General features: G+C 42.1%; 2 protein-coding genes across 6 annotated transcripts; both read right to left on the reverse strand.

Annotated features, from left to right (window-relative positions):
* Window positions 1-26,005: 26,005 nt before the first annotated feature.
* csrp3 (cysteine and glycine-rich protein 3 (cardiac LIM protein)) lies at window positions 26,006-87,870 on the reverse strand. Of its 2 annotated transcripts, XM_063063135.1 has the most exons (6): window positions 87,684-87,864; window positions 55,791-55,930; window positions 48,347-48,515; window positions 42,373-42,499; window positions 34,139-34,232; window positions 26,008-26,543 (listed from the first exon to the last, which is right to left on the reverse strand). In XM_063063135.1, exons 2-6 carry the CDS (start codon window positions 55,900-55,902, stop codon window positions 26,467-26,469), a joined length of 579 nt encoding a protein of 192 aa, XP_062919205.1. In that variant the 5' UTR covers window positions 55,903-55,930; window positions 87,684-87,864; the 3' UTR covers window positions 26,008-26,466. The 2 variants fall into 2 exon arrangements, with proteins under 2 accessions (XP_062919204.1, XP_062919205.1); XM_063063134.1 differs by lacking the exon at window positions 34,139-34,232 and having other exon boundaries at window positions 26,006-26,543; window positions 87,684-87,870.
* A 6,442-nt stretch (window positions 87,871-94,312) lies between these two features.
* On the reverse strand, window positions 94,313-123,043 carry e2f8 (E2F transcription factor 8). Of its 4 annotated transcripts, none has more exons than XM_063063137.1 (14): window positions 122,820-123,043; window positions 120,513-120,662; window positions 119,201-119,479; window positions 118,967-119,114; window positions 114,062-114,370; window positions 111,603-111,764; window positions 107,415-107,552; window positions 107,074-107,286; window positions 104,695-104,779; window positions 103,828-104,401; window positions 98,796-99,086; window positions 98,478-98,613; window positions 97,560-97,954; window positions 94,313-95,426 (listed from the first exon to the last, which is right to left on the reverse strand). In XM_063063137.1, the coding sequence occupies exons 2-14, from the start codon at window positions 120,579-120,581 to the stop codon at window positions 95,238-95,240; spliced, it is 2,988 nt and encodes a 995-aa protein (XP_062919207.1). In that variant the 5' UTR covers window positions 120,582-120,662; window positions 122,820-123,043; the 3' UTR covers window positions 94,313-95,237. The 4 variants fall into 4 exon arrangements, with proteins under 4 accessions (XP_062919207.1, XP_062919206.1, XP_062919209.1 ...); XM_063063136.1 differs by having other exon boundaries at window positions 120,513-120,615; window positions 122,815-123,043; XM_063063139.1 differs by having other exon boundaries at window positions 120,513-120,620; window positions 122,928-123,023.
* Window positions 123,044-144,179: the final 21,136 nt, after the last annotated feature.

Below are 144,179 nucleotides of genomic sequence, written 5' to 3' on the forward strand. Positions count from 1 at the left end.
CAACTCTGCTCTTAAACGCATCTCCCCCATTTCACGTACATCTGCTCTCACTCCATCCTCCCACCACCCCACTAGGAATAGGGTTCCCCTGGTCCTCACCTACCACCCCACCAGCCTCCGGGTCCAACATATTATTCTCCGTAACTTCCGCCACCTCCAACGGGATCCCACCACTAAGCACATCTTTCCCTCCCCCCCCCCTGCATTCCGCAGGGATCGCTCCCTACACAACTCCCTTGTCCATTCGTCCCCCCCATCCCTCCCCACTGATCTCCCTCCTGGCACTTATCCGTGTAAGCGGAACAAGTGCTACACATGCCCTTACACTTCCTCCCTTGCCACCATTCAGGGCCCCAAACAGTCCTTCCAGGTGAGGCATCACTTCACCTGTGAGTCGACTGGGGTGATATACTGCGTCCAGTGCTCCCAATGTGGCCTTTTATATATTGGTGAGACCCGACGCAGACTGGGAGACCGCTTTGCTGAACATCTACGCTCTGTCCGCCAGAGAAAGCAGGATCTCCCAGTGGCCACACATTTTAATTCCACATCCCATTCCCATTCTGACATGTCTTTCCACGGCCTCCTCTACTGTAAAGATGAAGCCACACTCAGGTTGGAGGAACAACACCTTATATTCCGTCTGGGTAGCCTCCAACCTGATGGCATGAACATTGACTTCTCTAACTTCCGCTAGGCCCCACCTCCCCCTCGTACCCCAGCTGTTACTCATTTTTATGCACACATTCTTTCTCTCACTCTCCTTTTTCTCCCTCTGTCCCTCTGAATATACGTCTTGCCCATCCTCTGGGTCACCCCCCCCGTCTTTCTTCCCGGACCTCCTGTCCCATGATCCTCTCGTATCCCCTTTTGCCTATCACCTGTCCAGCTCTTGGCTCTATCCCTCCCCCTCCTGTCTTCTCCTATCATTTTGCATCTCCCCCTCCCCCTCCAGCTTTCAAATCCCTTACTCACTCTTCCTTCAGTTAGTCCTGACGAAGGGTCTCGGCCTGAAACGTCGACTGCACCTCTTCCTATAGATGCTGCCTGGCCTGCTGCGTTCACCAGCAACTTTGATGTGTGTTGCTTGAATTTCCAGCATCTGCAGAATTCCTGTTGTTTGGGCCTGTTTCATGCTGTTTACCTCTAATTAATAGTTTAATCGTGAATATATCCACATTTATTCAAAAGACATGATATACTGATTGGCGCATTTGATTTTCCAGCAGATTGAAGGAAGATATCTAATCCATCTTTCAATGACATCAAGTTCTGTGATCCAAGTCCCTTATAGCACGATATCCTGTAATACCTTCAATGGAAGTATTAGACCCAGCATCATATGTCTTCAGCAGAAAATAGTTTGGTCAAAATGTGTTTCCTGACCCTTCCTGAAAGTCCGTCTCTGATTTATTCCCAGACCTCCCAACCAACTGAAATAATTTTAATATTTTAAAAGCTTTTTTACATTAATCTTGTATTATCCTTCCCAGTTATTCTGTTGAATAGTGATTGTGTTTCCTATATCTCTTTCAACTGTTTAGTTCCTTATCGATCTGCTATTGCTTTGTCAATTTCCTAATCAGGTCAATAATTTGCCTTTAAATGACCTTCAGCTTTACCTCATAGTCCCTAATTAGAGACCGTATATGAATTTACAGATGTCATTTCATAAATGACATCTGCAGACATTCCCTTGTCTGCTGCTTTAGTCACCATTTCAAAATGCGTTCAGTTAGATTTGTCAGGGGTGAACAATTCCAATATACCATTCTATACCAATATTTGTAGAAAGAGAAAGTAGTAAACATTTTGGGTCAATGATCCTTCCTTAGAAGTGAGGGGTGGGTAGTGTGGAGGGGTCTGTAGCTTTTAAAGCAGAGCTGGGGGAGGATAGATGTCTAAAAGACTATATGGAGATATAAGATAGTAATCATGCTCCCCATCGCCTGATAAGTTAACAAGCTATTTTAAAGAAACAGTGTGAGAAAGAGACATAAGCATAATAATCAGAAATGATGTGTGAGCAGTTTACCTGAAGATGGTGAACTCTACCAAACCGATCCCTTATCCTGTCACCTCCCTAGCTGTTCTCACCTCCAAGTATCCGTCCCTTATCTCGTTTCCCTCACAACATTCCTTTATCAAATTCCATAATCTACAGATCTCTGTTGTCTTTAATAATCACCTCCCAGTTTCTGCTGCTACCTCCACCCCTTACAGTCCCACTGGTTCTCTCCACCCAATAATCCTTCCTCATCTGGTTCCACCTATCACTTCCCAACTTCGACCTCACCCCTGCATCTTGCCTCTCTATCCTGACCCCTTTACACTGTACTACTGCAGGATCACAACTCAGAACATCAACTGAACGTTTGCCTCCACAGTTGCTACCTGTCCTGCTGAGTTCCTGGAGTAGTGTACTTTTTGATTGGAAATTTAGTGTTCATTTTGGAAGGTTGCGAAGTTTCTGGACAGAAGACAAGATGTGCTAGTTTACATTGATCTTCACTATGAAAGTTGGTGAGGTGACTAGCATATCAGAATCAGGTTTATTATTGAAATATTTCATGAAATTTGTTGTTTTGCAGCAGCAATAGAGTGCCTTGTATAATTTAAAAATTACTATAAGTTACAAGAAATCAAAGTAGAGAGGTAGGGTTCATGGAGCATTCAGAAATCTGGTAGTGGTGGAGAAGAAGCAAGACCTTAAAACATTAAGTGTATGTCACAGATGTGAGGTATACCTCCAATACAAGGACTGCACCAGTTCAAGAAAGCAGCTCACTCCCACCTTCTCAAACACAACTAGGGATGGATAGTTAAATGCTGACTCAACCTGCAAAGCCCACATCCCTTGAATAAGGACATTTAAAAAAAACATACAGGTTGAAAAAGGGTGATTGAGAATTAAAGTGGCGTGCAACAGGATGCTCGGGATCACCACTGCAAACAGTAAAGCTTCCTCACTTGCCTCAATTCTGAGGAAAAGTTATTGTCCTGAAACATTGATTTCTCTTTTCACAGATTCTGCTTGACAGGCTCAATTCTTAAGCGTTTCTGTTTTACTTCAGATTCCAGCATCTGTAGTTTTACTCAATTTCCAGATTGGACACAAGGTGGCAGCAGTGCATTCTTGTGAGATTCTTGTGAGTCAAATAACGGAAACTTAACGAGAGGCTGTAGTTTATACACTATGTTTTTATTTTAAGTGGACTAACAATTGTGATTATTTGAAACAGAAGTAGAATTTTCATTTATCTTGGTGTTATTTTACATACAGACAATAGTTTTAGACACATATATATAGCTAGGGTGCCTAAGACTTTTGCATAGTACTGTGGTAATTTTATGTTTTGCACTATACTGCTACCACACAAAAAAACTAATTTCATGACATATGTGAGCAATGTTAAACCTGATTCTGATTTGGGCCTCTATTATGGACTGAAGCAGGAAGGGGGCAGGAAGAGGGGAATAATGGTTGAGAAAAGAGGAAAGGAGAGGGAGAGAGCGGGAAGCACCAGAGACGTTCTGTAATGATCAATTAACCATTGTTTGGAATCAAATTACCTTGCCTGGTGTTTCAGAGCTGGGTGCGTTTGCACCCACGACCCACTGGCACTCTTTTGCCACCTGTCCCACACCCCTCCTGCACCACTCCACCTTTGCCATTTCCAACATCCTTTGATCCTGCTAGATTTACAAACCTGCTCTCCGCTCCATGCTGACAATTCCGGATATGTGTGACTAAGACTTTTGCACAGTACCACAGAGTTTTAATTGAAAATCTATGAGCATTGCCTATATTTGGTATATACAACACAGAATCGGATACGTCTTGATAGTAGCCAAATTCCTGTTGACCATCAAGTCCTATCTATACTAGTCTCATTTACCAGCTCCGTCCATAGTCAGCCATGCCCTTGATGATTCAATTGCTTGTCTAGATGCTTCATGAGAATATCTACTTGCAGCATGTCGACACTGAATTGAATTGAATTTATTTCTTACATCCTTCACATACATGAGTAAAAATCTTTACGTTATCTCTCCATCTAATTGTGCAATGTGCAATCATAGTAATTTATAATAAATAGAATTTCAATGTAACATAGAAATACACTCAAATCGGCATGTAAATCAGTCTACACACATCAAAGTTGCTGGTGAACGTTATTCAGTCTGATGGCCTGGTGTCCCAGAGCCTGTTGGTTCTGGTTTTTATACTGCGGTACCATTTCCCAGATGGTAGCAACTGGAATAGATTGTGGTTGGTTACAAATAGATTGCAAAACTTTGTACCAGTTTTGAAGCATTTCTAAATAGTCTTTGGGTTAGGTAGCTCTTGAAGGGGCAGATGAACTGGGCTCGGTTTATAAAATTGTAGAATGTGTGTTTTGTCAGGAAGACCATTACTTTATGTCTATTTCTATTTGTGAGCTGCTTTCTATACAGCAGAGATACCCACATTATGCTGTTAAGATTCAGATGCAATAGTTACTGTATATGACTAGGAGAGAACTTTACTTGTAATGCCTGCCTGTGCAGATTTCTTATGGGAAGTAGAGATTCCATATTTGGGAATTGACTTAGCAAGTTGCTGTGGTGTACCTTGCAGATGGTATTGGAACCAATGCTAGTAGGAGAGGGAAGCTACAAGGTGGTGGGTGGAATCCCAATCAAACAAGCTGTTTTGTTCTTGATGGTGTCAAACGGCTTGAGTGTTGTTGGAGCTACACTCATCCCAGAAATGTGCATTTGAATAGTCTGTATCTTGTTGGAGATAGAAGAGCTTTGGAGAATGGACAAGACACTCACCCAATGAAATATCAAGAACTCTAACCAGTCGTAGTAGCTACCTACAGTAGTTAGTGAGTGGTTTAAGTTTAGTTTCTGGTCAGTGATGTATCTCAGGATCTTGTTGAAGGATTTCAAAGTTCAAAGTAAATTTATTATCAAAGTACATATATGTCTCCATATACTACCCATAGATTCTTTTTCTTGCAGGCATTTATAGTAGAACAAAGAAATACAATAGAATCAATGAAAGACTACACACAAAGGCTGACAAGCAAACAATGTACAAATGCAGATGAATTGTGTAAATGTTAATAATAAATAAGTAAATGAATAATACTGAGAATATGACCTGTACAGTCCTTGAAAGTGAGTCCATAACTTGTGGAATCAGTTCTGTGTGGAGGTGAGTGAAGTTATCCACGCTGGTGTTAATAAAAAATTATTTCTGAATCAAGAAAAGCCAATAGAAGATCATCTACTTATGCTTTTAACTGCAGCAAGATCACACCTGCTACACTGTTGTAGGACTGTAATTACATTTAAAAAATGATTAAGTCAATGCCCTTGAATTAATGAACAGCATAACTTTAATTTTCTGGCAGTGGTGATAAATAATTAGATTTACAAAATAATGGCTTGTTTTAATAGACTTTCAAGAGACTAAATACAGAAGCCCTTTTGGACAGAAGACTGCCGAACACAGCCCGTGCAGTTTATCATTCTGGTTAGACATCCTAGAAAATACGAGTAAAAATGCAGTTTGTGATTAAATTAAAGAACACAACTTGTGAAAGGTCAGTCATTGCAGTATTGATTTATTTTGTCATATATATGTTGCCAGGATATTTCTTACAGAGTGCTCAGTTACTCAGATAATACAGTTAACTCTAAAAGCCGTGATGTGACATTTACAAGCAATCAAAGAAATGAATAAAGCTTTTAATTTATAATTGGCACATTTGCCTCATGCATCTGTCACACATTTCTAGACTACCTAAAGTGAAAACAAATTAATCTTTGTTAAAGCATAAATCCAGCTGCTACTGGAGAGTCTGAAACTTGTAAGGAACAGTACCTCCGAACTGAAGGATCATGGAAATTCTGCACCAGTATGTTTTCAATTGGGCCTCAATCCTGGACAACTATCCACAGTTGCATACATTGCAAGCCACAGACATCCACATTCATTAAACAAGTACTGGAAAATGATTGAACAATGAAGCACATTAGAGGATTCCCTTAGCGACTAAGGATAAATCTCAAGCAGTTCCCCAATAATGCCGATCTTCACTTTTGCTCCACAATCCAGTTTTTATGGCATCAGCTGTGCGAGAGAATATTTGTATTTACCCCAAGGCTTTCACATTAATTAGTGTTTTGCACTCAATAAATTCCTTTGTTATGTAGTCAATTTGTAGACAGGGTCTCACAAAATGGGCAAATTTGGAGGGATTAATGTTGATGTCTGCCTGCATGTACATGTACTTTGATAATAAATTTACTTTGAACTTTGATGAAGAAGATTATGTCCTTTAATATATTACTGAAGGGTTACTTACACCAATTTGAACAGCTGAATTAAATGTTTTCCAATCATCCTGTACTATGAGACAATAACATATAGGTGCAGAATTAGGCCATTCAGCCCATTAACTCTGCTCCCCCATTTCATCCTGGCTGATTTATTATCCCTCTTAACTCCATTCTCTTGCCTTCTCCCTGTAAGCTTTGATGTCCTCACTAATCAAGGAACCTATCAACCTCAGCTTTAAATATACCTAATGACTTGGCCTCTACAGCCGTCTGTGGCAACGTTTCCATAGATTCACTTCTCTCCAGCTCAAGAAATTTATTTTATTTTTATTCAGAAATACAGCACAGCTATGCTCTTCCGGCATAAGTGGTGCACAGCCTAGCAGCCCACCTATCTAACTCTAGCCCATTCACAAGACAATTTTCAATGAGCAGGTAACCTACGAACCAAGTTCAAGTTTAATTATTATTCAACCATACATGAACCAAGCAGAACTGTTTCTCCAGGGCCAAGCTGCAAAACATCTTGCACACTACACATGGCACATAGCACATATGGTTATGATTTCAGAAGAATGTACAGTCATAAAGAAAAAAATACAGTAGAGACCAAGTCCCTAAGTGGCATGACCAGGATTGATGGCTAAGTTGCCCTGGTCCAGCTTGTTCTTCCACCATGCAAACAGTAGAGGGCAGCACCCAACCCAAGTACAGATTCCAACACATCCCACAGAGGCTCTCCCACACCACCACGCCATCTTCTCTCCCGGTCAGCTGCCACAAGCAAGCCTGCAGCTTGGGCCTAGTCCTTGCCACAACCAAGGCAAAGCAGCTCTTCCACTGCCAGTCTCACCAATGAACCAGTGAACTGGACTTGCAGTATTCTACAATCCAACAGGTACTTGCAATCACAAGAACGTCCATGACAATCACTTGCTCCATTTGTTGGACCATGCACCATCTCGGCACAATGGTGCATGAGAAGTCCAGGCAACAACATAATGGTAGTCAATAAGTACAGCTCTATTGCTATTGAGCAACTCATTGATGAGATAGTCCTACAGTACTTAATGTTCTTAGTATCCATCAGTGACTTGCGATCATAAAAAAGATGTACAACATGAATAAATATACCTTTGTTTGGAGCCAGGGTGGCCGCCGAGTCCGAGCACACCACCATCTTTCTGAACAGTACGTATTTGCACTCTGGGAGGAAACTGGAACACCCAAAAGAAACCCATGCAGTTTCACGTGAAGAACATACAAACTCCTGACAGATGGCATTGGAATTGAACTCTAAACTCCGACCACCCCCCCAAGCTCTAATAGTGCCGCGCTAACTTCTATGCTACCGTAGTGCCCAATCCTCCTCATCTCTGTTCTAAAGAGGCATCCTATTATGAGGCTGTGCCCTGCTGTCCCAGACACTCCCACTATTGGACACATCGTCTCCAACCTGAAAAATGCACTTTGGTAGGACCAACCAAGGTAGGCCTTACACATGGAATTGTAGGGCACTGAGGAATGCAATAGAACAAAGGGGTCTGGGAATACAGGTCCATAATTCATTGAAATTGAGGAACAGAAACAGGAAGTATGTCTGTGAGGCCAGTGTTCTGTACTGGTTGTTAGATGTGGGAAGTCCGGGAGCCTCCCAGCCTCCCAGACGGCCATATCTGCGCCAGGTGCATTGAGCTGCAGCTCCTTAGGGACCGCGTTAGGGAACCGGAGCTGCAGCTCGATGATTTTCGTCTGGTTAGGGAAAGTGAGGAGGTGATAGAGAGGAGCTATAGGCAAGTAGTCACACCGGGGCCTCGGGAGACAGGTAAATGGGTAACAGACAGGAGAGGGAAGAACAAGAGTCAGATACTAGAGAGTACCCCTGTGGCTGTGCCCCTTAACAATAAGTACACCTGTCTGAGTACTAATTGGGGGGGAACGGCCTACCTGGGGGAAGCAACAGTGGCCGTGCCTCTGGCACAGAGTCTGGCCCTGTGGCTCAGAAGGGTAGGGAAACGAAGAAGGCAGCAGTAATAGGGGACTCTATAGTTAGGGGGTCAAACAGGCGATTCTGTGGACGTAGGAAAGAAACTCGGATGGTAGTTTCCCTCCCAGGTGCCAGGGCCCGGGATGTTTCTGATCACGTCCACAATATTCTGAAGTGGGAAGGTGAACAGTCAGTGGTCGTGGTACATATTGGTACCAATGACGTAGGTGGGAAAAAGGAGGAGGTCCTGAAAACAGACTACAGGGAGTTAGGAAGGAAGTTGAGAAGCAGGACCTCGAAGGTAGTAATCTCAAGATTACTGCCTGTGCCACGCGACAGTGAGTATAGGAATAGAGTGAGGTGGAGGATAAATGCGTGGCTGAAGGATTGGAGCAGGGGGCAGGGACTCAGATTTCTGGATCTTTGGGACCTCTTTTGGGGCAGGTGCGACCTGTGCGAAAAGGACGGGTTGCACCTGAATCCGATGGGGAGGTTTGGCAATGAGGGAGGTTTGCTAAAGCTCTTGGGGAGACTTTAAACTAGAATTGCTGGGGGGTGGGAACTGAACTGAAGAGACGGAGGAAGAGGCGGTTGGCTCACCAATAGAGAAAGCTTGGAGATAGTGCAAGAGGGAGGATAGGCAGGTGATAGAGAAGGGATACGCTCAGACCAATGGTTTGAGATATGTCTATCCTAATGCAAGAAGCATCATGAACAAAGCAGATGAGCGTAGAGCTTGAATCAGTACTTGGAGCTGGCAGAGGTAACTAATGAATTATACTCCAATGTATTTTCCCTCTGTCTTGACAGGAATCAAGAACCTAATGTGAGCAAACATGCTACCATAAGATCTAGGTTATTATGAGCTGGGAGCAATGAAAATGAAGCCTCAAATCTGGACTAGTACCTATCCATAATTCAGCAACACAAGTTGCAGTTAATTAATGAGGTTTAGTAGCAGCCAGGTATTTAGTCTTTATTTGTTACCCTGTATCTGGATGCAGATATGGGTCAGATAGGCAAAGAGGTCTACAAAGACAAGCTATCAGGAAACATGAATATCCTAATGCACTTGCACTGTAACGTCTTTAAATCTGATTATTTGATGCCACCTTTATAATAGCCCAGGTGTGTGAAACTGATGTTGCTTCAAGAGCTTCGTTGGCCAGGACCAGTATCTACAACGCTCGGATACTGTTTAGGCTGCCTTCACGCCATTGACTTCATGATCCACCTGTGTTAACCAAAACACACAGCTGTCTGCATCATTTAATTGGATATTGCGCAGGCCATGGAAAATAGTTGCTTCCCATTTTTAGTAACTGCATAATTAGTCGATCACAATAATTGATCAATAATTTTCCCCATTACCCCCTCCTGATTGTTGATGCACTGAGTAGGTGGCAACAGTCAAGGTGCCACAGAGGGTCACTTGTCTTGCAGTCTGCTTTTGAATACCGAACAGTATAGCGTGGTATGGGCCCTTCAGCCATTACCTGCCAACATGGAGAGTGACGTAGTTAATTCAGAAACAAAGGTTCTGAACTTAAAGAGGGGTAACTTTGAAGGTATGAGACATGAATTAGCTAAGATAGACTGGCAAATGACACTTCAAGGATTGACGGTGGATATGCAATGGCAGGCATTTAAAGGTTGCATGGATGAACTACAACAATTGTTCATCCCAGTTTGGCAAAAGAATAAATCAAGGAAGGTAGTGCACCCGTGGCTGACAAGAGAAATTAGGGATAGTATCAATTCCAAAGAAGTAGCATACAAATTAGCCAGAGAAAGTGGCTCACCTGAGGACTGGGAGAAATTCAGAGTTCAGCAGAGGAGGACAAAGGGCTTAATTAGGAAGGGGAAAAAAGATTATGAGAGAAAACTGGCAGAGAACATAAAAACGGACTGTAAAAGCTTTTATAGATATGTAAAAAGGAAAAGACTGATAAAGACAAATGTAGGTCCCCTGCAAACAGAAACAGGTGAATTGATTATGGGGAGCAAGGACATGGCAGACCAATTGAATAATTACTTTGGTTCTGTCTTCACTAAGGAGGACATAAATAATCTTCCAGAAATAGTAAGGGACAGAGGGTCCAGTGAGATGGAGGAACTGAGCGAAATACATGTTAGTAGGGAAGTGGTGTTAGGTAAATTGAAGGGATTGAAGGCAGATAAATCCCCAGGGCCAGATGGTCTGCATCCCAGAGTGCTTAAGGAAGTGGCCCAAGAAATAGTGGATGCATTAGTGATAATTTTTCAAAACTCGTTAGATTCTGGACTAGTTCCTGAGGATTGGAGGGTGGCTAATGTAACCCCACTTTTTAAAAAAGGAGGGAGAGAGAAACCGGGGAATTATAGGCCGGTTAGCCTAACGTCGGTGGTGGGGAAACTGCTGGAGTCAGTTATCAAGGATGTGATAACAGCACATTTGGAAAGCGGTGAAATGATCGGACAAAGTCAGCATGGATTTGTGAAAGGAAAATCATTTCTGACGAATCTCATAGAATTTTTTGAGGATGTAACTAGTAGAGTGGATAGGGGAGAACCAGTGGATGTGGTATATTTGGATTTTCAAAAGGCTTTTGACAAGGTCCCACACAGGAGATTAGTGTGCAAACTTAAAGCACATGGTATTGGGGGTAAGGTATTGGTGTGGGTGGAGAATTGGTTAGCAGACAGGAAGCAAAGAGTGGGAATAAACGGGACCTTTTCAGAATGGCAGGCGGTGACTAGTGGGGTACCGCAAGGCTCAGTGCTGGGACCCCAGTTGTTTACAATATATATTAATGACTTGGATGAGGGAATTAAATGCAGCATCTCCAAGTTTGCGGATGACACGAAGCTGGGTGGCAGTGTTAGCAGTGAGGAGGATGCTAAGAGGATGCAGGGTGACTTGGATAGGTTGGGTGAGTGGGCAAACTCATGGCAGATGCAATTTAATGTGGATAAATGTGAAGTTATCCACTTTGGTGGCAAAAATAGGAAAACAGATTATTATCTGAATGGTGGCCGATTAGGAAAAGGGGAGGTGCAACGAGACCTGGGTGTCATTATACACCAGTCATTGAAAGTGGGCATGCAGGTACAGCAGGCGGTGAAAAAGGCGAACGGTATGCTGGCATTTATAGCGAGAGGATTCGAGTACAGGAGCAGGGAGGTACTACTGCAGTTGTACAAGGCCTTGGTGAGACCACACCTGGAGTATTGTGTGCAGTTTTGGTCCCCTAATCTGAGGAAAGACATCCTTGCCATAGAGGGAGTACAAAGAAGGTTCACCAGATTGATTCCTGGGATGGCAGGTCTTTCATATGAAGAAAGACTGGATGAACTGGGCTTGTACTCGTTGGAATTTAGAAGATTGAGGGGGGATCTGATTGAAACGTATAAGATCCTAAAGGGATTGGACAGGCTAGATGCGGGAAGATTGTTCCCGATGTTGGGGAGGTCTAGAACGAGGGGTCACAGTTTGAGGATAGAGGGGAAGCCTTTTAGGACCGAGGTTAGGAAAAACTTCTTCACACAGAGAGTGGTGAATCTGTGGAATTCTCTGCCACAGCAAACTGTTGAGGCCAGTTCATTAGCTATGTTTAAAAGGAAGTTAGATATGGCCCTTGTGGCTACAGGGGTGACGGGGTATGGAGGGAAGGCTGGGTTCTGAGTTGGATGATCAGCCATGATCATAATAAATGGCGGTGCAGGCTCGAAGGGCCGAATGGCCTACTCCTGCACCTATTTTCTATGTTTCTATGTTTCTATATACTGTACAAATCTGCTCAACGATCAATCCACCTTCTCCCTCCCGCATAGCCCGTAACACTCCAAATTTCACTCATTCATCCAAGAGCCTGTTAAATATACCAAATGTATCAGACTCAACCACCTTGCTCAGTAGGCTATTCCAGGCACTCTGTGTAAACAAAGAACCATCTCTGACATCTCCCTAAGCCTTTCTCCGCTGGTATTAGCCATTGCCATCCTGGGGAAAAGGTACTGGCTGTCCATACTATCTATGCCTCTTATAATTTTATCCACCTCTACCAAGAAGTCTCTCCACTCCTAAGAAAAAAAAGCCCCAGTTTGCTCCTGTGAGAAGCATCTCTTTGTCAAAGAGTCTTTTATCCCATCTGCTCAGCTGTAGGATGGAGATCCTGTGTGGTCATCTCCTACCCTTGCTTTTGAACATGGCCCTCAGCTTCTGAGTATGCTTGTTGTTCTTTCTTCGGAATGAGCTGCTAACTTCAGTAGACTGTGCTCCCCACTGCGAAGAAACTTCTACACTCTGATGCTGTAAACTGCAGGACTACATTCATGGAGCCAATGCAACCTTGCTTTGAAAAGAAGATTGGTATTTTTCATAAAGGTTCTTTATTTGTGCGGCTTTTGTTCATTAAGCTGTGGTAGGAGCCGTAAGTATTTGAGAGGCAGGAAGATAGAGAGCAGCCCATGTTCCATGGGATTCAACTCTCTGACCACTGAAAATATCCAACAGTCTGGTAACCATATGATTGATGATGTTATATGTGTTGCCAGTTAATACAGTATTGAACTTGAAATTATGTACCACCTGCACTCTGAGGAACTCGAAATGTTTCCTGTGAGAGAGGCTGGGACTTTACTCGGATCCCTAATGAGCATGAGATGCAATTAACAGCAGCTTTCATGGAATCCAGCAATGCAGGAGGGATTCCCAGGGCAAAATAGCTAATACAAGAGGGCATAATTTTAAGGTGATTGAAGGAAAGTACATGGGGGGGGGGATGTCAACGGTAAGTTTTTTTTAATACAGAGATTAGTGGGTGTGTGGAACACACTGCCAAGGACAATGGTAGAGACAGATACTTTAGGGAGATTTAAGAGACTTAGATAGGCACGTGAATAAGAGAAAAATAGAGGGCTATGAGGGAGGGAAGCATTCGATTAATTTTGGAGTAAGTTAAAAGATCAGTACAACATTGTGGGCTGAAGGGCTGGAACTTTTCTGTAGTATTCTACACACTGTGACCACTTTATTAGAGTCAGGAGGTACATAATAAAAAGGTCACCGAGTATTTCTCTATGTTTGTGGTCTTCTGCTGCTGTAGCCAATTATTTCAAAGTCTGGTGTCTGTTCAGAGATGTTCTTCGGCACAGCACTGTTGTAATGTGTGGTTATTTGAGTTACTGTTGCCTTCCTGTGAGCTTGAAGCAGCCTGGCCATTCTCCTCCGACCTCTCTCATTAACAACACCACAAAACTACCATTCACTGGATGATTTTTGTTTCTCATACCATTCTCTATAAACCGTAGAGATTTCAGTGTGTGAAAATCCCAGGGGATCAGAAGTTTCTACAATACTCAAACCACCCCATCTGGCACCAACGATCATTTCAAGATTCAAGCTCATTTAATGTCACTTCCTGTAAGGAGAACAAAATAATTGTTATGTTCAATGTCTCTTAGATCACATTTCTTCCCCATTCTGATGTCTGGTCTGAAAACATCTGACCATGTCCATGTCTGAATGCCTTTATGTATTGAGTTGCTGCACATGATTGGCTGATTAGATATTTGCATTATCGAGCAGGTGAACAGGTGTACCTAATAAAATGGCCACTGAGTTTATGTTATAACAGATTCTACTGCCCAAAAATACTATTAGTTATCAATGAAGTCAAACTAACTGAAATAATCTCCATACATAAAATGCTGGAGGAACTCAGGAGATCAGGCAGCATCTTTGGAAAAGTGTAAACTGTCAACATTTCGAACCAAGACCCTTCAAAAGTATTTCCAGTCCTGATAAAGGGTCTTGGCCTGAGGACTGCTTACTCTTTTTCATAGATGTTGTCTGGCCTGCTGAGTTCCTCCAGCATTTTGTGTGTTTTGCTTGGATTTTGAGCATCTGCAGATTTTCTCATCTTAATCTCCATGCATGCTGTGCCTGGATGAACCTTTTATTACAACAGAGAGCAGGGAATCAGAAGACCTGGTAAAGATGTTGAAAGTCAATGTGACCTTCACACTGATAGAAGGAGCAGTCCATTAGATCATAGCTGAAGCTCCAAACCATATTGTCAGGGAGGTAATAGGTAGGATGCAACATTCCTGAAGACCTTTTACAGAAGGATGGGTCTTCTGCATAGAGGGCACTGACCCACCCAATGTGGCCTGTCATGGCTTCACGTCTCATTCAGTGACAGATTGCTACCAGAATTGATGCCACTGCAGTAACCACTGAATGAGTATCTGAGTAATTAAGTTCAGGAGGAAGCTCCTTGGTCAAGGTCAACCATAGATGTTGCATCCTATCTGTCTACTCGGTGCAGTATTGTCTGTGGTCGAAGAGACCAATGCGAGGGTGGCAGTGTTGAAAAGGTTGCTTCTGTAAGTGATCTCAGCTCTATTGGAGATGCAGCGTTCCTTGCTATGGGCCTGTTTGTCTTCTGTTGCTCTCAGGAATTTTACTTCGCCTGACTTAAGGTGTTGTTTCAAGGTACTTCTCCATCTGGTGCCTTTGGCTGTAAGTTACTCCCAGGACTCAATGGTAATATCCAGCACCTTCGTGTCCCTCTTGCAGACATCTCCGTAGCGCAGTTGTGGGCAGCCAGCGGTTCTCTTGCCCGAAGCCAGCTCACCATAGGGGACCACAGACAAGGGAAAATCTGCAGATGCTGGAAATCCAAGCAACACACACAAAATGCCGGAAGAGCTCAGCAGGCCGGGCTGTTTATTCTTTTCTATAGATGCTGCCTGTCCTGCTGACCATGGAGGATGTCTTTCGGGATGAGGCCATCCTGCCCGTGTCAGATGTGGCCCAGTCAGCTGCCTGAGCAGGGTGTACATGCTTGGGAGGCTGGCACGAGAGAGAACCTCAGCTATTGGTACTCTGTCTCTCGAGGAGATGCCCAAGATGCGACAAAGGCACCTTATGTGGGAAGTGTTGAGCCCTTTGTTCTGCTGAGCGTACGTTGTCCACGTCTCGCTGCCGTACTGCAGTGTGCTGGTGACACAAGTACTGTGAACTGCCTTTTTGCTTTGACTGAGAGTTTGGGAGTTCTCTCACACTCGTGTGGTGAAGCAGGCAAGAGTCGTTGAGGCCTTCCCGATGCACTTGTTGATTTCTGCATCCAAGGGGAGGTTGTTGTTGATGAAACTGATGAACAACATCTATTTTGTAGCTATCAATGGTAATGACTGGTGGCGACTCCATGTCTTGTCCCAAGGCATTTGTCTTCTTCAGGCTGATAGTCAGACCAAATTCCTTGCAGGCCTGGGAAGAGCATCCATCAAGCTCTGGAGGTGCTGCAAAGTGGGGGTTGCATCACAGCAAACAGCACGTCTGTGATCATAGCCTTGTGCATGTTGGTTTTGGCTCTTAGGCGGGTGAGGTTAAAAAGCCTGCCACCTGATCTAGTGTGTTGCAGTGCTGAATGTGTGCCTCAGGAGAAGGGCAAGAAAAAAGACGCCAAAGAGATTTAGGGTGAGAGCACAGCCTTGCTGATGCTGCTGCAAATGTCAAAGAGCTGCTGTTTTAGCACACAGTGCCCTTCATGCTGTTGTGGAAGGATTTGATCATGCTCTGTAGTTTTGGTGGGCAGTGTCCCCTCAGAGAGGATCTGAAAGAGCCCGTCTCTGCTGACTGAGTCAAAAGCCTTGGTGAGATTAACAAGTACAACATAGAGGGTCTTCTTAAGTTCTCTGCCCTTCTCCTGGAATCAGCAGAGAGAGAAAATCACGTCCACAGTTGACCTTCCAGCATGGAAACCATCCTATGACTCCAGGTAGACAACTCCTGTAGGCAGACCAAGAAGACTCAGGTAAAGACTTTGCCAACAACGTTCACAAGGGGGATGCCCCCGTAGTTGTTACAGTCACCTCTCTCACCTTTATTTTTGTAGAAGGTAATGATCTTGGCATCCCTCATACCCCGCGGTCCTTCTTGCCAGCACTGACTGAGCACTTCATGCAGTGGGTGCAGAAGGGTAGTCAGGATCAGAAATGGGGGAGTCCCATCGTTACCCGGTGCCTTCCCTAAGGCCAAGCTGCCGATGGCCTTGCTGAGCTTCTCTAGGGTCTGCTCTGCATCCTGTTCTTCCACTGTCAACAGGCACTCAGTAGAGTCCAAGGCCGAGGTGGTGACAGCGTTCACTCTGGAGTAGAGCTCAGCATAATGTACTGCCCATCTCTCCATCCGTTTGCCCCCGTCTGTGATTTCTTCCCCATCAACGGATCTGAGGGGAGCCAATTTGCTCTGAGAATATCTACCCCTAATATTGCCTGTCAGGTCCTTTCAGTTGGCAAACACTTATACACAGGTAGGGCAGCACATTTGGTTTCATTGACGAGGGTCAACTCATTGGATTTAACTTCAAACCAGTCATTTGTTTTCAGGATCTTCTTCTCAAAGGTATCTAAGGCTGTGCTGTAGATGGTATTGCGACAAAGTTCCCATTTCTCTGTGACAGAGTTTTCAGGCTGCTGGGTGTTCAGTTCTTTCTCGAAGGACTCAGCAAAATGCTCCAGAAGGTCTGGGTGAGACATCTTGCTGACAGTAACGCAAGGGTTCCCTTTTTGTTTAGCACAGTGGAATTTCTCTGACGGCGGTCTGATCTTGCAGCGCAACACTAAGTGGTCTGTGCCACAGTCTGCACGATAGTAGGAATGTGTGAAAAGCACACTGCAGAGAATAGAGCGCCTGACCAGAGTCAAGTCCAGATGGAGCCAGTGTCTGCAATAAGGGTGTCTCCGGGAAACCTTGTGTTGAAACGTGGTCTGGAAGTATGAGTTACTGATACGTAGGTTATGACAGGTGCAGACCTCCAGCAGTCACTGCCTGCTCTCATTTATCTTGCCCACACCAAAGTGACCAAGGCAGGAGGGCCATGAGTCATGATCTGCACCCACTCTGGCATTGAAGTCACCCAGGAGAACGAGGTGTTCCTTGCTGATGGTTTTCCTGACGGTGGCTGCAAGGTTCTCATAAAACTCATCCTTTGCCTCAGATGTGGAGCATAATATGGAGCGTACACACTGACAAGAGTAAATGAACCTTCAGGGGTTTTTAAGCTGAGAGTACGAAGTCACTGAGATCCATTGTTGTCTGGTTTCAACAATGTGTTCCTCACTGCAAAGCCTACTCCGTGCTCTCTGGGCTCGTCAGGGCCCTTCCCTTCGAAGAAAAAGGTGTAGCCTTTCTCCACTAGTGAGTCCGAGTCAGCCAGACGCGCCTCCTGGAGGATGGCTATGTTACCGTGAAGTCTTTTGAGCTCCTCATTTATTACAGCCGTCTTCCTGACATCACTGATGTCTTGAAGGTTAACAGCGAGGCCAGTCATCATTGTCCAAACATTGCAATGTGCTGCTATTAGAGTTGGTCTCTTTCATTGTGTTGTCTTGCCCGATGCAGTGTCTCAGATAAAGCCTCATCCTCAAGCACCCAATGAGGAAACCAGACTGTGGCGAACAGCTCCTTTTGACTTGGGGCTGTCCACCTTAATGCGGGCAGTAGCTGTCTACTGAGATCCAAGAGTCTCTTCCACTGCCAGAAGCATCTCCTAGGTGAGCTGCCTACCACAGCTGACGAGTCCCATCTGCTTAAAGTGTCTATATTGATCGCACATAATGGTTTATAATAGAACATAGAACATAGAATAGTACAGCACAGTACAGGCCCTTCGGCCCACAATGTTGTGCCGACCCTCAAACCCTGCTTCCCATATAAGCCCCCACCTTAGATTCCTCCATATACCTGTCTAGTAGTCTCTTAAACCTCACTAGTGTATCTGCCTCCACCACTGACTCAGGCAGTGCATTCCACGCACCAACCACTCTCTGAGTAGAAAACCTTCCTCTAATATCCCCCTTGAACTTCCCACCCCTTACCCCTTACCTTAAAGCCATGTCCTCTTGTATTGAGCAGTGGTGCCCTGGGGAAGAGGCGCTGGCTATCCACTCTATCTATTCCTCTTAATATCTTGTACACCTCTATCATGTCTCCTCTCATCCTCCTCCTCTCCAAAGAGTAAAGCCCTAGCTCCCTTAATCTCTGATCATAATGCACACTTTCTAAACCAGGCAGCATCCTAGTAAATCTCCTCTGTACCCTTTCCAATGCTTCCACATCCTTCCTATAGTGAGGTGACCAGAACTGGACACAATACTCCAAGTGTGGCCTAACCAGAGTTTTATAACCTCTGCTGGAGCCAGTGTAACCTCTGCTTCCCATGTCATGTCAATGCCATGAGACAAAGAAGGAGTGTCTTCTCCTGAATTGTGTCTATTGTATATTGAATATTACAATAATATTTGAGTAATCTTATATATATATTGTTTGATTAAGCATTCTTGTTCATTTAAGTAATTCAATATGGGTTATATGTATAAATACATGAATTGCATACGTCATCACGCTATGAAGTGATACGTGTATGCCTCGCTTAAAGTAAACACTAAGTTAGACCCATATTCCTGGACTCCTGTGTTTTCCTTTGAATTAGTTCAATGTTTTGGAGTTGCAAAACATAATATTGTCAATTTTGCAAGGTGCAGTCACTATGCCAGCCAGGTCAGTACGACATGGAGAGCAAGCTGTTCAGAATGAGAATCAGAATCAGGTTTATTATCACCGGCATGTGACGTGAAATTTGTTAACTTAGCAGCAGCAGTTCAATGCAATAGATAATCTAGCAGAGAGAGAGAGAGAAAAAAAATTAATAAAATAAAACAATAATAAATAAACAAGCAAATCAATCACATATATTGAATTGATTTTTAAAAATGCACAAAAACAGAAATACTGTATATTAAAAAAAGTAAGGTAGTGTCCAAAGCTTCAATGTCCATTTAGGAATCAGATGGCAGAGGGGAAGAAGCTGTTCCTGAATCGCTGAGTGTGTGCCTTCAGGCTTCTGTACCTTCTTCCTGATGGTAACAGTGAGAAAAGGGCATGCCCTGGGTGCTGGAGGTCCTTAATAATGGACCCTGTCTAGAAGTCATTTGAGTTAATTGATAATTTTCTCCACGATCTAATTGTAAACTTCTGGTATATTTCTTTCTTGATGGTGGTTTGATGTTTATCTTTAGAAGCTTTTTTTTGTATGATGCATGGCTCCGGGGTTGTACACCTAATGGTTTCCCCCCCCCCCCACTTTTTCTGCTTAGTAGGGTTTTTTTATTATCACAAAAATTTTTCAATCTTTAAAATAATGTTTTTTTTCTTTGAGACCTTGTAGATGTTGCTTACTTTGATGTACTCGTGTTATTTTTGAATAATAATAATAATAAAAAGATTTGAAAAGAATAATGGATGCTGCCTTTCTGAGACACCGCTCCCTAAAGATGTCCTGGGAACTTTGTAGGCTAGTGCCCAAGATGGAGCTGACTAGATGAAGCTCTTGCCCCTGCAGCAGGCTCCCCCTCTCCACGCAGCTGATGAATGAATAGAAATGGCAGGGACCAAGATAGTTTGGCACCAATAGCATTGCAGGAGTTGCCAGTCAGTGTTGAACTCAATGTAGGACTGCCTTGGAGCACCAGCTCCAGCTTTATCCCAGGGGTTTACTCCCTGTGAGTTGTTATAGCCACAAGGCAGCGGAGGTTTGTGATCTGAGTTTTCCTTCTCCTAAATGAGCTGTCAACCATGGCTAATGATCCCTATCTGCCAAGTGGGCAAAACCTGCGCTAATTTCCCGTTTTTGTGTCTGCCGGCCTGCTGTCCGAGAGGGGTGCAGCTGTTTGGGAGGTGGTTGGTCCCTCGGCCTGGCCTCAGGTGGAAGAACTCCCTGGTAATTTAAGCACATTTTGTGAACTGTAGGAGCATGAAAGACCTTAGGGAATGTCCAGTTAGAATTCCCAATACCTACAGATCCTCCTTTTAATTAGCACAGTTCTCATAATGTTACTAAAACTTGTTCCTTGACAAGTTTAGATTGCACACTCAAGTTGCAATTTTTGTTGGTAAGAGTGGACGTGGATTTCAACAAACACCGACATTAGTTGTTGGATATCTAATGCTGGACACAGGTCAGGCATGTTGGCATGGGTCATTCACAGAAGAGTTCAATCCGGTTTTTTGACTGACTGAAAATAATAGTCCAATCTGGCTCAAGTAAAATTGATCATTTGCTTGATTGATGTCAAACAAAAAGGGGGCTTCTTGATCCAATGCTTAGGCTGCTTCCCCCACTCACTTATTTCAAGGTCCACAAAGGTGGTCATTAACAAGGAGGAAAATGAAATGATAGCAATGTTATTTTTTATTAAGACTAGTATTGCAGGTTGGATTATCTTTTCAAAAATAGTGCTTGTTTTGTTGATAGTTACCATCAAATGCAAAGTAACATCTTATCAATGGAGCTGATGGTGATACACAACGAGAGATGAAGCTACAGTTTTGAATACTGTAATTATACTTGTTGGATTGTGCCTTCTGTCTGCTGTACAATAATGGAAGAACAAGTGCAGGAAGAGTTCAGATTCATAATGCTGCTGTTCCTGCAGCCAGTCAACACTGATGCAGTTTCTATCTCTGGAACACAGATCATAAGAAAGAGTCCCAGGAGTTCACTCATTGGAGATTGTTGCCATGGTACTGCACTGACCCGGCCAACTTGAAGCATGTGTGTGTGATAGTCATACTAAAGCATGCGTTATCATCACATCCAAGTGTCAGGTGCCTGTAGTTAACAAAGGAGAGGGATGCTCAGTGCTGGTGAAGAGATGAGAAGCAAGGCCAACAAGGTATTAGGAATAAAAAAAATCAATCTTGTTCTATTGAACTGTGTTACTTTGTTCTACTGCAAATGCCCGCAAGAAAATGAATTTCAGGGTAGTGCATGGTGACATATATGGACTTTCGTAAAAAATTTACTTTGAACTTTGAACTTTGATCTTAATTCAAATGTTATGTTGCTGGTACCTATGTTGCAGTGTATTTCATCTGATATCACTAATCTGGTATTAAATTTTTCAGAAATCTCTATTCAGGCTCACCAGGTTCAACTTGTCGTGTTCCTAGTACACCCAGTAGGACATACCCTTTAAATTCAGCAGGGTCCTGTTTCCAAAACACCTTTTGAACACACTGGGTTCAAAGTGCAAAGTGTGTATATTGTTATCCAACCCTTGAGACTCATCTCCTTATGGGTAGCTACGAAACAAAGTACCCCATAGAACCCATTAAAAACAAAAGAAAACTGTCCAAACACCTAGTGTGCAGAAAGAGAAAAAAAATCAGAACATGCAAACTATAAAAGCAAGCAACCAGCGTTCTGAACTGAAGTTCACAATGCCAACCATCACTGCAGCCGATCCAGAAGTCCACTAGAAGTCCACCAATTTCCCGTGACTTCTCCATAAGTTCACTGGGGACAGGTTTTCAACATTATTTTTAAACAATGGGTTCAGTGGAAAATTTATTATACTAGATTAAGATTAATTTATTTATCACATGTGCATTGAATCACAGAGTGAAAAGTGTCATTTGCTTTAAAAACCAACACAACTACAAAGGAAAATGTAAACTTGAAGTGTATTGGGGTGATTGGGTTCATGTACAATAATGCTGAAAATCTGCTGTTCTGCATTCACCAAGTGTATCGAACTAGCAGAGTTTTATTATTTAATATAAAATAACATGCCTTGCCTTGCAAAAGACTTGTTGAGGACTGAACCAAAACCTGAAGCAGCAAACATGAAATACTGCATTCAATTCCAGCACTTAAGGGAAATTTGGATAGGTATATGGATGGATGTGATATGGAGGGCTAAGGTCAATGGGAATAGGGAGATTAAGAATTCAGTACAGACTAGATGGGCCGAAGTACCTGTTCTGCGCTGTAGTGTTCGATGACTCTATGACTATGTCGTTGTTCATGCCATTGGGTTGGAGGCTACCCAGATGAATATGAGGTGTTGCTACTCCAACAAGCAGCTGGAGAGAAATTTTAAGGGATGAACTGCATGAAGCAGTGTATTTAGTACAGTCTAAAAATATCAGAGAGCAGCTCATGTGAGGATATCTAAACAGAAATACAAGAGTGGCGGTCGAGACTGAAAGGCACAAAGTAGTAGATCATTATTTTGTTGAGGTCAGTGGTATCTCTAGTGCAAATGGAAACAATGTGTTGTTTGTTTTTCTCACTGGTGTGAATGATATCAGTCTTGGTGTTGTTGAGAGTCTGATGATAATATAGTGAAGGCTTCATCAATAATCCACTCAAAATCAATCACTGAATACTATCAGAAAAGAATCATTGTGGCCCAAAATATTTTTCTATGGTTAATTTTAAAAGATGTGAAACAATTGTATGTGGAATATAAACAACTTTTAACTTTAATTGATGATCCTGACCACAAAGGTCTTTAGATATCCTCTAGATCAATGACCTGAGGACAGTTATTGTAAATATTTTATGTGCAGAGATTGTAGAAAACCGTACTGCTAGCTAATAACACAGGTTTTAAAAGATGCTAGTTACTTGAGTCTGCCTCTTGCAGTAGTCTGAATGTAACATTATTTTTTTCTGTCCTAATGTTGTGCATTCCACATCAGCTTGAGATCTCATGTAGTTGCAATTCTTCCCACACTTTTATGAACGTGATGCTTTAGCACAGTAGTAGGCCATAGGGACTATACAAAAAAAGCATTAGATCATAAGATATAGGAGCAGAACTAGGCCATTTCGCCTATCAAGTCTGCTCTGCCATTTCATCATGGCTGATCCATATTTTCTCTCAGCCCTGATCTCCTGGCTTCTCCCCATATCCCTTCATGCCCTGATCAATCGAGAACCTATCAACCTCTGCCTTAAATACAAAAAAGACTTGGTCTCCACAGCTGCCTGTGGTAAAGAATTCCACAGATTCACCACTCCCCGGGTAAAGGAACTTAACCTTCCAACAATGTGCAAAAGAAATAAGGGGCAGCTAGTCAAAGTCTTATGACATGGAAACAGGTCCTTTGGCCCATTTTATCCACGCCAACCAAGATGTCTGTGTTGATAAACACGAGAAACACTACAGATGCTGGAAATCCAGAGCAATGCACACAAAATGCTGGAGTAACTCAGCAGGCCAGGCAGCATCTATGGAAATGAATAAACAGTCGATGTTTCAGGCTGAGACCCTACTTCAGGAGATGTCCATTTACCCATGTTTTGTACCTGTCCTTCTGGAGGTTTGCAAGAGCAAGATGGATAAGCTGGTTGAGTGAAGTCTCAACAACCACCTTGCACTCAAGGAATTGACTGTAGACTTCAGGTAGGGGAAGTCGAGGGAACACGCACCAGTCCATATTAAGAGTTTAGTGGTGGAAAGGGTGAACAGCTTTAAGCTCCTGGCCATCACTTTTTCAGAGGGTCTACCTTGGGTCTAACATATTGATACAATCACAAAGAAGGCCCACCAGAGGAGCTTGAGGAGATTTGACAAAATCTCCAAAGACTAGCAAATTTCTTTAGATGTACAGTGGAGAGCATTTTGACTGGTTGAGTCACCGTCTGGTATGGAGGCTCCGATGCCCAGGATTAAAAGAGGCAGCAGAGGGTTGTAAACTCTGCCAACTCCATCATGGGCACAACCCTCCCCACTCCTCACCATCAAGGACATCTTTGAAACAAGGTGCCTCAAGAAGGTGGGATTCATCATTAACGACCCTAACCACCAGGGATATGTCTGCTTCTCATTATTACCACTGGGGAGAAGGTACTGGAGCCTGAAGACACACATTCATTTTTTTTAAGAACAGCTTCTTCCACACCACCATCAGATTTCTGAAAGGACAATGAATTCGTGAGCACTACCCCACTATTCCTCCTTTGCATGTTAATTTATTTATGTTTGTAACTTATGGTAGATTTAAGTCTTGTACTGTACTGCTGCCACAAAACAACAAAATTCATGACATAAGTCAGGATAATAAACCCGATTCTAATTCTTGGCGATGGTGGTGATGACAGCAGTCACGTGTCCTGCCACTCTGGAAGCATTCCTCCTGGCAAATGCTGGAAATTTCCGCTGACAGGATCGCTGAGTCCGTGAATTCAGTGACAAGGTAAAGTCACCCAGTACTGGTCACAAAACCTCACACCTTAGTGACTACACAGTGACTACAGGACAAATTGCTCTAAGGTCTCCACATTAATATGTGCCATAAGGTGACTAAACTACGTGGGAAAAGGAGTACCTTGTAAGCAGCATCCAATTTCCATATAAATTCTGGGTGCCCTGTCTGTATATAGCACTGTCCAGCAGTCATCTTTATTTGTCACATCTACATCAGAACATACGGTGAAATGTGTCATTTGTGTCAATTCAAATCAACGAGGATTGTGCTGAGAGGTCGCTTTCTCAGTTTGGACAATTACAATCGAGTTGGCACTGCCTTGGGATAAACAGTTAGTGGTGAAGTTTGAAGCTGCTCAGAGAACTGTATATTTCAGAATAGTCTATGCCACAGAGTGATGGCTTTGCATTCATCACAGGAACGTGTGCTTTTGTTAAATCCAGCCACCTATTTAGTGGGTGGCAGATTGGAGGTACATCTCTACCAAAGGAGGTGCAAGGTGCTACTTCCCTCCACTAGCCTGCAGGTCACCCTTGGGCAAGGTGTAGCACCTGCTTAGCCGCCTGATCAGGGTCACATGAAGCCATGGGAGGCAGGTGGCGGATGGTCCTATCAGCAGCTGGAAGAAACCCACGCGTTCACGGGGAGAAAGCGCTAACGCCGTACTGATGGCGTCAGAATTGACCTCTGAAGCCCTGAGCTGTAATGACGTTGTGCTAATCACTTCGCAGCCATAGCGACCATCAGCAATATATTTAAATAAAAACATAGGTCAATCAATAGTAACAAGTTGCTGAACCGGGGAGTTTGACTCAACCATTCAGAAATTGCTGTGAACCCAGTTCCCACATGACAGGTGATTCCTACAGCCTCACAGCAGCCAGGAAATCCATACGGCCGGACCTGCCTTGAGATTCAGCAATCGGTTCTTCGTCTACTGGGAGGAAGGGGTTGAGGGGAGTACATGCCTAGAATATAGAGCACAGGTCACCTCTCCTTACCGAGGAAACATCTACTCATGACAGAGGGATCACTAGTTTGATTCCAGCTATGGAGGTCAAGTCTATGAGGAGAGATTAAGTGAGTCGGGCCAGGAAGAATAATGGGATGATCTTGTACAAACAGGCAAGGTTGTTGTTGGGCTTGATAGGGTAAGTGCAGGGATAGTGTACCGACTGGCTGGGATGCCTGGAACCGGGAGTCGGATTCAGATTCACATTCATTTATTTGTCACAGATAAACCAAAACAAAGTGAAATGCATCATTTGTATAAACAACCATAACAGTCCGAGGATGAGCTGGGGGCGGCCACGGACGCCAGTTTGGGAACCCTGATCTAGGCCTTTCAATATTAGGTAGATTTCAATGAGATTTCCCCCCTGATTCTTCTAAACTCCAGCGAGTACAGACTGAGAGCCATCAAACGCTTCTTGTTTGTTAACCCTTTCATACCCTGGATAATTTTTGTGAACCTCCACTGGAAATGCTCCAATGCCGGCCGGCACACCCTTTCTTAGATATGGGGTCCAACTCTGATCCCAAAGCCATCAAACACTCTTTTGTCCAAAAACCCTGCAGAGAGAATGAATCCTCAGGAAAAGTGGATAAGTTGATGTGTCAAATAATCAGTGTCCTGATCACCAATTCTTTTAGATGCCAATAACTCTTTATTTAAGGCTACAGAGCATTGATTAATAGATACTTCTACAGGCTTGCAATGGTAACAGAATAAGCTTGGTGAGGCATTTTATCATACAACACTCAATTCCATTCGGTGTCAAAATAACTCTCTAAATAATTTATCACTGAGTTACAACAGTGCTTCTAAAAATAGATCTGGCTATTGTTTGCCTAGTACACATTGTTTGTAGTTTTCTTTCCATCCTGGACAATCTGTGTTGAAATAATGGCAAATATAGCTGATGTTTGGAAAATTAAAATATTTAGGAAATATAGCCACATTACATATGTCTATCCAGTGTTACAATTAACTGTCCTGATTTGAGTGAGTGGCTGTAAGTAATGGTTCAGTGGTTGTGAGGGAATTGAGTAGGTACTAAAGGATGAAAGCATATCCACTGTGAGAAGATGCTTCTTAGTCTGCGCTGGGTAATGCCCCACCAGATTGTCCGTGGCCAACTCCTTTTGGTCCAAAGTTCCTTGCGTAACAAGCTGCAATTGGAAAAAGAAATAGTAATGATTTGAGTAGCACATCGGCACAGCTGCTCGGACTGCTGTCTCACAGGACCCAGGTTCAACCATGATTTGTCTCTGTTCTCTCTGTAACTGTGTGGGTTCTGTTGGGGAAATATTTGAGTAATTCTTGCATATATATTGGTTGATTAAGCATTCTTGTTCGCTTATATAATTAATTACGGGTTATAAGTATAAAAATGTGAATTGCATTCGTCATCACACTACTATCGCTTGGTAAACTCGAAGTTAGACCGGCTTTTCAGACTCCTATGCCTTCCTATGAATTAGTTCAATGTTTTGAAGTTACAAAACAAAACAGCTTTCCTCTGTGTGCTGCAGACGCTTCCCATTGCACAAGGGCATACATCCCGGTAGCTTAACTGAATGCTGTGTATGATGTTAACTGTGCAGATGACTGGAAGAACCTGGAGGGAGTTAAGGAGAATTTTTTAAAAAGGGATTAATGTGGGATTATTGTGAATAGGTGTTTGAAGGCCAGCAGGGACTCGATGCCCTAAAGGGCCTATTTCTGTGTCGTCTCTCTCAATAACTCTTTGCTTCTGAATTAGATGGAATGGGATAGCTTTCTACAATGGATATTGTATGGTTGTCTGTATTCTCTTCCACTAAAACTGAAAAAAAAACACATTTACCATCAGTTTGTTGGCTAGTCTGTAATGCAACACAAGTTAGACCCAGTCAGCCTGCCTCTCATTGCTGGAGGTGCTGGTGATTGTCTTTCGTGTCCAACGATGACAGGAAATCTGTACAGGAGAGCTTTTAAAGAGGAAAAACCATTGCACTAGAGCAGTTCCACTCTCTCGATCTCAGAAGTCCAGGTCCAGCAGTACAGACAGGCGTCACAGACTGGGGTCCTCCTTTCTTGCAGTGGGTGACCACGGCGTCTTCTGCGCCTTGTCATGCCCTTCTCCCTCCACGGAGCGTTGCAGAGCTGCCTTCCTCACCATCCGATCCCACCGTAGATCTTATCTACTCCGTCCGCCGCAGCCGACTTCACATGCGAGGACAGCCATGTCTCTATCTCACCGGAGAATGAAGACATCTGGCTACCCTCATCTGGTTTAGCCCACTCGCCGAAGTGACGTACTGGGTTGTGGCCACAGTCGCAGGCAAACAGCTGCTTGGAGCCACTGATAAGAGCTTAGTGTCCAGTGGGGACCAAAGGTGAGAGAGCTGTCCTGGAATGGACATGAGAAGCCCCTTCACCAGAGGTGCTACTTATCCCTAAACTCACTACTGAATGATTCAAACGTTAAATGTCTTAGTGTATTTTAGTGAAGGGCTACGCCAAAGTGAGTCACCCCTTGAATCAGCTTCTGTGTGGTTACCCTCCCTTGGGGAAGAAAAGGACAGGAGGGTGGAGGATATCTAAACCCGTCAGAGCCCATTGGACAGAGGTGGGACGTAAAATGTGAGGTGGCTTTTCAGTTGCTGACCCAGGCGCCGGTGCTGGCTTTTGCGGACCCCCGATTGCCGTGTGTACTGCACGCAGATGCCAGCCGAGAGGGTTTAGGGGGTGTCCTGTATCAGGATCAGGGCACCGGGTTGAGGCCTGTGGCATTTGTCAGCCAGAGTCTGTCGCCCTCCGAGAGAAACCATCCCACGCCTAAGTTGAAATTCCTGGCATTGAAATGGGCGGTGGTGGATAAGCTGAGTGACTATCTCTACAGGGTCAAGTTTGTGGTGAGGACGGACAACAGCCCCCTAACATATCCCGACCTCGGTGAAACTGGATGCCACAGGCCATTGGTGATTGGCAGCGTTGTCTGCCTATGATTTCAGCCTGAAGTACCGGCCGGGGAGCCAGGACATTGATGCGGATGCTTTGTCCCGACGGGTGCATGGGGGGCTGGACAGGGACGAGAAGTGGGAGAGCGTTCTTGCCCCTGGGGTGAACGCCCTGTGTCAGTTTGCCATCACCGTGAAGGCAGAGGAAAAGGCGAGGCAGGATCGAGTAGTGGATCAATTGGGGGCTTCTGATGATGCCCCACTCCCAGTTTACTGTAGCCTGACTGCTCTGAAGACAAATCAGCTGCCGGAATTGAGTTCTGGGGAAGTGGCAGCTGCTCAGTGAGGTGATCCGGGCATTGGTATCATTTAGGCAGCAGTTGAAAAGGGAGACATGGCTCAGGCGGAGAAGACGAAACAAACTTCGGTGCCTCCATTACTGAAAGAATGGCCTCGGTTGGAGTTGAAGAACCGGATCTTACACTGGATCACGTCAGCCCCGGACCGACCTTGGCGTTGACAGCTGGTTCCGCCTGAGAAGTATCGGAGGATTGCGTTGAAGTCACTTCATGATGATTCTGGACATTTGGGAGTGGAAAAGACCTATCGATTGCTCAGAGACCAGTTTTACTGGCCCTGAATGAAGTCGGAGGTTGAAGAATACTGCAAGTTGTGCATTCACTGCATACAGCGGAAGACACTGCCTACGCGGGCAGCTCCTTTGTCCCACTTGCAGAGTGCAGGGCCCCTGGACCTGGTGTGTATGGATTTCCTGTCCATAGAACCCAATGCCAGTAACACAGTGAATGTCTTACTCATCACGGACCACTACACCAGATATCCTCAGGCTTTTCCTACCAAGGACCAGAGGGTGACTACGGTGGCGAAAGTGTTATGGGAGATGTATTTAGTTTATTATGGCCTTCCTAAGCGGATACATAGTGACCAGGGATGGGACTTTGAGAGCAGACTCATCCATGAGTTACTGGGCATGCTTGGAGTTAAGAAATCGAGGACCATGCCCGATCACCCACAGGGCGATCCCCAGCCTGAGAAGTTTAATCGGACCTTGTTAGACATGCTCAGGACTCCGGAGATCAGCAAGAAGAGCAGGTAGAGTCAGCATATTGGGCATCTGGTTCACTGTTACAACTGTACACGAAATGAAGCTACTGGGTACTCGCCATATTATCTGATGTTTGGGCGCGAGGCGAGGTTGCCCCATTGACCTTTGTTTTGGGACTGATGAGGGTGACTTACCACTGAAGCCTTATCTGAAGTATGTGTCTGATATGAGGGGAGAGCTGAAAAGGGCTTATGAATTGGGTGGGGTGGCGGCCGCCAAGCAGAATCAAGGAAATAAAGAGGAGGTGTGATCAGAAAACAAGGTTCTCCCAACTCCTGCTGGGAGACTGAGTCCTCATAAGGAACTTGGGGCTACCTGGAAAGCACGTTGGCTGACCGCTGGGCGGCCACACCCTATGTGGTGGAGAGTCAGATGCCAAACCTACTGGTTTTCCGGGTGAAACCAGAGGAGGGGAATGGGCCTGACAAGATTCTCCATTGGAACCAACTGTTGCCCATGGGACAAGAGGTGCCGGAAGACCCAGAGCCCGACTTGGAGCCTACACCTAGTAATAGGACTCTGTTAAAACGCGGGGCGACTGCAGGGCCCACAGCAGGAGAGGCTGGGCCGGGCCCCGCCCGTGAGGGGGATACTGATTCGGAGGGTGATGATCTGGATGTGTGGTACATGCTGCCTTTCGCTAACTCCCCATTGATTGAGGAAGAGACTCCTGGCCCTTCTCCCACTGAGTCAGGTGAAGTTGGCGGGGGGCTATCTGTGGGCAGCTTGGGTTACAGCAGGACCCTGAAGGAGAGAAAGCAGAGCCTGGGCACGAGACAGAGGGCTCTGAGTTGCAGGGGGGCCTGAGTGATACGATTCAAGGGAGGACTCATCAAGTAGACCTGAAGTATCCCCAGTAGCGTCTGAGCCTGAAGAGTTAGGTGAGGAGGTATGGAGGCCTCAGAGAATTAGGAGACCACCGGATAGGTTGGTCTATGTAGCACCTGGGGAACAGGGCGTGATCTCTACTGTTTTGGGGAACTATATCACTGCTTTTTACTCCTGGTTTGGGCTTTGTGTTTTGCAGGAAGGGTTGGCGAATTATCTCAATGTCTTGAGGACATGACTAAATTTGGTGGGGGGAGAGTGTAACACGCTGTAAGGTTTCACTGCTAACGTAATGGCCTCTCTGTAATGTTCACTGCTGAGGTAACGGTTTCTCTGTAGCAGCAATGTTTGGGCTATTGCTGGAGATAATGGGATGCATGTAGCCAATACGAGATTTGTGGCTGTGTCTTGTGATTCTGGAAGCAGTTGACTTCGTGGGCTTTTGCCAGAGGGAGAGAGAGATGAAGAGAGAAGACGCGAATGGAGCGATTTGGTATACTGCCGGACGGGGTGGACTCGGACTGAGGGTCCGAGGGGCAGCGATGATCGAAGGAGGATCAGCGAAGGGGAAACCGTGAGCTCCAACTTTGTGTGCACAAACAGTTTAATAAGATTTGGGCCCTTTTTCTTTTATATTTTGTTTCTCTACTAACCATATAGTCAAAATAAGAGTTATAAAGCTTAATTGTTTATTTATATATTGTGAACTGTTTGTTATTTCGGGGTACTGATTTGTAACAGGGGACACATCGCGCAGCACCCACCCAAACGAGATTTCTTAAGTTTGGCCGAGTAGGGGGTTATCACCCCCTATATTAAGCCGCTAGGTGAAGCGAGTGTTACATATATAATAATAATAAATTGGCGGAATAATTGTACGGCTGATATGGCTGGATTATTTGAAAAAGGGAAGGCTTAAATTCTGCATTCCACTCTCATAATTTCTCTTGTATCTCGGAAAAAAGACCGAGGCCAGACTGGTGGGTCGTAATGCTGACTTTATCAGGAATCTTTACTGATTTATCAGGAATTTTAATGGTTGGCTGATGATTCTAGGTTTACTGGAGTCCTGCCAGAGCTGAGGGATAGCCAGCAGAAGGTTAGATTGGAGAATACAGGATTGTTCTCCTCAGTGAAAAGCAGGCTGAGGGACAGATACATTTGGGACATTGAAGAGACTCTTATCTGTGTGACTGTATGTGACAAAAAATGGAGGGCGATGTGGGAGGGAAGGGTTACACGGATCTTAGAGTTGGTTAGAAGGTTGGCACAGTATTGTGAGCCATGTGCTGTTCCAGTATACTCGATATTTGAGAAGTCATTCAAATTATGAAGGATTTAGACAAAATGCAAACTGTTTCCCAGTTATTGAAGAGTTAAACCCCATTCAGAAATTGTTGGTGAAAGACCCAGACGATGGAAAATTAAGAAAAAGATGCTGTGGGAAGTTAGGATCTAAAACTTGGTGTCTGATAAGAGGATGGAACCAAAATTAACTACAGCCTTCTCAGAAATTAGATAAGGGAAGTGTTCAAATTCTGTCTTTAAGCAGGAAGCAGAACCTGAAGGAGAACAGACAGAAGGAATTGAATTGGTTTTAGTAAGAGCTGGTACAGATTTGACGGTCGACTGCTCTACTTGTCACCTTGCCAATGGACTCCTCCTGTGTCATGCCACAGATATCCACTTTAGCTCGGGTTGTGGGTTAACACCTTCAATGCATGTGACATAACTGTTCCTCTCCGGATATCTTGTGTTGAAATTAGAAATTACATGCACATGCAGTGCTTTAACCACATTTCCAAGAAAGGTCTGACTCACGTCACCAGCGCATGATTTGCTTTGAACTGCAGACATTGGATAGATATGGATAAATGCATTTGCCATTTTACTCTCCGCATAATCTCTCCAACAACAGCAAGGTGATTGATTAGTTGAGCTATTTCTGGAAGGGTTATTAAGAGGGAGAAATGTGGCGATGAGTTCCCTGTTCTGGCTGCAAATGAAAGCAAGAAGACTTCTCACAGTCATCTGAATTGAATAGAAGCAATATCAGTCCAAAAGCATTTATCCAAAAAACATTTCTAACAATGGGCTCTCTATCAGTATGTCCCAGGATCAATAGATCTAATTCTAAGTCATTCAACTACAATAGAATTCCAAGAACTCGTTATATTGGGACTTTGGTAGTGCCAGACCAACAGATTTGCTGGATTGTTATTTCTCTTCAAGATTCAAGACTGTTTAATGTCAATCTTCAGTATGCGAGTGTAAGGGAGGACAAAATGATTATTACTCTGGATCTGATGTAGCATTAAAATAAACACATTATGCGTAAAGAACACAATAAAAAACACAAAAATACACAATAAATGTAAATATAAAAGCAATATTTTAAAATGCATAAAACACAACGTACAAGTAACTTTTGTATATATGGACTGACCATATACGTACATCAAATATTGCTAGGTGATGTGTGGGTTAATCAGTAATACACTTTTCTTAAGATGTTCAGCAGTATTATAGTAAATTTTCCCTGGAACTAGGGAAGTCAGCGTGGATACACAAAAGAATGCAGACGCAGGAATAAGAAGCTGGAGAACCGCGCGTCTGTGTTGGGGGAGGGAAGGGGGAAGGAATTGTGAACATTTTGGGTTGAAACTCTGCGTCAGGACTGGAAGTAGAGTGGGGGAGATGGCCAGTGTAAGGAGGAGATGGGGAGTGGTGAGTGGACAGAGCATGCAAATACCAGGTCCACTGTACGTGGATAAGAGGAACTCCAAACATTGCCTGGTGAACCAGACACTGAACCACTGGGGCAGTATATTATACAATGGTCGGACAGTAGATTATCTGACTTTTACTGACTGCCACCTTGATTATCAGGACAGGAAAGTTCTACAACTGGTAGTCCAAACTGCCCAATGCATCATTGCCACCAGCCTATCCAGCATTGAGGATATATATACAGAAATGTGCCAGATAAGGGCCAGTAACATCATGAAGGATCCCATCCACCCAACTCATGGAGCGTTGGTCCCACCCCCATCAGGGAGGAGGCTATGTAGCATCCAAACCAGAACCACCAGACTCAAAAACAGTTACTTCCCCCAAACAGCAAGGCTGATTAACACAACCAGCTAGCAACCCACCTCACCACAGCCCCCAACCACCACTACCTTATCACATGCAGGGATAGACAGACTCTGGCAGATTGAGCGGACGAGACCAATGGAAGGTCCAATGGTCAAGAAGGTGGCCTCTGCAAGCGTCGTGGAACGTGTAGAGCAGGACAAGACACAGAAGACGTCCTGGTCATCCACTGCGCCTAGTCCCATCTCCAGCCGTCTTGACTCTGTCTTGCCACTGGATCCAGATGGGAATTGGGAAGAGAGAGTGAGGCTGACGCTGCGCAACTCTCCCTCACTTAAATCCAAATCACGCGCAGGTCTCGACACCATCATAATGGTGTCGAGGTCCTCATCGACGACGATGGACGAACACACATTTATAGACACTCCTGTACCTAGAATCACTTTACACAAATATACAATCAATGTATAAAAGTTATCTTATGCATTCACATTTATTGCATTTTTAAAAATTATTATTGTGTTCTTACATTTTGCCTTTTTTTGGTGCCGCATCAGCTTGAGTAACAACTATTTTGTTCTCCTTTACGTTTGTGTATTAGAAATAACATGAAACAATCTTGAATTTTGATGATCAGCTCAGCCATGCAGTGCTCAGGAAATTGAACATGCAACAAGCAGCTCTGCATACAATTGACACTGCCATGTACTGCAGTCCCAGCACAATGGATCCCCTCCATTACAAGCAGCAGCCGATACTTGCTTGGCCTTACCTTTACAATAGATTTCTCCGTCTTTGTCTGTGACATTGGTGGATTCCAGGCTTTTGCCGCAGAGTGCACAGCGGAAGCAAGTCTTGTGCCAGGCCTGTGGTGGATTGAAGGTTCCAAGATTTAACCAAAATGATGGCTCATGGATTGAGTAAACAGTAGTAAGTGTTTCACCTATGGGGAGGGGGCACTGCACAGGATCGAAAGAAGCTGCAGAAAGTTGTGAACCCCATCCTGGGCACGAGCTTCTGCAGCGTCCAATCCATCGTCAAGGAGCTGCGCCTCAGAAAGGCGGCATCCGCCATTAAGGACCCCCCGGCACCCAGGACATGCCGTCTTGTCATTGCTATCATCAGGGAGGATGTACAGGAGCCTGAAGGCACACACTCAATGATTCAGGAACAGCTTCTTCCCCCTGACATCTGATTTCTGAATGGTTCATAAAACCATGAACACTACCCCATTACCTTTTTTGCACTACTTGTTTCATTTAACTGTAGTTAACTTAAATACGTAAGGGGTTTCTTTTTTTATGTCACTGCTAAGGCTAATAAAATGGCTTCTTTGTTATGTTATTAAAATGTCTTTCCTGTAATAATAACTGTGATGTAAGGAGTTCTGTCTCTCTCTCTGCTTGTTTGGGTTATATTATTGATAAGAGGGAGAACGAACCAATGAGTGTCCATGTTATTCTTTTTGTGGGTGATATTCTGTTTCATATGGCTGGGAACCGGTGGTTTAGCGGGCTTTTCGGGAGGAGACCCGGAGAAGAAGGGCGTGCTGGATGCGCTCTGGTCGACCACCGTGGTTGGTCCCAGGCGGCGAGTCGAGGGGTTCGGAGGGGATCGAATGGTGGAAGGAGGACCCCATTAATTGAGCTCCAACGGTTGTGCACGAAGTGGTTGAACTCTGATAAGTCTGGCACCCTTATTCTTTCCCTTTTATGTTGTATCTCTATTAATTACATAGTTCCAGTAAGATTTATAAAGTGTAATCTGTAAATCGTACATTGTGTGCTGTCTGATATTTGATGTGTGAGTTTGTACCAGGTGGCATTACACAGCAACGACGCAACCGTGAGACACGGTTTAGCGGGCGGACGGGGATTCCCCCTAGATAAACACGAGCCGATAGACCTGAGCGTTACAAATGAGTCGTGCAAGAAAAGCCACGAAGTCATGGGTCCAATGCCCATTCAGAACACATATAAAATAGTTAAATTTAATCAGCACAACAACAAATTTCATGACATAAGCTGGTGATACTAAACCCGACTCTGATATAAACTTACGATGCAAATCTTTCAAAGTAACCAGAAGGCCCCCCAAGTAATTGCTGCAAATACACTTAAAGTTACTGATTTCTGTTATACTTTCAGATCCTCAGCATCGGTCATGTTTCTTGTTTGCTTCATTGGAACATACAATTAAAAGCTCCTGCCTATTCCCAGCTCCCTCACTCACTCCATTGATAGTAACAACGTATACCATTCAGTACTGCAGACCAGTGTAAGAGTAATAGACCTGTACCCACCTGTGATTACCCCACAATGACTGACATGTACCCTTCAGTATAGCACCTCAGTGCTCTACAGGAAGTGAGCTGTACCCACGAGTGTACTGCCTGTTTTATGGTGACAGACCCATTCAAATCAATGCAGTACATCCAGTCTGAAGCTGGATGTGATCTGGATCTGTGCTTGAATCAGCACCACATTTATTATCACTGATTGATATGACATGAAGTTGGACCCTGAAGATCCAGTCAGGTACTGTACAGTCCCACGATCGGGTGAGCTGGCAGCACCGAATCGTCCCATCTTGAATCTTCAGCTGCAGCCTCTTCATCCATCCTCCTGGTCTCCGCATGCAGCCCCCAAACGTATCAGAATCAGGTTTAATATCATCGGCAATATTGTGAGATTTGTTGTCTTAGTTAAATTAAATAAGTAGTGCAAAATTAATAATTAAAAAAGAAATGAGGTAGTGTTCATGGGTTCAATGTCCATTCGGAAATCGGATGGCAGAGGGAAAGAAACTGATCCAGAATCACTGAGTGTGTGTCTTCAGGCTCCTCTACCTCCTCCCTGATAGTAGCAATGAGAAGAAGGCAGCTCCTGTGTGACAGAGATCCTTCATGATGGATGCCGTCTTAATGATGTCAGCGGCTTCTCCTCTCAAGGAATTGGGCTGGGGACTTGCTGGGAGCACGGGCAACCCTACAGCAAGAACTAGTATTGTCGGGAGTGGCCAGAAGGGTCAGAAACAGGGCTGCAAGGATGGTGAATTGTGCCGTACAGGATTAGAGGTGGGGATCGATGAGGCTTTGAAGAATGTGAAAATAAGGTTGGGAATTTTAAAAGCAACATTGGTCAGGGTAGTGAAAGAAGCACAGGGACAACGATTGAATGCAATGTGGTCCAGGAAAGGAGCATAGACAGCATTGTCATTGATTTCTCTCACTTCCAGTAATTTCTGCCCCTTCCTCCTTCTCTCTTTCTTCCATTCCCCATTCTGGTTCCCCTGCCACCCCTTCTCTTCTCCTAACCTGCCCATCAACTCCCTCAGGTGACCCTCTTCCTTCTCTTTCTTCCATGATCCACTGTCCTCTCCTATCAGATTCCTTCTTCTTCAGTCCTTTACCTCTTCCACCTATCATCGTCTCACACAACCCCCTTCCCCCACCTTCCCCCTCACCTGGTCTCACCTATCATCTGCCAGCTCATATGCGTTCCCTCCCCCCAACTTCCTATTCTGGATTCTGCCCTCTTCCTTTCCTGTCCCAATGAAGGTTTTGGTTGGAACTGTTGACTGTTTTACTCCCCTCCATAGATGCTGCCTGACCTGCTGAGTTTCTCCAGCGTTTCGTGGGAGTTGCTCTGGATTCTGAGCATTCACAGAATCTCTTGTGATGATCAATATACACTGATCTACCAGACATATCAGCTGGTATTGTAGATACGAAGACAAAGTCCAATTGAAGTGGTGTGTCCTGTTAGCCTTGCCACTGGCAGGCATAGCAGAATCAAAAGTATCTCCACGGCAACTGGGAATTCAATTTACAGTTTATCTTGCTGGAGTTGCATAGCAATTTAATTTACTGACTGAGTGAAATTCACAGTGAATAAAACTTAATTAAAGTGCAAGATTCCAGTGAAAAAGCAGAACTTACCTTTATTGTTGCACTCAGTAAATGCTGATTATATCGATTTTTGAATGAAAAATTACAGTGGTATATGATTCATTTATGATCACTCTCAGGACAACAGACTTTTCATTTTATCAGGAATGAAACAAGGTTAATTTAGCTCATAAAAGATGAAGCTATACATCTCCATGGTATATCTGTGGAAATTTGCCAGAATCTATCTCACTAAAGACTTGCAAATTTCTACAAATGTGCCCTGGAGAACCTTCTCACTAGTTGCATCGCCACCTAGTTTGGAGCCTCCAATACACAGGTTGAGAAAAAACCACTAAATCATGTAGACTCAGCCAAATCCATCATGGGCACTAGCCCCCTCAGCATCAAAGACATCTTGAAAAGGGAGCACCCATTATTAAACACCCTCACCATCCAGGACATGCCCTCCTCTTATCATGACCATCAGGGAGAGATATAGAAGACTGAAGACCCATGCTCAATGCTTTAGGAACAATTTCTTCCTCCCCATCATCAGGTTTCTGGATGGTCCATGAATCCATGTACAGTACCTTGCTGTTATGCTCTCTTTCTGCATTATTTATTTTTTATATTTCTTATTGTAATTTAGTAATTTTTAATGTATTGCACTGTACTGCCGCTGCAAAGTGACATATACAGTATCAGTGATAATAAACTTGATTCTGATGTCAAATAAAACACACCTTTATCATACAATCCTGGGTATATATATATATAAAACCAAGTTTCAAACAAAGCATACAGTAAGTGCTAATTGCCCATCATTATTCAATCTGTTTACAAGCAATCCCATATGTGGTAATGAAACCACCTATGTTTTTTTCCAAGCCATACACAATCTTACTTCAAAGTTCAAAGTGAATTTATTAACAAAGTACATATATGTCACCATATACAACCCTGCTAGGCCCAGTACAGGTCCTCAGAAATAATAACACAAAGGAATTTAAAGTTGCTGACCCTCCCAGCCTCAGATCCTCTGACGAGGACTGGCGCATGGACCTCTGGTTTCCTCTTCCTAAAATCACTAATCAGCTCCTCAGTCCTGCCGACATTCAGTAAGAGGTTGTTGTTATGATACCAGATTTTCAGTCTTCTCCTATATGCAGATCCATCACCACCTTTGATTCAGCCTACGACAGTGGTGTCATCAGCAAATCTGAATGTGGCATTGGAGCTGGGCTTAGCCGCACAGTCATAAGTGTGAAGCGGGGGCTAAGCACACAGCCCTGTGGATGCTCCTGTGCTGGTGGAGATCATGGAAGAGATGCTGTTGCCCAATCTGAACTGACTGGGGTCTGCAAGTGAGGAAATCGAGGATCCAATTGTACAAGAAGGTATTGAGGCCAAGGTCTTAGAAATTATTGATTAGTTTTGAGGGGATGATAGTATTGAATACTGAGCTGTGGTCAATAAAGAGCATCCTGATGTATGCATCTTTGCTGTCCAGACAACCCAGAGTTGAGTGAAGAACCAATGAATGAACCACCAAATAGTTGTTCTACTAGGCAAATGAGAGCAGATGCGTGTCGCTTCTCAGGCGGAAGTTGATGTGTTTCGTCACCAACCTCTCAGAACACTTCTTCACTGTGGATGTGAGTGCAACTGGACAATAGTCATGGAGACAGGTCACCAGGCTCTTCTTAGGCACAGGTGTAATTGAAACCTGCTTGAAGTAGGTGGGTACCTCAGATCACCGAAAGATCACAATGTTTCCAGCCAGTTGATAAGAACAGGTCTTTAGTCCTTTAGTACTTGGACAGACACTCTGTCTGGACCAGATGCTTTTCATGGCTTCACACTCATGAAAGCTGTTTGCACGTCAGCCTCACAGACTGAAATCCCAGGATCATTGGGAGCTGTGGGAGTATATGATGGTTCCTCCATGTTTTGACAGTCAAAGTGAGCATAGAAGTCATTAATTTCATTTGGAAGCAAAGCCCTGTTGTTGCCTACGTCACTTGAGCTATCTTTATAAGAGGTGATAGTATTTAAGCCCTGCCACAACCATTGAGCATCCTTCATTGATTCAAGTTTAGTTCGGAATTGCCATTTCCTTTCTGCTACCACCCTCCTTTCTAAAAGAGTGGAGAGACATTTGCAATCTTCCAGTCCTCCAGAACCATGCCGGAGTCCAATGATTCTTGAAAGATCATTACTAATGCTTCCACAGTCTCTACTGCTGCCCCTTTCAGAACCCTAGGGTGCAGTTCATCTGGTCTTTCAGCTTTTTGAGCATTTTCTCCTTTGTAATAGTGACTGTACTCACTTCTCTTCCCTCCCACTCTTCAATACCTGGCACACTGCTAATGTTTTCCACAATGAAGACTGATGCAAAATATCCATTTAATTCATCTGCCATCTCCTCGTCCCCCGTTATTATTTCTCCGGCCTCATTTCCTAGTGGTCCTATATTCACTCTCATCTCCCTTATTTTTTATGTACTTGAAAAAGATTCTTCTATCCACCTTTACGTTGTTTGCTAGCTTGCTTTCATATTTCATTTTTTCTCTCCTAATGATTCTTATAGTTGATTTCTGTAGGTTTTTAGAAGTTTCCCAATCCTCCACCTTCCCACTACTTTTTGCTTTGTTGTATGCCTTTCTTTTCCTTTTACAATAGCTTTGACTTCCCTTGTTAGCCACTGTTGTACTCTTTTTGCCATTTGAGTGTTTCTTTGTTTTTGGAATACATCTATCCTGCACCTTCCTCATTTTTCCCAGAAACTCTGCTGTCATCCCTACCAGTATCTCCTTCCAATTTACTTTGGCCAACTCCTCTCTCATACCACTGTAATTTCATTTACTCCACTGAAATACTGCTACTCCAGACTTTACTTCCTCCCCATCAAATTTCAAGTTGAACTCGATCATATTGTGATCACTGCCTCTGAAGGATTCCTTCACCTTAAGCTCCCTAATCAGCTCCGGTTTATTACATAAACCCAATCCAGGATAGCTGATTCCCTAGTAGGCTCAACAACAAACTGTTCTAAAAAGCCTCCTTGTAGGCATTCAACAACTTCACTCTCTTGCGATCCATTACCAACCTGATTTTCCTCATCTACCTGCATATTGAAATCTCCCATGACTATTTTAACATTGCCCATTTGACATGCCTTTTCTATTTCCCGTGGTCGTGGTTAGTGTAGTTGTTTTACAGTGCCAGCAATCAGAGATTGAGGTTCACTTCCCACCTCTGTCTGCAAGGGGTTTATGCGTTCTCCCCATGATCATGTGGGTTTCCTTTGGGTGCTCCCATGTTTCAAAGGTATACAATTAGGGAGAGGGTGAGTAAGTTGTGGACATGCTATGCCAGCTCTGGAAACTTGGCGACACTTTCGGGCAGCCCCTAGCACAATCCTTACTGATGTGATTTGATGCAAATGATATATTTCACTATATGCTTTGTTGTGTCAATGTACACATGATAAATAAAGCTAATCGTTATCTCTTTATACTCAAGTGCAGGTTAGGGCAGGGTTCTGTTCCTGTGAACTGTTTGTTACCCAAACAAATCACAAGTAAGAAATGCAGCTGCGAACTGGGCTCTCACTCAGCAGTAGATACCTGTAGCCCTAAGCAGCTGGCAAATCCAACCCGCCTCTCTCCCAAATGCTCGTTCAGATGTATCGCCTGTGCATAAGTTGGATGTTCTGGAGAGGATCTGTAATATTGTTCTGTCTATGCTGATAGAAGCCACAACTTTAGTCTCCCATTGGCGTGCAGGTAGGTAAAATATCTTGGCACAGTCACGTGGCTGTAGTCAATCCTGAATGAATCAAGATCTGCTTCATTGCTTACGAACGCTGAACTTGATGTATAAATCTAAAATCTAATCCAGGGGTTCCCAACCTGGTCTCCACGGACCCCTTGGTTAATGGCAGTGGTCCGTGGCATAAAAAAGTTTGGGAACTCCTGGTCTAATCTAATCAGAGCAAAACAGAGTGGTACACTATCCTTTCCTATCACATTCCTCCCTCTCCAGCCTTTTGCTTCTTCCACTGATCACTTCCTAGCTTCTTACTCCATCTCCCACCCTCCCACCTACCATGCCCCTCACCTGGTTTCATTTATCATCTGCCAGCACCCCCACACACACCTTCTATTCAATATAGGTAATTGATTTACTTGTTTATTTATTATGTTTTAGTTTATTTATCATTTTTTTCACACTCTCTCTCTCTCTCTGCTGGATTATGTATTGCATTGAACTGCTGCTGCTAAGTTAACAAATTTCATGTCACATGCTGGTGATAATAAACCTGATTCTGATTCTGATTCTGAAGTTTCAGATGTGATGCAGAATCTTTGCAAACTCGTAAGCAAGTAGGAGCACTTTCTTCGTAATTGCACTTACGTGCTGGGCCCAGGCCAGGTCCTCTGAAATAATAACACCAAGGAACTTAAAGTTGCTGACCTTTCAAATGTGCTGCCTGATTCGCTGTGAAGCTCCAGCATTTTGTGTGTACTGCTCAAGGTCTCCGACATTTGTAGAATCTCTTGTGTTTAAGATGTTGATCAGATCAATAAGCTCTGGAATGCTGTGTACAAGCACTGAGGCAACACAAGGCCTACATGCAGCATCCACTATCCGATTCCCTTTTAAACCCCTGACTGTCTGTCAATCACACATTTCAAAAGAGAGTCAGGGCAGAATCAATGGGCCAAAAGGCTTAATTCTGCTCCTATACCGTATGGTCTTAAACAATTTGCAGGCCATAGGGAAAGAGGCAAAAGGACTCATTGGGATACAGTATAAAGAGCCAGAATGGCTACAGTGGGCAGAATGACTTCTTGTTCTATGATAATCAGATAATTCTTTTAATATTTAAACATATCAGCTACCCTTGGGTTTCCTCAGTCTGACTATTCTGCTTCAGGTGTTCTTTTGCTTAAGCATAAAGATTCAAGATTCAAAATTGTTCAGCACACAAGTGTAAAGGAGAACAAAAACATTATTTTTCTGGATCTGATGTAGCACACAAAAACACAATAAGATAAAGATCACAATAATAAGAATGTACAAAATACATAATAATGTTTTTTTCATACCTTCCCTCCTCCAATCACCTTCTCAGCAGCGTACACCGACTGATTACATCTTGGACACTTGTCAGCACCACCAAACTTGTGGGCAAACTTGGAGGAGCTGGGGTTTGGAGACTGATGAGGTTTGACCCTTGGAAAAGGAAATAAAGAGAGCTTAAACTCATTGGGCTGAAGGGTGTCAATCCAAAACGTTGGCACTTTATTCCTCTCCATAGATGCTGCCTGACCTGCTGAGTTCCTCCAGAAGTTTGTATCTGTGGGGTAAAGGTTTGTCAAACAGTATATCCCAAAGACATACAGGTAAGGATTAGTGAGATGCGGGCAAGCTATTTTGAAGTTGGAAGTGTGGCGACACCTGTGGTCTGCCCAGCACAATCCAAGCTGATTTGATTTCATGCAAATCAGACGTTTCACTCTATGTGCTTTCTGAGACTTCATGAACATATCATGGATGAACCAAATGATTTGATGGCTAGATCTGTGTCATTCAAGACCAGTAATCCAAAACTATACAAGAAGTCCAGGTAGGACCTATGTAAGGCTATTTTCAGAGTGAAAAAACAATTTGGATTGAAGTTGAATGCATGTCATCTCTGGCAGGGTTTGCAGGCTATTACTTCCTACAAGGCAAGAACTAACCTCATGAATGACTGCGGTGCTCCCATGATGCACTCATTGAAAGGGAGAATAAAACTACACCTGTGCGAATCTCTACAGCATCTGATAACCCTGTGATCTCTGTCTCGGAGCCTGACATCAGAATATCTCTCAAGAGGGAACCCTCGCAAGACGACAGGCCCTGATGGTGTACTTGGTAGAGCACTGGAAACTTGTGCTGGCCAGCTGGTGGAAATGTTCAAGGACATCCTCAATCTCTCACTGCTGGAGTCAGAGGTTCCCACCAGCTTCAAAAAGGTGTCAATTATGCCAGTGGCTAAGAAAAGCAGGTGGGCTGTCTCAACAACTATTGCCCAGTCGCACTCATATCTACAATGATGAAGTGCTTTGTGAGTTTAGTCATGGCCAGAATTAACTCCTGCCTAAGCAAGGTCCTGGACTCACTGAAATTTACCTATTGCCAAAACAGATCTACAGCAGATGCAATCTCACCGGCTCTCCGTTTGGCCTTCGATCACCTGGACAACTATAATACCAATGTCAGGCTGCTGCTTATTGAGTATAGCTCAGCTTTCAACATAATCATTTCCTCAATTCTAATCAAAAAGGTCCAAAACCTGGGCCTCTGTACCTCCCCCTGCAACTGAATCCTTGACTTCCTCATCGGAAGACCACAGTCAATGCAGATCAGAAATAACATCTCCTCCTCACTGACAATCAACACTGGAGTATATTACTGCTTAGCCCACTGCTCTATTCTCTCTATCCCCATGACAGTGTAACTCAAACACCATCTATAAATTTGCCATTGACAGACTTTTGTTGGCAGAATTTCAGATGGTGACAAGGAGGCATATAGGAGAGAGATAGACCAGCTGGTTGAGTGGTGTCACAAGAACAACCTTGCACTTAACAGCTGTATCACTAAGGAATTGATTGTATCACTAAGGACTTCAGGAAGGGAAGGTAGAGGGAACATACACCAGGCTTATCAAGGGATGAGCAGTGGAAAGGGTGAGCAGTTTCAAGTTCCTGGGTGTCAAAATCTCTGAAGGTCTTTCCTGGGCCCAACATATTGATCCAATTACAAAGAAGGCATGACAATGGCTATATTTCATTTAGAGTTTGAGGAGACATGGTCTGACACCAAAGACTTTTGCAAACTTTCGGAGATGCACCATGTGAGTATTCTAACTGTCTGGAATGGAGCAGCAACTGCACAGGATCAGGAAAAGCTGCAGGAAGTTGCAAACTCAAGCAGCTCCATCATGGGCACTAGCCTCTCCAGCGATGCCTCAAAAAGGCAGCATCTATCATTAAGGACTCCTATCACCCAGTAAATGCCCTCTTCTCATTGCTACCATCAAAGAGGAGGTATAGGAGCCTGAAGACACACATGCAACGTTTTAGAAACAGCTTCTTCCCCTCTGCCGTCAAATTTCTGAATGGACAATGAACCCATGTACAATACCTCAATAATTTTTTGTTCTCTTTTTGCACTATTTACTTGATTTAGTTTTTAAAATATATTTCGTATTGTAATTTATTTTTTTTATTATGTATTGCAATGTAATGTACTGCTGCTGTAAGACAACAAGTTTTGCGACATATGATAGTGATATTGAGCCTAATTCTGGATCTGATGTTTTGACGTACATGTGATATATAAAGCTAATCTTAATCTTAAATGCGACCGGCACAATAAAAAGGGGCTATTAAACTGAAGGCAGCGGAAAGAGTTTCCTTACTTTGAGTGTATGCAAGATATTTTCCAGCTCAATAGTTGCACACAAATTATTTTGAATAGAATAAATATCTTCCATAAAGTGTTTAAAACATGTCCTATATTCCTTGCAAAATAAATCCATTTCCCATAAATTTAACTTTGGAATGCTAAGATTGATTATTCATGAGCACATAAATAAAATCTTTCCCCCTCTGCTGGAAAGCAGAAAGCATCTTTGTCTATCTGTGTTTTTACATTCGTGGTGATAAAGATAGCTTCAAATTTCCCTTGGTTAGAGAGCAAAGATCCTGATTCCATAAATGTACAGGCAGAGATCTATTACAGGAGAACGCTGAAGTGATGGATACGGGTTTAATTTCAACCTTTAAGGGAAATTTGGGTAAGTACATGGAAGGGAGGGGAATGGAGGGCTGTGGTCCGGGTGCAGGTCGATAGGACTAGGCAGAAAAATAGTTTGGAATGGACTAGATGGGATGAATGGCTGTTTCTACGACTCTGTGACTTTATATGGCAACAGGATTTGATTTCCTTATCTAAGCAACAAATAACTCATCAGTTCTCCAGTCTGTATTCACCTGTAAGTTGTAACTATTGCATGGATGGGGTGAGAAAACAGGGTCAGTGTCCCTTTAAACACACCAACAATTTCAGGGCAAATGACTGTACACTTAATTCACCCCAAAGCATTTTGAAACATTTCTTCAGAAATGGCCCCGTCACCAGAGCAAACCTCACAACTGCTTGAATTGCAGTTGCTATACAAGCCTTCGTCAGCGGTGTGGTAGCTTCACTTCCACGCTCGGAAAAGGGATGGAGGCTTTGTGGACAGTGATCACAAGATGGACTTCTTCCTGAGTTTTCCTGTCAAGGTACTCTAGCCTGTGAAGTTGCCCCAACAAACCAGATTCGGATTCATTTATTTATCACATGCACATCAGAACTTACACTGAAATGCATCATGTGTGTTAACAACCTTTTGAGAACTTGGCCATTTTGATGTAATTTGAACAGTATTCCAGCACAACGTGTTTGACTGCTCATACTTATCAGTAACTCTACTTGGAATACATATAGACAGAAAGATGCCAAGAAAAGGCCAACAATGTCATGAAGGAACCCAGCCACCCTGCTCATTGGACTTTTTGTCCCACTCCCTTCAGGGCGAAGGCTGCATAGCATCCACGCAAGCACCACCAGACTCTAAAAACAGTTACTTTCCCCAGGCAGTAAGGTTGATCAGCACCTCCTCCCGCTATCCCACCACCTCTACTTTATCACTTCTTGTCAGTCACCTTATGTACAGACACTCCTGTATCTAGCATCACTTTATGGACATACACCTTCTCCCCTAGTTAAACATGTTGTGTGGCAATGGCCCGGCACAGTTCAGCACATCCCCTCCATGGACACTGTTGACATTTCTCACTGCCTCGGTAAAGTAGCCAACATAATCAAAGACCCTGTCTACTCCAGACATTCTGTCTTCTCCCCTATCGCCTTGAGCAGAAGATACAAAAAGCCTGAAGCCATATACCACCAGGTTCAAGGACAGTTCCTACATGTCTATTAAGGGATTATTGAATGGTCGACACAGTAACACAGTGATTAACATAACGCGCTTCAGTACCAGCAATTAGCAACTGGGGTTCAATTCCCACCACTGTCTGTAAGGAGTTCTCCCCGTGACCACATGGGTTTCATCCAGGTGCTCTGGTGTCCTCCCACATGTCCAGTTCGGGTTAGTGAGTTGAGACTATGCTATATTGGTGTCAGAAGCATGGTGACAATTGCAGGCTTCCCCCAGCACAATCCTCGGACTGTGTTGGCTGTTGATGCAAATGATGCACTTCACTGTACCTTTCGATTTTTCACCACACCTGAGACAAATAAAGCTAATCCTTCATCTTTATTCAATAAAATGACCTCACGGTCCACCTCTTTATTGCACCTTATTGTCTGCCTGCACTGTGCTCTCTCCATAACTGTTAACACGGCTTGGCATCCTGTTATTGTTTTCCCTTGTTCTACCTCATGTACAGATATGATGAAGTCATCTGTATGGATGGCGCGCAAAACAATATTTTTCACCAGTACCGTGGTATGTGTGACAATAGTAAACCACTTGTCCAACAGAAGAACGCTTGAGCTGGCTGAAACATACCATAGTGGTGGAGCTGTTTCGTTGATATGTGTCATCTGAACACGAAACAGGGAATTAATCGGGTCAGGGGCTGGTGAGTGATTTCCTTTTCTCGCTTCCTTCATTTTCTTCGGGCCATCTCCCTCCCACCCTCCCCATAAAGAGGTTTACTGCTTTATGGAGTAGGGTTCCTGTAGTTCGTCTGGGTGGATGGGAGATAGGAAAAGGGCTTGTTTTGTTGGTATTGTTCTGCTGCTCTTGTTCCGCAAACATTGTGGGCAGGCTATGCTAGCATCAGACTGCGTGACGACACTTGCAGGCTGTCCCCAGCTCAAAGACTCATAGGGTCATAGAGAAGTACAGCACAGAATCAGCCCCTTCACCATTCTAGCCCATGCCAGACCATTTAATCTGTCTAGTCCCATTGATCTGCACCTGGAACATAGCCTCCATACCCCTCCCATCCAGGTACCTAACAAACTTCTCTTAAACGTTGAAATCGAGCTCGCATGCACCCCTTGCACTGGCAGCTCGTTCCACACCCTCATGACCCTCAGAGTGAAGAAGTTCCCCATCATGCTCCTCGTAAATCATCCTTCAATTATGTTGGTTATTAATGTAAATGACGCATTTCATTTCATGTTTCGATGTAAGTATGATAAATAAATGAATCTGAACATTTTATGCCACAGCTGATGAAGTCAAGCATCCCAAATGCCCTCTTCCCCAGCCTCTCCGTCTGTGCTCATCCTCTCAGGCACCTCAGGACTTGTAGGAAATATACCAGCGTAGTCTGAGGCTTAGATATTTAATTACAATAAATTAGATTGGATGAATAATGAGTTGAAATTTCCATGATAAGCACAATTCAAAATTATGGAGGAGCACAGTCCTGAGTTACAGGGAAAGATTAAAAAGTTTAGGACTTTATTCTGTGGAGTGCCAGAGAATGAGTGGAGATCTTTTTAAAGGTATAAAAAGTTATGAGGGGTATAGATAGGGTGAATGCACGCAGGGCTTTTTTCCCTTCAGGTTAGGTGAGTCTAGAACTAGAGCTTGTAGGCATAGGGTGAAAAGTGAAATATTCAAGATCAACTTGAGGGAATCTTCTTCATTTGGAGGTTGGTGCAAGTGTGGAACAAGCTGCCAGCAGAAGTGGTAGATACGGGTTCAATTGTAACATACGGTACAAGAAAGGTTTGGAGGGATATGTACAGGTGTAGATAGGTCAGCATAGACTGGATGGGCTGAAGGGCTTTTGCTCAATAGTATGCTATGACTGAATGGTTACAATAAATGTGACATAAATATATATATGTACAATTGTCTGAGCCTGCAGCTGAAGGATTTTCACAACTGAATTATGTTGAACTGCTCAAAATTCCCCTTTTCTTTGTGGCAATGAGTCCCTGCAAATTTGATCCACGATGGGAACCTGAAACAGTGTGTTCACAAATATTTTTAACACTTACTCCACATGTTGACTGGGTTGACTCTCATCGGCTGCAGAGCTGAGCGTTCCCGCACCTTGACCATAGCCATAGCCCTTGGGTCCATACTTCTTGCCATAGCAGGACTTACAGTAGATTTCTGCTTCATGGGCAGCCATGGTGGTGCTGTCCAGGGCCTTTCTGCAGGTCACTAGAAACGGAAGGGAGAGAAAGGAAACAAAAGCTACTGCAGACTGAGTTCCTCCAGCATTTTGGTGTGTTACTCTTGATTTCCAGCATCTGCAGAATCTCATGTGTTAATAATTAGCAAAGGGTCAGTTTGCATGTACACAGAAAGGTGCCAGGAAAGGGCCAGTAACATCATGGAGGATCCCACCCACCCTGTCCGTGGACTGTTTGTCCCTCTCCCATCAAGGAGGAGGCTACGTAGCATCCACACCAGGACCACCAGACTCAAAAGCAGAAGCAGTGAGGCTGATCAACACCTCCACTGACGAACACACCCTTCACACCCCAACCACCACTACTTTATCACTTCCTGTCAGTCACCTTCTGTACAGGCGTTACTGTACCTCACGATATCACCTACTGGACATACAATCAATCTATGTGTACAAGTTATCCTGAAAAAGATATAAGCTACATGAAGGGCCCTGATGAAGAGTCTTGGCCCAAAATGTTGACTGTTTGTTCATTTACATGGATGATTTCTGACTTGCTGAGCGTCTCCAGAACCTTGTGTGTTTTGTTTTGGATTTCCAGCATCTGCAGAAGTTCTAGTGCAGATATGCTATCTTATGTATTTATATTTATTGTTTTCTTTATCTTATTGTGTTTTTGTGTGCTGTATCGGATCCAGAGTAACAATTCTTTCATTCTCCTTTACACCTGTGTACTGGAAATGACATCAAGCAATCTTAGATCATAAGACATAGAGCAGAAATGGGCCATTCGGCCCATCAAGTCTGCTTTGCCATTTCATCATGGCTGATCCACTTCCCTCTCAACCCATTTTCCTGCCTTCTCCCCGTAACTTTTCATGCCTTGACCAATCATGAACCTATCAGTGTCTGCCATAAATACACCCACTAACCTGACCTTCACAGCCACCTGAGGCACTGAATTCCATATATTCACTGCCCTCTGGCTAAAGAAATTCCTCCTCAACTCTATTCTAAATGGACATTCCTCTATTCTGAGGCTGCACAGAATACAGTCCTAGACTCCCCCACTGTAGAAAACATCCTCTGCACACCCACCCTATCTAGGCCTTGCAGCATTCGATAGGTTTCAATGAGATATCCTCTGATTCTTCTAAATTCCAGCAAGTGAAGGCCCAGACCCATCAAACACTCCTCATAGGATAGGCCTTTCATTCCAGGAGTCATTCTCCTGAACCTCCTCTGAACCCTCTCCAGTGTCAACACATCCTTTTTTAAACGGGGGCCCAAAACTGCTCACAAGACTCCATCCAAGTGAGGCCTCACCAGTGCCTTATAAAGCCACTGCATTACATCCTTGCTTTTATATCCTCGTCCTTTCAAAATAACTGCTAACATTGCATTTGACTTCCTCATCACCGCCTCGGCATGCAGATTAACCTATAGGGAACCTCGCATGAGAACTCCCAAATTTCTTTGCACCTTGGATTTTTGAAATTTTTTCCCTGTTTTGAAAATAGTCTATGCTTTTATTCCTCCCACCAAAGTGCATGACCATGCATTTTCCAAGATTGTATTTCATTTGCTACTTATTTTCCCATTCTCCTAATCCAGCGGTCCCCAACCACCGGGCCGCAAAGCATGCACTACCGGGCCGCGAGGAAACGATATGATTTGGCGATAGGAGTCAGCTGCACCTTTCCTCATTCCCCGTCACGCGCACTGTTGAGCTTGAACGCACGCGAGGTCAATACGCACATGTCATCCATGTCAGCCCACGAAGGAGATCAACTCCTCAAGCTTGCAAATGACGGCGGGCTGAAATGTATGTTTGATATAACATCTCTGCCGGCATTCCAGATCAAAGTCAAGGCTAAATATCCTGAGATAGCCACGAAAGCACTAAAAACGTTGCTTCTATTTCCAACATATCTCTGCAATGAATGCAATGAAAACTAAATTGCGGAATAGGCTGGACATAAGGAACCCCCTTCGAGTATCGCTGTCTCCCCTCACCCCTCGATAGGACCGTCTTGTTGCAGAGAAACAAGCCCAGAGCTCCCACTGATTCAGCGATACTGGTGTGTTGCAATGATTTTATATGATCATACGGGGAAAATAAGTGCTGTGTGTTTAATATCCAAATATTACTTAAAATGTTATGTTGCTATTTACTTATATAACCATATAACCATATAGCAATTACAGCACAGAAACAGGCGATCTCTGCTCTTCTAGTCCGTGCTGAACGCTACTCTCACCTAGTCCCACCGACCTGCACTCAGCCCATAACCATCCATTCCTTTCCTGTCCATATACCTATCCAATTTTTCTTTAAATGATAATATCGAACCTGCCTCTACCACTTCTACTGGAAGTTCGTTCAATACTTACTTCAAGCTCCCCTGTCCTCCCCTGATAATTGACTTATCGCTATATTCATGCGAGGAAAATATGCGCTGTGTGTTTAATATTAAATTCGTTAGATAAACCCTTTTAGAAATGAAATTGAGTGTATTAGCCACTTATCACCTATATTCCGGTCATGATTATCACCCCCTTCCCCGAACAGAATCGGCAAAAGCAATTTGTAGAAAAAAGTCGGCACGTACATGAATGCACGAGTCACGCATGCGCACTTGCGCCCACGCAAGGCTTCATGGTCATTGTAGTCTTACTCTGAGTAAACCCAACATATTTGACTGCTACTCTTGTCCGTTGTCAACCCTACCTTCCCCCACACCCCACCCCCCACCGCCCACCAGTCGGCCGGTCCGCAAGAATATTGTCAATATGAAACCAGTCCGCAGTGCAAAAAAGGTTGGGGACCCCTGTCCTAATCTATTCAAGTCCTTCTGCAGCCTCTCTGCTTCCTCAACACCATCTGCTCCTCCAGAAGATATCTCCATATCTTCTGCAAACCTGTCCACAAAGCCACCAATTCCATCATCTGTCATTGACATGCAACATAAAAAGAAGTGGTCCCACATCGACCCCTGTGGAACTCTACTAGTCACTGGCAGCCAATCAGAAAAGGCTCCCTTTATTCCCACTCTTTGTCTCCTGTCAGTCAGCTGATGCTGTATCCAGGTAAGTATCTTTCCTATAATACCATGGGCTCTTATCTTGTTAAGCAGCCTCATACACAGCACCATCATCATCATAGCTTGTCACACCAGACAGCCAGCCACTCTAGTGTTGTTTGGTTGATGTTGAGCAGATCAGTGTCAGCTAAATCAGGTGAGAGCGGACAGTTGCGGAGAATGTGTTCAATGTTCTGCACCCTTCCGCCACACTCACAGGATTTGCTAGTCTTTAACCATATTAACCACTTCACCATATTGTCTCCCGTCCTACAAAATCCTGCTCTCGCTCTGTCGAGAGTGCACCACTTCTGTCTGTCAAGCAGTGCCCCGTCTGGTAACATTTCTGTGGGGTCTTGCGCTGTATTGTTTGGTGGGGTTCTGGCTTCTGTTTGTTGCCAGAGGTCAATCCTGTATGTTTGGGGGGATGTTCCGTGCGGTAGTTCCTCCACTGTAGCAAAGCTTTTCCTCGATTTTAGGCGGTTGGAAACTGGATAACGATGATGTAGTGGGTGCCATGGATCCGAGTTCTGTTTACCTTCTTCAATTTTTGTTGTAGTGTGTCTTCGGATCTCTGGCGGAGCAATGCCTGCAAGTCTGTAAATGATGTTAGTGGGTGTGGGGCACAGTGTGAAAGGATAAAAGGGTACTGCACCATGTCAAAGGCCTTCTGAAAATTCAAGTGCACAACATCTCCTAATTCTCCTTTGTCAGTTCTGCTTCTTATCTTCTCAAATAATTTCAACAGATTTTCCTTGAGGAAACTATGCTGATTATGGCCTATTTTATCATGTACCTCCAAATATTCCAAAACCACATCCTTAACATCTTCCCAACCACTGAAGTCAGGCTAATTGGCTTATAATTTCCTTTTTTCTACCTCCATCTTGAAGAATGGAGTGACATTTTCAATATTCCAGTCCTTTGGAACCATGGCAGAATCTATTGATTCTTGAAGGATCATTACTAATGTCTCCACAATCTCTTCAGCTACCCCTTTCAGAGCCCTGAGGAGTCAGTTCTGATGAAGGGTCTCGATCGGAAATATTGACTTTTTTTTCCCTCTCCATAGATGCTGCCTGACCTGCTGAGTTCCTGCAGCATTTTTTGCATTTTTATCTGGATTTCTGGCATCTGCAGTACCTCTTGCATAAATGAGTTAGTCAGGGCACAGGTTCATGGGCAGCCCTTTGATAACTGACAGAAATGATGGTCTGAGTACATTGTGTACGAGAGTGCATGCGGGTAATTTTGCAATGAGGCGCCCACCTTTTAAAGCAAAGTTAAATTATAGCTATCAGCTCCCGAGACATTGAAACCCTTTCATTTTGTACTCTGAGCAGTTTCTGAGTGTGCGACCTTTCTTGTTACTTTAATACATGCTCCAAGATCAGGATCATTTGGCAAAGATTTGAATTAATTACGTGACTACTGTGAAATATTATTAGGCCTGCTATGCCTCTGGGAAGTTCATTTCTCATTGCCGGTGCTCAAAGTGCGCAGAAGTTCAACACATATTTATCAGAGACCAGAAGAGTTTCTGCCAGTTGCTCTGATTTCCTTGAACATTTCAAGGATGTGCTCGTTGGTTAATTGGGTAATTATTGGTAAATTAGACTTCAGTTGAACTAAGGGGGAAAAAGGAGGAAACAGGACTGATGAGATTAGTCTGTGGAAAGCTGACTCGGATCCAAAGGATTGAGTAGTTTCCTTCTGTGGCAGAATGAGTGAGTAAAATATAATACTGCTTGCTGTTTTCAAGGACAATACAACTTATGTCCTCAGCATTATTTATGTATTTATTGGCCATTTATCTGTCTATCCATTTATTAAATCTATTTATTTATTTCTTCCATTTATTACATCTATTTTTATTTATTTTTTCATTTATTAAATCTTTTTATATATCAATTAATTTTACTTTATTATTTCTCTACTTATTTATTCACTTGCTTAATTATTTGACCACCTATTTATCTGTTTTTTTTTCTTATTTATTACTTATGTGTCTGTTTGTATATTTTATTTATTGCATTTTTATATTTGCTGTTTGTTTTCTTTTGCACAAATGGGTCTTCATTGGTCTTTGTGTGTAGTTGTTCATTGATTCAATTGTATTTCTTTGTCCTACTGTGAATGCCTGCAAGAAAATGAATCTCCGAGTAGTATAAGGTGAAGTCTACATACTTTGATAATAAATTTACTATGAACTTTGAAAGATTGTACCTGTAGCTCCACTGAGGTTGACAGAACCTAATGTGAAATGCTAGGTACCAATGGCAAATGATACTTTCAAATCACATTTCCCTCAAAAGATCAAGCTCAACTGGTCTGGTACTGAAGAGTGTGGTAGAACAGAGGGATCTGGAAATAAAGATCCATTGTTCCTTGAAAGAGGTATCACAGGTAACAAGGTGGTAAATAAAGCTTTTGGCACATTGGCTTTCATAAATCAGAGTATTGACAAGAGTCAGAATATTATATTGAAGTTGTATAAGAAATTGGTGAGGCTCAATTTGGAGCACTGTGTGCAGTTCTAGTCACCTACAAAACAGGAAAGGTATCAATAAGATTTAGAGTACAGAGAAAATTTATAGGATGGAGCTGGGACTGGAGGACCTGAGTTAGATTATGAAGACATGCAGTCCTCTTTTATTGTCATTTAGTAATGCATGCATTAAGAAATGATACAATATTTCCTCTGGTGTGATATCACAAAACACAGGACAGACCAAGACTGAAAAAAACTAACTAAAACTAAGTTATAGAGAAAGGTTGAATAGGTTAGGACTTTATTTGCTGGAGCACAGGAGAATGTGGGGGGATTTGATGGAGGTATACAAAATCATGAGGGGTATATATAGGGTAAATGCCAGCTGGCTTTTTCTACTGTTAGATGAGACTAGAACTAGAGACCATAGGTTAAGGGTGAAAGGTGAAATATTTAAGGTGACCCTGAGGGACATCTCCTTCACTCAGAGGGTGATGCGAGTGTTGATTGAACAGCCAGCAGAAGTGGTAGGCACAGGTTCTAGTGCAGCATTTAACAGGTTTGGATAAGTACATGGATGGGAGGGGCGTGAAGGGCTATGATCCAGGTGCAGGTCGATAGGCTTTGGCAAAATAACAGTTCGGTATGGTCTAGATTGGCCAAAGGGCCTATTTCTGTGATGTAATGCTCTATGACAAATTCCTATCCAACAAAAATGATATATTTTTTGGATCTATACTTTGATACTGAGCCACATGAAGGGGACAATCTTTCGGGAGAACATCTTGCTCAATTCGAGTGATCGCACTAGCCTCATTTACTTGTAAATAGTTACCTTGCTTAGAGTTGACTCCCTACGAATCTAAGTAAATCTACTAATTTACTAACCTGCCAGGTATTGGGGCAGCATATTGGAGCAATTTCTTGTTTGGAATCATTAATAGGAATAAGAAAAATCAGACAGACCTTGAAGTACATGCATAATCTGCTCGCACACAAAAAAAACACTTAATGCATATGCTGGTGAAAAATATGATTTGCCTTTCAATTTTAAACAAGGCGACATCCGACCAGCATGTTGTTGATTGATAGTCCGACAGTGCTGATGAAGATGATACATTAAGAAAATGTAGTCATGTCGTAAAGAAGTTCTAATTTTTAATTTCTTTTTATTTAGAGATACAGCATGAAACAGACCTCCTGGTACTCTGAGCCACACTGCCCAGCGATTTTCCCCCAATTTAATACTAGCTTAATTTAGGACAAATTTATAATGACCAATTCAGCTATCAACTGGTACATCTTTGGACTGTGGGAGGAAACCCACGAGGAATGGGGAGAACGTACAAACTCCTTACAGGCAGCGATGGGAATTGAACCCTGGTCGTCTGTACGGTAAAGCATTGTGCTAACCACTAGGCCGCCCCTTCAGTGAGGTGTTTTAAGTTGGTACTGGTGTTTCAGGAATTATTTTATTTATTTCAAGATACAGCACAGTTTCTGATCCAACAAGCCCACGTGTAACGTACACTCATGTGACCAATTCATCTACCGAGCCGTGTATCTTCTGGAACCTGGGAGGAAACCGGAGTGATGGTGGATCCCAATTCCTTGGAAAACAGTAGGCTGGTTACACACTGGCGGGGTATCTGCTGCAGGATGTGTTTTATTTTTGCTCCAGGGTTCTTTGTTTCGGGAGGGGTGGGGGAGAACTGACAACGCGTACTTACTGCAATTGAAGCAGGTTTTGTGGAAGCTTCGGTTGTTGCATTGTATTTCCTCTGCGTGGTAGACCGTCTTGTCACAGGCAGCGCACTTGGCTCCTCCACCCCACTGCGGCATTGCACCAGAGTACAGGGAAGGCAAAGAACTAGAGGAGAGAAAAGAACACAGACGTAATCAGAAGGAAACAGGTTGACTATCACTGATACATATCAAGAAATCTGTTCTTTTAAGGCAGCAATAGAGTGCAATACATAAAAATTACTGTAAGTTGAAATGTTGGAAGTGACTGTACCACTGAGAGCATTCTAACTGTCTACATCACCAAAAGGTATGGAGGGGCCACTGACAGGATTGGAAAAAGCTGCAGAGGATTGTAAAGCAACACACTTTATCAAAGTTGCTGGTGAACGCAGCAGGCCAGGCAGCATCTCTAGGAAGAGGTACAGTCGACGTTTCAGGCCGAGACCCTTCGTCAGGACTAACTGAAGGAAGAGTTGGTAAGAGATATGAAAGTGGGAGGGGGCTTGTAAACATGGACAACTTCATTATGGGCACTAGCTTGCCACCATTGAGGGCATCTTCAAAAGATGATGTCTCAAGCAGGCCGCATCCATCATTAAAGACCCTCACCATCCAGGACTTGCCCCCTTCTCATCAGAGGGGTGGGGGGGGGTTACAGGATGCCTAAAAAGCCACATTTAATGTTTGAGGAACAGCTTCTTCCCCTCCAACATCAGGTTTCTGAATGGACAATGTACCCGTGAACACTACCTGCCCGTTCACCTCCACCCTCCCAATTCCAGTCAGGGCCCCAAACAGTCCTTCCAGGTGAGGCAACACTTCACCTGCGAATCTGTTGTGATCGTCCATTGTGTCTGGTGCTCCCATTGCGGCCTCCTCTACATTGGTGAGGCCCATTGTAAATTGAGGGGGGGGTGCTGCTTTGTCGAGCACCTCCACTCCATCCGCCAAAAGCAGAACTTCCAAGTGGCCAAACATTTTAATTCCCATTGCCTCTCCTGTTCCGACATGCCAGTCCATGGCCTCCTCTTGTGCCACAATGAGGCCATCCTCAGGTTGGAGAAACAACACCTTATATTTTGTCTGGGTATCCTCCAATCTGATGGCATGAATATAGATTTCTCCTTCTGGTTTAAAAAAAATTCCCTCAGCCTCTCCTCTTCTTCTATTATCCACTCTGACCTTTTAACTCCTCACCTGCCTATCACCTCCCCCTTGTGCACCTCCTCCTTCCCTTTCTCCTATAGTCCACTCTCCTCTCCTATCAGATTCCTTCCACTCCAGCCCTTTACCTTTCCTACCTACCTGGCTTCACCTGTCACCTTCCAGCTATCCTCCTTCCCCTCCCCACCTTTTCACTCTGTCATCTTCCCTCTTCCTTTCCAGTCCTGAAGAAAGGTCTTGGGCTGAAACGTCAACTGTTTATTCATTTCCTTTGACGCCGCCTGACCTGCTGAGTTCCTCCAGCATTTTCTGTGTGTTGCTTTGAATTTCCAGCAACTGCAGATTTTCTTGTTTATTTTTGCTCTCGATTTACGCTACTTATTTATTCTTTATTTATATTTCTTGTTATAATTTATAGCATATTTTCAGTCTTGCTGCTGCAAAACAGCAGATTTCACGACCTGTGTCTGTGGTAATAAAACCTGACCCTGATTCTGAAAAAAATAGTTCCAAAGATTCATGGGTTCATAGTCATTCAGAGGTATGATGGCAGATAGGAAGAAGCTGTTCTTAAAATGTTGGACACAGGAGTATTGATGCAAGTGTCATTGACCAGTGCAGGGAAATGCTTTTGAATCACTTTCCATCATTTTCAGCAAGGAAACAGTTGTAAAAATTACAACAAAAACTAAATTGGGATGGAATCTCTGTGGGATTTATGAAGAGAGTGATTGAAATTGATGGAATTTACCTTGAAGGCCGAAAGGAATTTTACTATAGTCATAAAAAGTAAATAAAACTTAATACTGTGATACTGTGTTGTTTGTATCTGTAGCTTCACTGCACAGAATCAAATGTAAGGAGCTGATGTGAAGTTACCAGTGACAACGGTTACTTTCAAATTGCATCAACTTGAATCAATATTAAAATTAATGACAGTATCTCATAGAGGTGAGAAAATTTGATACTTAGTTATACCAGGAACTAGATAAGGGGTAAGTTCAAAGGAAATGAGGGGGGGAGGGCTGTTTTTTTTACCCAGAGAGTGATAGGTGCCTGAAATGCGCTGCCTGAGGTGGTGGTAGTGGCAGATACATTAGGGATTTTTAAGAGGTGTTTAGACAGACACATTAATGTGAAGGAAATGGAAGAATATGGACAGTAACACACGCCAAATGCTGGAGGAACTCAGCAGGTCAGACAGCACCTATGGAAATGAACAGTCGACGTTTCAGGACATGTAGGCAGAAGGGATTAATCTAGCTGGCCATTTGATTACTAATTTATTTGGTTCGGCCTAACATTGTGAACCGTAGGGCATGTTCCTGTGCTGTACTGATCTATTGCCTTCATCAATCGTGGGACTGAGTTTCGGAGCCGAGAGGTAACGTTGCAGCTATATAGGACCCAGGTCAGACCCCACTTGGAGTACTGTGCTCAATTCTGGTCGCCTCACTACAGGGAGGATGTGGAAACCATAGAAAGGATGCAGAGAGGATTTACAAGGATGTTGCCTGGATTGGGGAGCATGCCTTATGAGGATAAGTTGAATGAAATTGGCCTTTCTTCCTTGGAGTGGCAGAGGATGAGAGGTGACCTGATAGAGGTGTATAAGATGATGAGAGGCACTGATCGTGCGGATAGTCAGAGGCTTTTTCCCAGGGCTGAAATGGCTAACACGAGAGGGCACAGTTTTAAGGTGCTTGGAAGTAGGTACAGAGGAGATGTCAGGGGTAAGTTTTTTTTACGCAGAGTGGTGATTGCATGGAATGGGCTGCCGGCGATGGTGGTGGAGGCGGAGACTCCTGGACGGGTACATGGAGCTCAGAAAAATAGAGGGCTATGGGCAACCCTAGGTAATTTGTCAGGTAAGGATGTGTTTGGCACAGCTTTGTGGGCCTAAGGGCCTGTATTTTGCTGTAGGTTTTCTATGTTTCTATCTTCTATGTTCAAACAAGTTCTTTTTCAGAGAAACACATTTGAAAAATGTTCAAAAAGGAGTAGACTGAGTTTTCAGAGTCGATCCCAGAGCTCTGGGCTCAGGCAAATGAAAGCATCCACTATCCACATCAAGCTCTCTTCTCTACACCATCAAATTCAGAAAAAGTTATTACCCTTCAACCATCAGACTCTTGAACCACAACCTATAGACTCACTTTCAAGGACTCTGCAACTCGTGCTCAGTATTATTTATTTATCTGTGAATCAATCCATCTATTTATTATTGTTAATTTTTTTAGTATTTGCATAGTTTGTCTTTTCCACATTGTGTTTTTTGTCAGTCTTTGTGTGTAGTTTTTTAAATTGATTCTATTGTACTTCATTGTTCCTGTGAATGCCGGCAAGAAAGTGAATCTCAGGGTAGTATATGGTGACATTTTGATAATAAATTGACTTTGAACTTCAATGGTCTTAATGTCGGTGCTGGAGTTTTTCTAAATGCACCCGGAAGTGTAGAGGCAGGAAAAGCTCACAAAATAAGAATAAGGGGAAAATCCATAAAACAATTCAAAAATGAAGCTAAAAATGTGAAAGCTGTGGTTTTTAAACTGGACCAGGTGCTAATGCAAGCACAAAGGTGATGGCTGAACAGGTCTGGGTATGACAGTGAATGCAGACAGAAGGACAAGTTAGAATGAGCAAGTCTTGAAAGATTCAAAGATCTGGGCAGGTTAAACACAGTTTCAGTTTAGCTGAAAAAAATAATACAGGCAGAAACATGACCTTAAATCAGAGTATTGTCCAGTCCTGATGCAGGGTCTCAACCCCAAATGTCGACCATCCCTCTGTCTCCACCGATGCTACCTGCCCTGTAAGTTCCTCCTGTAGTTTAAACACCAGGAATTCTGCAGATGTTGGAAATTCAAGCCACACACATCAAAGTTGCTGGTGAACGCAGCAGGCCAGGCAGCATCCCTAGGAAGAGGATCCTCCTGTAGTTTGTTCTTTTTACCTCAGGTTACAGTGCATTTGCTGTTTTGTTTCTTCACAGTACAGTATTGTCTAGCTTGTCTTGAGAACTAAAATCCACTAATTGCACATAAAGAGAAAAATTGCTTTCTACTTGATGTAATTCACCGGTTGCAGCGGGTTCTATTTTTCAAATAATAATATAATTATTCTTGAGATTAGGATCCAGTAACATTTACATTGTGCAAAGCAATAGTGTGTTGTGTTCATAACTTTTGTATCCAAATAGAATTTATTTGCATTAGCTTGTAACATATTATACTGCAAAACAGAACGTCAGAATCTCGGCTAAAACCTGCCCTTGCTACTACCTATATGGTTCAATTCCTTCAACGTTATTTTACAGCTTCTGAGAATCGTCTCCTTGTTGTAGTGGAGAGTTTTGTGAGTTCCTGGGATCCCACGATTGATGCCAACTTGAGCTTAGATACTGGTAGGGTCACCCATGGGGGTAAGGTCGAGGGGGAGGTTCCAGAGAAAGAGTGGTCCAACCAAGACCTCAATGGTGGAGCTGGCAGAAGATGATGACACATCACAATGGCAGTGAGGAGTCCCCAGCTGTCTTGCATTCCATGCCACAGTCAAAGACTCTGTCAATCTGTCAAGGACTGTGGGGTGGCTGCCCGTTACTCAACCTCCCCACGTTAAATAAAGTCACACATAGGAGGTCTCTATAAAGGGAATAACCGAATGGGTGAACATCATGCTCCACTCGAGTCGTTGCACAACAACTGTTACTATACCTATTGCCACAATTTAAAATGCCACTGTTACCAAAGCTTTCTCCCCCCACATCCTCTTTTTGTTTCTATCTCCTGATCATTGAATGCCATAAAATGTCAGTCTGTCAAACAGATACTATCCGATAATTCATTATCGGCTTGCTGCTATGCTTTGACAGAACAGATTCATTCTCACAATAGCTACAGCTGAACTTCCCACTAGAATCCATAATTGGAATTCACACTATTGCTTAGCATAACTGTGGTTTTTATTAATGGGGGAGGACAAATGAGATCATTTGTTCAGGAGAACAAAATTAGTTAGGACTCCCAGAAATAAACCAATGAATATTTTATAACCTGCCTCACGAGTTCTCTCCATTAAAGTACAATCAGGGGAATCTTTACAGAAATGTGAAAAACGGCTTACAGATCTAATTTAAAATGAGCCCTTTTGTATTCAGCATCTAAGTTTAACAGTAAATTGTTCTAGATAATAGCAATTTGCACACTTTAAAAAAAGTGAACCATCTCAAAATACTTCTGCTTATTCAGTCAGTTAGAATCTCCCAGACAGAGATGGTACACTAGTGTAGTAGTTAGCACGTGTTACAGTGCCAGTGACCTGGGTTCAATTTCTGCCACTGTCTGTAAGGAGTTTATACGTTCTCGCTGTGACTACATGGGTTTCCCCGGGTGCTCTGGTTTCCTCCTACAGTTCAAAGACTATGATTTGGCAGGTTAATTGGTCATTGTAAATTGTCCTGTGATTGGGCTTGTGTTAAATTGAGAGTTGCTGGGCGCTGCTCAAAGGACACCCCTCTGTTCTAAAAGGACAGCCCTCTATTCTGAGGCTGTGTCCTCTGGTCTAAGATTCTCCCACCACTGGAAACATCCACTCTACCAAGGCCTTTCACCATTCAATAGGTTTCAGGCCCAGAGCCACCAAACACTCTTCATATGACAAGCCATTCAATCCTGAGATCATTTTCGTGAACCTCCTTTGAACCTTCGCCAGTTTCAGCACATCCTTTCTAAGATAAGGGGCTCAAAACTGCTCACAATACTCCAAGTGAGGCCTCATCAGTGCTTTATGAAGTCTCAACATTACATCCTTGCTTTTATATTCCAGTCCTCTTGAAATGAATGGTAACATTGCATTTGCCTTCCTCACCACAGACTCAAACTGCAAATCAACCTTCAGGGAATCCTGCATAAGGACTCCCAAATCCCTTTGCACCTCCGTTTTTTGTATTTTCTCTCCATTTAGAAAATAGTCATCCTTTTCATTTCTTCTACCAAAGTGCAAGTCCGTACACTTCCTGCGACTGACTTTCATTTGCCTTTTTTTTTGCCCATTCTCCTTATCTAATTCCTTCTGTAGCCTCGCTACTTCCTCTAAACTACCTGCCGCTCCACCTGTCTTCATACCATTTGCAAACTTTGCAGCAAAGCCATCAACTCCATCATCCAAATCATCGACATACGAGGGTTGATTGATAAGTTTGTGGCCTAAGGTGGAAGGAGTCCATTTCAGAAAACCTAGCACTTTTTTTTTCCACATAGTCCCCTCCTACATTTACACACTTAGTCCAGCGGTCGTGGAGTTTACGGAGCTTGAAACTCCAGAAAGTGTCCACAGCATGGGTGATTGATAAGTTCGTGGCCTAGGGTAGAAGGAGATGAGTTATACAGCTCTCATTACATGCACATGCAGTTCAGCTTATTGAGTGATTATGCAGAAAGTTTGAAGTTAATAACTCATCAATTAATAACCCGTCAGGGGTGATTTATAAGTTCGTGGCCTGAGGTAGAAGGAAATTAGTTATTAACTTCAGACTTTCTGCATAATCACTCAAAGAGTTGAACTGCATGTATGTAACGAGAACTGTGTAACTCATCTCCTTCTACCCTAGGCCACTAACTTATCAATCACCCCTGCTGTGAACACTTGCTGGAGGTCCAAGATCCGTATGCTCCATGACAGCTGGACTAAGAGTATAAATGTAGGAGGGGCCTATGTTGAAAAAAATGTGCTAGGTTTTCTGAAATTGACTTCTCCTACCTTAGGCCACGAACTTAATCACCCCTCGTATAATGTAAAAAGAATGAGTCCCAACACCGACCCCTGTGGAACACCATTAGTCACCGACAGCCAACCAGAAAAGGCTCTTTTTATTCCCACTTTTTTCCTCTTGCCAATCAACCACTGCTTTATCCATGCTAGAATCTTCACTGTAATCCCATGGGTCCATAGCTTGTCAAGCAGACTCATGTGTGGCTCCTTGAATAGAAGAATCAACAAAAATATTCTCACATTATTACTTCCAGCTACAGATCTGTCATAGAGTCATACAGCACAGCAGCCTGCCCTTCAATCCGTGCTGACTAAGCTTGTTCCACTTACCTGGATTTGACCCACAGCCTCTAGGACCTCATTTCATACACGGACCACTCACTTGGTGAAAAAGGTTCAAAAGCTATTTTCTCTGAAGTGGTCAATCTAAACATTATTTCTGATTATCTTTCCACAGTGGTGCCTTCAACATTTTCAGGAGCAACACATACAAAATGCTGGAGGAATTCAGCAGATCAAGCAGCATCTATGGAGGGGGAGAAAAACAATCCATGTTTTCAGCCAAGACCCTTCATCATGGCTGGAGGAAAGCGGTAGAAGTCAGAATAAGAAGGGGGGGAAGAAGTACAAGCTGGCAGGTGATAGGTAAGGGGGATGAAGTAAGAAGCTGGGAGGTAGACAAAGAATACCAACTGTTTATTCCTCTCCATAGATGCTGCCTGACCTGCTAAGTTCCTCTCGCATTTTTTGCGATTTTCTCTGGATACCTGGCATCTGCAGAACTTAACACAAGAGTTTAACATAGGGAAAAGGTGAATAAGGTTAGGGGCTTATTATCTGGAGTGTTGGAGAATGAGGGGAGATTTAACAGAGGTATACAAAATTATCATCGATATAGATAGGATTAATGCAAGTAGGCTTTTTCCACTGAGGTTGAATGAGACTAGGACCAGAGGTCACAGGTGAAGGGTGAAATATTTAAGTTGAACCTGAGGGGGCCTTTCTTTTCTCAAAGGGAAGTGCAAGTGTGGAACGAGCTTCCCGCGGAAGTGGCGAATGTGGGCCGATTCTAATATTTAAGAGAAGTTTGGAGAAGTGCATGGACGGGAGGGGTGTATGGAGGGCTATGGTCAATGGGACTAGGCAGAACAACAGGTCAGCATGGACTCAATGTGCCGGGGGCCTGCTTCTGTGCTGTAGTGCTCTTACGACACGATTGCCTTTTTTATATTTCAGATTACCAGAAACTTCTATATTTTGCTTACGTATACTTTATAGGCAAACGTTTTGAATAAGTATCTGGAAATTGATATGATGGGTTTGAATTTTTACTGTAACAACCCCTGAGCCTGCGGGGAAGTTTTTATTTTCAGGGCCCAGCTATTGTTCTCTTTCAGTGAGAGAAAAAAAAATCAATTCCCCACACGATAAGATAGCAATGACTGGCAGTCTGAACTGATTGGCTCTAACATCACAGCTAATTCTGGTGTGGTATCAGTGAATGAAGAAAGGGGGCTAGCTGGAATGCTTTGATAAGGATCCAGGAATAGCTGGGTCAAAAGCCCCAATGACACTGCGGTAATGATGTTTTATTTTCCCTGAAATTACTTTGCCTCAGAAGGCTACTCCAGAAGTAACACTGATTATGTTACCATTATATAAAAATGAGTCACTGCTTCCATTATGTGTGATTGGAGTGTACAGTTGTTTCACTCACAGTTGAGGTTAGCAGTGCTTTAACCTTCAGCTTGTTGCAGCACCAGGCATCTAACTATTTCTACAGCTTTCTTTTCAAAGTTCAAAGTAAAGGTATTATCAAAGTACATTTCTACATAGTACATATACCACCCTGAGATTTATTTTGTTGCAAGCAATCACAGTAGAACAAAAAAAAACAACAGAATCAATGAAAAATTACACACAAAGACTGACAAACGACCAACGTGCAAAAGAAGAGAATATGAGCAAATATATGAAAGTAAATAAATAAGTAGGTTTAGATAGATAGATAAATTAATTAATGCTGACAATGAATTGTAGAATCCTTGAAAGTGAATCTATAGGTTGTAGAATCATTCCAGATTTGAGGTGAGTGAGATAATCCCCGGCTTTGCCTGCTGCTGGCGACCGAGGCTGAGGTCGAATCGTTCGGATAGAGATGGGGCTCAGTACTCGGTGTCTTAGGGCTGATCAGAGCTCGAAGTTTTCGGACGACTCAGAGTCGGACTGTGGTTGGGCATGGCAGGGAGAGTTTTCTTCCTTCTCCCGTCTGCGTGAGATGTGGGACTTTCGAGAGACTTTGAATTTTTTTACTGTGCTATGGCCTGTTCTTCATCAAGTTATGGTATTGTTGCACTGTTGTAACTATATGTTATAATTATGTGGTTTTTGTTAGTTTTTCAGTCTTGGTCTGTCCTGTGTTTCTGTGATATCACACCAGAGGAATATTGTATCATTTCTTAATGCATGCATTACTAAATGACAATAAAAGAGGACTGTGTGTCCACTTAATCTAAATCTAAAAAAAATCCACAGTTTTTGTTAACCTACTGAATGTTTTACTTCTTCTGAGGCAATCCCTCAGAATCGAGGATGGCCTGCTTCTACTCTAGTTTTGTAGGTTCTGAAGTAGCCCAAGGACAGTGTGGCAGTCACACAGATGAGGCAGGAGGTCCCTGATGGGGCGGGCAGGCACACAGTTTAAGACACAAGGGTCTGCAGATGTCAGAATCTGGAGCAAAACAAAAAACAAAATGCTGGAGGAACTCAGCAGGTCAGGAAGTGTATGTGGAGAGGAATAAATAGTTGACGTATTGAGCTGAAGACCGTTTATTAATACTGTCTGATCTGCTGAGTTCCTCCAGCATTTTGTGCGAGTTTCTCTGGATTTCCAGCATCTGCAGAATCTCAAACAAGAGAAAATCTGCAGATGTTGGAAATCCAAGCAACACACACAAAAAACTGGAAGAACTCAGAAGGCCAGGAAGCTTCAATGGAAAAGAGGACAGTTGACATTTCATGCCGAGACCCTTCATGATTAAGGTTATGGGGAGGAGGTAGGAGAATATTTGGCTCTTATGTCTTGTGTCTTAACTTGAGGAGTGAGAGAACACTCTCAATATTATCCAAGGCTTTTGATTAATCAGGTACACTTTGTATGAAATTCATAATCTGGACCTCAGTCTTAGCATCTTGCATTTTTCATCTCTCAAGATGCAAAAATAAAGTCGGAAGAGCAAATTAAAACATGGTCAGAGATGTGAGCTTCTCCCAAAGATATATTCAAAAAGTAGAACTGGAAGATCAGAGACCGTAAGACATGGGAGCATAATTAGATCATTTGACCCATCGAGTCTGCTCCGCCATTCCACCATGGCTGATTTATTATCCCTTGCAACCCCATTCTTGCCTTCTCCCTGCTACCATTGATGCCTTTACTGATCAAGAACCCAAGAACTCCCATTTCAGATACACCCAATGACTTGTCCTCTACAGCTGCCTGTGGCAATAAATTCCACAGATTCACCACCCTCTCTCTGGAGAGATTGAAAGAATTCCAAAGGCTAGCATCAAAGCAGCGGCTTATACAGGATGAAGAGCTGAACTTTCCTTAGTGCCACTGAGTGTTTGGAAAGAGGCTGGAAAATTGACCCAAAGCGTCAGTTTAGTTTACAGGATGCCGCCTCAGAAGCTGGACATAAACCCCCAACCTCTGACTCAGAGGAAAGAGTGCCACACTCAACCACAGCAAACACCAGTCAATATAAAACAGCTTCTCCAAGTGTTACAGAACACTGCACTGATGCCTTGTTCCGGCAGGGAATGAGTTTCTGCTGTTTTTCAAACAAACTGACTTTACCTTAAAAATGATTATTCTGGAAGCTCGCCAGCCATTTCCAAGAACACTTTATATCAGATTAGAAATTGTGCAGAAGATCTGATGGCTTTTGTTTCATTTGTAACAGTGAAATGACTTTTATTTTCAAGCTGGGAGAATAAAATGCAGCTAGTGTAAATAGGTGGTTGATAGTGCAGATATGGTTTTACAATTTATATTCTCAGTATTATTTATTTGCTGTACTGTGCAGAAATCTTGGGCACATATATAGCTACTGTGCCTACTGTACAGTACTGTAGTAATTTTATGTATTGCACTGAACTGCTGCCGCAAAAATAAACAAATTTCACAACATGTGAGCGATGATAAACTTGATTCTGATATGGGTCTTTATTGTGGACTGAGAGTGGGAGGGGGCAGGGAAAGGGAAATTACAGTTGGGAAAAGAGGAAGGGAGAGAGGAGAGAGCAGGAAGCAGCAAAGAGACATTCTGTAATGATCAATAAACCAATTGCTTGGAATCAAATGACCTTGCCTCGTGTCTCAGGTTTGGGTCTGCCTGCACCTGCACTACATCCCTCCCCCTCCTTTTGGCTCTGGCACTCCTTCTCTGCCACCTGTCCTTCCCACCTTCCCCCGGCCCTGGCACTCCTCCTCTGCCACCTGTCCTTCCCCTGGCCCTGGCACTCCTCCTCTGCCACCTGTCCTTCCCACCTTCCCCTGGCCCTGGCACTCCTCCTCTGCCACCTGTCCCACAATCCTCCTGCCACACTCCACCCTCGCTGTTCCCAGCATCCTTTGCTCCCGCAACATATATCTAAGACTTTTGCATATTTCTGTATTTATTTTTTTGTACTTGCTCAATTTGTTGTCTTTTGCATATTGGTTGTTTGTCAGTCTTTTGTGTGTAGTTTTTATTGATTCTATTGTATTTCTTTGTTCCACTTTGAATGCTTGCAGGAAAATGAATTTCAGGGTAAAATATGACGACATATAGGTACATTGATAACAAATTTATTTTGAACTTTAGTGGGCTTAAGGTCCTATTTCTGCGCTGTAGGAGTTTATGACTTAAAGTGAGAAAAGAAACTTCTACTGATGTGGAGAGATTGGATTGCAAATTTTAGATAATTTTAGGGAAGGTGCAAAATTGGTGTGTTAATGCCATTTTATATTCAGGTTTGATTACTTGTGTGAAGATCTGTTACTGCGGACTGCTCCAATATTCGTGGACTCAGGGACTTGAACTGTATATTTTTGTGGGGCTGTATTTTACTGATATCTTATATGTGCCTTGTGCTGTGTATGACTGTTGGCACTGTGATTTGTACCTTGGCTCTGGAGTAACGCTGTTTTGTTGGGTTGTATTCATGGCTATTCAAGAATGGTTGAAGGACAATTAGACTTGAACTTGCATCAGTTGGGTTAGTTCTGCAGAGCAGCAAATGAGCCCGGGGAGAAAAAGTAAATAACAATAATGCCAATTTATATTTGACTAATTAATCATATGAGAAAAGATGAGAAAAAGAATGTATTCTTCATGAGCCAAGGATCTGAAACAATGCAGTTTGTGTAATAAATTTCATTGTAATAAATAAGTAACGCCAATCTCATTTATGATCAGTTAAGTACTTCAGAAGAGTAGCCACTATGAAAAAATGTCACCATTAATTCCTGCACAGAAAAGTTCCCTCAAACAGCAATATAACAATAACAAATGAGAAAACTGCAGATGCTGGAAATCCAAAGCAGCACACGCAGAATACTGGAGGAACTCAGCAGGCCAGGTAGCATCTATAGAAAACAGTAAACACCCAACATTTTGGTCCTGCTGAAGGGCCTCGGTTCGAAACATCAACTGTTTACTCTTTTCCATAAATGCTGCCTGGCCTGTTGAGTTCCTCCAGCATTCAATATGATAATGACATTGTGATATTGGCTGAGGAATGAGAAAATTAATTTTGGCTGGGACATCCTGGAAGAATGCTTTTGTTCCATTTGGGAGACTTGGTTTAATATCTCTTCTGAGTGTTGGCATCTCTCGATTAATGTCTGGTCAGATCAAATGCACAAGTCCCACAAAAGAGTCTTTGGCTTTGTAACAAATTTTCAAAATTCTCACAACATATTTGCAATCATTTCTTGGCCCTACTCCCTGCTTACAGCACAATGAAGAGCTGTACATTTCCAGTTCTAGCTTCTTGATCAACAGTTTAATTGCACTTCAGTGACAATTGTTTTTGACTAACAATGCCTTCCCTAAAACTCATCATTACTCATAAGACCATTAGATATAGGAGCAGAAGTAGGCCATTTGGCCCATCAAGTCTGCTCCGTCATTCAGTCATGTGCTGATCCAATTCTTCCAGTCATCCCCACTCCCCTGCTTTCTCCCCATACCCTTTGATGCCCTGGCTAATCAAGAACCTATTTATCTCTGCCTTAAATGCACCCAATGACTTGGCTTCCACAGCCGCTTATGGCAACAAATTACATAGATTTACCACCCTCTGACTAAAGTAATTTCTCCACATCTCTGTTCTAAATGGACGTCTTTCAATCCTGAAGTCGTGCCCTCTTGTCTTAGACTCCCCTATCATGGGAGATAGCTTTGCCATATCTAATCTGTGCAGGCCTTTTAACATTCGGAATGTTTCTATGAGATCCCCCCCCCCCCCCCATTCTCCTGAACTCCAGGGAATACAGCCCAAGAGCTGCCAGACATTCTTCATACATTCCTGGAATCATCTTTGTGAATCTTCTCTGAACCCTCTCCAATGTCAGTATATCTTTTCTAAAATAAGGAGGCCAAAGCCACACACAATACTCCAAGTGTGGTCTCACGAGTGCTTTATAGTGCCTCAACATTCACATCCCTGCTCTAAAACTCTATACCTCTAGAAATGAATGTCAACGTTGCATTCACCTTCTTCACTACCGACTCAACCTGGAGATTAATCTTTAGGGTATCCTGTACAAGGACTCCCAAGTCCCTTTGCATCTCTGCATTTTGAATTCTCTCCCCATCTAAATAATAGTCTGCCCATTTACTACTTCCACCAAAGTGCATGACCATACACTTCCCAACATTGTATTTCATTTGACACATCTTTGCACATTCCCTAAACTATCTAAATCTCTCTGCAGGCTTTCTGTTTCCTCAACACTACCTGCTCCTCCACCTATCCTTGTATCACTGGCGAATTTAGCTACACATCCATTAATCCCATTGTCCAAATCATTGACATACATCATAAAAAAAGCAGTCCCAACACCAACCCCCGTGGAACTCCACTGGTAAGTGGCAGCCAGCTAGGATAGGATCCTTTTATTCCCATTCTCTGTTTTCTGCCAATCAGCCAATGCTCCACCCAAGCTAGCAACTCCCCTGTAATACCATAGGCTCTTATCGTGCTAAGCAGCCTCATGTGCAGCAGCTTGTCAAAGGTCTTCTGAAAATCCAAGTACACCACATCTGCTGCATCTTCTTTGTCTACCCTGCTTGTAATTTCCTCGAAGAATTGCAGTGGGATAGTCAGGCAGAATTTTCCTTCAGGAAACTACAAACGTTTGTATGCTGTCTTTGGCCTATCTTGTCATGTACCTCCAGGTACTTCATAGTCTCATCCCTAACAATCGATTCCAACAACTTCCCAACCACTGATGTCAGGCTAACAGGCCTATACTTTCCTTTCTGCTGCCTCCCACCCTTCTTAAATAGCGGAGTAACATCTTCAGTTTTCCATTCATCTGGTACAATGCCAGAATCTATCAGTTCTTGAAGGATCATTATTAATGCCTCCGCAATCTCTCTAGCTACTTCCTTCAGAACTTGAGGGTGCATTCCATCAGGTCCAGGAGATTTATCCACCCAGACCATTAAGTTTCCTGAGCACCTTCTCAGTCTTAATTTTCACTGCACATATTTCACTTCCCTGACACTCTGGAATGTCCAGTATACTACAGATATCTTTGACTGTGAAGACCGATGAAAAATACACATTCAGTTCCTCTGTCACCTCTGCGTCTCTCATTACAATATCTCCAGCATCATTTTCTATTGGTCCTATATCTACCCTCAACTCCTTCAAAAATCTAGATCTTTGTCACAAATGGTGCTGCTGGAGCTGACAGTCCCATGGGAAGATAGCTTGGAAGAGGCCTTTGAAAGGAAGCTCTCCAAGTACGCAGGACTGGTCAGCAACTGTCAGCAGGCTGGATGGAGAGCGAGGTGTCTCCCAGTGGAGGCTGAATGTAGGGGATTCGCAGCCTGTTCCTTAGCTAGAGCCTTCATCAATCTGGGCATCGAGGGAGAGAGGAAGAGGAGAGCCATCCGCAGTACCACCAATGCGGCAGAGAGGGCCTCAAGATGGCTGTGGCTCAAAAGAGGGGAGCCATGGAGTCATAAGTAGCTAGCCATCTGGACACAAGCTGGGGTCTGATCAGCCCCGGCTGGGTCACCTGGAGGAGGGTGTATGATGTTGAAAGACCCGAAACACCGATGATTCCAGGAATATCACTGAAGAGTTGTCCAGAAGCATCAGTAGATGTATGTACACAGTCTCATTCTTTAACTAAGCGTTTGCCTATCAGCCCCTGCATCTCTTTATGTAGTTCAATGGTAAATTTTGTTTGAAGTGTTCGTGTGAACCACCTGGGGACACTTTGTGTTGTTACAGTTGGTGCTATGTCAATACAGCAGTGAGTTAATGCAACCTCCGACCCAAGCTTGGCACCAAAGCAAATAGCTTTTAAGGTTGGGGTGAATCACAGTGATATTGTCACTGATGCTCTGACAAGCTGTGTCCTCACTGGTAGAATTCTAAACTTCAAGATAAATCATTTTTTGCTGCCTTTTGCAAATTTATTGCACCTACAATGGGCCAGAGACTTTCGTGACCTTATACTTTAGAATTTTCCAATCATTTTGCCAATGGCAAATGAATTCCGAAGAGATTTTTATTCTTAGACTTTCATTCTTAGATTGTAAACATAAGTGTAATTGTATTTTTTTTAAACAAGAGACATCACAACAATATGCTGTTTCAGCCCTACGAGCCTGTGTTGCCCAATTACTCCTATGTGACAAATTAACCTGTACGTCTTTGGAATGAGCGAGGAAACCAGGGCATCTGGGGGAAATCCATATGGTTACAGGGAGGATATATAAACTCCTCACAGACAACAGCAGAATCAAACCTGGGTTATTGGCACTATAATAGTGTTACGCTAACAGCCTCACTACTGTTAAACACTCTTTTACCATCAGCATCTATTTAGCAAGCATTCACTTTCTTCTTAAAAACCCTTTTAATTGAATTATTCTGTTTGCTGCCTATTATTCCCCATGTCACCAAGGACTAGTAAATTTTTACAGGTGTACCATGGAGAGCATTCTGACTGGTGGAATCACAGTCTGGTGTGCGGGGCTCCGATGCACTGAAATGGAAGAAGCTGTAGAGGGTTGTAAGCTCAGCCAGCTCCATCATAGGGACCTGCCTCCCCATTATCAAGGACGCCTTCACCAGGTAACGCCTCTAGAACAAGAGTTCCCAACCTGGCGTCCACAGACCCCTTGCTTAATGGTTTTGGTCCATGGCATAAAAAAAAAGGCTGGGGTCCCCTGTTCTAGAAGGTGCTATCCATTTTTAAGGATTATCACCACCCAGGACACGCCCTGTTCTCTTTGCTACCATCAAGGAGGAGGTACAGAAGCTTGAGGACACACACTCAACGTTTTAGGAACAGCTTCTTCCCCTCTGCTGTCAATTTTCTTTCTTTCTTTTTAAATCTTTTTATTGAATAAGTATACAAAGGGTAAACCATAAAGGCACTAATACACTGTTAGAAATTACAGGAGATATTAATACAGAAGAAAAAATTGATACAAACAGTGCAATTTAAACATAAAATAATATGGTAAAATAATAGTATACTGATTTTTATATATATATATATATCAATAGAGAAAAGAAAAAAAAAACCCAAAAAAAAACCCACCGTGCAACTAAACTAAAAGCAAAGCAAAGCAATGGGCTAACTTGGAAACAGGTAGAGTTGAAGAACTTAAAATCACGTCCTCAAACCCGACCTCCATTAAAAACAGTTAAAAAAAAAGGCAAGAAGGGAATATAAATATGGAACAAAAGAGAAAAAAAATTTTCTCAATTTTCTGAATGGGGACAATGAACTCCTCTCGGAAGGGGGAGAAGATGGCGATGCGACGGCAGCACGCACCGCCACTTCGGTGATGATGTCTGTTATCTGTCAAGTAGGGGACCATGCAGAATTCTGATTTGATGGAGACAGATGTGAGAGCACAGGGCAACATCTGGAAAACTTCTGAAATGCCTGATTCGCTGCCACTGCTACTGTGTGGTAACTGGAATCTCCGGAGCTGAAGGCCCCGAAATCCTCGGCTTTGTGTGTTTCAGCGGCCAGGGAGAGGTCGAAGGCGCTCGGCAGAGGATGGCGCTCGGGAGGCTGTACCGGAGAGGCTGCTCAGAAGCTCGGAGTTTTCGGACGGATGGACTCAGTGTCGGCTGGGATCGGCTGCTTCCAAGGTATCGGCAAGTTGACGGTGCCTGGAGGCTTATGGCAGGGAGTTTCTCCCTTTTGCCGCCTGCTATCAAGGACTCGGGAGTTGATCGACTCGGGACTTTGAGACTTTTTTTTACTGTGCCCATGGTCTGTTCCTTATCAAATTATGGTATTGCTTTGCATTGCTGTAACTATATGTTATAATTATGTGGTTCTGTCAGTGTTAGTCTTTGGTCTGTCCTGTTTTCTGTGATATCACTCCGGAGAAACATTGTATCATTTCTTAATGCATGTATGCCTTTCTAAATGACAATAGAAGAGGACTGAATGTTCTCATAATCTAATCTAAAATCTAAAACTCATTTTTTAATATTTCTTTTTGTAACTTATAATAATCGGAATGTGTTGCACTGCACTGCTGCCGCAAAACAGCAAGTTTCATGAGATACATTAGTGATAATAAATATGATTCTGAAACACTCTTGATTGCCAGTACATCTCCCAGGCTGAAAATGAACCCCCTTGACCATCAGCAGATATTAGTGTATAATCCAGACATGCATTGCATTTAGCAGAAGGTGGCTTTAACAGAACTTCCCAAAGCCTCGACCGCTGCCTCTGTGCATGGGAACACCACCGACTGCTGGTTCCAAATCACCTAGCTTCCAGGTCGGAAAATAGATTGCCTTTCCTTCATCATTGCTGGGTCTAAATTCTGTATCTCCCCATCAAATAGGCTGTGGCAGAGATATCAATTAAAAGCTTACAAATGTTCACCATCAATTATTATGCTTGATAAAAAGAAAACTATGTCCTTCTCTAATTATCAAGATAAAGCTCAGTTTACCTCTAAGATCTATATAACATAAGTAAATAAGAAAATTCTGTGTTTGGATTGTTTAGAATAGATTTATTGTCATATGTACATCAAAATATTGAAACATAAAGAGAAATGCGTCATTTGCGTCATTACAGTTCAAAGATTTGCTGGGGGCAGCCCGTAACTGTTGCCATGCTTCCAGACCCAACTTACCCTGCTCACAGTTTAGAAACCCTAACCCTAAGTTAGTCTTTGGAACGTGGGAGGAGAAGGAACTAGAAAAAAAACACAAATTGAATTTGGCACAGGATACACTAGAGGAAATTTTAAAAATTAGGAATGAAATGAATAGTTTGGCTACACAAGAAATAAGAAAAAATTTAAATGTTTCTGAAACAGAGACACTATGAAAGTGGATCTAAATCTATGAAAATACTGGCGTGGAAACTGGAAAAAAAAGATGGCAGGAAATACAATTCATAGAATTAGGGATCCAAGAACAAAAGTGATAAAAAATAAGCTAAGTGAAATTCAAGAAGCTTTTGAAATGTTTTACAAAACTCTATATTCCAAGGTTCCAGGGGGAAGCATAACCCAAATTGGCACCTTCCTGAATTCTTTAGAGTTACCCACTTTAAGCAAAGAACAAAATAGAACGATGACTGCTGACATAACTGAAACTGAACTAAAAACTGCAATTAGTAGGCTTAAATTAAGCAAGTCACCAGGATCAGATGGATATACAGCAGAGTGGTATAAAGAGTTTAGAAGTGAGTTAATTCCTGTTTTATTCCCCACACTGAACTGGGCCCTAAGAAAGGCACAAATGCCACCCAGCTGGAAGGAGGCGATAATCTCAGCTATACCGAAAGAAGGCACGGATAAAATGGAATGTGGGTCATTTAGACCAATATCTGTTCTTAATGTGAATTATAGAATATTTACCTCCATCATGGCCAAATGATTAGAAGAATTTCTACCCACACTGATACATAATGGTCCGACAGGTTTTATACAACAATGCCAAACACAAGACAATATACGAAGGACACTTCACATTATGGATCATATTTAAAAAAATGAAATTGAAGCAATAGCGATAAGCATGGATGCTGAAAAGGCATTTGATACGGTCAATTGGAATTTTCTCTACAGAGTTTTACATAGATTTGGTCTGCATGACACAATTATTAAAACTATACAGGCACTATACGACAATCCTACTGCCAGGATTAAAATCAATGGGTACTTATCTAGTAGTTTTACCCTAGAAAGGGACATGAGACAGGGTTGTGCATGGTCACCGCTACTCTTCCCATTATATCTGGAACCATTAGCTCGATTCATCAGACAAAATGAAGGTATCAGGGGAATTACTATTAAAGGGACAGAGCATAAATTGGTCTGTTACGCGGATGACATTTTGATCTGTCTAGAGCAACCAACATACTCTTTACTTAAATTGATGCAATTCTTTGAATACTATGGCCAATTATCAGGATACAAGATCAACATAGATAAAACCCAACTACTTTCATATAACTATATCCTCCCAAGAGAAGTTGTAAGTAGATATCCTTGGGCATGGCAAACAGAGTCTGTCAAATACTTGGGCATCATTATGCCAAGAGATTTGGCAAAATTATCTGAATGTAATTATCAGCCTACACTATATATATAAATAAAAGAAGATATAACAAGATGGAACCTAATTACTTTTCTCGGTCTCAGTTCAAGGATTGAATTTACTAAAATGAATGTACTGCCCAGACTACTCTATCTCTTTCAGACCCTACCAATAGAGAGTAACCAAAATCAATTCAATGAATGGAACAAGATGCTATCCAGATATATATGGCAAGGTAAAAGGCCTAGGGTTTGTCTCAAAACTTTGCAATTAGCCAAGGAAAAGGAGGGATGGGGCCTACCTTCTCTTAGAGATTACTATTTTGCAGCACAGTTGAGAGCCGTGATATGCTGGTGCAACCCATCATATGACGCTCAATGGAAAAACATTGAAGAGAGGATACTTTCCATCCCCATACAGGCAATTTTGGCTGATAACAACCTACAAAGTTACATAAATAATATTGACAACCAGTGGATGAAATGGACTCTTAAAATATGGAAAACAATTATAAAAGAATATAAACTGGAGAGAGAGACTTGCAATTCTTAAATGGTGTGCATATGACTCGGATTTTATGCTGAATAAACTGGATGCTAGATTTAAGGACTGGACAGCTAAAGGAATAACAGCTATTTGCAATATAATGAAAGAAGGAACCCTGTTCAGTTTTGAAATGCTCAAAGAGAAACACTTATTAGAAAAACAAGACTTTTACCAGTATTTACAGATGCCGCAGTATGTTAATAGGACAGTTAAAAATGTAACCAAGGCAAGTACATGTCTGATAGAGCTATTTAGAAAAGCGTATAATTCAGACAATGGTAGTAGAATAATTTCAAGCGTGTATAAGTGTTTGTCAAATCTTAAAACACATTCGACTTCATACATTAAACAAAATGGGAGAGGAAGGAGGGATAATAATATCTGAGGAAGACTGGACAATAATATGGAGGTATCAATGGAAGTGTACCAAATCACGGAAATGGAGGGAGTTCGGGTGGAAAAACTTGATAAGATATTTTATTACACCCTCTCATAAATCCCATTATGATAGTAACCTGCCTGTTTGCTGGAGAAATTGTGGAAAACAAAATGCAAACCATTATCATATTTTCTGGGAATACCCTGTTATCAAAGACTATTGGAGTGGGATACATAATGCCCTACAAGACATCTTTAAATGTGAAATACCCTTAGAGAGTAAGACCATATATTTTGAGTATATACCTCAAGAATGGTTGAAAAGAGATAAATATTTAATGAATGTACTGCTGGTGGCTTGTAAAAAGACCGTTACCAGGAAATGGTTATCACAGGAGAGCCCAACTTTAAATGTATTGATGGGAGTTATAATGGACATTTACAAAATGGAGAAGATAACAGCATCTGTTAATCATATGTTGGAACAATTTTATTCATACTGGAAAAAATGGTTTAACTACATAACACCTCATAGCAAACACGTGAAAATCTGCAGATGCTGGAATTTCAAGCAACACACATAAAAGTTGCTGGTGAACACAGCAGGCCAGGCAGCATCTCTAGGAAGAGGTACAGTTGACGTTTCGGGCCGAAATTCTTTGTCAGGACTAACTGAAAGAAGAGCTAGTAAGAGATTTGAAAGTAGGAGGGGGAGGGGGAGATCCGAAATGATAGGAGAAGACAGGAGGGGGAGGGATGGAGCCAAGAGCTGGACAGGTGATTGGCAAAAGGGATATGAGAGGATGATGGGACAGGAGGCCCAGGGAGAAAGAAGGGGAGGGGAAGCCCAGAGGATGGGCAAGGGGTATAGTGTGAGGGACAGAGGGAGAAAAAAGAGAGAGAGATAAAGAATGTGTGTATATAAATAACACCTCATAGGTCTGATTTTATTCTCACAAGTCAATGAATATGTTGTAAAAAAAAAGATCACTCCCTACTCTGTACATAGCTTTCTTCTTTCGATTGTTCTTTCTTTCCTCTCTTTTCTATAAGTGTATACCTCAGATAAATATTATGTGGAGATTTGTGACAAATATGATTATATGATATATATGTACAGTATCTGAAATACATCTGATGGAAATGTTTGTTTGATGATGAAATTCAATAAAAAATAAATTACAAAACCAAAGGAATGTGGGAGGAATCAGGAGCATCCAGAGGAAAACCACACCGTCATGGGGAGAATGTACAAGTTCCTTATAGCCAGCAGTGGGAATTGAAACCTGATCTTTGATCGCTGGTGGTGGAACGTCTTGCCCTAACTGCTACAATTCACCACGTATTGGAGAGCAATAGTTTACACTAAAGTCAACAAGTTCTGCAGAGGAGTGGATACCCTCCGCTTCTTGATTTCAGTCTTTAACGAACTTAACAAAGAGGACGCAAAAAATAAAACGTGACAGTGGTATTTACTATCAATATCCCCAAAATTAGAGAAGTATAAGGTTGCATACAAGAAGGTAATCATTTCTCGAGGCTTAGAAAGGAGTACAGAAACCTGTACCAGTCTGATATACTTGTCAATGGACAAGTCCAAAACATAATGAACAGCTGAGTCGATTCAAAGCATCATCTTCAGTTACATTTTCACAGGCACAAGTAGTCCAGTCCAGTCCATCACCCAGCAACCATTGTTTATAAACTAAATCAGCATGCATTTCAGTAGGATTTGGCCAAAGGCACATTACAGCTGAGGTAATCCTGTGATTATGTGACAAATGCACTTTCCGGTAAAGAGGGGGTGAAGTGTCTGTAACCATCAGGAGTGCAAATTTCATACCAAAAATATCAAATCAGATACATTTTCCACAAGGCAATGCTGGATCCTGATAGCTTAACAAAAGAAATGTAAAACAAAATCTTCGACTCAACCAAATGAAAATCTGATTATATATGTGGTCGATGTTTAGAGATCTCTTGCAGGATGTTAGGGATAAATTTGTCCCGGTGAGGAAGATAAAGAATGGTAGGGTGAAGGAACCATGGGTGAAAAGTGAGGTGGAAAATCTAGTCAGGTGGAAGAAGGCAGCATACATGAGGTTTAGGAAGCAAGGATCAGCTGGGTCTATTGAGGAATATAGGGAAGCAAGAAAGGGGCTTAAGAAGGGGCTGATAAGAGCAAGAAGGGGGCATGAGAAGGCCTTGGCGAGTAGGGTAAAGGAAAACCCCAAGGCATTCTTCAATTATGTGAAGAAAAAAAGGATGACACGAGTGAAGGTAGGACCGATTAGAGATAAAAGGTGGGAAGATGTGCCTGGAGGCTGTGGAAGTGAGCAAGGTCCTCAATGAACACTTCTCTTCGGTATTCACCAATGAGAGGGCAGTTGATGATGGTGAGGACAATATGAGTGAGGTTGATGTTCTGGAGCATGCTGATATTAAGGGAGAGGAGGTGTTGGAGTTGTTAAAATACATTAGGACAGGTAAGTCCCCGGGGCCTGACGGAATATTCCCCAGGCTGCTCCACGAGGCGAGAGAAGAGATTGCTGAGCCTCTGGCTAGGATCTTTATGTCCTCGTTGTCCACGGGAATGGTACCGGAGGATTGGAGGGAGGCGAATGTTGTTCCCTTGTTCAAAAAAGGTAGTAGGGATAGTCTGGGTAATTATAGACCAGTGAGCCTTATGTCTGTGGTGGGAAAGCTGTTGGAAAAGATTCTTAGAGATAGGATCTATAGGCATTTAGAGAATCATGGTCTGATCAGGGACAGTCAGCATGGCTTTGTGAAGGGCAGATCGTGTCTAACAAGCCTGATAGAGTTCTTTGAGGAGGTGACCAGGCATATAGATGAGGGTAGTGCAGTGGATGTGATCTATATGGATTTTAGTAAGACATTTGACAAGGTTCCACACGGTAGGCTTATTCAGAAAGTTAGAAGACATGGGATCCAGGGAAGTTTGGCCAGGTGGATTCAGAATTGGCTTGCCTGAAGAAGGCAGAGGGTGGTGGTGGAGGGAGTACATTCAGATTGGAGGATTGTGACTAGTGGTGTCCCACAAGGATCTGTTCTGGGACCTCTACTTTTCGTGATTTTTATTAACGACCTGGATGTGGGGGTAGAAGGGTGGGTTGGCAAGTTTGCAGACGACACAAAGGTTGGTGGTGTTGTAGATAGTGTAGAGGATTTTCAAAGATTGCAGAGAGACATTGATAGGATTCAGAAGTGGGCTGAGAAGTGGCAGATGGAGTTCAACCCGGAGAAGTGTGAGGTGGTACACTTTGGAAGGACAAACTCCAAGGCAGAGTACAAAGTAAATGGCAGGATACTTGGTAGTGTGGAGGAGCAGAGGGATCTGGGGGTACATGTCCACAGATCCCTGAAAGTTGCCTCACAGGTGGATAGGGTAATTAAGAAAGCTTATGGGGTGTTAGCTTTCATAAGTCGAGGGATAGAGTTTAAGAGTCGCGATGTAATGATGCAGCTCTATAAAACTCTGGTTAGGCCACACTTGGAGTATTGTGTCCATTTCTGGTCACCTCACTATAGGAAGGATGTGGAAGCATTGGAAAGGGTATAGAGGAGATTTACCAGGATGCTGCCTGGTTTAGAAAGTATGCATTATGATCAGAGATTAAGGGAGCTAGGGCTTTTCTCTTTGGAGAGAAGGAGGATGAGAGGAGACATGACAGAGGTGTACAAGATAATAAGAGGAATAGATAGATTGGATAGCCACCGCCTCTTCCCCAGTGCACCACTGCTCAATACAAGAGGACATGGCTTTAAGGTAAGGGGTAAGGGGTGGGAAGTTCAAGGAGGATATTAGAGGAAGGTTTTTTACCTAGAGAGTGGTTGGTGAGTGGAATGCACTACGTGAGTCAGTGGTGGAGGTAGATACACTAGTGAAGTTTAAGAGACTACTAGACAGGTATATGGAGGAATCTAAGGTGGGGGCTTATATGGGAGGCAGGGTTTGAGGGTCGGCACAACGTTGTGGGCCAAAGGGCCTGTACTGTGCTGTACTATTCTATGTTCTATGTTCTATGATCAAGCACGTTATTAACAGTTGGCAAGCATAGGATAATGAATACTAGTGATGACTCTTATTCTCCCATTATAAATACTTCACGCTATAAAAATATGTCCCATACCCTATTTATAAATTGGCCTTCTCAAATTTAATTGCAGCTCTTTAATGTCCTGAACAGTTCTTCTGTAAATTTACTTTTCCATTTGGCTGTGTTCCAGAAATGACCACAGTTCCTGATTTATTCAAAGCGCAAAGTGTGGACTTAAAAAAAACTGGCAGGCAAGTGAGAATTCAAGAACTTTCCCTGAATACTAAACACAGACAGCACACACACATATATTGTTCGGCATTAAATTTTGACATCTGACTGCATGCTGCGAATAAAGCAAAGATGAATAGTATATTGCTTTTTAATTGCTGGCTTGGGTCTTCATTGAGTCATACAGCTGTAAACACATAACCAGGCCCACCATAGCCATGCCAACCATTTTGACCAATTACACCAATTCCATTTGCCTATGTAAGTACCTGACAAAATGCCTCAGAGACGTAATGATGTATTTCCAGACACATTTCAAAGTTTGAAACAACTGCGTAAAAGGAGAGTTAAAGTTCAAAGTTTAAATTAAATTTATTATCAAAGTAGTTTTATACAAAATTATGAGGGGTATAGCTAGGATAAATGTGAACAGGCTTCTTCCACTGATGTTGGGTGAGACTATGAGAGATCATGGATTAAGGGTAAAGGCGAAATGTTTAAGGGGAACATGAGGGGAAACCTCTTTACTCAGAGGGTGGTGAGAGTGTGGAATGAGCTGCCAGCGCAAGTGGTAGATGCAATTACACTTTTATCGTTCAAGAGAAGTTTGTATAGGTACATGGGTGGGAAAGGTATGAAGGGCTATGGTCTGGGTGCAGGTTGATGGGAATAGGCAGTTTAAATGGTTTGGCATGGACCAGATGGGCTGAAGGGCCTATTTCTATGCTGTAGTTTTCTTTGACTTTAATGTCTCCATATACTACCCTGAGATTCATTTTATTTACTTATTTATTGAGGTACAGTGTGGAATAGGCCCTTCAACCTGTGCCGCCCAGCAACCCCTGATTTAACCTAGCCTAATCATAGAACAATTTACAGTGACCAATCAACCTACAGCTTGTTTTGCTGTTGTTGCTTTGTCTGTTTCATTGTGTTCTGTGTTGTTCTGCCAAGCATGATGGGCATGGCATGTGTCGAGACACCTGTGAGCTGCTCCTAGCACATCCTTGGGTGTGTTGTATGTTTCCATGTACAGTGCGTGTGATAAATAAATCTGAATATGAATCAGAGTTAAACTTCAAAGCATTAGAAAAGTAAATCTTCAATGTTAAATTCCACCTTGATGGTTAAAGTCTAACTTCCCAATTTTTTAGAACTAATTTTAATGCTACCTTGGGGGCTTTAATAACATAGAGACATAGAAACATAGAAAATAGGTGCAGGAGTAGGCCATTCGGCCCTTCGAGCCTGCACCGCCATTTATTATGATCATGGCTGATCATCCAACTCAGAACCCCGCTCCAGCCTTCCCTCCATACCCCCTGACCCCCGTAGCCACAAGGGCCATATCTAACTCCCTCTTAAATATAGCCAATGAACTGGCCTCAACTGTTTCCTGTGGCAGAGAATTCCACAGATTCACCACTCTCTGTGTGAAGAAGTTTTTCCTAATCTCGGTCCTAAAAGGCTTCCCCTCTATCCTCAAATGGTGGCCCCTCGTTCTGGACTTCCCCAACATCGGGAACAATCTTCCTGCATCTAGCCTGTCCAATCCCTTTAGGATCTTATACGTTTCAATCAGATTCCCCCTCAATCTTCTAAATTCCAACGAGTACAAGCCCAGTTCATCCAGTCTTTCTTCATATGAAAGTCCTGCCATCCCAGGAATCAATCTGGTGAACCTTCTTTGTACTCCCTCTATGGCAAAGATGTCTTTCCTCAGATTAGGGGGCCAAAACTGCACACAATACTCCAGGTGTGGTCTCACCAAGGCCTTGTACAACTGCAGTAGTACCTCCCTGCTCCTGTACTCGAATCCTCTCGCTATAAATGCCAGCATACCATTCGCCTTTTTCACCGCCTGCTGTACCTGCATGCCCACTTTCAATGACTGGTGTATAATGACACCCAGGTCTCGTTGCACCTCCCCTTTTCCTAATCGGCCACCATTCAGATAATAATCTGTTTTCCTATTTTTGCCACCAAAGTGGATAACTTCACATTTATCCACATTAAATTGCATCTGCCATGAATTTGCCCACTCACCCAACCTATCCAAGTCACCCTGCATCCTCTTAGCATCCTCCTCACTGCTAACAGTGCCACCCAGCTTCGTGTCATCCGCAAACTTGGAGATGCTGCATTTAATTCCCTCATCCAAGTCATTAATATATATTGTAAACAACTGGGGTCCCAGCACTGAGCCTTGCGATACCCCACTAGTCACCGCCTGCCATTCTGAAAAGGTCCCGTTTATTCCCACTCTTTGCTTCCTGTCTGCTAACCAATTCTCCACCCACACCAATACCTTACCCCCAATACCGTGTGCTTTAAGTTTGCACACTAATCTCCTGTGTGGGACCTTGTCAAAAGCCTTTTGAAAATCCAAATATACCACATCCACTGGTTCTCCCCTATCCACTCTACTAGTTACATCCTCAAAAAATTCTATGAGATTCGTCAGACATGATTTTCCTTTCACAAATCCATGCTGACTTTGTCGGATCATTTCACCACTTTCCAAATGTGCTGTTATCACATCCTTGATAACTGACTTCAGCAGTTTCCCCACCACCGACGTTAGGCTAACCAGACTATAATTCCCCGGTTTCTCTCTCCCTCCTTTTTTAAAAAGTGGGGTTACATTAGCCACCCTCCAATCCTCAGGAACTAGCCCAGAATCTAACGAGTTTTGAAAAATTATCACTAATGCATCCACTATTTCTTGGGCTACTTCCTTAAGCACTCTGGGATGAAGACCATCTGGCCCTGGGGATTTATCTGCCTTCAATTCCTTCAATTTACCTAACACCACTTCCCTACTAACATGTATTTCGCTCAGTTCCTCCATCTCACTGGACCCTCTGTCCCTTACTATTTCTGGAAGATTATTTATGTCCTCCTTAGTGAAGACAGAACCAAAGTAATTATTCAATTGGTCTGCCATGTCCTTGCTCCCCATAATCAATTCACCTGTTTCTGTCTGCAGGGGACCTACATTTGTCTTTACCAGTCTTTTCCTTTTTACATATCTATAAAAACTTTTACAGTCCGTTTTTATGTTCCCTGCCAGTGTTCTCTCATAATCTTTTTTCCCCTTCCTAATTAAGCCCTTTGTCCTCCTCTGCTGAACTCTGAATTTCTCCCAGTCCTCAGGTGAGCCACTTTCTCTGGCTAATTTGTACGCTTCTTCTTTGGAATTGATACTATCCCTAATTTCTCTTGTCAGCCACGGGTGCACTACCTTCCTTGATTTATTCTTTTGCCAAACTGGGATGAACAATTGTTGTAGTTCATCCATGCAACCTTTAAATGCTTGCCATTGCATATCCACCGTCAATCCTTTAAGTGTCATTTGCCAGTCTATCTTAGCTAATTCACGTCTCATACCTTCAAAGTTACCCCTCTTTAAGTTCAGAACCTTTGTTTCTGAATTAACTATGTCACTCTCCATCTTAATGAAGAATTACACTATATTATGGTCACTCTTACCCAAGGGGCCTCTCACGACAAGATCGCTAATTAACCCTTCCTCATTGCTCAGAACCCAGTCCAGAATAGCCTGCTCTCTAGTTGGTTCCTCGACATGTTGGTTCAAAAAACCATCCCGCATACATTCCAAGAAATCCTCTTCCTCAGCACCTTTACCAATTTGGTTCACCCAGTGTACATGTAGATTGAAGTCACCCATTATAACTGCTGTTCCTTTATTGCACACATTTCTAATTTCCTGTTTAATACCATCTCCGACCTCACTACTACTGTTAGGTGGCCTGTACACAACTCCCACCAGCGTCTTCTGCCCCTTAGTGTTACGCAGCTCTACCCATATCGATTCCACATCTTCCCGGCTTATGTCCTTCCTTTCTATTGCGTTAATCTCTTCTTTAACCAGCAACGCCACCCCACCTCCCCTTCCTTCATGTCTATCCCTCCTGAATATTGAATATCCCTGAACGTTGAGCTCCCATCCCTGGTCACCCTCTTGACCTCAGCTCTTACAGTTAGTGGTTTAATTCATGTTACACAGAGGATATGCAACAGTGTTTTAGTAACACTTTGCCATAACCTATGGTTGTAAAGTTACAGGCCAGATGAAATTGAACAGCTGGGCAACAAAATCCCTGCGCTGATGGATTACTGTCAATATATATCAAAAATAATGTTATGTAATCCTTTGACTTCTTAACTTTAAAGTCGAGTCAAGTCAAGTCACTTTTTATTGTCATTTCGCTATTGTACTGTACCATAACTGCTGGTACAGTACACAGTAAAACCGAGATGTTTTTCAGGACCATGGTGCTACATGAAACAATACAAAAACTATACTGAACTACGTAAAACAACACAAAACTATACGAGATGACAGACCTACCCAGGACTGCATAAAGTGCACAAAACAGTGCAGGCATTACAAAAAAAAATAAACAAGACAATATGCACAGTAGAGGGCAGTAGGTTGGTGTCAGTCCAGGCTCTGGGTATTGAGGATTCTGATGGCTTGGGGGAAGAAACTGTTACATAGTCTGGTCGTGAGAGCCCGAATGCTTCGGTGCCTTTTGCCATATGGCAGGAGGGAGAAGAGTTCGTATGAGGGGTGCGTGGGGTCCTTCATAATGCTTCATAAAGAGGAACAAAGCTAAATCGATACTTCAAAGAAGCTATGGGTTGTTCAACTAACCAAGGTGGGGCATAGAGGCAATGAGATTGTGGAAGGAAACTGACGAATCTGGAGGAAACCCACATGGTCATAGGGAGAACGTACAAACTCCTTAAAATGGTGCCTGAATTGAACTTCAAAATGTGCCATCTGTAAGGAGTCTGATCTGTATTAAAAGCACGCAAGACAAGTTTTGACTGTATCTTGGTACATTAACCAATTCCAACAGCAATCTGAAATTTGCATTACTGAATTACGGTTGTTCCCTCAGGAAGGCATCTTTCAGATGAAGTATTAAACTAAGATCCATTTTCCCCTTTAATTAGATGTAAAAGGTTCTATGGCACTATTCTGAGAGAAGGGAAGTTATCTTCATTTTGGCCAATAGTTGTTCCTCAATGAACATTTAAAAGAAAATCCACACATAATACTTTGACCTTTCTGGGAAATTGGAATATAATATACACAAGAGCAGAATCAGGCCATTGGGCCATCGAGTTGGCTCCGCTGTTCCATCACGGCTGATATATTATCCCCTCTCAAATCTGTTCTCCTGCCTTCTGCCCATATCCTTTAATGTCCTTGCTACTTAAGAATCTGTCAACCTCCACGTTAAATATACTCAGTGACTTGGCCTCTACAGCTGTCTGTGGTAATGAATTCCACAGATTCACCACCATCTGGCTAAAGAAATTCCCTCTCTTCTGTGTTTCGCATCTCAGATTTACTACTGGTGTTCTTATTTCACAACAGAAGCTTCACTTTTCATGAAGCACCAGAAAAGTCACTGCGTGAATCATGTCTCAGTACAAGTTGTTGTTTTATCACCCTTTCCCTTCAACTACCTCTCTCTGGGACTTCAATTTACTTGAGTTTAAACTATATTTAATAGGTTTCAGTCGCTACATTTAATGTCAGAGAAATGTATGCAATATACATCCTGAAATTCTTTTTCTTCGCATCCACAAAAACAGAGGTGTGCCCCAAAGAAAGAATGACAGTTAAATGTTAGAACCCCAAAGTCCCCCCAGCTCCCCCTCCCACACGTAAGTAGCAGCAAAGCCACGACACCCCCACCAGCAAAAAAGCATCTGCACCTTCCACTGAGCATTCAAGCCTTTGCTTTGTAATTTTTAAGTCAATAAAAAGAAATACAAATTTTGTAACTCTGTTTACTCTGATAACATAATTTACCATATTTGTCTAATAAATCTGTTGCTTCACGCAGAGTTCAACATGGAAGCTCATAAATTTGCACAAATCTACCAGCAGTGATGAAAAATAAGCATTTTCCACAGGTGTAATTTTACTTATTGAACATACCAGTATATTTATTGGCATTTATTGCAATGGAAATGGAAAACATATGTTAAAACCAGTGATCCGGCATTGGTGAGAACACATCTCAAATATGACGTCGAGTTTCAGCCTCCTTATTTAAGGAGATGTATTTGTGCACTGGAAGCTGTTCAAATAGTCCTTAGGTGAATTTGTGGGATGAAAGGATTATTTGAAGGGGAAAGATTACTCTTTGAATTTCCTAAGTATGAGAAGTGATTTTTCCCTCAATTATTCAAGATAGTGGGTTACTTAATAGGGTCAGTGCTGAGAGAACGTTTCTTCTTGTGAGGAAATCTAGAATTAGAAGGTTTAGTTTCAGGCTGAGGGATCACTACTTAAGATGGATAAAGAGAAGATTCTTCTTTCCAAGGGTTGTGAACCTTTGGAATACTCCATCTCGGAAAGTTCAGGAGGTTAGCTCAAAGAAGGGATTCGAGACTAAAATGGAATGACGTTAGAAATTGCAGCATTCAAGTGTTCCCCATAAATCTTGAATAGTCCATACTCCCCAGGTCTTTTGGAAAGTGCATTTAAGTCTAAGATTCAATTAACTATGATTTGTTGAATGGCAAATCTATCTTAAGTAACTTTTTAGACTTTTTTCCTCTCCTTTATCTTTTATTCTTACAAGTTATATCTGTAGACATCCCATGTGCACCTGGCTCCTATTTTAGTCCTTCCAACGATAACTAGATGCATTTATTAATTTTATATTTCATTATTGTCTGTAAAAGATACTATTGAAAGATATTTCTTTTTAAGACTGATTCAAGCACATTGTATTACATGGAAATATACAGTATTTTGATGGCTATAATTGAATTTTTGCTGATAAAAATAGTTCAGATTAAATTAATCTTTACAATTGATTCTGAAGAAAATGACACTATATTGATTTATCTTACCTGACTCTGAATCAAGGGCAGTTCTTGTAAGCACTGCTGAAGTAATTGGATTGTCTGGTGTTTCCCACAAAGGCTTCAAGGGCCACTTTAAATATCTTCACTACGACTGACTGGGTGGTCTCTCAGTCAGCCAACCTGTGACGTGACAAATTTGTGACTTAAAACAGCCACTGACAAAGCGCAGGATGAATCCATGCATCAGAAATTATAAATGAACCAAGTAAAAGATAGAAATGACCCTCAAACAAATATAGGCACAGGGTGAGTGCATGGTTATTTTTGGAAAGTGATTTACAAGGTCCTTTATTTCTCTTGGGAAGTGCTGAGGGACATTGTTAAATCTATTTTAGGTTTTAGAATGGTTTGATCTAACATGATTTGTCCAGAGAAAGTGATCTTCTAATGGTACAAATTGTTGGTTAAGCTATACATTGGAGGATATACAGAGGTACGGTGGTGATATAGAGGTTAAGTCACCAGGCTGGTAATCCAGAGACACAAATTTAAATCCTACCATGGCACCTGGAAAAACTTATATACAGTTAATCAGCTAAAAATTTCAAGAATAACAACTAACCATTGATTTTTTAAAATAGATTCATGGAGTAAAACAGTACTGTCACTCGTCTCACTGCCACCATCAAGAAAGAGGTACAGGAGACTTAGGCATCAGGAACTGGAGAGGAGGCTTGACCCAAAAACAGAGCAGAAGAGTTAATTTAGCAATAAACAATACTTTACTAATAGACCATAAAATAACCAGCCACAAGGGCCAAAAAACAAGAGAGACCAGCAACTAATCACAACAGGTAACAAAGAAAACTTGAAGCAACGCTGGGAGCAACTGGTTGATGAGAGATGGGTTTAAATAGGCTGCAGGAGATGTGTTGGAAACAAGTGACAGGTGATCCTGTTAGCTGGCTGGGACTGGGAAGTGCCTACCTGTGCAGGCCTGACAGTGTTTCTTTCACTAATATGGTTAAGTGCTGGCAATAAATATCATCCATGCAGAATTTCCATTTTAATTTGTTTTTTTTTTAATGAGGATACTGCATGTGTCTTTCAAAACACTCATGTAAGCAGCTGACCAATCCCATTTATCCATCATTAGAGTTGTATTACTGGCGAAAAAGGCTTAAGTAAAATTGTGAGCTGACATGGGGCAATTAAATAAAAAGAAAATAAATGTTTTGTAGAAGAAGGAACAAAGATAAAGTCTAAGCAAGTGGGTAATTGCTGTTTTTAATTATCTCAATTTAGTGTTGCCTTAGATAAACTGAAAGTTGGTGCAGAATAAAAATACATAAGATATTAAGTTTTTGAAAACTGAAGAAAAAATAACCGGAACCAAAATCAGTCATCAACCATCAGGCTCTTGAACCAGTGTGGTTCAAGACAACACAACACAACAGCACAACAGTGAACTGATTATTGAATACGACCAACAGAGTCACTTTCAAGGACTCTACAATTCAATTCAGTATTTATTTATTTATTTATTTTAAATTTGAAGTTTGTCTTCTTTTGCTCATTGCCTGCTTATCAGTCTTTCCTTGTGTGAAGTTTTTTCATTGATTGCACTGTATTTCTTTCTTCTACTGTGAATGCCTGCAAGAAATTGAATCTGGTGACATACTATATTCGTACTTAGTTAATAAAGTTACTTTGAAATCACGCTCTTATTATAAAGTGCATCTCATCAGTCTGAATATTCTGGTGAGGGATCATAGATGTAATATTTTTACATGGTTAACTGGAATGCAAAACTAAAGAACTACAGTAATATATGACACAGGAGACTGTTGTATAAACTTCTCTATACACTTTTGATATTCTTTAGTTTTACCTAAGAAAATGGCTTCTGGTAAGGTCAGCAAAATCACATATTTGTGTTTTCAGTTCATTTGATTGAAATGAATCCATGGGTTCTTTGGGTCAAAGAATCACTTAATATCTAATTGGGCAATTGTATCGCACCAGTACAGTATTGTCATATCAGTATCAAATAGGTGTTCAAGTCCACCAGAAAATAGATGAAATTCCTTCTCTTGCTTTCAAATTGTGTCTTTAGCCAGGGAACACCATGCCTTTTATTTCAAGGGTAGTTTTATTTCCCAAAGACTTTTACCAGAGCAATGAATCACTTGGCTTCCAGGAAATTTTTCTTTTAGTTAAATGTTCTAAATCAATCAACATGTTTGAGAGTTTGCAATATTAACACTGGTAGTGTTTATATCTTATTTTATACTTCTTAGTTAAATGGGACAAGCTGGGAGAGATTAACATATAACACTATGACACTGTTAGTGACTGCAACTTCAGCTACTTCTTTCTTACTCATTTAGTCTAGCTTCAGCTGTCACAAGGTGTACATAGTGGTGCAGTTAGTAGAGCTACTTCCCCATAGCTCCAGCAAGCCAGGGTCAATCCTGATCTCCGATGCTGTCTGGATGGAAGTTGTATGTTCCCTTCTGACTAAATGGATTTTCTCCATCTGCTCTGGTTTGTTCCCACATCTCGGAGATATACAAGTTACTGTGTAGGCTGGCCAATGTAATTTGCCCCTGGTCCACAGGAAGATGGTAGAATTTGGGGAAGTTAATTGGAACATGGTGAGTAAAATGGGATTAGTGTAAATGAGTGCTTACTATAAATATATTATAATATGCTTAATATTTAGTGTTGACTCCATGAGCTAAGAAGACCATTTCTGTATTGTTTTGTTCAGTTTATTGGACACGTTCCACACGCCTGCACTATTGATCCGGAGACACAAAATTGAATCTCACCAGATTCACAATGCACACAGATTTAAAAATATGCTCGCAGTATCATCACCCAGTATCAAAATCTGATCTGAAATGCTGACATCCTTCAGAGAAGGAAGTATTCCATCCTTTCTAATCTGGCCAAAATATGACTCCAAATCAAAGGCTCGGACCTTCCAGTCAAGATGGCACCAGCAAACGGTTCTTCAGGTGACATCTTCCAGATAGTAAATCTTTCCAATTATTTCATTTCCTATGCCTTCTGCATGTTCTTTTTGTCTTGCTTGTATCACGGAAGCTGTTGGAGACAGTGATGTACCGTTTGGAACTCGATCGAAGGATCCTGTGCCATGCTGTATCTGGAGATCTGCTTCATGGAGATCAGAGACTGGGGGGGAGGCAGGTGGGGGTGGATGGTGAGGAGGTCCAAGAACACGAACTGACTCATGGAAAATACCAGAGATGAGGCATGGGGTCGTGAGTGACTCCATCTCAAAGCGGTGAGGAAGATTGAAGCATTGAGGTGAATACAGAGGGGGTCAGCAATGGTTCCCAACAGAGACAGTCAGCAGCTGCATAGGCACATCCAGCTCTAGGTTGGAGGCCACTCCTTACGGAAGAACTGAGCTTGTGCGGCTGCTCTCCTCATATGCAGATGAAAAGACGTTTCCTATATTCTGATTATTGGACTGTATTTTATATTGGTTTCCTTCAGGTTTTCGGTGTTTAATTTCTTGTGGATGATTGGCGGGTGTGTGATCTGTTAAATTTTCTGTGTAGCGGGGTTGGGGGTTTGGTGCTACTGTCCCTGTTCTTTTCTGCGAGTGAGGGTGTCAGGGATTGTTACGTGTAGGGGATTGTTGATTATTATTGTGGCTGTTTTTTTGCTGCAGGCAAGGGAGGAATTTTGGGGTCTGTGAATTTTGTTTCTTTTCTTTTTTGTGCTGGTTGGGGGAGTTGATGTCTTTTCTTTCATACTCTTTCTGTACTTAATGGCTATCTGTAGTAGACAAGTATCAGTTACATCATACATACATACATACTTTGACAATAAAATGAACCTTTATTATTATCAAAGTATGTATATGTAACCATACACTATATTGAGAGTCATCCTCTTGCAAGCATTTACATGAAAATAAAGAAACTCAATAAGATTTATGAAAATCTTTTACATAAACAAAGGTTTACCAGCAAGAAATGTGCAAAAGAAGATATATTGTGCAAATAAAAGGATAAATAATCCTGAGAACATGAGTTGTAGAGTCCCTGAATCAGTTCAGAATTGAGGTGAGTGAAGTTATGCACATGTTCAGGAACCTGATCATTGCAAGGTAATAACTGTTCCTGAACCTGGTGGTGTGGAACCTAAGGCTCCTTTACCTCCTTCCCAATGGCAGCAGAGAGAAGAGAGCATGGCCTGGATGGTGGTGGTCCTTGAAGATGGACGCTGCTTTCTTGTGGCAGTGCTCCTTGTAGACGTGCTCATAGGGGAAAGGCTTTGGCTGTGATGAACTGTGCTGTATCCACCTCTTTCTGTAGACTTTTCTGTTCCTGAGCTTTGGAGTTTCTATACCATATTGTGATGAGACCTAGTTTGATACTCTGTGCATCTATATAAGTTTATCAGTTTTAGATGATGTGCCAAATGTACACAAAGTTCTAAGTAAAGCTGCTGTTGTGTCTTCTTTGTGATGACACTTACGTGCTGGTCCCAGGACAGACCCGCTGATATTTCATCAAGGAACTTAAAGTTACTGACCCTCTCCACTTCCTGACTTTCAACTGCCTTCTTCAATGGCACAAGCTACTCTGTTTGTGGACAAGAAATTCTCAATGTCCTGATCTTTGTATGAATTGAAAAGTGAACTATTTTCTTCCCTTTCTAGCAAATACTCTAAATCCATATTTTCTAAACAAGATTTTTCAGCCCCTGTAAGCTAGCTCTAGTGTGGTCCTGACCTCTTCTATGAAATACTTCAAATGATCTATTTTTAAAAATGCAATAATCACTATATATATATATCCAGAATTGGCTTGCCTACAGAAGGCAGAGTGGTTGTAGATGGGTCACGTTCTGCATGGAGGTTGGTGACCAGACGAGTGCCTCAGGGATCTGTTCTGGGACCCCTACTCATTGTGATTTTTCTAAATGACCTGGATGAGGAAGTGGAGGGGTGGGTTAGTAAATATGCTGATGACGCAAAGGTTGGGGGCATTTGTGGATATCCACAAATATATTGTGAGTATATATTTGCACAATATATCTTCTTTTGCACATTACTTGCTGGTCAACCTTTGTTTATGTAAAAGAACAATGTTGGGGGCATTGTGCATTGTAGGGCTGTCAGAGTTTACAGCGGGACATCAATAGGATACAAAACTGGGCTGAGAAGTGGCAGATGGAGTTCAACCTAGATAAGTGTGAGGTGGTTCATTTTGGTAGGTCAAATATGATGGCAGAATATAATATTAATGGTAAGAGTCTTGGCAGTGTTAAGGATCAGAGGGATCTTGGGGTCTGAGTCCATAAGACACTCAAAGATACTGCGCAGGTTGACTCTGTGGTTAAGAAGGCATACGGTGCATTGGCCTTCATCAACCATGGGATTGAGTTTAAGAGTTGAGAGGTAATGTTGCAGCTATATAGGATCTTGGTCAGACCCCACTTGGAGTACTGTGCTCAGTTCTGGTTACCTCACTACAGGACGAATGTGGAAACTATAGAAAAGGTGCAGAGGATATTTACAAGGGTGTTGCCTAGATTGGGGTGCATACCTTCTAAGAATAGGTTGAGTGAACTTGGCCTTTTCTCCTTGGAGCAATGGAGGATGAGAGGTGACCTGATGGAGGTATGCAAGATGATGAGAGACATTGATTGTGTGGATAGTCAGAGGCTTTTTCCCAGGGCTGAAATGGCTAACACGAGAAGGCACAGTTTTAAGATGCTTGGAAATAGGTACAGAAGAGATGTCGGGGTAAGTTTTTTTATGCAGAGAGTGGTGAGTGCATGGAATGGGCTGCTGGCGACGGTGGTGGAGGCAGATACAATAGGGTCTTTTAAGAGACTCCTGGATAGGTACATGGAGCTTAGACAAATAGAGGACTATGGTAATTTCTGAAGTAAGTACATGTATGGTACAGCATTCTGGGCCGAAGGGCCTGTATTGTACTGTAGGTTTTCTATATTTCAGAATAATAAGTTTTGTGTACTTGTATCTTTAATGATTCAATTGTTGTGGTTTGGTGGAGTCTAGATTTTGGTTAAATTAAAATGATTTTGGTTAAATAAATTGTCTTTATTTGGAAATAAACTTTTGACTAGTATGTACAATGACAAAACTTGGTGGTTCATTATGTTATAATGTATTAAAAATAATTCTATGCAAAAAAAGCTGTTTTGTACCTTGTTAAATCCAAACAGCACAGGTAGGTAACAAGAAGCCATCTACTTTACCACACAACACAAAGAAGTTATATCTCATGCGGTTGGATTTAAGAACATTAAGAAGCTGTAAATTTGTTACCCTGTTCATTCTCGAAAACAGGGCTTGATCAATTCCGCTGCATTCAGAGGGAATGTCTATTTGTGATTTCTACGTGAGAAAGAAACTCCAAGAACCCTTCTAGATGAGTGAGCTTGCGATATGAAGGATGACTTATAAATGAATTTAGCTCTATTTAATATCATATTGACAGTTATTGAATCAATTCTTTAAAAACTCAGGTTTGCTTTGAGATTCAATGTGCTATGTGATAGTAGTCATGTTGAACTGCAGTCTCAAGAAAGGTAAATATTTGCCATATAGCCTTGCTTATTAATTAGGCAACCAGTAAGAACCACTTATTGTGTAGAAGTTATTAAAAAAAAGTACAGATTTATTTTTGAACCAGTCACAGTAGAGAACAGCAGAAGAATATAAATAAAATTGAAATAATTAAGACAGAATCTTGATTGAACTAACACAAAGATCACTTTCCACCTTTTAAGATTTAATTGTTAATAGCGCCAAAAAAATCATAACAAACCTATGACTTTCTACAGTTCACAGTACCTGTGCAGGCTGGTTTTACAAGAGACAATTGAATAAGTATACCAATTTGAAATTAAATTCCATTTAAAATTAATGCTTTAATGTAATATAAATATAGCATTATGTACAAGTTACAGTACTTGTATTTTTTCAATGGATTATCATGTTTGTCAAGTACAGCCATACTATTTTTCACCTCCAATCAGTTGTTTAGTTTCATCTTGATTTCCAACAGACCAAGTTGTGAAGTAACTATTACCAGCTAGTGTTCTCAATGGAGGAGGTGGCTCAATACTACATATTCATCTATGCAAGTATGTTATTCCCTTTGGACGATATTCATGGAATCCACAAGTTCAAGTGTGCAAATGGTTATACCACTCATACACCAACATAATAAACCAACTTCTAGGTAGGATAGAATTCATCCTAATATCTTTCATGTCTTGTGTGCAAAGTGAATATTACTTGTAATTTTTGCTATGTTTAAACACATTACTTTCTGTGAATATGATTTCATACTGGGTTTTATTCTGCTGAGGCAGATCATGGTTTAGTTAACTCTGTCTATTGTTAACAGTCACATTGGTACAATGTAAACTTTTCAAATACAATTCTTTAGAGTAATATACACTGCCAGGTAACAAAAAATGCATTTAACGCAAATTACGCGTTACACATTTAGAATCGACTGAGATTTGTTCTTAGCCTGGTAATGCATTAATTTTTATAATAAACAGACCATTTCAAAGTCATTGAAATTCTTCAGTGCAGACCTTGAGCTTTCGTTGAGGAAGGTGCACAGTTCCTTGAGGACAATTGCCATTGGACATAACAGTAGATACTGATGACAGAATGGAAGATGATGGACGTCCTGGAGTACGGAAGAAATTCTCCCTACTGATAGACTGAGCGTCCTCAGCTGTAGCTGGCACACTGGGCTGTAGAATTAAGAGAGAGTTGACTGTTAAGTTTTAATTGTTTCATAAAACAGCTTGGAATTGCTTTATTAGCACCACAGTAGAATAGAGGGTAGCACAACGCTATTACAGCTTGGGGCATCAGAGTTCAGCTCTGATGCTGTCTATAAGGAGTTTGTGCATTCCTCCCTTTGAACACGGGGGATTATTCCAAGTGCTCCAGTTTCCACCCACATTCCAAAAACACACTGGTTAGTTGGTTAATTTGTCATTGTAGATTGTCCTCTGATTAGGCCAGAGTTAAATAGGTAGGTTGTTCTGCTGTGCGGCTCGTTGAGCCGGAAGGGTCTGTTCTGTGCCGCACCTCTAAATAAATAAAGCGAATTACAACTGCCTCTCTATTAAAACATATTTGACAATATTTTAAATGGAGCTGATGCACAGAAATCTACCAAGCTGGTATGTTGTCTTAACTAAGGACGCCTTTTTAAAAAACCTGACATCACGTTTTTTGTGTTTTTAATAAAATAATCATGGTATTCTCAAGAATAGATCAGAAATTTGCAGTACTTTTATGTATGTTGATAAACATGCAAATTTCTTAACAAATTTTAAACTGGAAATCAATATCACTGAGGAACTGTCAAACCCATTTCATCGAAACAGAATATACTTTGGAATGCTGCATCTACTCAAAATAAAACTAATTTAAGAATCAAGAGGCAGAATCTCTGGCATTTATATTACCAAGTACAAATTTGACACTTTGAAAACAATACTAATAAACTGACTCATTTTTGAAAATTGAACATTTTGTATTACTTTCTTAAGATTCATCTATTTTCTTCAGCAAGACTTGTAGTGAATTTTGAATAAACTGAACAGAAAATGGTTAGTCCCAATTTCTCACATCTTGAGAGCCAGATGTAAGAAGTAAACCTACTGCCATTAATATTGCACCTTACGTGTAACAAAACATACAAAGCCCTTTTCAAAAAGTGTTAACAAACAAAAAAAATGAAGCCAGCCCACATTAGGAGATATTTGTGCAGTTAATTAAAGGGTTAGTCAAAAGAACATGATTCATGTCTGAAAAGAGTAAAAAAAGTCTAAGAAGATAGCAGAATTCCAGGCCTTGGAAGCACAACTGCCAGTGGAGGAATATTTAACCTCAGGTACTCGTGAGCCAGATATTGAAATAACTCAGTTACAGAAGAGAAAGACGTTACAGAGTCAGCAAGCACAGTGTTAGGTCTTGGTTTGAGCTAGGAAATGAGCAAAAGTGCATTACCTTTGTATATGCTTCTAAGACCTGGATAACTAAAGCAGGCACCTCAAGGTATTAGCATGAGCCCTCCAAAACCGTTTCAACAAAATCTTCCAAGTTCATGGGAAGCAAACCAACATCAGTTTCCTCTCCCAAGCTGCATTCCCAGAATCAAAGCCCAACTTACAATCAGTCAGCCCCCAACTAACTTGCCACAATTTTCCAATATTGGACACCAAAACTCGCAAAGCAGACACTCTAATCCAAGCTCTTTCACAGGAAGAGATTACCAAATTTACAGAGGAAAATATTGTTGAATAAGATGCTATATCTGCACTGATTCTTTAAGTCTTGATTCTTGGGAATCTCTGGCCATAACTGTCAAGATTGAAGGAGCAGTTAGAATGCTATTGTGAACTTTTGAGTCTATTCATCAGGGCTCACAGAAGTATGCACACTTTCATCCAAAAGAGGGGAAGGGGTAGGAAATATGTTCTAGATTTGTTATTGTACTGTGTTCAGTTCTGTGAAAGCTGGTATGATCTAGCCATTCCTCACACTGGGGCCTAGCTGCAATTATGAATAAGCTACTTGAATAAGGAACAAGGCCCAATGTTAAGAACTGATGGAAGTCTTATGTCTTACATGCAAACATTCCCAAAAGATGAGTAACAGGAATTTCAGATTCCATTCCAAACCCCTTTCTGAATCACACAAATGAGAAGTATTACCAATGCTGACAATCAGGTTATATCAGATAATAAATTGCAGAATTATTTACCAATAAAATGTTATTTCAATATTGAATTCTTTAGGCAAGCTACTACTTGAAGCAAAAGAAACTTTAAATATTAGCTGTGGCTTTGAGCATTTGAACAGCAGCTCACCTGTGGTATACTGATCAATGCTACAGACTGGTGATGAGGAGATACTGGTTTAACAAAGATCATCTTTCCATGTTGAAGATTTGTGTGTGCTGTGAGAGAACCAGCTTGTTCTGGGGAAGCAGTTGTCATTGAAGGTCCCTGATTCACCGAAAACTGCATCCCTGGATTGATTAAACCAAGATTCTGCAGTGTGAAATTCAGAATTCCTGGGCTGGGACTGTGACTAGGAAAATGATGACTTGAAGAAGCGAAAGATGATGCGTTGGCTTGGCTCACAACAGGAAGGGAGGCAACTGAAGATGGAACAGCCATTGGACAAGGCAATTTCAAAGGGGTGATGTGAGTGGCAGGTAAATTGGCAGGGGAAAAATCCGAAGTTGTCATTGGTGTAATGCCTAAGGGGATAAAAAGAGCATTTTAAATGCTTATTGGCAAAGCTAGAATGAATACTTTTTAAAAAAAACATTGTAAAGTAGTCAAGACTTTAAACAGATAATAATGACAAAAATTGCATAAGCAGCAGCAATAGAATGCAACTAATACTTTCCCCTTAGTCCATGTAACATAATTTTATCTGAAAGACATCAAAATTGCTGGAATCAACAACTTCTGCACACTACCATGCATATTTGTCTTCAGACAGAGTATCAAAGAATTGGCACAAAGCAGCTGTTCAAGTGAAGAGAAATCGTGAAGAGAAGTAAAATTTAAACCGGTTTTAGTGAAAGATGATAATCAAAACAGGAAACATCTTAAACAAAAAAATCTGATAGAATTATGAGGCCTGAAAAGTAAAATGCATTCAGGATTTCATAACTTAGATGAAATTTGAAAGTTAGGAAGATGGCCACAGAAGCTTTTCTGACAAAGGAACATTAAGTTACAGCAGATTTAAGAACTGTGATTTTCTGTGGCTACCTGATAATGGCGAATGATAAAGCTGTTGCTCAGGCGAGGACACGGAATTGTCTTTCATTTCAGGAGATCTATCACTTGAGTTACTACAAGATGATTGCTGTGGCAATGGGATGAGATATCCTGATGGCATTAAAGTCTAAGGCAAATAAAACAAAATAAACTATGACAATCATGACCAATGAAAATTCAAACCATGTGGAAAGGAACGGATTCTTTTGATGCTAGAACTAATCTGAGAAGTGAAAAAGTGATTTCAGCCTCAGGCTCATGGCTAATTTTGTTAATCATATTTATCAGTTTATAAAATCCAAATCTTACCTCAGGGACTGAACGAAGATGGGCAGGAAATGCAAATGCCACTGGAACATTTTTGACCATGGCGGCTTGTCCTTCTGACAAACCAATCCCACACTTCTCTTCATTCTCAAGAAAACATTCAACACTGTGTTCTAGTTTTTCTGAACCAAGACTCTTATCTTCAGGGGCGTTGATGAACTCTGGGTCAAGATGTAGGACCCTAGGGGAAGGCCGAGTTGTCATCAAGGCTCTGCGGGCCTTCAGCCTTGCTTGATGAATCTCAAAAAGCTGATCTTTATTTGGTGATTGGCCCTTCAAGAAAAAGGAGAATTTTTCTCATTTTCAGAGCATATCAGTTCAAATATAAACAGAGAAAGCAAGTTACGTAAAATTACTGAATTCATTTCCAAGTCTTTAAGATGATTTTGTTTTAGTTTCTCAAACTTACATTGGAAATCATTATAACGTTCTGATAGTTCAGAGGAGGAACAGGAAGGAGAATTAACGTGACTGTCAGTTGGTTAACAGGATGCTAATGTACTTGGTTATGAAATCTATCATAAAGTTAACAGCGCTGTATAACAGGCACTAATGCCATTTTAAATTGGACCATTCTTTTGTACAAATATTTCCACTGATTATTTCAGATTAGAAGATTCATGCAGCATGACAAATAAATATTAAGAGTATTGATCATCTCAAAGTGCAAATTGCATAAGGAGGTAAACTAAATTTAAATATCAAAGAAAGACAACTTCAAAACATAAACTTAGCATAATCTGAAATAAAACAAAAATTCATAGTTTCTTTGACATGTATACATGGGATGTAAACTAGGCATCCGTTAGTCTCGTGAGACCATGGATTTGCACCTTGGAAGGATTCCAGGGCACAGGCCTGGCCAAGGTTATATGGAGGACCAGCAGTTGCCCAGTCTCCCCTCTCCACGCCACCGATGTTGTCCAAGGGAAGGGCACTAGGGCTGATACAGCTTGGCACTGGTGTCATTGCAGAGCAATGTGTGGTTAAGTGCCTTGCTCAAGGACACAACACGCTGCCTCAGCTGAGGCTCGAACTAGTGACCTTCAGATCACTAGACCGATGCCTTAACCACTTGGCCATGCGCCAACACTCATGGGATGTGACAAGTGTATATAGTCAAAAAAAACAGGATCTTTACACATCAAATTCTTTAAAAGATATTTCAAAGACAGACTTTTAACAAATTTTCTAGCACATTAGCAGTCTGCTCCCAATGAGGCTCATTTGTTGGGCTGTTGATCTCAGAATGAAGTATTCTTTGAAACAAGCCTCTACTTTTACTGCACTATATAACAGAAGGACATGAATTGATCAATTGTCAATAATACACCTGTTAGGTTATTATACAAACTTCTCAGTAATTTGTAAAAGTCACCTGTAATAATTTTTGTATAAATCCAATCACAACCAAAATTATAAACTGAGCAAGTGTAGATTAAATGCAGAATATAGGCATCAGGGTTGAGCGTTATACAGCACAGAAACAGATCCTTTAGCCAACCATGTCCATGCCAACCATCAATTGCCCATGTATACTAAGCCTATTTACCTGTTCTTGGTTTGTAGCCAATTCAAGTGCTCCTTTAGATCTTTCTTAAATATTAAGAATGCTCACTTCAACTATAGTCATAGTCATACTTTATTGATCCCGAGGGAAATTGGTTTTCGTTACAGTTGCACGATAAATAATTAAATAGTAATAAAACCATAAATAGTTAAATAGTAATATATAAATTTTGCCAGGAAATAAGTCCAGGACCAGCCTATTGGCTCAGGGTGTCTGACCCTATCAATTCAGGTAGTGCATTTCAGATTCCTACTATCCTCTGCTGAAAAATAATTTGTCCTCAGATCCCATCTGGGTTATTTTCTTTTAGTCAAATCATGCCCTCTAGTTTTTAACAGCTCTCATTGTGAAAAAACTATGGCCCTCACAATATTGTATGCCTTATCAAGTTCCCCTTCAGTCTTCTCCATTCCAGAAATTAAAAAAAAAAGCAGCCAATCCAGTTTTTCCTCAAAACTGACGGGTTTCATTTCATGCCTGGTCTGCTGAGTTCCTCAAGCACTTTGTGTGTGTTGCTCGGATTTCCAGCATCTTCAGATTTTCTCTTGTTTGAGGTTTCATTCCAGGCAACTTCTTGAACCCCTCTTCACCTTCTCCAGTGCAAGCACACCCTCCCTATGTGACCAGAAATGGACACTGAACCCTAAATGTGGTATAACTATACAGTACTTTCTGCTCTTACAATCTATGTCCTGGCTAATGAAGACCAGTATTCTGTGAGTAAACCACACAAAAACTCAGTAGGTCAGGCAGCATCTGAGACCCTGTCCAGTTTTCAGTGTTCTGCAAGCCCTCTTCATTGCCTTATTTACCTGTGTTCAGGAATCCTTGATGCTGTACATCAAGGTCCATTTATTCCTCAGTAATCCTTAGGGGCTGACCACTCATTGCATCATCCCAAATACCCAAATTGTATCATCCTGTACTTACTAGAATTACATTCCATCTGTTATTGCTCTCGTTTTTACCAGCTGATCAACATCTTCCTTTCATTCAAGTATTTTCCTCGGCAATTTTCATTTCAAACGCGTACCTAATCATACCTCCTACCGTCGTATCTAAATCATTTATGTAAACAATAAACACAAAGGTTCCACTACTTAGACCCATATACCTATGATCATAGGCTTCCAATCATAAAAACAACCCTGAACAAAACCCTAACAACAGGAATTCTGCAGATGCTGGAAATTCAAGCAACATACATCAAAGTTGCTGGTGAACGCAGCAGGCCAAGCAGCATCTATAGGAAGAGGCGCAGTCGACGTTTCAGGCTGAGACCCTTCGTCCGGATCTCGGCCTGAAACGTCGACTGCGCCTCTTCCTATAGATGCTGCTTGGCCTGCTGCGTTCACCAGCAACTTTGATGTATGTTGCCTGAACAAAACCCTCTATGTTCATCATCAAGCCAACTTGCCAACTAGCCTTTGAAAGTAGAGGCATAGGTTTAGGGTAGGTGTGAAGGAGCTTGGGGGGTGGGGATGCAGGAATTGGAAGAAGAATATACACTTAGTGGCCACTTTATTAGGTACCTCTTGTCCAGTGATGGGTTCCTTCAGGTTGTTATATTATAGCAGGGGGTGGGGTGGGGTGGGAATGGAGATGAGCTCTCACTACCTATTAAATGCTCCCAATGGTGTGCGCCTCTGACTACCAAGTTCACATCCAGGCCTCCACACATGGTTTAACTACTAAGCTCAGTGGAACCTTTCTACTGACAGGAGAAGGGGCAATGGTGGGTCACTTTGGGCAGATGGGGCTTGTCAGCTGTTGTTGGCAGCTCATCTAGGAGAAGGAAAACTCTGATATCAAACCTTGCAGCTATACCCATTCATACCCATATCTCTTGACTATATCTACATGCTATTATGCATTGAGTTGCTGCTACATGATTGACTGATTAGATATTTGCATTAACGAACAGGTGGACAAGTGTACCAAATAAAGTGGCCACTAAGTACAAAATTTTTAAAGACCTGGTAGGTTCAAGAGCCTGCTTCTGCACTGTATAACTAATAATATTACACAGGTTAGTTCAACTTCTATAGAGTAATTTTGTCTGTGGAGAGATCAAATAGAGTAATAACATAACAAACGTAATTTAATTTGATAGGAATCTGCAAAACAGCAGTCCAAGATTTTTGCTTTGCGGTCAATCCAAGATACATTTGTTGTAAAATAAAACTATCGCACAGTTGTAGGAATATGACACCATTTTTTGGTATCACCCAGTTTCTGGAGAGCAAGGTTTAGGTATGTGTGGAAACTTAATTCTCTTAACTACTGATACATGCAGTTTTTGTCTTCTACAGTCTGCCTTTAAAGGATTCACTCTGCCAAGGACAGAGATTTAATACGTAGGAAGGAAATAAATCCCTGGAATAATCAAATTGTGTCTTAGGGGTAAAGGACGGATTTAACCAGAGTGCAGGTAACCTTTCTGCTGATGATCCAACCTAGCCCCTTTATCTGTAATGCAGTATCATGGAAAACAGCTCTCTAACTCATAGAAATAGCTCAACCCTTCAAAATACCACCACTGAACCAATCAACACCACTCACAAACAGTGTATCTTCGCTTCATGGTAGGCAGAAGGAAGCTTTTATCTTATTAAATCAGACTGGGTTTAACAATAATAGACAAAAACAGATTAAATTAAAAGACCATAGAAACTAGTTCTTATTTGAAGGACGGTTTCAGCGATTAAAATGCATTAGTTGATTATTTCCGATAGAAAAATTAATAGCTAAATTAATTTCTCTGGTTCATAATCATGGAGGAGGTGGGAAGAGAGTAAGAAGAAAAAAATCACTGGTCTCTGTTGCGGTGACCTTGTGAATGATAGCTGTGACACCACACGGAAATTGCTATTCTTCACAAACCTTGGCAAACTATCATGTTAACAGGGAGTTTGCCAGGGTTCACTTAGGCATGCTTGCAACTAGTACGTAAAATAATCAGGAAACCTAGCATATTTTGAGACTATTTTGCATGCCTTAATACTATCTACGAAATCAATCACCAGTTAAATGATTAACGTTACTTTCAATAGCTCCAGGACGCCACAAAAGTACATTAGAATTGTCAAAAAGCAGAAATAAAAACATCAGGTGCTGGACGTTTGAAATATAAACAGTAAACATTGGGCATTCTCAGGAGGTCAGGAAAAATCTGTGGACTGAGAAATGTTGAAAGTAATTGTGTCAACTGAACAACCTTGGTCTTCAGCTGATCACAGACATTCCCTTTATGGCTTACATTGTGCTCCCTCTGCAACTTAATTCAAGCTTGTTTTCTCATTTTTTTCTAATTCTGATCAAGAGTCATTGACCTGACCATTAATCTTATTTCTCTCTTTAGCGCCTGACCTTCTGAGTAAGCCTATGTTTTCTGATTATGTACCATTAGAGACAATGATATTTATGAGACTTGCACTAATTTACCCTCAATGAAACAGTTTCCTTCTCTGGCTGGCTCTCTTTATTGGCTGCTTCCTTGAAATTTTTGGAATTCCAAACTTCACTAAGGTCATGCTTGGAAGGCTGTTTCAGACACTGGTCAGCGAGAGTATCACATTTGGCTGCTTTACTAGCTTGGTCCTTGTAACCTGTACCTGATGCATCAGCATACATCTCAGCAGTCCTTTTACTAGCGTGGGTTCTTGACTTTGAATCATTTGGACTCGAAATGTGTTTCTCAGTGGCAAGGGGTATAGATGGTACTGCGGAGCCAGAAGAGGATGCAGTCAGGTTCCTTGGTTGTGCAGGTTGCAAATAAATTGTATAAGATCCACCAGAGTGGCATTGAGGTAACACCACTGGTAAAACAGAGGAATACTGTCTGTGAACCAAAGGAAAGACTCCAAGAGGCTGAAATGTGGGTTTAACCTGAGGGAGTACCGAATTAACTCCAGTACGTTGAGTTTGTTCTACAAGTCCAGGGAACTTATCAAGTTTTGAATGCTCTTGTGAGGAAGAGGTTTCTGATGGCGAGGTTGTGAGTTTACTGTCATTCTTTCTAAGGGGAAAGAAAAATAAAAACTTAATTCAGAACAGTTTAAAAAAGTGACCATATTTCATTTTGTATACTACCAAATAAATACCACCTTCAGCGACAATGAATATATTGTTCCAATTATTTTTGTAGACTAAATTAAAAACACATTGATTTAGTGTTTGTAAAATGTCCAAATTTTAGATCAAATTTGATTATACATTAAGCTTATGATTTTTACAATGGAGCAAAACATTGTTTCTATATAAAATTTCAAAATCTATTTGGGAGATATTGAATGAATTTCTGACGCTTACTTGGATTGTGCCTCCAAGCGAAGTTTACAGACTGTGGCAAGTTGGTCCATTTTACTGGGATATAATCCAGGTTTATCCCAATCACCTTTATGGAAGGGAAACAAAATCAACATTCTGTAAATCCTATTAAAGTACAGTACCATTGCAATAAGCAATAAGCTTGTTGTTGGAATTATATTTTGTGTAACAAGAAAGTGACCCATTACAGCACCAGAAAGGTTGGTGCCAAAATAAATTATTCTTCCACGTTGTTAAAGAAAACACCATTAACATTACATAACACTAAAATACTGATGCTTGAAAAAGAAATACACATCTGAATATCAGTAACCAATATTTTTGCTCAGTAATTGACTTCAGACATGGAAAGATAAACCTGTCCTGTTATTTCTCATAGACGTCTCTCCATTAATTGAATTTCAAAAAAAATGATTTGAACTGCTAAAATGGTTTTCTTAAAAGGTACAAAAAACCTGAAACAAGAACCTTCTATCCACATTTACCGCTACTATTTTCATAAAAGCAAACCAAGGTGGAATCATCAAAACAATTGTCAGTATTCAAAAAAAAAAGAAACAAATATAGTACCAGTAAAGAAGTGAATGAGGTGCAGGCCTATTCATTAAATTATCTGCTTTTAATTTTGGTCTTTGTTAGTCATTCTAAAACATAGTGGATTCTGGTTAATTGGGCTATCGGTTCATTAGGGCAGCTGCTTATTTGAGACAACTCTTAAAAGAACAAAAACTAATCAAGAAAATAGTGCGGATTTATTTGGGACACTATGCCACTTAATTGGGACAGGAGATCTGCTGCACACTTTCTAATGAATGTCAGTCACATGCACTTATGTAGCCATTAAACACTACACCGTGCTTAAAGCGAACAGCTTTTAAATAGCATCAGTTGCATGCGTTTATCTTTAAAAAGCAGTAATTTTTTTCACTGATTAAGCAGTAAAACAATTCAGAACTGTTCTGCTCACTGCATTTTCAGGCTTGGAGATGCCAGAAATGGCTGGGAGTGAAAATGAAACAATTTCAGCAAGTTAGGAACTAAGAAGAATTTTAAGGTATCATTTTGAATGTTACAATGAAAGTGAAGAGTTGGAGAATGCAATCTTCAAAAGCATTGTATGAAGGAAGTCTATTATCTATATTTTGTTCATTTACAGTCAATCAAAAGAAAGCTAAGAATCAGAATCAGGTTTATTATCACCTGCATGAGACGTGAACTTTGTTAACTTAGCAGCAGCAGATCAATGCAATACGTAATATAGAAGAGAGAGAAAAAAATAAATAAGTAAATCAATTACAGTGTATGTATATGGAATAGATTAAAAAAGTGCAGAAAACAGAAATACTCTGTATAAAAAAAGTGAGGTAGTGTTCATGGGTTCAATGTCCATTTAGGAATCGGATGGCAGAGGGGAAGAAGTTGTTCCTGAATTGCTGAGTGTGTGCCTTCAGGCTTCTGTACCTCTTAACTGATGGTAACAGTGAGAAAAAGGCATGCCCTGGGTGCTGGAGGTCCCTAATAATGGACGCTGCCTTTCTGAGACACCGCTCCCTCAAGATGTCCTGGGTACTCTGTAAGCTAGTAGCCAGGATTGAACTGACTAGATTTACAACTCTCTGCAGCTTCTTTCGATCCTGTGCAGTAGCCCCTCCCACCCCCATACCAGACAGTGATGCAGCCTGTCAGAATGGTACATCTATAGAAGTTTTGGAGTGTATTTATTGACATGCCAAATCTCTTCAAACTCCTAATGAAGTATAGCCGCTGTCTTGCCTTCTTTATAACGACATCGATATGTTGGGACCAGGTTAGGTCCTCAGAGATCTTGACACCCATATATTGGAGCTACACCATATAGTGGATGAATTCCTCTATCAATAACTATTAGGTGCTGAAATACATCCTAGGATGTACCAGAACACATCACCAGTGATGTAACCTAGGGTCATTGGGTGTTTTGAGTCTCTCACATCAGACACTCTCGCCCAGGCGACCCAGCAAGGGTTGATCAGGCCCTGGCTTGTGTCCCTGCAGAACTAATACACAGTTTTATAGTACTGTGGTAGTATTGATAGTGTTCTAATTTGCTCTGAATTTTATTTAAGTACATAATTTGTTGCTTGGTTAAACAGTAGTTTGTCTTTTTAAAAAAATAACTTATTAACTATTTCCATGAAACTTCGGCTAATTGGGACATCTGCTTAATAATCGCAGAGTGTTACAATTAACTGGAAACCACTGTAATGATTTTTAGCAAAGAAGTAGAGCAGGTAGTAACAAAATTGATGACTTAATGTCATTTTAGGAATTTAAAAATAAGTTGCAGTACAGTTACAAATTAAAATTAGTAGTAATATATACCGCATGTTTTGCCAACTGGGCTACTCGGTGCAGAGCTGATTCTCCTCTGATCGTTCCCAATGTTTGGCATCAAGTGGTTTAAAGATGCATGTCGAGTGAAACTTTGCTTGGTGGTAGAGGCAGGGAAAAGATTTTTGACAAGTGTTTCTTTTGAAATCTTAGGTGATGGAGTATTATTTGCAATTGAGGTAGTCAGTGTAATAGGCTTCACATCTGCAAAGACAAGTTTCATTTTTATTCAAAGGCTCATTCCTTAATTGTGAAATCAACTCTTACACAAAAGGTATCTAAAATCTTAGGAACAAGAAAAATACATTTTTTAAATCAAAATAATTGTGTACCATTTACATCTGGAAATGCCTCTGGTCCTATCCATTTAAAAGCTGGCTTCCGTCCTCTCACCTCTGTTACGTGCACTTTCTTTATAAGTTCAAGGCTGGTGAGAACATTGGCTATATCGTAGAGTCGCCTTATTTTAGCTGTGAGGTGAAGACATTGCCATATTGTGAAACTATTATTTTCAAAAATTCCTAAATGTTTCAAGGATGTAATCCTGATAATATCTGTATTTATTTATTGCCATTATCCACAGCACCTGACTGATACAAAGAATTCAATAGTTACCTCCCCATATTAAGTAAGTGTTTATTTCAAAGATTTCAGAACAAAGGAAAGACCTACACACATTAATAAAAGATGTGATCACAAAGCTGTTGTAACCATTGAATAGATAATCATGGTTTCTGGTCTATGAAGTATATACACTCTGTCATTGTGATTTGGTCTATAAAAACAAAACAATGAGTTAACAATTTATCTCACATTGTGGTTAGCAACAATGTGGTATTGTTAAATGTAAAGTATGTGGTGGATTAGTTTAAATCAGATTCAACAGAACAAACAAACAAATCAATTCAAACAATGAACGGGGAAAATAGCAATCAGTTATGCAGCATTAATGCATTGCAAGGCCTTGGGGATGGAAGTGTGCTACTTGGAAAGCAGACATAGTCTCATTTTAAAAACCATGTTAGTAAACAATGGCTGATATTCCATTGGTTATGAAGGGGGACCTCTGCCAAGGAAAATACTGATTTGCAAAATAATATTCATATGCTTTGAGCATGGTGACCTGCTTCAATGATTACCATCAGTGGCATTTACATCAATCAACTCCTGTTTGAAAGATGACCTGGACTTACTCCAATTTGTCTTTTTCCACAACTGGTCAACAAAAGATGCAATTTCTCTGGCTCGTCACTCCGCTCTGGACCATCAGAAAAACAGAAACTTGTACATCAGGCCGTTGCTCATCGACTACAGCTTTGCATTCAACACAATCATCTCATCTAAATTCACCATCAAGCTTCAATACCCGAGCCTCTGTACCTCCCTGTGCAACTGAATACTGAATCTCCTTATCAGTAAACCTCATTCAGTGAATTAGTAACAACATCTCTATCTTGCTGACCATCAAATCAGAGGTACCTCAATGCTGTGTGCTGAGTTATAACGTGACTGTGCAGCTAAGCACAGCTCCAAAGCTGTCTTCAGGTTTGCTGATAACACTACTGGTGTTGAACAAATCATAGGTGCCAATGAGTCAGATTACTGAAGCTAGATAGGTCACCTGGCTGAGAGGTGCCACAAAAAACAAGCTCTTGCTCAACATCAGCAAAACTAAAGAAATTAATGTTGATCTCAGGAATGTATGTCAATGATCTGGACTACATTATTAAGGGATTTGTGGCTAAATTTTTGCCGAAGATACAAAGATAGGTGGAGGAGTGGGTAGAGTTGAGGAAACAGAGAGCCTGCAGAGAGACTTAGATAGCTTAGGGGAATGGGCAAAGAAGTGGCAAATGAAGTACAATGTTGTAAAGTGTATGGTCATGCATTCTGGTGAAAGAAATAAACAAGCAGACTATTATTTAGATGGGGAGAGAATTCAAAATGCAGAGATGCAAAGAGACTTGGGGGTCCTTGTGCAAGAAATCCTATAGGTTAACCTGCAGGTTGAGTCGGTTGTGAAGAAGGCGAATGTAATGTTGGCATTCATTTCGAGAGGTATAGAATATAAGAGCAGGGATGTGATGTTGAAGCTCTATAAGGCACTCGTGACACCACACTTGGAGTATTGTGTGCAGTTTTGGGTTCCTTATTTTAGAAAGGATACACTGACTTTGGAAAGGGTTCAGAGAAGATTCATGAGAATGGTTCCAGGGATGAGAGGATTACCGTAAGAGGAATGTCTGGCAGTTCTTGGGCTGTATTCCCTGGAGTTCAGGAGAATGAGGGGGGAGAAAGGCCTGAACAGACTAGATATGGCCAAGTTATTTCCCATGGTAGGGGATTCTAGGACAAGAGGGCATGGCTTCAGGATTGAAGGACGTCCTTTTAGAACTGAGATGTGGAGAAATTACTTTAGTCAGAGGGTGGTAAATCTGTGGAATTTGTTGCCACGAGTGGCTGTGGAGGCCAAGTCACTGGGTGTATTTAAGGCAGGGATAGATAGATTCTTGATTAGCCAGGGCATCAAAGGGTATGGAGTGAAAGCAGGGGATTGGGGATGACTGAATGAAGTGGATCAGCCCATGATTGAATGGTGGAGCAGACTCGATGGGCCAAATGGCCTACTTCTGCTCCTATATCTTATGGTCTTACGGAATGGGAAGGTGGGTTAACATGTCCCAGTCTTCACTGGGGGGAATCCTCAGTGGAGAGTCGCTTTAAATTCCTGGGAATTAACATAGCAGATTATCTCTCCTTGATGCAATCAGTTGCGAGGGTGAGGAGTTTGAAGTTCCTCAGTATACACATCACCAATGATCTCACCTGGACTGTACACTCTGGCTTTGAGGCAAACAAAGCACAACAGCGTCTCTTCCATCTCAGTCTACTGAAGAAGTTTGGCATGGGCACCTAAATCCTCAAGACCTTCTATACGGGCACCACTGAGAGTATAGTGACTGGCTGTATCGCCGTCTGGTACGGGAACAGCACCAACCTTGATCATTGGGCACTGCAGAGAGTGGTACGGGCAGCCCAGCATATCTGTGGATGTGAATATCCCTCCACTGAGGATATTTGTAGTAGCAGGTCCGGAAAGAAGGCCTGGAGAATCATTGGGGACACCAATCACCCCAACCATAAACTGTTTCAGATGTTTTCATCTGGCAAATGCTACTGTAGCATTAAAGCCAGGACCAACAGGCTACGGGACAGCTTCTTTCTGCAAGCTATTGAACTTTTAAATTCACATGTCTGTACATTGCGACAGAGTCATAATGCAAAGATTTTTACTCCCTCATGTTGTGATAGGGAAAGTGCATCAGGATCTTTATTTTCTTATGAGGTTAAAGAGATTAGCTTTATTCGTTACATGTAGCATCAAAATACACAGTGAAATGCAATGTTTTGCGTCAATGGCCAACACAGCCTGAACGTAGCACTCCCACAACCTACTCACCCTAACCCTATGGCTTTAGAATGTGGGAAGAAGTTGGAGCACCCGAAGGCAACCCACACAGTCACAGGGAGAACACACAGCTTCTTACAGACAGCTGCAGGAAGTGAACCCCAATCTGTGATCGCTGGCACTGTACAGTGACTGTGCTAACTGCTATGCTACTGTGCCACCTGGGTTTGGCTTGTCATTGAACACTCTACAAAACTTCTACAGAAGAACTATTAGTATCCAGTCTGGTTGCATCTGTATGGCAATTCAACTGCACAGGAAGCTACAGAGTAGTGAACTTACACCAATACATCACAGACACATCCCTCATCATTGGTAGTTTCTTCAGAAGGCAACATCTATCATCAAAGATCCCTGGAAGCTTGAAGTCCCACACAACCAAGTTCAAGAATATCTGCTTCCGTTCAAGCATTCAGTTCTTGAACGAACCAGCAAAACCCTAACTAGTTTAGCAATACTATGACCACCTTGCACAGGACTTTGCTTTTTTATTCTAATTGTCTTCTTTCTTATAAAAAATTGTATATAATTTATTTCATTTATGTAACTTTAAAAAGTAACAACCATCACATAGACAACAGGAATTCTGCAGATGCTGGAAATTCAAGCAACACACATAAAAGTTGCTGGTGAACGCAGCAGGACAGGCAGCATCTCTAGGAAGAGGTGCAGTCGACGTTTCAGGCCGAGACCATTCGTCAATTGCTTAACCATCACATAGACCAATGATCAAAATTCATTAGTCCAATTATCATAACCATATACAACACTCAAAATTATACAAGTGGTTTCAGGTCTTGTATTCAAAAGGAAATCAAGTAAGAATGTATTAAAGGTTTTGCCATTAGCTAACGGAGGATATATATGAAAGACATATACCAGTATGAAATAGTTAAGACTGAATTATCTGTTTTGGTTCTACATATTTCCTGTAATTTTAAACATGGAAATAAAAAGTGAAGAATTTATACTTATAAATAGGTCTGTATGGTTAGCATTCGATCATTTGTTATAGTGATTAGATATTCTATCAAATCATTAATACACTTACTCTTAAATTTGCTATGATCCAAATCCACCTTCTGGTCATCACCAATTAGGATTTTAGCAGCAGTGTCAAGGCTAACCACTCGTGGCTTTGATACCAGGAATAACATGACAAATTTTTGACTCATTACTCTCAGGGATTTATCCTTCCGCCCATTTACTGAGGCTGTAGGTGAAGAAATTATATCTTAATTGCAAAATTGATCAGAACTTAATTCAAATAAATGAGTGTCTATTATTCTACAAATATGATTTGCTGCTTTATTTCTGAATCACAGTAACCAATCAGAAATATTTCTAATCATTGATACTATAGCATAAAGCTTTTCATATACAGTGGATTCCGATTAATTGGGCCAGCCGCTTATTTGGAACATAAACAACAGGAATTCTGCAGATGCTGGAAATTCAAGCAACACACATCAAAGTTGCTGGTGAATGCAGCAGGCCAGGCAGCATCTCTAGGAAGAGGTACAGTCGACGTTTCAGGCCGAGACCCTTCGTTGTTATTTGGAACATAATGCTGATTAATTGGAGCACATGCACTTGTATGGCAGTTAGATACAATGCTACTTTTTGAGCGAACAGTTTTTAAACATACTCAGTTGTGTGCGTTTATCTCCAAAAAGCAGTGATTTTTGTTACTGATTGTTAGTGAGAAATAAGCAGTACGACAATTCAGAACTGTTTGGCTCATGGCAGTTTCAAGCTTTCGGTCTTGGAGATGTCAGAAAATCATAAAAATGAAACAGTGTCACTACTTCAGCAAGTTAGGAACTATGAGAAATTCAAAGACATCAACAATCATCTTGAATGTTACAATGAAAATGACAATTTGGAGGAATCTATTGTCGAAAGTATTGTATGAAGGCAGTCTAATATCTACACTAGGCCATTTCGCAGTCAACCAAAAGAATGAGGCAGTTTACAGGTACACTGGATGAATTCCTTCATTGATAGCTACGAAACTGATAGTTTCATAATACTGTAGTAGTAGTATTGGTAGTTTTCCAATTTGTTCTGTATTGCATTTTAAGTACATAGTGTGTTACTCAGTTAAACGGTAGATTGTCTTTTTTATATCTTTTTAACTATTTCCATGAAATTTTGGTTAATTGGGCCAAAATGTACTGGTTCTGATGTATCCCAATTGACTGGTATCTAATTTAATTATAATGCAAGGTATCATCATACAAGAGCGAAGGGCATTGTGTCTGTGTTATCCAATTACTGCTGTTTTCTTTGTAACCTTGCTCTATCTAATACACTTTTGAACATTACTGTTGCATCAGGTTTTCCCATCATCTCAGGAAAGCATCCCAGATCCAGTTTGTTACATTACAAAAATTCTTATCTCTCTTTTGCCCAATCATCTTAAACTATGTGTTCTATGGTTACTCACTCCATTGCTAGTGGAAACTCCAACAAAACTCTTCACTAGAAGTATAAAAATAATCTTCATTTGAAATACTGTATTGCTAACTATGTCACATAAAAGCCTTGATGGAGCAGATGTGGAGAAGGTGTTTCCTATAGTGGGGGGGGGGAGGTGCATCTAGAACGAGAGGGCACAACCTCCGAATAGAAGTAAGTGCCTTTAGAACAGATGAGGAGGAATTTCTTTCGTCAGATGGTGGTGAATCTGTGGAATTCATTGCCGCAGACAGCTGTGGTGGCCAAGTATTGGGTATTTTTAAAGTGGAGGTTGATAGGTTCTTGATTAGTGAGGGCATCAAAGGTTATGGGAAGAAGGCAGGAGAATGGGGTTGAGGGAGATAATTAATCAGCCATGATGGAATGGTGGTGGAACAGACTCAATGAGCATAATTCTGCTCTTATGTCTTATGGTCTAAACCAGTTTGAAACTAAGGAATGACCATATGGCAAAGAAACATTACAAAATATATATCTGAAAGGAGACAGCAACTGTAGGAATGTAACTTGTTTCTAGACAATGGAAAGAAGGGGCCAAAGGCTTTGCTTTGTTACAGCATTTAACAGTGCTGTACTGGGGTGTCACAGTAGTGTAATGGTTAGCGCAACGCTGTTATAGCTCGGGGTTTTCAAGAGTTAGGAATTCAATCCTGGTGCCGTTATGCAAGGAGTCTCTGTACGTCCTCCCCGTGGAGTGAGCCATCTTGCCAAGAACCAGTGCTCATGGCACGGCCGTCATAATCTCACTCACACAGTCCAAAGACGTACCAGGTAGGTTGGAAATTGACCTGTGATTTGGTTAGGATTAATCAGGTTTTCTGGAGGTAGCTGGGATGGTGTGGCTTGAAGGGTTTACTCTGCATTATATAAATAAAGCATTTTGTTTTTATAGGATGTAAATTACTCTACAGGACGGGCACAGAAAATCAAGGCAATACACAACTTCAATGGGTTCTGCAATAGCAGAGATAATGCTGTTTGTGCATTAAAATTGTGCAAACAGATCAATAAACCTGAAGACATAAATACCTGCTCGAAATTCCATTCCAGGGAGTTCCACAAAGTACATCTCCTTGGGCTTCACTTCACCTTTGTTAGCAGAATTTTGTTCACGTAGTGGCTCTTTTACATATGTCTCATGCAGTTCAAATCCTTTCTTCTTAATGTTCAACATTTGTTCTGCATATTTTTGATCTTCACCAACATTTTTCAATGTTCCTAGTGTGTGAGTGAGATTATGACGGCCATGCCAGGTGTACCGGTTCTTGGCAAGGCGACTCACCATATGTAAGCTTTCTAGAACATTCACAATATCATAGATACGTCGACGTTCAACATCTATTGCAAGCAGACACAAAATTCCATTAGTTGATTAGTATATCATTTCCAGATGACTTAAACAGTATTTTAATCATTCTATTGAAGAAGGGTCTCAGCCCAAAACATTGGCTGTTTGTTCATTTCTGTGGATGCTGCCTGACCTGCTGAGCTCCCAGCATTTTGTTGTATGTTCAATTAAAAATAAGTTGTTTCATAAATTATACTCTTATAGTTAACTTAATTTTCTCCTCTCCATCTGAACTTGTACTTGTCAATGTTTTTACAAAGATGCATGATCCCCTCTATTACTATACTTAATTGAAATTGTGTGGAAAAGGTAAGAAATTTGGATAAAATAGTACGTTCATAGAGTTAATGCTCCATTAAACTATGTGCAAGCACCACAGGCAGAGAAACAAAGAAAACCTACAGCACAATACAGGCCCTTCGGTCCACAAAGTTCTGTTGAACATGTCCCTACCTTAGAAATTATTAGGCTTACCCATAGCCCTCTATTTTTCTAAGCTCCATGTACCTATCCAAAAGTCTTTTAAAAGACCCTATCGTACCTGCCTCCACCACCATTGCTGGCAGCCCATTCCACGCACTCACCACTCTCTGAGTAAAAAACTTACCCCTGACATCTCCTCTGTACCTACTCCCCAGCACCTTAAAACTGTGTGCTCTTGTAGCAAACATTTCAGCCCTGGGAAAAAGCCTCTGACTATCCACAAGATCAATGCCTCTCATCATCTTATACACCTCTGTCAGGTCACCTCTCATCCTCCGTCGCTCCAAAGAGAAAAGGCCGAGTTCACTCAACCTGTTTTCATAAGGCATGCTCCCCAATCCAGGCAACATCCTTGTAAATCTCCTCTGCACCCTTTCTATGACTTCCACATCCTTCCTGTAGTGAGGCGATCAGAACTGAGCACAGTACTCCAAGTGGGGTCTGACCAGGGTCCTATATAGCTGCAACATTATCTCTTGGCTCCTAAATTCAATTCCACGATTGATGAAGGCCAATACACCGTATGCCTTCTTAACCACAGAGTCAACCTGCGCAGCTGCTTTGAGCATCCTATGGACTCGGACCCCAAGATCCCTCTGATCCTCCACACTGCCAAGAGTCTCACCATTAATACTATATTCTGCCATCATATTTGACCTACCAAAATGAGCCACTTCACACTTATCTGGGTTGAACTCCATCTGCCACTTCTCAGCCCAGTTTTGCATCCTATCAATGTCCCGCTGTAATCTCTCACAGCCCTCCACACTATCCACAACACCTCCAACCTTTGTGTCATCAGCAAACTTACTAACCCATCCCTCCACTTCTTCATCCAGGTCATTTATAAAAATCACGAAGAGCAAGGGTCCCAGAACAGATCTCTGAGGCACACCACTGGCCATCGACCTCCATGCAGAATATGACCTGTCTACAACCACTCTTTGCCTTCTGTGGGCAAGCCAATTCTGGATCCACAAAGCAATGTCCCCTTGGATCCCATGCCTTCTTACTTTCTCAAAAAGCTTTGCATGGGGTACCTTATCAAATGCCTTGCTGAAATCCATATACACTGCATCTACTGCTCTTCCTTCATCAATGTGTTTAGTCACATTCTCAAAAAATTCAATCAGGCTCGTAAGACACGACCTGCCCTTGACAAAGCCATACTGACTATTCCTAATCATATTATACCGCTCCAAATGTTCATAAATCCTGCCTCTCAGGATCTTCTCCATCAACTTACCAACCACTGAAGTAAGACTCACTGGTCTATAACTTCCTGGGCTATCTCTACTCCCTTTCTCGAATAAAGGAACAACATCCACAACCCTCCAATCCTCCGGAACCTCTCCCGTCCCCATTGATGATGCAAAGATAATTGCCAGAGGCTCAGCAATCTCCTCCCTCGCCTCCCACAGTAGCCTAGGATACACCTCATCCAGTCCTGGCGATTTACCCAACTTGACGCTTTCCCAAAGCTCCAGCACATCTCCTTTCTTAATATCTACATGCTCAAGCTTTTCACTCTGCTGCAGGTCATCACTACAATCACCAAGATCCTTTTCCATAGTGAATACTGAAGTAAAGTATTCATTAAGTACTTCTGCTATTTTCTCCGGTTCCATACACACTTTCCCACTGTCACACTTAATAGGTCCTATTCTTTCACGTCTTATCCTCTTGCTCTTCACATACTTGTAGAATGCCTTGGGGTTTCCCTTAATCCTGCCCGCCAAGGCCTTCTCATGGCCCCTTCTGGCTCTCCTAATTTCCTTCTTAAGCTCCTTCCTGTTAGCCTTATAATCTTCTAGATCTCTAACATTACCTAGCTCTCTGAACCTTTCGTAAGCTTTTCTTTTCTTCTTGACTAGATTTATTACAGCCTTTGTACTCCACGGTTCCTGTACCCTACTATCATTTCCCTGTCTCATTGGAACATACCTATGCAGAACTCCACACAAATATCCCCTAAATATTCGCCACATTTCTTCCGTACTTTTCCCTGAGAACATCTGTTCCCAATTTAAGTTTCCAATTTCCTACCTGATAGCCTCATAATTCCCCTTACTCCAATTAAACGCTTTTCTAACTTGTCTGTTCCTATCTCTCTCCAATGCTATTGCAAAGGAGATAGAATTATGATCACTATCTCCAAAATGCTCTCCCACTGAGCGATCTGACACCTGGCCAGGTTCATTTCCCAATACCAAATCAAGTACAGCCTCTCCTCTTGTAGGCTTATCTACATATTGTGTCAAGAAACCTTCCTGAACACACCTAACAAACTCCACCCCATCTAAACCCCTTGCTCTAGGGAGATACCAATCGATATTTGGGTAATTAAAATCTCCCATCACGACAACTCTGTTGTTATTACACCTTTCCAGGTTCTGTTTCCCTATCTGCTCCTCGATATCCCTGTTACTATTGGGCAGCCTATAAAAAACGCCCAGTAAAGTTATTGACCCCTTCCTGTTCCTAACCTCCACCCACAGAGACTCTGTAGACAATCGTTCCACGGCGTCCACCTTTTCTGCAGCTGTGACACTATCTCTGATCAACAGTGCCACGCCCCCACCTCTTTTGCATCCAATCCTGTCCTTCCTGAAACATCTAAAACCCGGCACTTGAAGTAACCATTCCTGTCCCTGAGCCATCTAAGTCTCTGTAATAGCCACCACATCATATCTCCGAGTACTGATCCATGCTCTTAGCTCATCCGCTTTGTTCACAATACTTCTTGCGTTAAAATAGACACATCTGAAACCGTCGGTCTGAGCGCGTCCCTTCTCTATCACCTGCCTATCCTCCCTCTCACACTATCTGCAAGCTTTCTCTATTTGTGAGCCAACCGTCTCTTCAGTTCAGTTCCCACTCCCCAACAATTCTAGTTTAAACTCTTCCCAGTAGCCTTAGCTAACCCCCCCCCACCCCGTCCCGGGCCAGGATATTGGTCCCCCTGGGATTCAAGTGCAACCCGTCCTTTTTGTACAGGTCACACCTGCCCCAAAAGAGGTCCCAACGATCCAGAAATCTGAATCCCTGCCCCCTCAGCCACGCATTTATCCTCCACCTCATTTCATTCCTATACTCACTGTCGCGTGGCATAGGCAATAATCCAAAGATTACTACCTTTGCGGTCCTGCTTCTCCACTTCCTTCCTAACTCCCTGTAGTTGTCTTTTCCAACGCATGTCATTGGTACCAATATGTATCCCGACCTCTGGCTGTTCTCCCTCCCACTGCAGGATATCTTGGACGCGATCTGAAACATCCCGGACCCTGGCACCTTGGAGGCAAACTACCATCCGAGTTTCTTTCCTGCGTCCACAGAATCGCCTGTCTGACTCCCTAACTATAGAGACCCCTATCACTACTGCCTTCCTCTTCCTTTCCCTACCCTTCTGAGCCACAGGGCTGGACTCTGTGCCAGAGGCACGGCCACTGTTGCTTCCCCCAGGTAGGCTGTCCCCCCACAACAGTGCTCAAACAGGAGTACTTATTGTCAAGGGGTACAGCCACAGGGTTATTCTCTAGTACCTGACTCTTCCCCTTCCCCCTCCTGACTTTGACCCACTTGTCTGTCTCCCGTGGCCCCTGTGTGACCACCTGCCTATAACTCCTTTCTATCACCTCCTCGCTCTCCCTGACCAGACGAAGGTCATCGAGCTGCATCTCCAGTTCCTTAATACGGTTTCTTAGGAGCTGCAGCTCGGCACACCTGGTGCAGATATGGCTGTCCAGGAGGCTGGGAGACTCCAGGACCTCCCACATCTGACACCAAGCACAGAAAACTGGCCTCACACACATACTACTTCTTTTCCTCAATTAACACAGGTAATCCTATCTCGCCTCGTCCCGTTACCACCTAAGCCCATTGAGCCAAAGCCCTATCACTCTGCCACCTGCTGGATATGGCAGTCTTCTTTTTAAACTTTTCCCGCTCTACTGGCTGAATTTCATAATTTAATTAGCTCTGGAGATCATCAACTTTGGGCAATATTTCAAAGATTTTTTTTCTAATCAAAACACTCCCCCCCCCAAACATCGTACTCTATCTCCTTGCTACATATTTGCATTTTATAATGTGTGTGAACTCACTCAGCTCTGCTGCTACTTCATCCAAGCAAATATCATTGTTCACTGCAGGATTTGGATAGTCAGGATACCGTGCCAAGAATCTGTAGCACAACAAACCCAGACTCTTCTCTTTACGACTCGGATGAAATTCTTCTCCAGATAATTGATTCTGAAATTCACAGTACATTTGCCTTACTTTCTTCACATTAAGAGATGTTGATAATTTGTTTTTTTTAATTTTTGAAGTTATGGTACCTGTAAATTCTCAACTGCCTCAGAAGTATGGTCTTCATCCACAAGCAATTCCCTCTTCTTTTCCCTGTTCCTGATCTCCGGACTAGCAGCACTGATTAACATTTTCAGATTAGCAGTAGGAGTCCATGGCTCTCCAACAGTGCTGTCCTGAAGTTTTGTTGGAGTTGTCATGGTACTCAATTCTGGCCTGATAGCTCCTAATACTGAATGTGAGGTAGAAGATTGCTGCTTCAATGGTGTTTTTGTTGTTTTTTTATGCGGTTCTAAAAACTTACTTTCCTATTTTGAAAGAGAAAAAAAGACAAAATACAGAAACATTTGTTGTTTCCAAACATTGCATCAATTTCAGTCCATTATACTTAACTGCCATTTTTAAAGAAGAGTTAAGGTTTTGTCACAGCTTTGAAGACAGCACTTTTTAAAAAAGAAAACCAAACACGCGGCATATTCACCCTTGATTCTTTATTGGAATATGAGAGTCAAGCACAAGAGTAAGTACACAAAGTCTGTATTCACTATCAAGCACACACTTACACCTTTTACACCAATGTTCCCCCTAATTTATGACCAGTGTGCACAGAAATCTAGTGCTGTGCAATTTTTTTGCCCAGTGACAACATCTGTGCACAGAATAATTTCTTCAATAAAAACAGTATAAATAAGCCAGTTCTAAAATCTGCAGACAGATCATCGCAAACTCCCCATTGTCAACACCATCCATATCAGAAACCCGAAAAGGAAATATGACAGTGTACAATCATGAAATATACTTAACATGCCAATGTGGTTGAGAGTGACAATCTTTTGTGCACAGTTTAAATTCCTTTGTGTGCTAGTAGCAAGAGACGTGTGTACCTGCACACCTTAGAGGGAACATTGCACCAATCCCATTTTATTATCCCTTCAGCTTCTCTGAGAATCTCCCATTCACATGTGCCTAGGGGCAACTTACAGTAGTAAGTAAAACCAGTGGATCTAGACGAAGCTCCACTGTATCACAGAGAGAATGTGCAAACTGGACAAGACAGAGTAAGAGGTAAAGTTGAACTGGATTTATTGGTGCTTTGAGGTAGCAGCACCTCTAGCTTCACACCACTGTGCTCCCTCGCCGCCCCCCCCCCATTCAAACTTGTTCTTGCCTAACCAGCTAAGATCAGAGACAGAAAGACATCACCAGTTCTTCCATCTGGCACTGTAGCTCTTGCCTCATCAGATCATCAGCTCTGTGTCAGAAGGCAGCTGAAGTGAAAGAAGTCCCCACAATATCATACGTCTTTGTAACTAGGAAATAAGCCATTATAGAGAAACCCACCTTTTGGTTAACATCTATATCAGCTTCAGATTTTCCATTTCTGTCAGCCTTATTCAAGCTTTCACTCATGTTTTGCACCTTTAAACAAAAGTTTGTCTTCTTGCTTACCTAGAATTGGGAAAGCAAACTCCTATTATGTAGAGCATGGATCTAAATTTCAAAATAAAATAGCGGGTTTAAATAATAACAAACAAGAGGAACCATAAAATTACATAACTGTAAGAAAAAAAGATACTTTCAAAGAATGCATAACATATACAGGATAAAAGTAGTTCTTGAAAAGCCCTAAGCTTTTTACAGTCGGGCTCATTTGAAATACTCTAGATGGACTGTTGGAAAATCTTCCAGTTAAATCACGCACGGCAAGCTCCAAGAAACAGCAATGGATTGCATCAGTTAGTTTTGCTGTTGTTGATAGATAGGGGCTCAACTTTTAACAGCTAAATGTATTTATGCAACAAATTATGGAAGTTAGAGAACACAACATGAAGATGTCCAGACATCGATATCAAAGCCCTAACGCCAAAGCCCAGTGAGTATTTCCTCACTGGCGGACAAGTTTTCGTCCCGTCCTCGACTGACAGGCAGCCGGCGGGGCCAATCGGAGCCCCGTTACCCGGAGAAACAGCCCAAACAGTAGGCGGCGCCTACCTATCAGCGAGAGGAGGAGCCGGGACTTCGAGTCAACCAGCAAGTTCGGTTGGCTCCTGGAGGAAGGGAGGAAAAAAATGCGGCTTTTTGAAATTGGCGCGTAAACGAAAAGATCCCGCGCGCGGTTGTCAGAAACGCTCAAAACAGTAGGTTTTACGGCGGCGGAGTCAGGCAACCTGCGCAGAATTTAACTGCAAGGAATGGCAGATCTCTTCGTGATCTATGAAACGCAGAGACAGGAGAGAGAGGCAGAGGTTGATTGTCAGTGAGGCGCCCACCTCTCTCCCGTCTCAGGTCGCGGAGGTAGTTATTGTTTACTCTCCTCGATTAACATGTCAGGCGTTGAGAGGGAAGCGGTATGCCAGAGCCAGCGGCGGTTATCGGGCTGACGTTTGAATGGCGTTTCCCGCTGGGCATTCGAGGACACGAGCCCGCGCATAACGGGGTTCGAATCCGGATCCCGCGGGCTCGGGGAGGGGTCTGAGTGCGAGAGGGGGCGGGGCGAAGCGAGGGGGGGGGGCAGAGGGGGCGGGGCGAGAGGAGGGTGGACAGAGGGGGCGGGGCTAGGGACAGAGGGATGGGAGCGGGTAAGTAACTGAGGGAGGAGGGGGACATGTCAAGTGGAGGGGGCGGGGAGTGATGTCCTATCCTGGAGGTTAGAGGTGCGGCAGGAAGATCTAAGCGAGCCTGACCCCTGGGGGAAGAAGTATAGGGGGCAGTTGTGACCCCTTGGGGTGGGAGAAGATCAGACGTGGTTAGGGAAAGTTCTAACCCCGGAGGAAGAGTTGGAGGGCCGGGATCTGACTCCTAGAGTAAGATAGGGAGGGAGAGTCTAACCCTGTTGGGAAAAGGGAGCAGGGGAAAGTCTGATGGGAAGTAGGGGGTCATTTGATTCTATAGCGAGGGGGAAAGATGCGCGAAAAGGTTTTGTGGGGGGGGGGACTTCTTCGTCTCTCAAAGTATTGAGAAAAATGAGAACTAAAGCAGAAGCACCCAGTCCGCCTCCAAGAGCATCGTGTCCGCAGTGAATGAGAAATCTCTGCTGGATATGGGCAGGAGGACGCTCCGCGGGGTTGAGAGTTGTGATCGTCGTGACATTGTTTCTTCTTTGAATATCAGGCGAGAATATAACAGCTCGGACTGGGACTGGGAACATTGCCTTGTAGGACTGTCCCCGAATGCATGGTACAACCATCATCACCCACTGCGAGTAAATATATAACGCTCCTGATCAGTGGAACCTTTTCCAACGTCAGCTAACTTCACAGCCCTCGCCCTCCAGTAACCCGCCAGTTTCTCGTCCCCAAATAGTTAACAGGTTGCTCAGTCTGACGTATTGTCCCCTGACCCCCCCAGCAACTCACTTTACGCCTCTCTCCCCTCATTGCTTAAGAGTTTGGCTGCTAATGTAATCGTGTTTGACAATCTTTTAAATTGAAACTGCAGTTGTATCGATCAAAGCTGCAGCGTTGATTTTCGGCGCCACAACAGAACCCTCTCACTGAGTCACTCTCATGATCATATCAACAATCGGTGTTTGCATCGGTATCTAACGTCTTCCATATACACAGAGGAAACAATTTACCTCTTAATAAACACCTTACCCCAAAACATTAAGCAAAGTTGAAGTTTCTTTTAATTTTACAAAAACCTTACCCGAAGAGTCTTTTCCATTTAATCACTCACTGGCGTGTGGGTGGGATAACAAAATTACTTAAAGTAATTCCATTGAACGGTTATAACTTCTGTTCTCATTACACAGACCTGTAAGATGTTTGCCCTTTTCAAGAATGAAAAAATCAGTAAGATGCTTTGCTTCCTTCATTTGCAGCCCAGGAGAAAAGTGGAAATTTGTTCTTTGTACCGCCGCTGCCATTTGATGGAATCCCGCCCCGGTATGGCTCCTCCCCTTCCAAAACTTCTCCGCCAATCATAATACGCGCAATAACTCCCTCTGACCAATCCCGAAGCGTAGACAACTTTCAGACAGGAATGTAAAATTGGCGGGGGAAAGAGCGCGCAAAAAAAAGCCTGCAGTTTAAAAATCATGTTAGCTGCAACATCTCCCGTTTGCAATTACTTGTCATTTAGACTTTGTGGTGTGTGTATTAATTTTTGATATTAATTACAGATTTGTTTTACTTGTGTCGATACCTGCGACAATGACTGTTCCTCACGTATCATTTCGGACGGTTATCTGTTCCAACATTTTCATTCGAAATTGCTCAAGTAACACGTTACTGGTGAATGCTCAAAGTAACTGGTGAATGCTGACAAAGTACTTCCATGGCAGATGAATTTCCGGAAAACATCGTTTTCCTAAAAGAAAATATTGGATGTGGAACAGACAGCAGCATTTTAAAGCTGGTATTAGCACTTTGTGAACTTGCTATCTTCGGCGCCAAATTGAAATTGAAACAAAAGGATGGCGCTATGGGGTTTGAAGAATCTTGTTCAAAGTAGCCTGTCTAAGGTTCAATCTGACGACTCATTAGAAAAGCAGATGTGATACGTTCATTTTGCTATCGTTTTGACTAATATCTTAATGTATACAGGCACCACTAAAAGAATGGGAAACAATTTTCCGAATGGAAATAAAGAAGGAGCGCTTATCACAACACTTTACGTGTTTGAAAAAAAAGAGAATGACAATCCATAATTAAACGATTCAAAATAGATTGAAAACTATTACTCAAGTATCAATCGGCTGAGAATTTTAATAGAAGTAAGTAAGTCATCACGGCAGTGTAAATTTCACAGATAAAATAACTATTCATTGAGACTTTAAACAGATCTGGATTCGTTCATTCTAAAGTTTAATGGACGATATTTATGCAACCAAAAACCGACTCCTGGATATCAATTTTAACTTTCATTCGGTTCTATATTAATTAATTCTGAGAGAGCGATGTTGGCACTTGGGATGACAAGCATGCGTAGCGTGAGAGGGTCTTCTAGAAGCTGTAGAATTAAGCGAAAGAATTATACTGAATGGAAACAGGCCCTTCATCCCACTGAGTCTTATCAGTCCCGTCTATATTCCCAGTAACCCAATAGTAATATTCTATGCCACAGAATTTCAAGGGTTTATCTAAATACTTCGTAGGAAATAGTGAGACTGCATGCCTTCACTATTCCCTCAGGCATATGTTCCAGATTTTTGCCGAAAAATTTAAAAATCCTCAAATTCCCTTTAAAATCCCTACCATTAAACCTATATCCTCTGTTTTCTCAAAACTTCTGCTAAAGGGAAAAGTTTCTCATTCTCTACCCTTTCCATGTCCCTTTTAATTATGTATAACTGTCAGGTCCCTCCTCAGCTTCCAATGTAAACAAAGCCAACAAATCCATTCTCTCCTGATAGCTAAATATTCCCAGAAACATCCTTGTGAATCTCCTCTGCACTCTCTCCAGTGCAATCACACTCCTTTCTCACAGTGCAGCAACCAACATTATTCAGCACTCCTTAACATTTTATATTTTGCATGATAATCTCTCTTATTATTTTCAGTGCCTGGTTAATGAAGGCAAGTACCATGAAAGGCCTTGATCCGAAATGTCGACCCTTTGTTCCTTTTCCTAGATGCTGCTTGACCTACTGAGTTCCTCCTGTAGTTTCTGTGTGTTATTCTGGATTTCTAGCATCTGCAGAATCTCTTACGTTAACAAAGACAAGTATCCCACGTGGCTTATGACCCAGCTTATCTACTCGTGCTTTCTTTAGGACTCCTTGGTCCCTCGGTTCCTTCACACTTATGAGAGTCCTTCGGTGCGTTATGTACAGATTAACATTATGGGGTCTTCCCAAAATCTCATATTTTTAAAGCATTAAATGATCAACATTGCTTTGTAGATAGAGAAAAGATTAGTTTTATTTGTCACATTGTCACAATGGTGGGGCATTGGGAGCAAGGGTGGACCCAAATGCAAGACACATCTTGTGAGGTTACTTAGATTTAGCTTATTGTTCGATACCAGGAGAGCCAGGCGGGAGCAGGAGTAGCGAACTGGACAAGGATTCAGGACTACCACCAGGCTGGGTTAGGGGTCTGGGCTAGGACTCGGAATTGGATCCCAGAACCAGAGGAGAAATGAAGAGGCTAGGGTATGGACTCCGAGCCAGAGACTGGGCAAGGACCCAGTACCTGGGTCTTGCCTCTGGCTCGGACCCCAGAACCAGGCAAGGACATGACATGGGCTAGGGAGAGGAGGAACATGGGAACACAGAGCCTCGGTCTCGGGAGAGCAGGTACATGTAACCAGGGACACATACACAGAACACAAAGCCAGGACCCCTCCTTGGGTACAGGACATAGGGCCGGGACTCATGACCCCTGCGGGGCAACGGCAAGACGGCCTGACTTACCCCACGGAGGCGAGGTCAAGACAAGACAAGACATGACTCCCCGCGGAGCAACGGCAAGACGGCCTGACTTACCCCATGGAGGCAAGGACAAGACAAGACAAACACCAAAGAACAACACAGTTCCTATCTAGCTCCAGCGATAGAACTAGACTGAGGTGCAGACGAGGGCTAGAGGCAAGAGGGGCAGAGAAGGGATTCAGACAGGGGGGTAGGACAGGAATCACAGACCGCCAGGGCCAGGTCTTGACTAGGTACTCGGATGCCGCCAGGGCCAGGACTTGACGTGGTACTCGGATGCCGCCAAGACCAGGACTTGACTTGGTACTTGGATGCTGTCAGGGCCAGGACTTGACTTGGTACTCGGATGCCGCCAGGGCCAGTACTTGGACTTGGATGTGGTACTTGGATGCTGCCGGAGCCAGGACTTGGACTTGACTTGGTACTCGGATGCCGCCAGAGCCAGGACTTGACGTGGTACTCGGATGCCGCCAGGACCAGGACTTGACTTGGTACTCGGATGCTGTCAGGGCCAGGACTTGACTTGGTACTCGGATGCCGCCAGGGCCAGTACTTGGACTTGGATGTGGTACTCGGATGCCGCCAGAGCCAGGACTTGGACTTGACTTGGTACTTGGATGCTGCCGGAGCCAGGACTTGGACTTGGACGTGGTACTTGGATGCCACCGGAGCCAGGACTTGGACGTGGTACTTGGATCCTCTGGGTAGTGGCGAGCTCTAGACTCGGCCCAGGAACAGTAGACAGCGGCTCCTGATTCTCTCTGACGGACCCACCTTGATGAGGAAACTTTGTAGGCTCACTTTGGCGAGGTAACTGGACAAGGTTGCTCCGGTGAGGAAAGGCGAATTACCGGCACTGCTGCGGCAGAGTCTAGGCTTGCTCCAGCCAGATGATATCAGCACACTGTACCTTTGATGACTTTGCAGATGTTCCCGCGCCGAACGGCTGAAAGCCGGAGACTATTAACTACCGGTTCAGCCGTGCGTTAATTGCCTCTAACCACCAAAGCCGAGGGACACGGGAAAACAGGGAATCAATGGTCCAGATTGTAACATAAACAAGGTAAATTTAAAGGGACCCCGATCTGGACCATGACACACATGTATATTGAAAATACAGTGAAAAGTATCATATGCATCAACGACCAACACAATCTGAGGATGGGGCTGCAGAAGAGTAGTGGATGTCTGGAACTAACTGCCAGGGGTGGTCATAGATGTTGATACTATAGGGACATTTGAAATACTCTTAGATTGGCGCATGGATGTAAGAAAAATCGAGGATTATGGGCTGTGTAGGAGGGACAGGTTGGATTGATCATAGATCATGGAAAAATACTTAGAAACATAGAAAATAGGTGCAGGAGTAGGCCATTCGGCCCTTCGAGCCTGCACCGCCATTTATTATGATCATGGCTGATCATCCAACTCAGAACCCCGCCCCAGCCTTCCCTCCATACCCCCTGACCCCCGTAGCCACAAGGGCCATATCTAACTCCCTCTTAAATATAGCCAATGAACTGGCCTCAACTGTTTCCTGTGGCAGAGAATTCCACAGATTCACCACTCTGTGTGAAGAAGTTTTTCCTAATCTTGGTCCTAAAAGTTTTCCCCTTTATCCTCAAACTGTGACCCCTTGTTCTGGACTTCCCCAACATCGGGAACAATCTTCCTGCATCTAGCCTGTCCAATCCCTTTAGGATTTTATACGTTTCAATCAGATCCCCCCTCAATCTTCGAAATTCCAACCAGTACAAGCCCAGTTCATCCAGTCTTTCTTCATATGAAAGTCCTGCCATCCCAGGAATCAATCTGGTGAACCTTCTTTGTACTCCCTCTATGGCAAGGATGTCTTTCCTCAGATTAGGGGACCAAAACTGCACACAATACTCCAGGTGTGGTCTCACCAAGGCCTTGTACAACTGCAGTAGTACCTCCCTGCTCCTGTACTCGAATCCTCTCGCTATAAATGCCAGCATACCATTCGCCTTTTTCACCACCTGCTGTACCTGCATGCCCACTTTCAATGACCAGTGTATAATGACACCCAGGTCTCGTTTCACCTCCCCTTTTCCTAATCGGCCACCATTCAGATAATAATCTGTTTTCCTATTTTTGCCACCAAAGTGGATAACTTCACATTTATCCACATTAATTTGCATCTGCCATGAATTTGCCCACTCACCTAACCTATCCAAGTCACCCTGCATCCTCTTAGCATCCTCCTCACAGCTAACACTGCCACCCAGCTTCGTGTCATCCGCAAACTTGGAGATGCTGCATTTAATTCCCTCATCCAAGTCATTAATATATATTGTAAACAACTGGGGTCCCAGCACTGAGCCTTGCGGTACCCCACTAGTCACCGCCTGCCATTCTGAAAAGGTCCCATTCATTCCCACTCTTTGCTTCCTGTCTGCTAACCAATTCTCCATCCACATCAATACCTTACCCCCAATACCGTGTGCTTTAAGTTTGCACACTAATCTCCTGTGTGGAACCTTGTCAAAAGCCTTTTTGAAAATCCAAATATACCACATCCACTGGTTCTCCCCTATCCACTCTACTAGTTACATCCTCAAAAAATTCTATGAGATTCGTCAGACATGATTTTCCTTTCACAAATCCATGCTGACTTTGTCCGATGATTTCACCGCTTTCCAAATGTGCTGTTATCACATCTTTGATAACTGACTCCAGCAGTTTCCCCACCACCGACGTTAGGCTAACCGGTCTATAATTCCCCGGTTTCTCTCTCCCTCCTTTTTTAAAAAGTGGGGTTACATTAGCCACCCTCCAATCCTCAGGAACTAGTCCAGAATCTAACGAGTTTTGAAAAATTATCACTAATGCATCCACTATTTCTTGGGCTACTTCCTTAAGCACTCTGGGATGCAGACCATCTGGCCCTGGGGATTTATCTGCCTTCAATCCCTTCAATTTACCTAACACCACTTCCCTACTAACATGTATTTCGCTCAGTTCCTCCATCTCACTGGACCCTCTGTCCCCTACTATTTCTGGAAGATTATTTATGTCCTCCTTAGTGAAGACAGAACCAAAGTAATTATTCAATTGGTCTGCCATGTCCTTGCTCCCCATAATTAATTCACCTGTTTCTGTCTGTAGGGGACCTACATTTGTCTTTACCAGTCTTTTCCTTTTTACATATCTATAAAAGCTTTTACAGTCAGTTTTTATGTTCCCTGCCAGTTTTCTCTCATAATCTTTTTTCCCCTTCCTAATTAAGCCCTTTGTCCTCCTCTGCTGAACTCTGAATTTCTCCCAGTCCTCAGGTGAGCCACTTTCTCTGGCTAATTTGTATGCTTCTTCTTTGGAATTGATACTAAGCCTAATTTCACTTGTCAGCCATGGGTGCACTACCTTTCTTGATTTAATCTTTTGCCAAACCGGGATGAACAATTGTTGTAGTTCATCCATGCAACCTTTAAATGCTTGCCATTGCATATCCACCATCAATCCTGCCAGTCTATCTTAGCTAATTCACGTCTCATACCTTCAAAGTTACCCCTCTTTAAGTTCAGAACCTTTGTTTCTGAATTAACTATGTCACTCTCCATCTTAATGAAGAATTCCACCATATTATGGTCACTCTTACCCAAGGGGCCTCTCACGACAAGATTGCTAATTAACCCTTCCTCATTGCTCAAAACCCAGTCCAGAATAGCCTGCTCTCTAGTTGGTTCCTCGACATGTTGGTTCAAAAAACCATCCCGCATACATTCCAAGAAATCCTCTTCCTCAGCACCTTTACCAATTTGGTTCACCCAATCTACATGTAGATTGAAGTCACCCATTATAACTGCTGTTCCTTTATTGCACACATTTCTAATTTCCTGTTTAATACCATCTCCGACCTCACTACTACTGTTAGGTGGCCTGTACACAACTCCCACCAGCGTCTCCTGCCCCTTAGTGTTACGCAGCTCTACCCATATCGATTCCACATCTTCCCGGCTTATGTCCTTCCTTTCTATTGCGTTAATCTCTTCTTTAACCAGCAACACCACCCCACCTCCCCTTCCTTCATGTCTATCCCTCCTGAATATTGAATATCCCTGAACGTTGAGCTCCCATCCTTGGTCACCCTGGAGCCATGTCACTGTGAAGCCACTCTGTGGTTGGAAGAGCAACACATATTCTGTCTGAGTAGTCTCCAGCATGATGGCATGAACATTGACTTCTCCAAGTTTCGGTAACTTTCCCCCCTCTCCTCCTCCCTCTTCCTCAATTCCCCACTCTTACCTCTTCTTTTCTCCCAACCTAGCTATCACCTCCCCATTTCCTCTCCTTCTTTAGTCTTCCCCAAGATCCACTCTCCTCTCCTATCAGATTCCTTCTTTGGTAGCCCTTTACCTTTTCCACTGATCACCTCCTTGCTTCTTACGTCATCCCCCCTTCCCCCACCTACCTGGCTTCACCTGTCACATTCTAGATTGTACTCCTTCTGCTCCCCCCATATTCTTATTCTGGCTTCTTCCCCCTTCCTTTCCAGACCTGATGAAGGGTTTTCTCCTGAAACATCGACTTTTTATTTCTTTCCATGGATGCTGCCTGACCTGCTGAATTCCTCCAGCGTTTTGCGTGTGATGCTCATTGTTTTTGCTCTCATTTTGCACTATTTATTTAATTATTTACACATATTCCTAATGATAATAATTTGTATTTTTTTATGTATTGCACTATTCTACTGCTGCACAACAACAACTTTCACACCACATGCCTGCGATATAAAACTTGATTCTGAGTATGTTTATGTACTGTATGTCAGTACAACATGCTGGGCCAAAATGCTTGTACTGTTCTATATTCTCTGTTCAAAGATGCAGTATATACTCTGGATAGAGAATTCAACATCAACTATCATGTGTGGCTTGGTAGAGGCATCACTGACCAAGCTGTTGAGTCCTGAAGAGAGAGTTACAAATTTATATGATCCCCTGCGAAAAAAAACTTCCTTATTTCACTCTTCAGTGGCCCCATTTTCCTTATAAGATTATCTACTCACCAAAATAAAATGTTTTTTTTTGTACACTGTTAAATCTTTTATTATTTTTAGTTGCCTCTTTTCCTAATCTTCTATACTCAAAGGATTACTGTACAAGTAAAATTTATGTAACCAGTCCTTGTTATTTATCTTTATCTCCCAGTATAATTCAGAACATATGGTGCACCTTCTTTAATGGGAATTTAAACTTACTGAAACAAATGCAAAAATATATCACTGTTTGTACAGGCACTGGGTATCCTGGTACTGTAGAAGGAGCGATAACAATGAATGCCTTTCTTACTTAAACCTTCAGTTCAGTACAAATTAATTTTCTCTTTAAATATCAGGTGATGAAGCAAATAACACCAACACAAGGAATTCCGCAGATCCTGGAAATCCAGAGGAACAAAAATTCCAAATGCAGGAAGAACTCTGCGGGTCAAATATATGGAAAAGAATGAACAGTTGATGTTGCTAAACATAAAGCTGGTTTCTCTGCTTCCTAAAATGGGAATATCTGGGAATATTAACAATTATAAAAAGCAATCAAAGATTTTAACTCTTTCCAAAAACACAGAATTTACGAGATCAATTAATAATTTTAGTTGTGAAACTTAACCAACTGGAAGCATTAAGGCATATGGAGTCTAGGCAGGCGAAGGGAGGTAAATCTGCCAAGATGGAAACAACACACACAAAATGCTGGAGGAACTCAGCAGGTCAAGCACCATCTGTGGAGGGAAATGACCAGTGAAAGTATTCAAAGCACATTTATTATCAAAGTATGTATGCAGTATACAGCCCTGAGATTTGTCTTCTCTACAGGCAGCCACGAAACAAAGAACCAGGGAACTCATTCAAAGATAAGACATCAACCTTCACCCCATGCACAAACAGGAACAAAAAAAAACAAGTGAAAAACACAAAATCAACAGAAACATTTCAGTTCTGCTCAGTGCTTCGGGTTGAAAAAATCAACCGCTCATTTCCCTCCATAACTGCTACCCTGATCTGTAGAGTTCTTCCAGCATTTTATGCACATTGCTCTGGATTTCCTGCATCTGCAGAATCTCTTGTGAGCCAAGCTGGAAATGTGTCAGAAAGACCAGTAGTTCACACATTGAGAGGAAGAACCACTAACGATATGTATTAAGGGCAGGAACCATATGCAAAGATTTTTTTGTTTTCCAGATCTGACTGCAACCAAATTCCAACACTTGAACTATTAGGTTTTCAGCGCTATGTTTGTGGGTATTGATTAGTGTAAGCGGCATCTTCTAGAGGCATTTAGAAATCTTTAAACATACTCTTTAATTTGAATTCAAATACAATGGTTTCTGGTTAATTGGTCCATCGATTAATTGGGCAGCTGCTTATTTTTGGAGAACTCTTAAAGAACGAATTAGTTGAGAAAATAGCCAGAATTCCCTTTGTTTAATTGGGACACTATGCTGCCTAATTGGAACAGGAGAATGTTGCTGAACAATTTGTAACTAGTGCCAATTGTGTGAACCTGTGTAGGCATTAGGCACTACACAGTGCTTACAGCAAACAGTTTTTAAATAGCCTCAGTTGTGTGTACTTGTGTTTAAAAGACAGTGATTTTTTGTCACTGATGGTTGGCAAGAAATAAGCGGTAAGACAATTTTTAGGTTTCAAGCATTCAGGCTTGGAGATGATTGAAACAGTTAAGAGTGAAAATGAAAACAATTTAGGAACTATGAAGAATTTGAAGGTATCATCTTGAATGTTAGAATGAAAATGAAGATTTGAAGGATGCAATCATCAAAAGCATTGTCTGATGACAGTCCATTATCTGCACTAGATGTTAATTTTGTTCCTTTACAGCCAATCTAAACAGCAGTGTGTTGATCTTCTGTCATTCAACAATGACAGTGAAAGCTGTGCAAAAAGAGTGTTTAAAGTGGAAAAGCCATTGCACTGGGACAGTTCCCCTCCTCTCTCGATCTTCAAACTCTGGCTCATCACAAACTGGGGTCTTGCCCGGTTGCAGTGGATAACTATGACTTCCTCTGTGCCTTATCGTGACCTTTGCTCTGAACGAAGCATTGCAGAACTACCTTCTTGGTCGATGGATCTCATTGTTGATCTCATCCACCCATTTGCTAGGACAGGCATGGTCCTATCTCTCTGGGGTATGAGACCCACTGGCTACCCTCATGTTGGTTAGCCTCCCTGTCAAAGCAGTATACCAGGGTGTGGCCACTATCACAAACAAACAGGTATTTGGTGCCACAGGCTGAGAGGTGAGTGTCCAGTGGAGACCAAAGGTGAGTGAGCTGCCCTAGACTGCACATGATTAGCCCCCTTCACCAGAGGTGCCACCCCTCCCTGGACACTCCATACATTGAGGTGTACATTGTATGAATTTCTCCTTTGATAACTATTGGGAACACAGTTTTATAGTACTGTAATAGCATTGGCAGTGTTTTAATTTAATTTAATTTGTTCTGTATCTCATATAAATACAGAATTTGTCACTCAGTTATATTGTAATTTATCTTTTTATAAACCTTTTTAAGTCACTTATTTGGGCCAAAATGTGTTGGCTCTCTTTGTGATTCCCTTGTCCACTTGTCCTTTCCCACTGATGTCCATCCTGTCACATCCCTGTAAGCGGAAGAAGTGCTACACCTGCCCATTTATCTTCTCACTCACCTCCACTCAGGGCCCCAAGTAGTCTTTCCAGATGAGACAACACTTTGTCTCGAGTCTGTGGCGCTCGTCTTCTCATGGCAGTGCTCCCAATACGGCCTCCTCTACAGCAATGAGATCCGAAGTAGATTTGGGGACCACTTTGCTGCACATCCTTGTTCCATCCACAACAATTGGAATTTTAATTCCAATCCCCGTTCCCATTCTGATATGTGAGTCTACGCCCTCCTCTACTGCTATGATGAGCCAACTCTGAGATTGGAGGAGCAACACCGCATATACCTTTTGGGTTATCTCCAATCTGACAGCATGACCATTGATATCTCTAAATTCTGGTAATTTCTCTCCTCTCCCCCTTTCTCTTCTCTTCCATTCCCCGTTCTGGCTCCCCTCTTATCTCTTCTCTTCTCCTCACTTTCCTCTGGGTGCCACGCCTCCTTCTCTTTCTCCCATGATCCACTCTCCTCCTCCTTGTTGGATTTGATTGCAAAAATGTAATTTTCTTTGTAGTTTTACAATTTTTGCCTGCTTGTATTTTATATAACTACCTATACACATATAACTGCATATTATGCTTCCTAGTGGTCACAGTAGGTATATGCAATTGTTCAGTGTGTTCCCTAATGATTACAATTCTTTGTATAATTTTGTTATTGCATTATTTGAATAGGGTCTATCTGATTGGTAAACTCTTATCTACAAACTTGAATGGAATGTCTTTTATCTGTGGCATAAGAAGGGCTGAGCATATTGTCCTGACATCTTTTTCTTTCCTCTCTTCTTTGTTTTAGACTCCTGCTACAGTCCATTTACAATTCCTTTGTTTTCTTAGCACTTAATAAAATGACTGTGAAGCAATCATTTGACTTCTGAAAGAACTTTGGATCAAAAACATCAAAATCCAATACAGTCCTTCCTGATGAAAGGTCTTGGCCTGAAATATGACTCTTTCCATAGATGCTGTCTGAAATGCTGAGTTCTTCCAGCATTTTGTGTGTGTATTCCTTAGACATCTTCAACAAGGTAAAACATTCTCAAATGCTTCACTAAGTTTAGTGGGGGTAGGGGGAAAACAAATGGGAATTGGGGGAGGAATTGTGTGAAGTAATCAAAAGTGTGATTAAAGAGGTAGGTTTTGACGTCTCCCAGTGAAGAAGCAAAGCAATTAACTACTTTCCCACCTCGACCCAGCAAGTGCAACTTCCAATACATAGTTCGGGCTTAAGTGAAGTTATTGGGGCTGACTGCTAATTTTAAACTAGGAGGTAAGTGGATAGTTGAAGCTACCGAGCCAGCAATTCATAGGTGAGAAACAGGAATATTTAATATATTGACACAATTTTCTATGAAATTATGAGAACATTGAGGTGACAAAAATAGTCAAGCCAACAAAATTGAAGAAATGCATTTTCAATATATTAGACGTAGGGTTTGAAACTCCCTCCTGTTCCTAACAGGACATTGAGATTGCGGTGTGTTAGGTTTAAATTGGACAAGCAGCTGGTAAAGTAATGGAATGAGAAATTAGACTGCAACATTTGTGGCCAAGCCATCTTGAACAGCTTCATTTTATTTATTGAGTGCAGTGCAGAATAGGCCCTTCGAGCCACGCCTCCCAACAACCCTAACCTAATTACAGGGCAATTCATAATGACCAATTTACCTACTAAACAGTACGTCTTTAGACTGTAGAAGCAAACTCACTCATTCCATGAGGAGAATGTATAACTTCCTTATAGACAGCGCCAGGAATGGAGCCCAGGTCAGTGGTACTATAAATTGTTGTGCTAACCACTACACCACCATGCTGCCCCACGGACATTAGTAAAGCCACAACTACCCTGTACTTGCTTTGGAATTAGGTTGCTGGATGCATGAAGAAATGTAAAGTCACTAAGATGTGCAGGTGATAAAGGAATCTGAATTTGAATCTAATATATTGGTCAATATGCAAATGTTGAAACTATAATATTGAGCAGTAATAGGATGACAACAGAGGAGTGGTAAAGTTACTAGTTCTTTAATTCAGAGTCCTGAGTCTGAATCCCACCAGGACATCTGCTGTCTGTGGCACTTCAGACTCAACAATGTGATTGACTCCCAACTACCTATTCATTTCAGTAGCAACAAGGGATGGATCGTGAATGAAGCCTTGGCAACAATATCCATATACTGAAGGTGATTTTTTTTTAAAAAACTGAAGTAGGAAAGTTGGCTGAATTTATTCCTTCTCCACAGTAGTGACAATGTAAGTACTCTCAGTGGAGGAGTGTGCATAGCATTTCATGGAGTCTCAAATTATGTAAATCTTTGGCTCTACATTATCCTCAGAAGTCCTTTGACCACCATGTATTATCTACTGCCAGAGAAAACTAATTACATCCAGTACGAAATGTCAAATAATTTATTCCATTTTTCTTCTCAGGTGGTAATTTTGCATAATGTTTTCTTACAGGTAGATTTAACTTCCGAAGACTAAATGACCTTGCTGAAGAAATGGGGCTTGCTGCTCAGAGATAAATATCCACAAATTGAGTAACAATTAGCGGTTAGTATAACTCTATTGCAGTGCCAGGGACCAGGGTTCTATTCCACCACTGGTTTCTACATTCTCCCCATGACCCTTCCTCCAGGTACGCCAGTTTCCTCCCACATTCCAAAGACATATCCAGTTAGTAGGTTAATTGTTCACAAGGGTGTAATTGTTCTAAATGCTATTTGCTTACTTTTATTGCTTACAAGATTTGTTTTTTCTCTCTACACACATTGGGTGCTTGTCTTTTTTAATGGGTTCTTTTGTGTTTCTTATTTTGTGACTGCCTGTCAGGAGACAAATCTCGAGATTGTATAATGTATGCATACTTTGATAATAAATGTACATTGAACTTCGAACTTTGAATTGGGCGGCATGGGCTTGTTGGGCCATATCTCTAAGTGAAATGAAATTTGTTCATATTTACAGCAAAAAAAAACAAACCAAGGTGGAGAACAAATGTAAGGAAGGAAATAGAATTTGTAGGTTTTCTTTATGTCTTGTAACATCTCCCTTAGTCAAGCTATTGTCCCCAGATGCTTCAAAACCTCCACAATCATCCCTGTAGCAAAGAAATCAGTTGTAGCCTGTCTGAATGACTACCGTCCCGTTGCCCTGACCCCCATAGTGATGAAATGTTTTGAATGGCTTGTCAAGCCTCATATCACAGCCAGCCTCCCCTCATCACTGGATCCTCTACAGTTTTCTTATCGTCCAAATCACTCTACGGAGGATGCAATATCCACCACACTGCACATAGTTCTCTCTCACTTGGACAACAAAGACACTTATGCCAGAATCCTGTACATTGATTTCAGCTCAGCATTTAATACCATCATCCAGCAGAGACTAGTGGAGAAACTGTCACTGCTTGGCCTTAGCACTGCCATGTGTTGCTGGATTCTGGATGTCTTGACAGAGATACCACAGTCAGTCTGTGTTGGCAGGAACATCTCTGACTCCATCACGCTGAGCACTGGATCCCCACAAGGCTGTGTGCTTAGCCCATTGCTGTTTACACTGCTAACACATGACTGTGCAGCCAGATTCAAGGAGAACCTGATCATTAAATTTGCAGATGATACCACAGTGGTGGGGCTCATCAGCAAAAATGATGAAACTATGTACAGGGAGGAGGTCAAACACCTAGAGAGCTGGTGCAGGGATAACAACTTGATGCTTAATGTTACCAAAACCAAGGAGATGATCGTCGATTTCAGACGGTCTCAGCCTGAGCACACACCCCTCAGCATCAGTGGCTCCACAGTGGAGAGAGTGGAAAACATCAAGTTCCTTGGGGTGCAGATCTCGGACAATCTCACCTGGTCCAGGAACACCACTGGGATTGTGAAACAGGCCCAGCAGAGATTGCACTTTCTGAGGAAGTTTAAACAAGCATCACTCCCCACTAACATCTTAACTACATTCTACAGAGGCATGGTTGAGAGTGTGCTGACCTTTTGCATCACAACCTGGTACTCCAGCTGCAGTGCTGTCGACAAAAAAGCCTTGCAGAGGGTGGTTAGGGGAGCAGAGAAGGTTATTGGGGTCTCCCTACCTTCTGTCCAAGACCTCTTTCAGAGTCAATGCCTCCAGAAGACATGATACATCATTAAAGACCCCTCACACCCTCTCCATGAACTGTTTGTTCTTCTGCCATCAGGCAAACGTTACAGGAGCATCAAAACTAAAACCACAAGGCTACTAAACAGCTTCCTCCCACAGGCAGTCAGAGTGCTAAATAGTTGCTCTACCTGACTCTGCTTTGGACACTTTTAACTTGCACTGGACACTTATAACTTGATTTTAACTGACATGTGGCTGTTGTGGTTTACTACTTATTGTTATGTTTATTATTTAGTGTTGCGTTTGTTATGTTATGATTGCACTGCTCCTGGGAAACGCTGTCTCATTCTGCCCTGTGACGCTGATGTACAGTTAGAATGACGATAAAGTTTTTTGAATCTTTGCTGCTGCCATCAGGACGGAGGTACAGGAGCCTTAGATCCCACACCGCCAGGCACAAGAACAGTTATTACCCCTCAACCATCAGTCTCCAAAACCTAACACTGAACTGTTTCCACAATCCATGGACTCACTTTCAAGGACTCTACGACTCATGTTCTCAATATTTATGACTTATTTGTTTATTATTATTATTTTGTTTTTCTTTCTTTTTGTATTTACACAATTTGCTGTCTTTTGCACCTTGGTTGTTCATCCCTCTTTGTGTGCAGATTTTTTTCATTGATTTTCTTGTGTTTCATTGTATTTACTGTAAATGCCTACAAAAAAAATAATCTCAGGATAGTATATGGTGAGATGTACAGTATGTACTGAGATAATAAACTAATTTGAACTTTGATCCCGAGGGACCAATGAAAAAGTACTAAAACAAAATCATAATTATCCCAGAAACTTGTACCTTTACTTAGTTCCACGTCAATTTCACATTGATGGTCGAGCATTCCCTTTGAATTATATAAAAAAAGACACCTGGATTCTGTGCTGATCCTGAGATTGTTATGTGCTTGTTGACAATGGTACACCATAATTATTGAAAACCGGGATCGAGGTGAACCTGAGTGATCATTCTGCCTGTCAACATAATGGTGGAAATAAATGTAATAATATATTTTGGCAGATTATAAGTAGGTCAGGTCAAATTTGTGGGAAGAGTAGGAGGGTCAATGTTTCAGGTTCACGGCCCTTCATTAGAACTGAAAATACCAGAGAAGAAGCTTACCGTCAGGGAATTAAAGTGGCATTTCCTCCACTCTAGTGTTGTGCACTTGATGTTCAGAATGTGCTGAAGCAACCAGACACAGATGGGGTGGTTGCTTTGTGGATTCATTTGGCAGGAAGAACTGAGTTCCTGTTGTTCGCCACTTTAGTTCTCCATTGCACTCCAATACTGATCTCTCAGCCTATGGCACCTTGTATTTGACACACTGAGGCCCAATACAACTTGAGGAACTGCTCCTCATGCCACATTTGGTCACGTTGAACTCTTTCTGGACTCTATATTCAACTCTGCAACTTGACTTCATTGCCTATTAACTCAACTTGTTTTTTTCCCCCATTCTTTTTGTTTCTTCCTCTTTGGAAGTGGAGGACATGCTCAGCCTGTCCTGCTGCTCTGCCTTTCACAACTCACACAATCCTTAGTCCAGGTTCATTTGTCTATGTAATTGCGCCCATCCACATATTGATCAGATAATCTCCTTTATAGTCATAGTCGTACTTTATTGATCCCGGGGGAAATTGGTTTTCGTTACAGTTGCACCATAAATAATAGTAATAAAACCATAAATAGTTAAATAGTAATATGTAAATTATACCAGTAAATTATGAAATAAGTCCAGGACCAGCCTATTGGCTCAGGGTGTCTGACCCTCCAAGGGAGGAGTTGTAAAGTTTGATGGCCACAGGCAGGAATGACTTCCTATGACGTTCTGTGTTGCATCTCGGTGGAATGAGTCTCTAGCTGAATGTACTCCTGTGCCCACCCAGTACATTATGTAGTGGATGGGAGACATTGTCCAAGATGGCATGCAACTTAGACAGCATCCTCTTTTCAGACACCACCATGAGAGAGTTCAGTTCCATCCCCACAACATCACTGGCCTTACAAATGAGTTTGTTGATTCTGTTGGTGTCTGCTACCTTCAGCCTGCTGCCCCAGCACACAACAGCAAACATGATAGCACCGGCCACCACAGACTCGTAGAACATCCTCAGCATCGTCCGGCAGGTGTTGAAGGACCTCAGTCTCCTCAGGTAATAGAGACGGCTCTGACCCTTCTTGTAGACAGCCTGAGTGTTCTTTGACCAGTCCAGTTTATTGTCAATTCGTATCCCCAGGTATTTGTAATCCTCCACCATGTCCACACTGACCCCCTGGATGGAAACAGGGGTCACCGGTACCTTAGCTCTCCTCAGGTCTACCACCAGCTCCTTAGTCTTTATGCTTCTTTACAGCATAAATCCATGATCACTCCAATTTTATTCTATCCCCTCCTCCACACAGAAATCTGGATCAACACAAACACAATGCTAGGAGGACTCTGCACGTCAGGCAGTGCCTATAAAAGAAACATTACATTCTTTTACATTATACGTCAATGATTTGGATGACAGAGTTGATGGCTTTGTGGCCAAGTCTGCAAATGATAAGAAGATAGATGGAGAAGCAGGTAGTGCTGAGGAAGCAGGGAGGCTACAAAAGGACTTAGACAGATTAGGAGAATGGGCAAAGAAGTGGCAGATGGAATACAGTGTTGGGAAGTGTATGCTCATGCACTTTAGTAAAAGGAATAAAAGCATAAACTATTTTCTAAATGGAGAGAAAATTCAAAAATCTGAAGTGCAAAGGGACTTGGGAATTCTCATGCAGGATTCCCTTAAGGTTAATGTGCAGCTTGAGTCGGTGGTGAGGAAGGCAAATGAAATGTTAACATTCATTTCAGGGGGATGAGAATTTAAAGGCAAGGATGTAATTTTGAGGTTTTATACAGCACTGGTGAGGCCTCAGTTGGAGCATTGTGAGCAGTTTTGGGCTCTTTAACTAAGAAAGGGTGTGCTGACATTGGAGGGGGTTCAAAGAGGTTCACAAAAATGATTTCAGAATTGAAAGCTTATCATATGAGGACCATTTGATGGCTCTGGGCCTGTCCTCACTGGAATTTAGGAGAATGAGGGGGAGTTCTCATTGAAACCTATTGAAAGTTGAAAGGCCTCGATAGATGTGGAGAGGATATTTCCTATGGCGGGAGAGTCTAAAACCAGAGGACAGAGCCTCACCATAGAGGGGAGTCCTTTTGGAATGGAGATGAGAAGGAATTTCTTTTGCCTGGGAGTGGTGAATCTGTGGAATTTGTTGACACAGGTGGCTGTGGAGGCCAAGTCATTAGGTATATTTAAGGCAGAGGTTGATAGATTCTTGATTAGTCAGGGCATGAAGGGTTACGGGAAGAATGCAGGAGACTGGAGCTGAGAGGGAAATGGATCAGCCATGATGAAATGGTGGAGCAGACTCAATGGGCCAAATAGCCTAATTTTGCTCTTATATCTTAAAATGAACAAACTCTGTTGAAGGGTTTTACCTGAAACGTTGACTTTTCATTATCCTCCTTAGGTGCTGCCTAATCTACTAAGTTCCTTCAGCATTTTGTGTGTGTTGACCTTTCTTCCAAACTCCTTTTACAAGCTTCTGTCTCCTTTTTGTTCTTTATTTTGATTAGATCTACTGCATGGTAACAGACCCTTCCAACTCAAGAAGCCCACTCTACCAATTACACTCGTGTGAACAATTAACCTACTAACTCTTTGGCATGTAGGAGGAAAGAGGAGCACCAGGAGGAAACCCACAGTCTTGGGCAGAACATACAAACTTCTTATAGACAATGGCAGGAACGGAACCTGGATTGCTGGTGCTGTATTAGTGTTATACTAACCCTACACTACCATGCCTGTCAAAGCATCTCTGACTTGGAACCTTAACTCTGTTTCTCCTCTTACAGATGTGAGCTGATCTGCTGGATATTTCCAGCATTTTTTATTTTTTTTCTTTATTTCGAGCATCTGCAGATCTTCCTACAAAAGGCAACTGATCACCCAACATCTGATTGTGACAATATCACTGTGTGTGTCTTAGTTCTGGGAGAAGTAAGCTGAATGTCTGTCGGTGAACCATATGACAAGGATAAGGTCTTCAGTAACCACTTGCCGGCACATTTTGTTTTTGCACATAGTACATAGAACAGTACAGCATGCTACAGGCCCTTCAGCCCATGATGTTGTGCTGGTTCTTTAAACTACTTCAAGGTCACTCCCACATAGCCCTTCATTTTTTTTTCATTCATGTGCCTTTCTAAAAGTTTCTTAAATGTCCCTAATGTATCTGTCTCTATCGTCACTCTGACAGCGTGTACCAGGTGCCCACAACTCTGTGTTAAAAACTACCTCTAACGTTCCCCCCATACTCCTTCCGAACACCTTAAAGTTATGCCCCTGTTATTAGTTATTTCCACCCTGGGAAAGAGTCTCTGGCTGACCACTCAATTTATGCCCCTTAACATCTTGTTCACCTCTATCAAGTCACCTCTCATCTTCTTCCTCTACAAAGAGAAAAGCTCTAGCTCACGCTACCTATCTTCATAAGACAGGCTTTCTAATCCGGACAACATCCTGGCAATCTCCTCTGCCCGCTCTCTAAAGGTTTCACATCCTTCCTATAATGAAGTGAACAGAACTGAACACAATTGCTAATCCTCCAACACACACTCCCCCTCGCTTCCCAGCTCCCCCCTCACACCTGTCAACCTGCCCTCCCACTCCCTTCCCTCACAATCATTGTGTTTGCAGTGGATTTGAAATTCTTCTGGTGTGCTGTCAAACAATGCAGACATATCTACTACAAGTATATTTCAAAGATAATTTTAGAAGGTTACTTGTTACAACTGATTATTTAAATCTTGAGTAACACACACACACACAAAATGCTGGAGGAACTCAGCAGGTCAGGCAGTATGTATGGAAAGGAATGAAGAGGAGACTCTTAATCAGGTTCTTTCTCGATCTTTCCACAGATGCTGCTTGACCGGTCAAGTTCCTCCAGCATTTTGTGTGTGTTACTCTGGATTTCCAGCAATGGTACTTTCCGGTGGCCAAACACTTTAATTGCCATTCCCACTCCTGTTCCGACACGTCGGTCCTCTTGTGTCATGATGAGGCCATGGGCAGGCTGGAGGAGCAACACCTTACATTCTGTCCAAATAGTCACAACCTGATGGCATGAATATCTGTTGTTCCTTCCAGTAAAAAAATTACCCTCCCCCTCCCCTCTTCTTCTATTCCCCACTCTGGGCTTTCATCTGTTCTTACCTGCCCATCACTTCTCCTTGGGTCCCCTCCTCCTTCCCTTTCTCGTATGGTCTACTCTCCCTCCCATCAGATTCCTTCTCCAGCTCTTCACCTTTCCCACCCACCTGGCTTCACTTATCACCCTCCAGCTAGTCTCTCACCCCTCTCCCCACTTTTTTTTATCCCAGCGTCTTCCCCGTTCCTTTTCAGTCCTGAAGAAGGGTCTTAGCCCGAAACGTCAGCTGTTTATTCATTTCCATAGATGCTGCCTGACCTGCTGAGTTCCTCCAGCATTTTGTGTGTGTTGCTTTGGATTTCCAGCATCCACAGATTTTCTTGTGTTTATGATTTGCAGAATCTCCTGTGTTTTAAATCCATTTGTTCCGCATTTCAGAACACTACCAGATGGTGGCAGAATTTAATTATATACACAGGCAATGTTGTCACCACAAATTCTTTACAAATACTGACATCACTTACAGAGGTTCCTTTTCAGAAAATAAATACAATTTCCATTTTTAATAGCATTTTAAAAGGTTATTCTTAATTGGATAAATGCTATTGCATTAATGAAAAATAATTTGATCTATTTAATAATTTGATTTGATAGTTTGAGTATTCCCGTGCAGTCCAGATATAACAGCTGGAGCTTTTATTTACATGGTACCTTTGTCGTGAAATAAGGTACGTCTTCTGGTACTCTAAGAGATTAATTAAAACAAAAGAAGAAAATAGATAATAAGACAGGTATAATATAAATAAACCTCCAGTTAGAGCAGGCCAGAAGAGGTGACTTAAAGTTTGTTCAAAAAGATAAGATTAAATATGGTTTTCCAAGGGGAGATGGAGAATGAAACAATAAAGTGGAGAATGTTCCAATCTGGCCAAAAAAATTAATAGTTCTGCCAACAATGGTGAGGCGAGGAGAAGGGCAATGCAAGAAGGCATGAAGCAGAGGACCAAAAAGTGTGGGAAAGGAATATAAAAAAATTGGAGAAGACTTTCAGATTCCGTATGGACAAGGATGTGGATTTAAAATTCCACCACTGATGAAAATGAAGCCAAAATAATCAGAGGGAATAACGTTATGCAAGAACCATATATATTTTAGTTATTGTGGGCAGAACATTGCAATAAGCTGTTAGCTGATGGAAAGTGGGTGGTCTACTTTGGAGATGCCAAAAGCATGCCAAAGAGTTAACCAGGCATGTATGAGACAGATTGTAAGGTAAGTAGTGTTAGGAAGCACCAAACAAGAGGGTGTTATTTATGGTCGTGCTTATCTCAGACCATTCAGGTTTGAAAGTACTGTTAAGTCTGACTGATCAGACAGCAGCAGTCCCCGACTAATTTTAAATGAGATAAAACTGGACAAATAACCTGCTTCTGCAGATTACTTTATAAAGATGAACATAATAATCCCCCAAAATCTGAATGAACATTCTGACACAAACAATGTAAACATTTTGAAATAAATCCTGTGGAATACAAGAGATTATTGGTATTATTTAGTGGACAAACCTCCTGCGATCTTTAAACTTGACACAT

This window comes from Mobula hypostoma, chromosome 11, assembly GCF_963921235.1.
Source record: "Mobula hypostoma chromosome 11, sMobHyp1.1, whole genome shotgun sequence".
NCBI lineage: Eukaryota > Metazoa > Chordata > Chondrichthyes > Myliobatiformes > Myliobatidae > Mobula > Mobula hypostoma.

Bases quoted from the DNA above. Each gene is read 5' to 3' on its own strand.
- e2f8 (XM_063063136.1), bottom strand. From the start codon at position 122,837: ATGGAAAAGACTCTTCGGGTAAG. The intron at 114,371-118,966 runs GTGAGTTCACAC...TGCTTGCAATAG, and splicing joins TGAAGTAGCAGCAGAGCTGA to ATGTTGAACGTCGACGTATC. The intron at 99,087-103,827 runs GTAAATTAGTGC...TTTTTCTTGAAG, and splicing joins AGGAAACTGTTTCATTGAGG to GGCCAATCACCAAATAAAGA.
- csrp3 (XM_063063134.1), bottom strand. From the start codon at position 55,902: ATGCCGCAGTGGGGTGGAGGAGCCAAGTGCGCTGCCTGTGACAAGACG. The intron at 42,500-48,346 runs GTAAGTGTTAAA...TCCTTTTCCAAG, and splicing joins CAACCCAGTCAACATGTGGA to GGTCAAACCTCATCAGTCTC. The intron at 26,544-42,372 runs GTATGAAAAAAA...TTCCAATTGCAG, and splicing joins AGGTGATTGGAGGAGGGAAG to CTTGTTACGCAAGGAACTTT.